The following is a 115,423-nucleotide window of genomic DNA, read 5'->3' as shown; positions in this document are numbered from 1 at the left end:
TGACGCAGGGGAAAGGCAGAGGCCTAACCCTCTGAGCCTCCCGGGCACCGCTAAATCCAGATCTTACTAAACCCTCTCCTCAAACTATTCCAATCTTCCCTCCCCTTCTCAGGCTTTTCTCATTCTACCTCTGCCCACCAGGCGGGCTAAAAAGAGGCATCCTGAGTTTGGAGGGTCTTCATCCATCCATCCATCCTTCCAGTCAGTCATCCATCCCAAAACAAAACACCTGAAGATTTTTTTTTTTTAAGATTTTATTTGTTTATTTGACAGAGATCACAAGTAGGCAGAGAGGCAGGCAGAGAAAGAGAGGAGGAAACAGGCTTCCCCCCGAGCATAGAGCTTGATGTGGGGCTCCATCCCAGGACTCTGGGATCATGACCTGAGCAGAAGGCAGAGGCCCTAACTCACTGAGCCACCCAGGCACCCCAAAACACCTGAAGATTTGAAAAGACTTTGGGAATACAGTGTTGGGCAAGACAGAACATTCTAGTGGACGGACACAGACAATTGCTGAGTTAAAAAAATCCTAAAACACCTTAGAGTGATATGCCCATTGCAATAAAACAATGCAGTGTGTTGGGGGGGGGTGCTGCTTTAAAATAGCTTTGGAGGAAGGTTCCTCTGAGGAAGGGGTATTTAAGGCCAGATCTGAATGAGGAAGAGGAGCCAGGCAGTTTGGGTGGCTCCAGGATCCCTCCTTGGGGAGCCTCTGTGCCTCTTACCCAAATCTCACAAAACTAGTTAATAAGGGAGGGTCTTTGGTATCTATAGGAATACGAACCCACCCCCATTTCATTTGCTATATGTTTTAAAGTATTTAATATGAAATATTTCATAGATATATACCAATAGAAGAAAAACATGTGGTTATCACCCCGTTTAATAAAGTATTACAAATGTAGTTGGGGTGCCTGGGTGGCTCAGTGGATTAAAGCCTCTGCCTTTGGCTCGGGTCATGATCCCGGGGTCCTGGGATTGAGCCCTGTATCCATCTCTCTGCTCGGCGGGAAGCCTGCTTCTCTTCCTCTCTCTCTCTGCCTGCTTCTCTGCCTACTTGTGATCACTGTCTGTTAAATAAAAAAATAAATAAAATCTTAAAAAAACAAACAAACATGTAGTTGAAGCCCTTCCCTTCTCTTCTTTAATCTCCTTCCCTCCCCTGTCCCACAGAGGTAACCACTGTTCTAAATGTGGTCATCGTCATTTTCCTATACGTTTTTAAGTTTCTGTTTTTGTATGTTTTACTCAGCAAAATATTGTACTCGTTTTTTAAAACTTTATACCAGTGCAATAGCTAACATTTATGAAGGGCGGACACTGTTCTAGGTATTTTACTTGTATTACTTCCCTAAATCCTCACAATACCTCTGTGTTTAAGTCCTATTATGAGCCCCAATGTACAGGTGAGAAAACTGAAAAGTGGCACAATTTGCCCAGGATCAAACGGCTTTCAAGTGGTGGTAGCAGGATATGGACCCAAGCAAAGGGTCCCCAGCTGCACAAGAGATCACTTGTGTATAAAGCTTACCATTCCATTGCATATGATTTGTATTCATTCGTAAATTGCCTTCTTTGCTCAATTTTGTTTTTTAAGATATTTATCCAAGTTGACACTCATAATTCTCGTTCAGTAATTTTAACTGGGTAATGCTTTGAGTATGGAAATATGATTAGTTTCATCAGCTACTAATGACAATATTTTTCCTGATTTTTACTTTATGATCACAGTACTACTGTAATTTGAACAAGTCTCCCTGTTCTACCTGCTCTTTACATTGGGAAAAATTCTACATCTTCAAGGTTCAAATAACATTTCTTCCCTAAACTCAGGCAAAATTAATTTCTCCCTCTTCCAAGATTTAATAGCATTTGGCCACAGAATTAGGATTGGAGTATATCTGGCTCTTCTGTTCTCTCATGAGACTGAACTTCTGGATGGCAGCACCTTTATGCCCCTTGGCAATCCAAGGGGCAAGTCAATTCCCTGACTTGCTATTATAGTACATAATTGTTAATGCTTCTAGTTCTCAAAGAAAACACAAATGTATTAGGGGCTACAGAGTGGGATGCAGAATCACAACCAGTTTGGAGGCCAAGTAGACACTTGCACTCATGTTTCATTGCCATCTCTTGCAAGGTTCTATGGTTGAAGTGTTTACAAGGAAAATAGATGCTCTTGTAGATTCCCTTTAATGTCAACAATACACCAAACTGCATCGATCTGGACCTCAAATATCTGCTTTTTGTAAAGGTGACTATCTCCAATAAACTAGGATAATTACACAAAATCCTACCATATCTCAGCTGCTATTATGGGCTGGAATGATTCTCTAATTACGTGCATAGCGCTAACCCCACTGCCTCGGAATGTGATCATCTGTGGAGACAAGAGCCTTTAAAGAGGTGGTCAGTTGAAATGAGGCTGTAAGGGTGGGCCCCACTCCAATCTGACCTGTCTCCTTGTAAGAAGAGGGAATTTGGACACACAAATAGATCCTAGGGGTGTGCCCCCACAGAGGAAAGACATTTGCAAGCCAAAGAGAGCGGCCTCAGAAGACATCGAACCTGCCAACACAGTGATCTCAGGGTTTCAACCTTCTGAACTGTGAGAAAATAAATTTCTTTTGTTTAAGCCACCCAGTCTCTGGTAGTTGTGGTGGCGGCTGTAGGAAACCAGTATAGCTACTCTTCAGCCACTTGTCTTGGATGTATCTGAGGCTCCCTCCTGGAGATTATATTTCTGTGGATTTCACCCCTGTCCTCTCAAGTAAAAGAGAAGCTTGAAAAAATTGCCTTTGAATCACCAAGGGTTACCCGCTCTTCTCCCTACAGTAAAGGTATAGATAGGCCCCTTGAGTTCACTGGCAGTCTTCCTGGGATGGGCAGTTGCTCCTTTGTTTGGAACTGGTATGTACATCACATCCTTTTGTGGTTGGGAAGTGTATGATGTGCCAAACACATCAAGGGAATCCCCATAGCTCCAAGGAGAGAAAGCAACAAAGGGCCTGTGTGCTTGGAGTGGTGGACTGTGGAACAAGCCCTAGTGTTCTGAAGCCAGAGTAAGAGTTCATCAGTGAATCAGGGAGAGCATTCCTCCTCTCCCTTGTACTCAGAGCAGTACAAGGATCTGTGCCAGAGGAACATCACAAGTCCTGTCTGGTAGCCAGATGCTGTAGGCTGTCTTCCAGAGTGATCTGTGAGGCCATGAGAGTCACAACTAGAAACAGAGTGCCCAGAACGACTTCACAATCTCCCTGGATTTGTTTGCTCATCCAAGAGTAAGCCCCTGAGGTCTGGGACAACTGGAAAGAAACCCTTACGAAATACCAAATTCAAGGGGTACCTGGGTAGCTCATTCGGTTAAACATCTGACTCTTGATTTCAGCTCAGGACATGCTCTCAGACCAGGCTCCATGTTCACCACATGGGGGGGAACCTGCTTCTCCCTCCCCCACTCACCCTGCTTGTGTTCCCTCTCTTGCTGTGTCACTCTCTGTCAAATAAAGAAGTAAAATATTTTTTAATGCAAATATATTAAAAAATGCAAATATACATATTTGGAAATGTATATTTATAAATATGTATAAATGTATATATTTATTGCATAAGTGTATTAAATGTACTAGTATAAGGTCCATAACTGTAAAAATATCATAGAACAATACTGAGAAATATTCTGGTGCTAATAACAATGGTTTCCCTCTAGCAAGGTATTAACATTAAGATTGGTGGGAGATTCCTACCCAGGAGTGGCGTGGGGGAAGGCTGCAGGGTGTCAGCTTTTGCTTTGTCCTCAGTCAGCCTTCTGTTCCCTCATCTAAATCCATAGGCCCCAGATCTCCTGAACTTTCCACTTTACCAAGGTCATTTGCTAAACTTTACAGAGACATATTTAGCTCAAAATACAGAATTTTCTGTGGTATTGGGGCTTGGGGAATGATTTTCCATTAAATTAAATTAAATCGGCGGGAATATAGGATCAGGAAAACGCGACTTTCCTTACACAGAGCGTAAACATTTGCAAAAGCGGACCGTGCACCATGGGCCAGACACTGGGGAGATGGACACGCAATATAACCAGAGCAGAATTCTTGCCCGTGACCCCCTTACCATCAGGTGAGAAAATAGAAAAAGGGAGAGGAAAGGCATGACCAGATCTATTGCTCCTGGGATTCCAGACCTAGAGATCCAAACCTGAGGAAAGAGAAAAAGGAGAAAATCTCAAAGGCAGGAGAGCATGACAGCATCTTCAGCATCTTCAGTGTCCTGCCTCTCCTTGCTCCAGGTTGGGTTGCTCCTGCTGTGCCTCCTGAGGTCCCTGGTACATGCCAGGAAGCCTCTTTTCTCTGTGAGTGAGTTAGGGAGTGGCCCCACGTGGCCAGGACCCACAGGTGCCATCTTTAGGCAGAATGCAGAAAGGAAATGAGATTGGAGATGATGATGGACAGATAATAAAATAAAGGATTTGAGTTAGGTGGTGGTGGGTGTAGGGAGGGAGGGACAATGAAGGCTGTGGCCAGGCTGAGGATACCAGGCATGGGTGGAGAAGTTATCTACAGGAAGGTGGAAGAAGAAAGGAATTGACACCTGCCTCCCTTCGATTTCACTCCTGGTGCTGTCAGACCTGCCAGACCAGACCTCTGGTTCACAGAGTTAAAGGAAAAGGACCAGAGAGGTTGGAGAAGGGGAGGTATTCTTAACCTTTAGCAATAAAGCTGCACTGTCCTAGATGGAAGGAGCTGGGGTGTGGAAACAGATGAGCCTGAGTTCAACTCTCAGCTCTGCCCATCTTGGCTGTGAAAATTCATTCATGTTGCCCACCTTCTGTGCGCTCATTTCCTCAGTGACCAAATGGAGCTAATCATATTTTCTTCTGTGCCTCTTCCAATGAAAGTTGGAATCAAGAAAAATCTTTTTTATTTTATATTTTTTAAAGTAATCTTTAAAAAATTTTTTTAAGAATTAAAAAAAAAAAGTAATCTTTACACCCAATATGGGACTCAAACTCACAACCCTGAAATCTCGAGTGGCATGCTCCACTCACTGAGCCAGCCAGGTGCCCCTCGAGAAGAATCTTTTTTTTTTTTTTTAAGATTTTATTTATTTATTTGACAGACAGACAGAGATCACAAGTAGGCAGAGAGGCAGGCAGAGAGAGAGAGAGAGAGAGGAGGAAGTGGGCTCCCCACCGAGCAGAGAGCCCAACTCCGGGCTCGATCCCAGAACCCTGGGATCATGACCTGAGCTGAAGGCAGTGGCTTTAAACCCACTGAGCCACCCAGGCGTCCAAGAAGAATCTTTATATTATTATAGATACAGGGGTCCTCAAGAGAAGTCCCAGATTCAATGATTTCTTTGGGGGGACCCACAGGATTCAGCACAAAGCTGTGCTCATGGCTAGGCTTTATCAGGAAAGGGAAAAGGCACATGGAGTGATAGCCAAAGGAAAGTAGGTCCGAGCTTCCAAGAGTCCTCTCCGTGGAGTCACACGGAACACGTTTCATTCCTCCAGCAACAAGCTGTGACAACGCAAGCAAAATATCATGGACGAGGGAAGCCGCTTAGAGACAGGCTTTTATTGGGGGACGTCGTGTGGCAACATGTGCCTAGCACGTACACAAATTCCAGTCTCTCCGAAGGAAACAGGTAGTCGGCATAAACACCATTGTCGGTACAAGCCGTCTACATAGTCACTCTAGTCAATTCCAAGAATGGCGGGCGAGCTCCTGAAATCCAAGTTCATGAATAACAGCCAAGGGCCTACCTTATCGGTAGGCTTTTCTGATGATAGCCGGTTGAGGCCTGCTCGGTCTCGTTCACACAGCCTGCTTGTTCTCTGGTTCCCAAGAAAAGAGTAAGCAGATATTGGCACTGATACGTTTATGAAAAATGCCCAGACTGTCTGGACATGTGGATAAGGGACCTCAGCACCTTCTACAGATGTTCTAATTCCCAAGTCCTGTGAGCCCTGGCTCTTCCTTTCACCATTTTTCCTTAATCATATTTAATCAAATATTAGGTATGTGTCAGTCAGGAGAGCATTGGATGTCAACTCTTTTAAGGGATTCCAGGCTTGCTTGGGACCCAAGAAGTCCCCTCTGAAAGGGGCTTTAGTCAAATGCCTAGACACTCTGTCCTGATGATTAACTGGCTTCCTGTCTGTGTGAGCTTCCCAAAAGATTCCCAATGGAAAGTCATCCTTCCTGTGTTCTCCACAGTATCAGGGTGCTGATGTTGGGACCTGAGTAGATCCCAGGCCCAAAGAAGCCTGGCTTTCAAGCTGTGTTGTATTAAAAGAAATAGATCAGTAAGAAAATGTAATTGAGATAAATTCTGACCTGTATTTGGATTTTTCAAAGAATATGAAAGAGGATAGAATTCACTACCTACAGTGTCTTAAAATACCTTTCTCCTCATATTTTATTTTTTTTTAAAGATTTTATTTATTTATTAGGGAGAAAGAGCAAGCACAGGCAGATAGAATGGCAGGCAAAGGCAGAGGGAGAAGCAGGCTCCCTGCCAAGCAAGGAGCCCGATGTGGGACTCGATCCCAGGACGCTGGGATCATGACCTGAGCTGAAGGCAGCTGCTTAACCAACTGAGCCACCCAGGCGTCCCATCTCCTCATATTTTATAAATAGGCATTTTCTTTTTCTTTTATCACTTTTAATTTTTCAAACTTTTGGAAGCCAAATTCTTTTTAGAGTAGTTTTAGATTTATAGAAAAGTTGCAAAGATAGAACAGAGAGTTACCACATACCCTTCAATAAGTTTCTTCTTTTAGTAACATCTTACATCAATATGTCACATTTGTCACAACTAATCATTTGTCACAACTAATGAACAAATACTGATACATTAGTATCTAAAGTCCATGTTTTTTCCTTAATTTTTACCTAATGTCCTTGTTCTGTCCCAGGATCCTATTTAGGATAACATATTTAGTCAAAATGTTTCCTTTGGCTCCTCTTGGCGGTGACAGTTTCTCAGACTTTCCTAGCTTTTTGATGACCTTGACAGTTTTGAGGAGTTCTGGCCAGGACTTTTCGAAGACCGTCTTTCAGTTAGGATTTGTCTGATGTTTTTTCTCATGATTGGTCATGTGTTTTGGGGATGAAGACCATAGAAGTGCTGCTGTCGTCACATCAGATCGAGGCTGCACTGAGGTAAAAACCTTGGTCATCCCGCTGAGGCAGTATTTGTCAGGTTTCTCTCCCACAAAGCTATTCTTCCCCGTTTCTTTTTTCTAAGATTTTATTTATTTATTTGACAGAGAGAGAGATTACAAGTAGGCAGAGAGGCAGGCAGAGAGAAAGGAGGAAGCAGGCTCCCTGCTGAGCAAAGAGCCCGATGCCCCCAGGACCCTGGGATCATGACCCCAGCTGAAAGCAGAGGCTTTAACCCACTCAGCTGCCCAGGCGCCCCTTTTCTTTTCTTTTCTTAAAAGATTTATTTGAGGTGCCTCAATCATTAAGCATCTGCCTTCCGCTCAGGTCATGGTCCCAGGGTTCTGGGATTGAGCCCGGAGTCGGGCTCCCTGCCCAGCAGGGAGCCTGCTTCTCCCTCTCTCTGTGTCTGCTGTTCCCCTTGCTTGTGCTCATGCTCTCTCTGCCAAATAAATAAATAAAATCTTTAAAAAAAATAAAAATAAATAAACATTTTATTTGAGAGAGAGAGAACATGAGTGTGCGGGGGGCAGGGGGACAAGCAAGACTCCCTGCTGAGCATGGAGTCTGATAATAGGACTCGATCATGCCTATTTCACAGATGAGAAAATGGAGGCTCGGTGACATTACTTGCCCAATACCCTAGTGCTAAATGGCAAAGCTGGGGTTTGAAGCCATCTGGCTCCAAACATGACAGGCTTATGGGCTGAACAGAGATGCATTTGTGGAGTACTATAACATGTGTCTGTAGTCTCAGATTCCTTCTGTAGGGTTTTCGCTTGATTTGTATAGTTAAACCTTACACAGTCTTGCCCTTTCCTTCCACTGAGTTGTACTTTTGTATTCATTTCATGCAAAGCAAAGTCACTTTAGAATTTGACTCCATGGGGCACCTGGGTGGCTCAGTGGGTTAAGCCTCTGCCTTCAGCTCAGGTCATGATCCCAGGATCCTGGGATTGAGCCCTGCATCAGGCTCCCTGCTGAGCAGAGAGCCTGCTTCTCCCTCTCTCTGCCTACTTGTGATCTCTCTCTCTGTGTCAAATAAATAAACAAAATCTTTAAAAAAAAAAAAGAATTTGACTCCACTCATGTTTCATTCTTCTTTCTCTAGAAATGAATATGGGGAAACCGTCTCTGTATTAGTTTTCTTTTGCTGTATAACAAATTACTACAAACTTAGTGACTTAAAACAACACCCATTTATCAGCTCACAGCGCTATAGACCAGAAGTCCCAGCATGGCACAATGAGGTCTCTGCTCAGGCTGTTGCCAGGATGAAGTCTGGGTGATGGCAAGGGTGTGTTCCTTCCTGAGGCTCTGCAGAAGAATTTCCCCTTACATTCATCCAAGTTGTTGATGGAATTCAGCTCCTTGCATTTGCGGACTGAGGCTTCTGTGCACCAACTGGGTTTTGCCTGTAGGCTGCCCTCAGCTACTAGAGGTTGTCCACATTTCCTTGCTATACAGCTCTTTCCATTTATCCTTTCGTGTTTTGAATCTCTTACTTCCGGGCACCTGGGTGGCTCAGTGGGTTAAGCCGCTGCCTTCGGCTCAGGTCATGATCTCATGGTCCTGGGATCGAGTCCTGCATCGGGCTCTCTGCTCAGCAGGGAGCCTGCTTCCTCCTATGTCTCTCTGCCTGCCTCTCTGCCTACTTGTAATCTCTCTCTGTCAAATAAATAAAATCTTTTTTTTTTTTATTTTTTTTTAAAAGATTTTATTTATTTATTTGCCAGAGACAGAGGGAGAGAGAGCGAGCGAGCACAGGCAGACAAAGAGGCAGGCAGAGGCAGAGGGGAGAAGCAGGCTCCCTGCTGAGCAAGAAGCCTGATGTGGGACTCGATCCCAGGACCCTGGGATCATGACCTGAGCCGAAGGCAGCTGCTTAACCAACTGAGCCACCCAGGCGTCCCATAAATAAAATCTTTAAAAAAAAAAAAAGAATCTCTTACTTCCTCTGCCTCAGGATTTATAGGGCTTATGTAATTGGCTAGACCCACCCAGACACTCTTCTTAAAGTCAACTAGATAAATAATATAACCTAATCAGAGAAGTAACACCCTATCATGTTTGTGGTCTCAGGTATTATACAAGGCGTGTACAATCAGGGAGTGTAAATCTTGTGGACACCTTGGAATCCTGCTGACCACAGTTTCCATTCCTTTATTTATTCACACATCACATATTTACAGAGTTGACCCATGCCCAGCATAGTTCTGGGAGTTGGAGCTACAGTGCTGAACACAATGAACTTGGTTGCTTAAAGCTTACCATTTAGTGTGGTGCGGTGGGGAGGGAAACCAAGGAAACAACGAACACTATCCATTAGTGATAAATGCTCCACTGAGAATTAAACTAAGGTAGTCTCAAGCTTTAGACCGTGTGATCAGGAAGGGGTTCTCCAAGGAGGTGTCATTTTAGTTGCTTCGTGAGAATATAACACAACGAAAAGGTCCGTGTGATTGTCTAGTACCCACAAGCCCAAGATGAAAGCCCACACCCTGCGGTTCCAGGGTTCCTTCTAATCATAGTTCACACATTTAACAGAGAAGCCCATTTTCAAACCACACCCTAAGCTACTCTGCACGGTGTCTTACTCATTCTGCTCTTGGCCCTAAATGGATTGTGTGGCTCTGAGCAGAGTCTCCTAAATTCGCAAGTAGGAGCTAGGCTGTCTGGCATGACAATGGCATGTGTGACTATGTATGCCAATTCCCACAAACATGCTTCTCTTCTTCCCCTCAGACTTGTCCTGGAGTCTGGCAGAATATTAATGGGTGAGGACTCCCGAATTTAAGATGCTTTTCTCCCAATAAATAACAAATGCTGCCGGGATACGTTCCTGCTAAGAATATACTCCATTGAATCTGCATTCCAATTTCCTGCTTTAAATTTGCACAACTTAGGGGTGACTGGGTGGCTCAGTTGGTTAAGTGTCTGCCTTTGGCTCAGATCATGATCTCAGGGTCCTGGGATTGAGCCCCCTATTGGGCTCCCTGATTGGCAGAGAGTCTGCTTCTCCCTCTCCATCTGCCACTCTCCACTGCTTGTGGACTCTTCCTCTCTCCCTCTCTCTAATAAATAAATAAAATCTTGAAAATAGGGACGCCTAGGTGGCTCAGTTGGTTAAGCGGCTGCCTTCGGCTCAGGTCATGATCCCAGGGTCCTGGGATCGAGTCCCACATCGGGTTCCTTGCTCTGCAAGAGGCCTGCTTCTCCCTCTGCTTCTGCCTGCCTCTCTGTCTGCCTGTGCTTGCTCGCTCTCCTTCTGTCTCTGACAAATAAATAAATAAAATTAAAAAAAAAAATCTTGAAAATAAATAAATAAATTTGCACAACCTAAATGTTCAGTAAGAACTGCCTGACCCAGGCACCGTGCACCCCACATCTGCTCTTGGAACACTACTGTTGAAAAGATTTCCAATCCTCATTGGACACTTTCATGATTAAGAATGCAAGCGTGTATGGTTTTGGACTTTCTTTATCATCAGTCAGTTGGAACCATCAAGGTGTTCTGAAATATACACTGAGCAAATACTTCCCGGCTATTGACCATGTGCCAGGCACCGTCTACACACAAAGATGAAATGTCCCAAAGGACTTCCAGTGTCATGGAGGCAACTAACATGCAGATGGGCAATTATAATAGAGAAAGCTTGCTTTAACCCATGAAGTCATTTTTTAAGCAAATATTATTGAGGGGCAATAATACTGGGTGGCTCATTTGCTTAAATGACTGCCTTCGGCTCAGGTCATGATCTTAGGTTCACGGGATCAAGCCCCATATTGGGCTCTCTGCTCAGTGAGGAGTCTGCTTTTCCCTTCCCTCGGCTTTTCCCTCTCCCTCTGCTGCTCCCCCTGCTTGTGCTCTCTCATTCATGTTCTCTCACTCTCTCTCTCTCAAAAAAATGAATAAGATCTTCTAAAAAAATCCAAATATTTGTTGAGTGCTTACTCTGTGCCAGGCAGTTACAGATGCTAGACAGACAGCAGTTGAACAAAACAGAACGTCAATCCCTGCCTTCATCAATCTTACATTCTAGAGCGGTGGATCATGAAATATATCAATGAAATGGAGATAACTAAATGCTGTGGAGGAAAATCAAGAAAAGGGTGCTTGGAAGTATGGAAGGAAGGGAGGTTGTTATTACTTTAAGAGGTAAGGAAAGACAGCCCTGAAAAGGTGACTCTGGCCTGGCATGGCAGGAAGGGGGAGGAGAAGGAGATCTGTAGGATCTTGTGGGCCACGGTAAGGACTTTGACTTTGCCTGCCTGAGCTGGGCAGCCACAAGGGGACCTACCTCGATGAGGGGACTGACATAATCACCTACCTTTTGTTTTAAAAGATCCCCCTGCTTGCTGTGGTGGAGGGTAACAAGAAGGGGGCTGAAGAGAAACAGAAAGACAAGTGAATAGGTTATTACATAGTCTGGGGGAAACAGAGTGATGGCTGTGGAGGTGGTAGAAATGGGATTGGCTGATGGATCAATTGGATGTGGCCCTGTGGGAGAAAAAGTAGAGTCAAGGATGATGTCTCCAGTATTTTTGGTTCGAACCACTGGAAGAAGGGGATTGCCATTAGTTACACGGGGAAGATAATGGGAGGAGTTGGTGGGAGGCCCGAGAGACCAGGAGTCTGGTTTGGGGCAGGTTGGGTATATGTTGTATGTCAAACTCTTAACGGATGTATCATTTAGTCACTGGGGTGTGAGCCTGGCTTTCAGGAGAGACGTAGAGCCCTGGTGATGTAATTTTGTAACTTCTAAGCACAGGGATGATGTCTAAAGCCATGAGCTAGAACCAGGGGATGGATGCAGTTAGAGGAGGGCAGACGTCAGGGGCTGAGCCCTGGGGCTTTCCAACCTCAGAGGTCAGAGAGATGAGGAGATGGTGGGTCAAAGAGACAGAGGAGTCAGAGAGGTAGGAGGAAAATCAGGAAAAGGGGATCTTGGGAGCCAAGTGAAGACAGCGTTTCAGGGAGGCTGGAGTGAACAGCCTGCGGTGTGAGAGGAGATGGAATCCAGGGCACCAGTACAAAAGGCTGGCTTTAGACAGGAGCACAGACTGAAGGTAACAGGAGAGAGGCAGTGTCGAGTACAGGAGCAGGGGTGGGTCGATGGCAGAGTGCAGAGCCACGTTCTCTTCTAACGGCTCCACTGTCTGCCGTGCTATTGCAAATGAGGCCAACAGCTGAGGGGAGAGGACTGGAGAGAGGACAAAGTATGGCACAGTCACCAGGGAGAATGGGGACAGAGCCTCGAGAAGCAGAGTAGTAGGATGGCTGAAGAGCAGCACGGGGCCTGCGGCAGCTTGTGGTTATGAATTTAAAGTGGGACTTGTTGAGACGGTGGTATATTTTTCCCCAGTCATGTTGGGCTGTGGGAAAGGAGCAGAAGGAGGCTTGGATTGGCTAGGGTTGGGGCCAAATAAAGGGAAAGCAGAGCAAGGAAAGAACTAAATGATGGAATCCGAGTTGGGTGCGGGGTTAACAGAGGACACGAGGGGGGCACCTGGGTGGCTCAGTGGGTTAAGCTACTGCCTTCGGCTCAGGTCATGATCTCAGGGTCCTGGGATTGAGTCCCGCATTGGGCTCTCTGCTTGGCAGGAAGCCTGCTTCCTCCTCTCTCTCTCTCTCTCTCTGCCTGCCTCTCTGCTTACTTGTGATCTCTCTGTCAAATAAATAAATAAATAAAATCTTAAAACAACAACAACAAAACAGAGGACAGGAGGGATGGGGAGCAGCGGTGAGTAAAGGAAGGATTCATGGCCAGATTGCAGGTTCATCAGGCAGTAGGATTGTTGGGGGTTGTGGTGTACTGGAATGAACGGGAATGTGAGATGCTTCAAATCAAGATCTGGAAACTGAGAGAGCGGTGTGACAAGGTATAGTGTAGGGGTCAGCAAACAGGGCCTAGGGGCTCAAGTGGGCCCACTGCCTGTATTTACACAGCCTTGAGCTAAGAACAGTCCTTATAGGGTGCCTGGGTGGCTCCATCGTGAAGCGTCTGCCTTCAGCTCAGGTCATGATCCTGGGGTCCTGGGATTGAGCCCCACATTGGCTCCTTGTTCTGCGGGAAGCTTGCTGCTTCTTTTCCCACTGACTTCTCTGGCTGTGTCTCTGTCAAATACATACAATTTTTTTTTTTTAAAGAATAAGAACAGTCTTCACTATTTTTAGTCATTACATTTAAATTTTATTTTAAAGATTTTATTTATTTACTTGACAGACAGAGATCACAAGTAGGCAGAGAGGCAGGCAGAGAGAGAGAGAGAGATAGAGGACGAAGCAGGCTCCCCGCTGAGCAGAGAGCCCGATGTGGGGCTCAATCCTAGGACCCTGGGATCATGACCTGAGCTGAAGGCAGAGGCTTTAACCCACTGAGCCACCCCGGTGCCCCTACATTTAAATTTTAAAAAATTTTTAATTTCAGTATAGTTAACATATATTATTATATTAGTTTCAGGTATACAATAGAGTGATTCACCAATTCTATATATTGCTCAGTGCTCATCAAGATAGTTTTTATGGTTTTAAAAAATATTTTATTTACTCATTTGAGAGAGAGAGACCCCAAGCTGGGTTGGCAGGGGGGCAGAGGGAGAGGGAGAAGCAGACTCCCCACCAAGCAAGAAGCCTGACGAAGGACTTGATCTCAGGACCCCGTGATCACGACCTGAGCCAAAGGTAGGCATTTAACTGACAGAGCCACCCAGACGCCCTAGTTTTTACAGTTTTAAATGTAATATACACACATATATACAAGGACTATTCTTCTTTTTTTTAAGATTTTATTTATGTATTTGACAGACAGAGGTCACACGCAGGCAGAGAAAGAGGAGGAAACAGGCTCCCTGCTGAGCAGAGAGCCCGATATGGGGCTCGATCCCAAGACCCTGGGATCATGACCTGAGCTGAAGGCAGAGGATTTAACCCACTGAGTCACCCAGGTGCCCGAAGGACTATTATTCTTTCAGCAAGAACAGTTGCTTCAAGAATTGAAGATATGGCCTCGTGGCCTGCAAAACCTCTAATATTTACCACCTAGTCCTTTACAGAACAAATTTCCTGTTTCTTAGTCTAGACTCTAGGGTATCACCATGTGTATGAGTGAGTGAGGTAAGGTAGAGGACACAATTGTGAAGGCCAGGTGGCCAGGATACTGGCAGGACCATCCACATGGGTATAGAAACCACTAATAATTATGACAATCGTGTTGGTGACAGAGAGTTAGAAGTAAGAGTTAACGAATGAGGGGTGGGACCTGCAGATCTGCAGATGCCTATAGAGGACTGTCACATAGAGGAATCACGTGTGGTCTAGTCTAATGGCATGAAGTTCAATATTCACAGTTCAAGGGAGGAGAGAGAATGTTCTAGAAATAGCTAGAGGGAAGAGCTAGTCAGTCACTGATCCAGGCACTAGTAGTTTGAGGGAGCACTAGAGCCACCAGTTGCTGGGGCAGCAGAGTGCCCAGAGCTGGCCTGGTTACTCATGTTAATGGTGGCCTGAGCAGCCGCCCACTGGCTGAAAGGCTCTACAGAGGAAGTCTTTTTTTTTTTTTTTAAAGATTTTATTTATTTATTTGACAGAGATTACAAGTAGGCAGAGAGACAGTCAGAGAGAGGAGGAAGCAGGCTCTCTGCTCAGCAAGGATGCTCTGCCTCCTTGATGTGGGGCTCGATCCCTAGATCCTGGGATCATGACCTGAGCCGAAGGCAGAGGCTTTAACCCACTGAGCCATCCAGGTGCCCCTTTTTTTGAGAATCTTATTTGCTCTACTCAAAACCTCCAAACATTATTAGAGAAATTATCCAGTTATATGTAGTACAAAACTAGCTTGATTAGGGAAACACCTTCACTAGCCTGATCATTTCCCTTTACTACTTCCTAAAGTGGTTTCCAGCATATTCAGGTTACTTGCTTTCTACAAAGTGAGCATTAATCAACGAGCAATTATGCTTTTCTTCTGGTTCAGAATAGATCCTATCTCGCTCCTCATTGTGTACACATCCACATTCACCAGTGATACATCAACTCCTTGAAAACAGGCTATTAGCTGGTACTTAATACCTACTGGCTGAATTAAAAAAAATTTTTTTTTAAGACTTTATTTATTTATTTGCCCGAGGGAAAGTGAGACCACAAGCAGGAGGGAGCTGCAGGCGTGGAGGGAGAAGCAGGCTCCCCGCTGGGCAGGGAGCCCAATGCACACAGGATGCTACCCCAGGACCCTGGGATCATGACCTGAGCAAACACTTAATCAAGCAAGCCACCCAGGCATCCCCCCCTATTGGCAGAATTTAATAAAATTTATTCTGGAAGTTGAGACTATTCACAAATACAGTACTAGACACTAATTGTACTTAATGCACTTAAATGATCATTGGTTATTATATTACCAAATGCTTTAACTACTTTAACTTGAGAGAAAAGACTAAAGATGCAGAAACATTGAATTTCATTTTTTGCTCCAAATTTTCCAGTGTTTGTCTTGTTTTAGGTCTACCACATAATGAGTAATAATCAATGATATTATTTTACCATCTTCTTCAAGATATGAGAATGAAAAGGTAAGAATGTTGGAAAGCTTTTTCTGATATTTAGGTCAGGTTTCCTTTTATTTTATTCTGTTCCATTTCTCTATGGCCCACCAAATAGTTTTCTATATAGAGCATTTAAAAGCTTTATTTGCTCTTATGTTTAGCTCTTTAATTTTGACTTAATTACTGCATACACAAACGAGTCTCTTGATCCTTCCCCATAAAACAGTTCCTATAGCTTCTTAGTACTTGTTATTCAACTCTGTCTGGCTCTTAATTTTGGGTAAGTAAATTTAGACATTTCGAGTGGCCCAAGAATTTTGAGGGAAGAACTCTCTGAAGTTAATTTTTAAATAACCTTTTTTAGAATCTGTGATGTATCTTTGATCTTTTCTGCATTTCTTAAGCTTTCTTTATAGGGATAAATTTAATTGAATAGAAAAATCTCTTTGCTGAGGCAGAAACAATGAGGGGAACATGCTTTTTGTGTGTATGTGCTGTGGATTCCTTGTTCCCCTGTTACAGTACTGTCATTCATTTGCATAGTCCATGCATTATTGCAAAATGTGTAATAAATTTGGAACAATTTATTCCACTGCTGCTTTCTGAATTTTTCTTTTTTAAATTTTATTTACCCATTTGACAGATCACAAGTAGGCAGAGAGGCAGGGAGAGAGAGACGGGGAAGCAGGCTCCCCGCTGAGCAGAGAGCCCGAGGCGGGGCTCGATCCCAGGACCCTGAGAGCATGACCTGGGCTGAAGGCGGAGGTTTAACCAACCCACTGAGCCACCCAGACGCCCCCTGAATTTTTCTTCTGAGCTCATCTTAATTTCATACTTAGGGCTCGAGTTACTAGATTCAGATTAAACGGCTTTCAAGTTCTGGGTGTTCTAGTGAATGACCGAGCATTAAAACTGTAGATCAGTAATAAAAGACTGTATGTAGCAGGGGCCCGAGAAATGGATTCCCTGCAGCTCACACCGGTTTTTCTTGTGTTTCTTTGCGGTGAGTGCTGAATGTCAAGGCTAGAACTCTCTCCCATGTATCTTCAAACATTATGCGAAGCCTGTTCTGATGCAGAACGTCTGTCCTCTTGCCAGATTACGGTCTCCAGTCTGTCCGCGTCTTTCAGGCCTCAGCTCAAAACTCACCTTCTCTGAGGGCTCCCATCCTCCGGACAACCTTTGTGTCAGCAACTTTTTAATTTTACCGACATGAAGTAAGCTTGCTCATGTAATTGCCGCGTCCCTCCTTCCTCTGCTAGTCCGTCACGGGGCAGGTCACTGCTGTTAACCGGCGGTGAGCAGCGCGGGCCTGGCGATGGCTGCTCAGCGCATGTCCGATCAACGAATACATCCGGCATTTTCCTTCAGCGGCGACAGATCATTCCTTGGGCGAACGGGACCTGACTGGAACTTTGCATGACTCCGCACAAAGCGCGTCCAAAAATCTGTGCACACGCCTTCTTTCTCGCCAGGCTGAGACTCTGACATAACTATCACCTTTCTCACCCCCATTCTCCCTCAAGAAGAAAGGGGCCTGAGAACCTTCTCCCATAGCTTCTCCCCGACGAGGCGGGAGGGGGAAGCGGCGCGCGAGGACGGCTGGCTGCAGCCGCCACGTCAGCCGGCGCGCGCCAGAGCACCGCGCCTGCGCGGGGAGGACGGCTCCCCCCCCCCGCCCCCTCTCCTACATCCGGGGCCTGGGCGGTGGCGGCGCCGCCGTGCGGGGGTCACGTGGCTCCTTCCTTTCCGTCTCTGGCCGGCTGGGCGCGGGCGACTGCTGGCGAGGCGCGTGGAGCCTCGCGCTGGTTCCCCTTCGTCTCCTCTCCCGGCCCGGGCCACTAAGGAGTTCGCTGACGCCGGGTGAGCTGAGCCTGCCGCCAAGATGCCGGCCTATTTTCAGAGGCCGGAAAATGCCCTCAAACGCGCCAACGGTGAGTAGGGTAGGGGATCGGGGTGCGCCGGGCTGGGTCGGCCCGAGGCCTCGGAGGTCGAGGAGCCCCGGCCTGCTTCTCGCTGCTCCGCTGCCCGGCTGAGGCGGGAGAGGTGGCCGTATGCGACCTGTCCGCCGCCGCCCGGGTCCGTGGGTGGGCATGGTTTCCCTTCTCGCTCCGACCGACCGGAGCGGGTGGGAGGTGCGGAGCTGGGAACCGTCGCTTTGGGGGCTCTTCTTCCCCCCGCCCCCTCCTGGTGGGTCTCGGGGGCCGCGGTCCTGGAGACAGGTTTCCGGGGCCCGAGTTCCTTACCCCCCTTGTTCGCCTCCGCCCGGAGCCCCAGGTCGCCGGGCTTTCGGTTGCTTAGGCCCCGCGCCCCCAGCCGCCATCTGGGAGTGCCGGGGAGGAAGAAACATGGCTCCCTCCCGGGGACAATGCACGCGAGAACCTCGACTCCACCTCCTGCGGGCGCCGGGAGCCGGGCAGTCCCACCTCCGGCCCTCCTGCAGACACCTCCGCCCCCAAATCCAGCGCCGGCCTTGGCTGGGTCAGGGTCCACTTACCCTTTTTCCGTCACTGTATCCCCGCTTCGGGGGCTCTGACCCATTTAACCTGTTAACCTGTTTTTTCTGGCATTGATTATTGGCAGCCCCAAAGTCCATTCCTGATCACATGAAGTTGGAACAGAGTTAATACTGTAAGAGAGGGACTTCAGTTTCTCGCTTAAAGATAACGAAATGAGGCCTAGAGAGAATGTTTACCCAAGGTCACTCGGAGTTAGTTGGTGAGCCAGGAGACTAGAACCAAGGTCTCTAGACTTTCAGATCAGGCGTTTTTTCGCCACAGCGCTACTGCCTGCGATTTTTATTTCTAGGTGTACTTAAGCCACGGCCCTTTTCAGGAAAACTTGTGCGTGTGCTGGTGTATTCAAGAGGCATTTATTACGTTGGCATTTTTGGGGTGCAAATGTATTATGCATTGCTCTGGTTTTTAAAAAACTTTATCGTTTAGTTTTTTAAAGCCCAGCAATTTCTAAGTGTGTAGGGCGTTCATGGCTCTTATTTTCACCTTTTCTTTACCCAAACAGTTTTTGGGTCTTACCCGTGTTGTAGGTGGACATACCGCGCCTGTTAGAGTTTTATGTTTATGGAGCTTGTTTTGTTAGCTTGTTTGAAAATTCCTCTTATGAAAAGTTCAATTTCAGTCATACATAAAACTAATACTGCTGATAACTTGTCAGGAGTAAAGGTGTATTTGTCGCATCGTTGTTATTTTAAAAGTAACAATTTGGAGGGTTGGTAAGAGTGTGGGATATAATTCCACATTCTTGGGAATAGAGTACAGTAATTGTTTAAAAAATCAGTTAAAACCACAACTTAGATCTGATGACTACTCATTTTAACCAGTGTTCTAATAGAACAGGCAAGAATTAAGAATGTTAATTTCTTCTGTTTTCTTTTGTAAGATTTTATTTATGTAAGAGAAAGAGTATGCAGGAAGGCCGGGGGGGGGGGGAGTGGGGGGGGATCAGAGGGAGAGGGAGGAGCAGACTCCCGGCTGGGCAGGGAGTTGGAATGCCAGGACCCCAGGATCATGACCTGAGCTGAAGGCAGACACCCAGCCACTGAGCTACCCAGGCGCCCAAGGATGTTAATTTCCAGAAAAGAAAATAGATTGAAATGGAAATTTATCACTATAAAATGAACTGTAGCAAAGTTAGAATTTTTTCCTATGTTTAAAAACTTAGAATTATATTATGGTATACAGAATGACTGGGATTCAGTTACTGTTCTAATTGCTATTGTAGATCTGTTTCACAGTCACTTGGTTTACCAACAGGCGTTTTCCTATGCTAATAGTCTGAAGCGCTGTAGTCTTGATGGCCTAAATATTACACATTTGTTGTGTTCAGGCCTTGTTTCTTTCATTACTCCTCCCTTCTGAATCTGAATATGAGCTTAGTGTTTTCACTGATTTTTTTTAATTAGAAGGGTTCTCCAATGTGTAGCAAATCACAAATACTTTACATGTTTTCTAAGCTGAAATAGATTTGATTCATGAAGGAAAGTTGAGGAAAGCATCTGAAATTAAAGTAGGCAAGATGAGCAAGAAGGTGAAGGGACTTTACCTTCACGGGGGGGGGCTTTAATTTTGTGTAGGTTTTTATAAGGCTGTACTGTCTCCTTGCTGCAGTCTTTTTAAGAGGTAGGTTGGATGTTTCTGTAGTAGAGGCCTTAGCTTTCAAGTAGTACCTTCTGTACCTTTGATCTTGTGAATGAGAGCTGCTGTCAAAATGTTAAAGTGAGCAGAATGTGGATGGCACATGGCAGTGCTTACAAAACTTAACAAAAGTAGGATTATAAAAGCTCATTTCATTTGATGGAGAGAATCTCATTTTATGTATGTGTTTTATCTGTAACATTTGTGGCCTCAAACATTCAGAACTAATCCATTTTATTTTAATAAAATGTGAATAAGTTTAGAATAGTTCAGGTTACTCTGAGTTTGTAATTCAGAACAGTATTTTGGAAACAATCATAGTAATCATTTGGGAAGGTGAGAACTTGGCCTAGCAGTTACAGGAAAGAAATTCATGCACCAGAATCATTTGGAGAAAGCCCCTTTTCCAGATTATGTTGTCAGTAGTATGGAATTAATTGTTTCTGATCTTGTAACAGCCTTTTAGTTTAGATTCTATCAGTGATTTATAAAGTTGTCATTAAACCCACAAATTGTGTAACGTTGTAGCTTGTCCACCTCCTCTGTAGCACAGATCAACTAGTAATATTGAAGGGCTGACCTAAACTTGATCTTTTAGGATAGATACAGTTTGTCCTTGTGTCTGAAAGGTAAGCTCAGAATGCCTTTTCTCTGAGTATTAATTCATAATTTCAGATTTTAATCTTTATTTCAAGAATATGAGGGAAGTGAACATTTTTAAAAACACTGCAATAGGTCCTTTAATGTGTGGTATTTCTAGCCTTAAAAACGTTCTTTTTCCTTATTAGATAATTAAGAGGAACTAAATTCTCCCAGTATGTAATTTAGGGTAAAGACTGGAACTCACCACTCCTGGATTATCATGATATCTATTCCCATTCCATTTTTTTTCCTTTAAAAACATCTTTGCTTGGTATCCATGTTTGCTTTTTTTTCTTGGTGTTGGTGGTCCTAAAAAATATTTTTTAGTGCATTTGCTTTGGTTTCTTGAAACCTGTTGTTTCAGAGTTTGAAAGTGGAACTTGGAATCATAAATTTTGATTGGCTGTTTAGGAAGTGAAGATTACTTTTAGGGATGCCTGGGTGGCTCAGTTGGTTAAGCGTTTCCCTTCTGCTTGGGTTATGATCCTGGGGTCCTGGGATCCAGTCCTGCATCTGGCTCCTTGCCTGGAGGGGAGCCAGCTTCTCCCTATGTCTGCCATTCCCTCTGCTTGTGCTCATGCTCCCTCTTTCTCCGACAAATAAATAAATAAAATCTTAAAAAAAAGAAAATTAATTTTGCCTCTGTCCGTAAACAAGATTTCCAGTTTTTTAGAATGACATTAAAAAAATCACACTCCCCTATTTAAAAATAAGAGATTGGGTAGGTGAATTATTTTTAGACAGTTTATTATTTTGTCATCACCATGCTGCGGTCAGCTCTCAACTTTAACTCTTTGTGCCTGTTCTGTGTTATTAGCATTTTGACAAGTGTTTATATAGAATACTAAAATATCTAAATCCTCAGTGTAAGACTGGGAATTGGATACAATAGATTGTTTTGGGTGCTGCTGCTGTGGTATTTATAATGTGAATGATAAATTTATCTAAAAACATTTACTTCCAAATTTTTGGCTGATAGAAACCTTTTCTGTTGAATAGTTGTTAAAAACACCTGAGGTACTGTTGGATTTTACAAAATAACCTTGCATAGGTATGCTTCAGGAAGAAGATAGGTAGGTCCTCCCCTTAGACCAGGAAAGGCTTATTATTCTAACAGAGTATCTAGTTGTATTACATTTCTGTTCCCTCTTAGAGAGTTGTTTTTTGTTTTTGGATTTTTTTTTTTTGTTTTGTTTTGTTTTTTGTTTTTTTGTAATAAAATGGACTCCAATGAAAATGGACTTTTTGCCATACTGCCAGGATTAATGTTGACGTTGACTTGAATTATTGTGGAAGGGTTTGTTTTCATTTGCATATGAAGAATATGATTTGGGGGCGCCTGGGTGGCTCAGTGGGTTAAGCCTCTGCCTTCGCCTTGGGTCATGATCTCAGAGTCCTGGGATTGAGGCCTGCATCAGGCTCTCTGCTCAGCAGGGGGCCTACCTCCCCCCCCCCCCCCCCCCCGCCTGGGGCTCTGCCTACTTGTGATCTCTCTCTCTGTCAAATAAGTAAATGAAATTTAAAAAAATATATGATTTGGTATAATATGGGGTGACATATGTTACTGTGTAAAGATACTTATTTCTGTGTATTTTGTGATTTATCTCATTGCAAACTTGTTAATATACCAGAGTTGGAGTTTTATTTGTAGTTGTCCTGCTGGAAGGAATGTTCAGGAGCAACATTCCTGAAAGATGGGATAGTTGGGAGAAGAAATAATAAGAGAAGTACTAAATCTGTAGATCTAGTAAAACTCCCAGTTAAGGGATATTTCTGCATGTTGTCTTCCTAGCACAGTTACGTGGTTTATAATGTTGTATGGTGTTAACTCTTGAAAATAATTCTTTGTTAAAGATTTTTTCCTTATAAGGAAAATAGTGATTTTTTTTAAAGATTTTTTTTTTTTTAAACTTGACAGATCACAAGTAGTCAGAGAGGCAGGCAGAGAGCCTGATGCAGGGCTTGATCCAAGGACCCTGAGATCATGACCTGAGCTGAAAGCAGAGGCTTAACCCACTGAGCCCCCAGGTCCCCCGATTTTTTTTTTTTTTTTAAGATTTTATTTATTTGACAGAGCAGGAGAGCACAGAATGGGGAGTGTCAGAGGGAGAAACTGGCTTCCCACTGAGCAGGGAGCCCAGGGTGGGGGGCTAGATTCCAGGACCCTGGGATCATGACCTGAGCTGAAGGCAGTCCCTTAACAAACTGAGCCACCCAGGTGCCCCGAAAAGAATGATTTTTTAACAGTGGAAATGTAGTGTTTAAGACCTTTTTAAAAAATAGTGTAAACTAGTGTTTTGGTTCCCCAAATTACTTTCCAGATGTTGGTGGAAAGATTTTTTTTTTTGTGCAATTTGGCAGTTAACTGATTTTTAAGTTGGACATAAGGAGATGACTTAGATTAGATTGCTCCCCCGCCATCCATTTACTGAGTTTTGTGCATAGGAAAAAAAAGATGAGAAAAAAATAGGTTAAATTTTAACCTTTGTCAGAAATAATGGGTTGGAGGGTGCCTGGGTGGCCCAGTCGGTTAAGTGGCTGCCTTTGGCTCAGGAGTGATCCCAGGGTTCTGGGATCGAGTTCCGCATCAAGCTCCTTGCTTGGGGGAGAGCCTGCTTCTCCCTTTACTTCTGCCTGCTGCTCTGCCTACTTGTGCTCTCTGTCTCTCTGTCAAATAAATAAAATATTAAAAAAAAAAAAGAAATGTGATGGAGGAATCTTTGCTTTGACTGAATTTCAAAATGAGCAGTATACATAAAACCTGAGATTGGAACTGGATTTTGAAATATTGCCATATGCAGACAGGTTTAGGTGATAGTAAATTCATAAGTATATAATTTTTTTTTGCTATGCATTCTAAAGTTTTTTATCTTAAAAATAAACTTTGTTTTTTAATAAACTTGTAAAAAAAGATTTTATTTAATTATTTCAGAGAGAGAGAGAGAAAAGCAGGCTCCTGGCTGAGCAGAGAGCCTGATAAGGGGCTCCATCCCAGGACCCCGGGATCATGACCTGAACCAAAGGCCAGCACCCAACTAAGTGAGCCACCCAGGCACCCCTATTTTTTTAAATAAACTTAATTTTAGAAGTTCAGGACTTATTTTTTACAAAAATAGTAGGGTGTTTCCATATAAACCAAACCTATTGATATTGTATATCATTTTGTTACATTTGTTACAAGTAATGAACCAGTACTGATACATTGTTAATGAAAGTCTATACTTCCTTCACATTTCTCTAGCTTTTTCTTGTGTCCTTTTTTGAATTCCAGGATCTCTTCTAGGATACCATATTACATTTAATTGCCAAATCTCCTTAGACACCTCCCCTTGTTATGACAGTTCCTTAGATTTTCCTTGTTGATAACCTTGATAAGTTTTGAGGAGTACTGGTCAAATATTTTGTGGAATGTCCCCCTAATTTGGGGTTTATCTTAATATATATATTTTTTCATGTTTACACTGGAAAAATAAGTGGAGAGCTATTCTGTAGATTGGAAGACTAAATGTTGTTAAATTGTCAATTCTTCCAAATTTGATATGTAGATTCAAAATCAAATAAAAAATTTGAATGAAAATTCCAGTGAGCTAATTTTATAGATACTAACTAACTGAGTTTATATGGAAAGGTAAAAGACTTAGTTGGCCCAACAATACTGAAGAACAAAGTTGGAGTACTCATACTACTTGGTTTGAAGACCGTAGTAATCAAGACGGTGAAGTATTAGCAAGACTAAAAACGTTGGAATAGAGAGTGATCAGAATAGAGAGCCTAAAAACAGAAACAGTCAGTTGACTTTAAAGGGAACAGAGTCAATCTAATTGACTGTCAAATTGCCAATCTAATGATTTTTCTACCTGGAGTCTTAGCATGAACTAGTAAAAATTTCCTCAGCTAGATCACTGTGACTGAAGATACACTTGAGTTTATGGTGTTTGCTGGGGAGAGATTTTTTTCCCCTCATGACTTCAATTTCTGGAACTTAAAACACATTTGGTACAATGTAATTGAGTGAAATCCAGTTTTGAGATAGTACCAGTTTTTCATTGTTTTAACTCAGAATTTTGGCATAGCTCTAGATGTCAAAAATAAACGTGATCTAAAAAGAGATGGTAGTGGCTTCAGAAATTAAAATAGCCAATTTAAGCAAGATTTAGACTTCTGTATAGTATACATAATGAACTTTGATTTTCCTGAATTATTTTTCCAGAATTTCTTGAGGTTGGCAAAAAGCAGCCTGCTTTGGATGTTCTTTATGATGTTATGAAAAGTAAGAAACACAGAACATGGCAAAAGATACACGAGCCGATTATGTTGAAATACTTGGAACTTTGTGTGGATCTTCGCAAGAGCCATTTGGCTAAAGAGGGATTATACCAGTATAAGAACATTTGTCAACAGGTATGAAGCGAGCTGGGTTTTATATTTTTTAGTAAGTGCTTTTAGTAACTTTTTTGGAGGCGTTTACTTTCCAGAGTTATATATAGTACGTTTTATATCCTAAAATTTGCTCTTAAAATATTTCATGGTTTGTTGAAAAAGTGTTTTAAGGCTCCTTGCTCTCTTTCTCTCTCTCTCTCTCTCTTTGGTTAGGTGAACATCAAATCTCTAGAGGATGTTGTTAGGGCTTATTTGAAGTTGGCAGAGGAGAAAACTGAAGCCGCTAAAGAAGAATCTCAGCAGATGGTCCTGGACATCGAAGATCTGGATAATATTCAAACCCCTGAGAGGTACGGAGGTTCAGTTGCTGATAACATTTTCCTCAGTTTTTCCTCACGTGTGTCTCCATCATCCTCATTTGAGGTGTAGATTTTCATTAGAAAGAATGCTTATCTTCGGAATTCTAAATGTATAGTAACAAAACTATACTATTCAAAATTTGTAAAACTGGTAAATCTTCAGATAGAGGCAGATACTGATTTCAATGGTTGTAATATGTGTTGGGGATTCAGATACTTGGATGCGTGACAGCTTTACAGTGCATCCAAAGTTGCAGGAAGAATTTGCACTTTTTTATATTGACCATTGTTGGTTTTGGTTTTTTAATCATAGAACAAAGTAGGAAATCATGTCAAAAATGCTTTCAACTTTTTAAATGCGTTTTTTGTTTTCTTTTGTTTTTTGTTTTTTTTTTTTAGTGTTCTCTTAAGTGCTGTAAGTGGTGAAGACACTCAGGATCGTACTGACAGACTGCTTTTAACTCCATGGGTGAAGTTCCTTTGGGAATCCTATAGACAGTGTTTGGACCTTCTTCGAAACAATTCTAGAGTAGAGCGTCTCTACCATGATATTGCCCAACAAGGTAAGATGAAAACTGATTTGAAAAGTTGACTTTTAGGAAAATATTTTGCAAAAGATGGATAGAGTTAACCTGATTGTCTCCATAGTACTTATTTTATAGTTTTTATTCTTATTAAAAGATGATTGGTGTTCATTTAAATATTAAACAAGTGACTATAAGAAATTTGTTTTACTGTGCTCACTTCGGCAGCACATACACTAAGAAATTTGTTTTACTTGTTAGGGTAATTCTGTATGAAATCCGCTTCATGACTATTTGAAAGACAAAGTCATTTTGGGACTTTACAGGTGACTAAAACCATAATGGAACTTTTTTGGTTGCTTTCTGATAAACTTGAGTTCTTCTTTTGATTTCACTGTTGCATATTCTCAACCATGCCATGGATTTCTAAGGTCTTCTTAAACTTTGTACTTCTAGGATTTCTTGAAAAATGCATAGTTTTATTTTCTTAAACAGTATCACTGAATATAGAACTAAGTGATTTTGACAAGTCAGGATAGTCATAGAAAGTATCCAGTTGTTACCCAGCATATACAGATAGCGCTTGAACAGTTAGAGGGGTAGGTTGTTAGAGGTGCTGACAAACACACCCCTTTTCCCCCAGTCCTGCACAATTGAAAATCCGCCTGCGACTTGACTACCCAAAAACCTTAGCTACCATTGGCTTGTTAATCAGAAGCCTTTATCGGTAACATAAACAGTTGATAAACACGTATTTTGTAGGTTATATATGTTGTATACTGGATTCTTAAAACAGGAAGCTAGGGAAAAGAAAGTGTTAAAATCATAAGGAAGAGAAAATAAATTTACGGAACTATACCAAAAAATCTACATGTTCATGTACCTGTGTAGTTCGAACCCTTGTTTAAGGATTAACCGTACTTTGAATCTTGAACTAGATGAAGTCTGTTTTCTTAATTTTGTATCTTTTCCTTATTGTCACTTGCTGTTAATGCAGCTTTTTAACTATATGTAAATGGAATATGTGTGACTTGAGAGTAGCTTTGGCTTTTTCTTACTTTGCCCTTAGTACAACCTTGTATTGCCATTCTTTGCAATTTGGGGACGATTGGCATTTGTTTATTCAAGTTGTAAGTAACTTTAAGAATATTTTACTGAGTATTAGAACCTGTGTTCTGTTTTGCTTACATGGCTAGCATATGTGAATTTTTATTTAACATAAGAACATTTGGGGTTTTTGATGACTGTTGATACAAATGTTAACTTGAAGTTAAGCTGCATCCCTTTGTTTTGGGCCTATTGAAATAGAAATCTCTTTTTTTTTTTTAAGAGCAAAGAAATTCTGAAACAGTTGTTATTGCATATATGATGGTAGAAATTTATTTTAGTACAGCAAGTAGTTAAGGTACACATCTATGTACACAGTTGAATCAGGTTACCATAAGCCTGCAGTTTGTTGGTAGCAAGACTTTTTATATTTCAGGCTAGAATTTTTTGTTCCTTTAGGATTTGAAGTGGTAGATCTTGGAAAGGTGAGTCCCTTCTACACTTTAATTTCAATGGCTTCCCGTTTGTAAACTCTTCTAGAACACCAGAACCAAGTTCTAGTTCTAGGCCAGGACTATGTCCAAAAGATGGTCAGGATATGAAATGAAGTGACAATTGACTTATGATTTCTGAAGACTGATTATAAGTTTGATAAAATCTTGTTAAAATAACTGATTTTAATATTCGAAATAAAACTAATTCAGATACTTGGTGATGGTGGAAAGTACTTGACATATCTTACAATTATGCTTGTAGCTTTCAAATTCTGCCTCCAATACACCCGTAAGGCGGAATTCCGTAAGCTGTGTGACAATTTGAGAATGCACTTGTCACAGATTCAACGTCACCATAACCAGAGTACAGCAATCAATCTTAATAATCCAGAGAGCCAGTCCATGCATTTGGAAACCAGGCTTGTTCAGTTGGACAGTGCTATCAGTATGGAATTATGGCAGGTATGTTTTGAACTATTTGCTGTCTTTTGTAGTCATAATAACTCATATTACTTTTTTTTCCCCTTGTGAGTAAATGAGTTTCTTCATCTTGATACTTACTGGTTAATTTCAGTAGATAATTGAGGAATTTAAGATTGTCTGGTGGATAACCAAGAGTTCTGGACAGGCAGTCTCAGGATATGGGTTCTAGTTGACTGCTGTGAAATCAGAGCCAAATCAGGTAATCTCTTAGACCGGGTGGCTCTCCATATAAAACAGTTTATTCTCATTGCTGCTCAAAGTTCAGTGCCTGTCTGCGAACTATGTACTGCTCCAGGATGAAATAATTACAGAGGGGAATATACATTTATTAAGGGTGGGGTTTTTTGTTTTGTTTTTGGTAGCAGTTTCATGGTAATTTCATGTGTGTTTACTCTGTTTAGGAAAACTAAGCTTGTCTTTTCAATTTATTTTTGTAATAATTTAGCTGTATTTATAAAAATATTGGCAGTAGTAGGTTGGAAGCTTTAAAAAAAAAATTGTCCCTTTACTGTGGATGTTGGAGAAACACTATAGTAGATCGTCTCCTAGATTTCTTAAGTGTTGCTTCGGCTTAGTATATCTGTGGGGAGAGCCTACATTGGAAATCTCGGTGGTGTTGGGAGACTTGTCAACTACTTGGGCTTTTTTTTTAAAGATTTTGTTTATTTATTTATTTGACAGAGAGAAATCACAAGTAGATGGAGAGGCAGGCAGAGAGAGAGAGAGGGAAGCAGGCTCCCTGCTGAGCAGAGAGCCCGATGCGGGACTTGATCCCAGGATCCTGAGATCATGACCTGAGCCGAAGGCAGTGGCTTAACCCACTGAGCCACCCAGGCGCCCCGCTACTTGGGCTTTTTATGTTAAGAATTCCACAAAGATATTTTCACATGATTTTGTAGACCTGTTTGAAGCTTTCAAATATTTGACCAAAGAAAAAATCTAATTGAAATCACAGAGAAAGAAGATTGGTAGTTTTTCTGCCAATTGAAACTAGGATCTGCTCTCCAAAATATTTTCCTTTCTGTAGGGTCACCCTTAAAACACTGTCTGATGAAATAACGAAAAAGATGTTCTATAGAAGACAAACATGCTCGTTATTAGAACAAGTGGATAACTTGAAAGAAGAAACTATTCACCCCTTATCTTATTACTCAGAAATAACCTCTATATTGTACTTTGTGTCCTTCCAGATTTTTTCTTACACATTTTTTCAAGTAGTATAGTGATGCACTTAAAAAAAATCTTTGTCACATTTGTTAAAGTGTAATTGACATTCCGCAAAACTCACCCTGAAAATTGAAAAATAGTCACCACTGTAATCAGGATGTAAAACATTTCCTCAAAACTCCCTTGTGCCCCTTTGCAACTGACTCCACCCTTATCCTTAAGAATCCATTGATCTGGAGCGCCTGGGGACTCAGTGGGTTAAGTCTCTGCCTTTGGTTCAGGTCATGATCTCAGGGTCCTGGGATTGAGACCTGCTTCCCCCCCCCCCCCCCCCGCGCCTACTTATCTGTCATATAAACAAACAAAATCTTTAAAAAAAAAAAAAAAGAATCTTGATCTGTTTTCTCTCAGAAGGATGACGTTTAATCAATAAAATGATCTGTCATGGAAAAATTTGTAAGTATATAATAACATTTTTTAAAGTATATTTTGAAACATTTTCAGGACAGTCAATAGGATTTAAAAATAACTTTTGCAAATTAAAGCACAGTTGACAAAGTTGTCAAGATAGTTGTTAGCTAATCTAGTTAAGTCAGGCTTCAGGCTGGGGCTGGTTGGTAGGAAGACTAATAAAATTGAATTTTACAAAATTCTCTGTGGGGCAGATATATATCCTTGCAGATAATTGGCATCTTCTTAAAATTCACCCTTGCTGCCAAGAAAGGGACAAAGAAAGCAACAGCCTCTGTTGTGATTATATTAGTTGGCACATGTTCAGATATACCTTATCTACTTTAAAAGGTTATGAGCACCAGCGCTGAAGTTCATTAGCATCTTGAAGTGGACTGAGTGGAGTGTCGTGTTGTGGCTGAAAGGCAATGCCCCCCCCCCACTTTTTTTCCCTAAGTCTCTTCTAATTTGAAGACGTTGAAGGATTTAGTATTTTTGTGATAAGGCAGTTTTCTGAAATATATCAGATACTAAATTAAAGGTGAATAAAAGGAACCACACATAAAGGGATTTTACTTTCTACTTTTTGTAATTCAGTATTTTGTGTTTTAGATTTCATAAAGAGGAGATTTGAATTGGATTTGTTTGTTTAGAATGCAGTGGCTAATTTATACTACTAATTTTAGGAAGCATTCAAAGCTGTGGAAGATATTCATGGACTGTTCACCTTGTCTAAAAAACCACCTAAACCTCAGTTGATGGCAAATTATTATAATAAAGTCTCAACTGTGTTTTGGAAATCTGGAAATGCTCTTTTTCATGCATCTACTCTCCATCGTCTTTACCATCTATCCAGAGAAATGAGAAAGAATCTTACACAAGAAGAGATGCAAAGGTAAGAGTGTTACAGTCAAATAATACTGCAGTTACGAAATAAACACCTCCTACTAAATGGCATGATTCCAGGTTAGGGTTTCTCAGCCTCTGCATCACTGACATTTGGAGCTGGATAATTTATTTTCGTGGGGACTGCCATTAGGATGTTTGGCAGCATCCCTAGTATACCCACTGGGTGTCAGTATGATGGTTACACTGCTTGAGATCAGAAGTGTCTCCAGGCATGGTTGTTCTCGGGTAGAATTCTTGGTCTTCAAGTAACTGTCTTTGGTCTGATAACAACTCTGCCGTAAACCTGATTTGAGAAAATAGAATATTAGGAAAGACAGTGTTAAGATATGAGCTTTCTATCCATATAGGGTATTTAAAGTCTCGTCTTAGGATAAAATAAAAAATTAAAAGAAATGCTGCCATGAGGTCACTTTTTCTCCATTATAAAATAAAACTGATTGTGTGTTCGAATATAGAAAAGGGGTCTATAACCCAGCAGTCTAAAGACCACTTTATTTTTTTTTCAACAATACATGCAGCCTATTTTCTTTCAGTCATGTTTGTTTTTTTTTTAATCATGTTTCATTTGGACTCCGGGAGCTCACACCCACACTTTTTCTTCATATTGGTAGACCATGTTATTTCAGCCTGTGCTAGAATTTTGTACACCAAATTGTTTTTCTTTAAGCTTTACACCAATACGTGCAGCCAACAAAATGAATTTTGCTAGTGTATTTTCTTTGAAACTCTTAAGGAGAGTGGTTATTACGTCATTCAGTGTCCTATATGTAATCCATGTCTGAGATTAAAAAAACAAACTTGGGTTCCTTAAGGTACCTCTGTACAGAATATCCCTTTAGAAAGTGCGATAATAATAGTATTATAATAATAAACATTAGGCTATTTAACGCTACATAAATTATTTTGCTTAATCTTCACAGTAGCCTCCTGACTCAGAAAATTAAGTATCTTGCCTTAGGTTCCAGTCTTTTAAAACTGGTGAGGCTGATATTCTAACCCTTGACCCTTGGGCTCCAGAGCCCACTATCCTTAATCTACTATATTGCTCTGAATTCAACCTGACTTCCCTCTTGTATTCTAAGGAAGATTTAGCCCCACCATGCGTCCTTGCTCGATCCCGCAATGCCCAGTCATGTTCACCTACATTTTAAACCCAGTCTTTTTTTTTTTAAGATTTTATTTATTTATTTGACAGAGACAATGAGGGAGGGAACACAAGCAGGGGGAGTGGGAGAGGGAGAAGCAGGCTTCCCGCTGAGCAGGGAGCCCAGTGTGGGGCTTGATCCCAGGAAGCTGGGATCATGACCTGAGCTGAAGGCAGGTGGTTAATGACTGAGCCACCCAGGCGCCCCCAGAGTTTTTTTCTGTAGCTGGCAAATACTGACAGTAGTAAGTGGGTGGGTGAAGGTCTGCTTCTCCCAGGTATTCGTTTTAGCACAGTCCGTTTCTCTTCATCTCATGTTTTGATGAATAACATAGATGAATACGGTCCACCAGTATGGTATATGTTCTCTGTCACTCGTGTGACTTGCCAGATAGTTAAGAAGTGTTTTTTTTTTTTTTTTTTAAATCAGTTAACATAAATTTAACAGATTTGTAATTTTCTTCTCCAGAATGTCTACCAGAGTCCTTTTGGCCACTCTTTCTATCCCTATTACTCCTGAGCGTACTGATATTGCTCGACTTCTGGATATGGACGGCATTATAGTCGAGAAACAACGTCGCCTTGCAACACTGCTAGGTCTTCAAGCCCCACCAACACGAATTGGCCTTATTAATGATATGGTTGGTATAAGTTTGAGCATTCTTACAGCTCAGAATGAAAACTTTATGGTCAGGTTTTATGATTCATGGCAGGTGGTTCTGATGGATGGTCTAGTTTGAGTCCTCATCGTACCCATAGATAAGTTCAGAAGTTTATCGGAAGGGTAGTGGTCGATGTCAGGACAATAGCTGACTGGGCCTATCATAGCATATTTCCTCTTTGGGGAAGGGATGCTAAATGGCGAATCTAGAATAATTTTTTTAAGAGACTTTATTTATTTAATTTATTTGACAGACCGAGATCATAGGTAGGCAGAGAGGCAGGCAGAGAGAGGAGGAAGCAGGCCCCCCGCTGAGCAGAGAGCCCGATGTGGGGCTCCATCCCAGAACCCTGGGATCATGACCTGAGCCGAAGGCAGAGGCTTCAATGCACTGAGCCACCCAGATGCCCCAAGAGTTTATTTGACAGAGAGTGAGAGAGGAAATAAAAGCAGGGGTAGTGGGAGAGGGAAAAGGAGGCTTTCCGCTGAGCAGAGGGCCTGATGCAGGGCTTGATCCCAGGAGCCACCTAGATGCCCCTAGAATAATTTCTTGATAGGAATAAAATTGGAGCTGGAAGAATTTTATTTGAATTCTTATATCACCGCTAATTTCAGTAAAAAGGGCATTTATAAAGAGAAGTATTCAAGAAATGTGGACCATTAGTCATGCATGTGTTCATGTGTTTTGTATTGGGGATAGACTAGAGTGTTCACGTGTGGGGATAGGATCTGCCATTGTTTGCCTCAGTCTCTTTTTTTTTTTTTTTTTTTTTTTAAGGATTTTTATTTTATTTATTTGACAGAGAACACAGTAGGCAGAGAGGCAGGCAGAGAGGGGGGGAAGCAGGATCCCCGCTGAGCAGAGAGTCTGATGCAGGGCTTGATCCCAGGACCCTGGGATCATGACCTGAGCTGAAGGCAGAGGCTTTAACCCATTGAGCCACGCAGGTGGCCCTGTTTGCCTCAGTCTCGTGACTAGTAAGTAGGTCTGTATGGGAACACACTCCTGTGCTTGTAGGTCTTGGTATGTCCCTGCAGTTAATTTATGAAGGATAAAAGTCCACGTGCATTATGCATTCTAGGTTATAGCTTAGGTGTAAGGTAAGATGTACTTATGGCAGTTTCGAGGTTTATGAAATTAGGCCACTTTTTTGTCTCCTTTTAAGAAATGTTATGCAGTGGCATACTTAGCTGAGTTCTAGTGCTATGTAAGAATATAAATCCTAAATGTAATTGGGTAAATTCTCATAAGGTGGTTTCTAGTCACTGCTTCCCACCCCCCCCAATAGCCTACCCTGATTTGTAACACCACATACTAGTTTGCCTGTGTACTTTGTATGAGATTTGAGTTCTGTATATATGGAATATGTTAAATTCTTTTTCTTAGCATTATATTTGTGAGACTTACTTATATGTTGAATGTATCATTTTTGTATAAGAACATCTTACTGGAGCGCCTGGGTGACTCAGCGTCTGCTTTTGGCTCAGGTCATGATCTCAGGGACCTGGGATCAAGCCCGAATTCTGGCTCCCTGCTCAGTGGGGAACCTGCTTCTCCCTTTGCCCATCCCCCTGCTCATGCTTTCTCTCTCTCTCAAATAAATAATCTTTTTAAAAAATCTTACATGTAATTTTTTTTTACCCCCCTAGTTTGGGGCTGTTATGGGTAGTGTTGCTAAGGTAATTTTTGTGGGATACAGTTACTTGTAAGGTGTGGTATTTTACTTACTAGTGGTAATAAATTTCCTTGTACACATGTGTGGTCTTCGTAAATATTTTATTGATCATGTTGATTTAGAGTTTTTATATCCTTACTTAACTCTTGGGGGACATTTAACTGTAGATAGATGTATAATTTGGGGTTAGAGACTCAAACAGTTTTCCTTTGAGTTCTTCTGAAGAATTTAAAGAGAGTTGAGGCCAATTTTTCAGATGTTTTCCAGATTTCCAATCCCTTATTTTTCTTACTTCTACTCAGTTCAGTTGGAAATCTAGTTGGAAAATTTCCTTCAGCAAATTAAACCTTTTGTTTATTATAGGTCAGATTCAATGTACTACAGTATGTTGTTCCTGAAGTGAAGGACCTTTACAATTGGCTGGAAGTAGAATTTAACCCACTAAAACTCTGTGAGAGAGTCACAAAGGTAAGACTTGGTATTTTAATTTGGTTATACTGCCATAGATAGCGGGCCCTTGTGCTACTACAGATTCTGTTTATATCAAGAGACAAGTATTATCCTAGACGTTTGAATTCAGTGCACATTTCATTGTCTTTTTTTCTTTACATCAGGAAAAAAGATATTTCTGATGTGCTAAATAAACCTTTGGAGGTAAATTAGCAGCATGACTGATTTAGCCATTGCTGTCAGTCACCTTCAGACAAGCCTCAGTATAGCTTTGTATTATGTGTGTATTTCCCCTCACTGTGCGATGTTTTTATGTTTAAAAAACCAGAAAAGTTTCACAAATGTTTGAGTATTACTTAGAAAATATAATTCTTTTTAATGTACTGGATTGTACAGGTTCTAAATTGGGTTCGGGAACAACCTGAAAAAGAGCCAGAGTTGCAGCAGTATGTTCCACAGCTGCAAAACAACACCATACTCCGTCTTCTGCAGCAGGTAAACAGTTGTAAACGAGCGTTCTATTTACAACTTGTAATTTTTCCCCTCGGTTGTTTTTTTTCATCACAACAGTAAAAAATGTAGGAACCACTAGAAAGTTAACCCTTCACCAGACTCCATCCTTGCCAAAACTAGTCTTTCCGTTTGATTTGAAAAGCAGTTATTTTATGTAATTTGTAATTGCTCTTTTCTCCTTTATTGTTGAATACCATCTCTGTACATTTTTCCTCATTATCAGTGTAAATTTATTTTACTCCTTTTAATACCTTCATGGTTTTACATTGTCTAAAGGGTACTACTGTGATTTATTTATTTAGACCCTGTTGATGGAAGTCTGTATTTCTAGGGTTTTTTTGCTGTTAGGAAATGTTGCAGCATTGAACATTTCCATATATACATCTTTGCATACTTCTGTGGCTTTCTATCATCTAGGAAGTGGAATTAGTTACAGGGCTTACACATTTAAGCTTTAGTAGCTCTATAAGATTCTGTTAACGAACCCTCCTACCAGTAGTGATTGGGAAAGCCTTTTCTGTTTCTCACACTAGTTACTGTTAGTCTTTTGTCATATTTTAGTTTGACTTAAATAAGTTTAAAGATTATGGTTTATAATATGGCTTCAGTGTTCTTATTTTGTCTTCGTTTGTTTCACGGGGAGGGGCTTTTGTGATACATTGGCTTGCAGTATTTGTGCACATTCCATTGGCCTGCTTCTCTTGGTTAGGTGAGCAGTGTTATTTCTTATGTGCTACACAAGTAGTTGAAGGTTAATTAGCAGTATAACTAAATTGTAATGCTGCCAGTCTGCTTCAGACAAATTTATTGAATGTGTTTAAGTGAATTAGGTAAGTAGCAGGTCTTTATCTACAAATAAAAGGCGATTTAGGGCTTTCTGTTTTATAAAACTAGAATTTGGAAGGATTGGGCTTCCAAGGAATGGTGTGGTGTGGTGGCTCAAAGCATAGCATTTGGGATTTATAACCTTGAATTGAAATTCCAGCTCCAGCAATGTAGTGTTAACACTTAGTCTAAGCTTTAGTTTCTTTTCTCTGAGAAATGGGCATAGTTTCTACTCTCAGGCTTGTGTAAGACTCTACCAAAAAAATACTGAATAGGGGCGCCTGGGTGGTTCATTTGGTTAACCGTCCGCTTTCGCTTCAGGTCATGGTCCTGGGGTCCTGGGATTGAGCCCCGAATCGGGCTCCCTGCTCAGTAGAGAACCTGCTTCTCCCTCTCCCTCTGCCTGCCGCTCTGCCTACTTGTGCTCTTTCTCTCTGTATCGCTGTCAAATAAAAAATATCTCTGTCAAATAAATCTTTAAAAAAAATGCTGAATAAATGATAGCTGTTGTTACTAACCTTGTGTTTCTTATGCAGGTGGCACAAATTTATCAGAGCATTGAGTTTTCTCGTTTGACCTCTCTGGTTCCTTTTGTTGATGCTTTCCAACTGGAACGGGCTATAGTAGATGCAGCGAGGCACTGTGACCTGCAGGTATGTGCCGGAAGGGACACGGAGGTGGGAGACTTTTAAGGATTGAAAAACACATATCCTTTGTTTCTCAGCTTTTGATTCACTGGCACTATTTTAAAGTTGTACTGAGTGAATCTTCTGGCTTTTGTATTTAATTAACATTCTTATTTTTTTCCCCCTTACGATCAGTTGAAATTTTTTGTCAAAAGTTATTTATTTCTAGAATGATTTCATACTTATTTATAGATGAAACTATTGATGATGTTACTTGATTCTCCAAAGGTTCGTATTGACCACACTTCTCGGACACTTAGTTTTGGATCTGATTTGAATTATGCTACTCGAGAAGATGCTCCAATTGGTCCTCATTTGCAGAGCATGCCTTCAGAACAGATAAGAAATCAGCTGACAGCGATGTCCTCAGTACTTGCAAAGGCACTTGAAGTCATTAAGCCAGCTCATATACTGGTATGTATCTTTGGGGGAAAATGACCTACAGAATTTTTGAGGGGCCCTTATGCTATGTCTTACATACAAAGGTTTGAGACGAGTCTGAGAAAATGGGCTTATTCTGTATTTCCTCTTCAGGTGTATTGGCTAGTTTTGGTATTCTACCTGTTACACACATGACCCTCACCGACACCCATAGGGAGTACTGTGCTTGGGCTTTTCCTCTCGGCTTAAGTTCTTGTTTGTGTGCTCCGTGAGCATGTCCCTGTGACTTGCACACTTTAAAGTAGATTGGGTGCAGAGAAAACTTGACCTAGCAAATAAAGGTTCTTTAGCTGCATCACTCCTATTGGTAAGACTGTATAGGTCATAGTATTTGGTGCTGGGAACTAGTAGTTTGAATAACATCATCTCCTGTTCTTAAATGCAGACACGTGAGGGTAATGTACCAGGGTTATTTAATAATTATATGATGTCTAATGTCGTGGTGTGTCACACAAGAATTTTTAAAAATGCATTTGTCTTGAAAGCAAGAGAAAGAAGAACAACATCAGTTGGCTGTTACTGCATACCTTAAAAATTCACGAAAAGAGCATCAGCGTATTCTGGCCCGCCGTCAGACAATCGAGGAAAGGAAGGAGCGCCTGGAGAGTCTGAATATTCAGCGTGAGAAAGAAGAACTGGAGCAGAGGGAAGCTGAGCTCCAGAAAGTACGGAAGGCTGAAGAAGAGAGGCTGCGACAGGAAGCAAAGGAGAGGGAAAAGGAGCGCATCTTACAGGAACATGAACAAATTAAAAAGAAAACTGTCCGTGAACGTTTGGAGCAGATCAAGAAGACAGAACTGGGTGCCAAAGCTTTCAAAGATATTGATATCGAAGTATGTAACACGTTACTTCTTAACTTGAATCCACATCTCAGAAGCATAGTCCTTTACTGTTTATTGATTACGTTGGGTCGTCTGGTGGTTTTCACTCCCTTTGGTACAGCTGATCCATTACTCTGTGAAGTGAACATTGTTTTTAATGGCTCTGCAGTTTTTAACCCTTGTTAAAGTGGAGTTGGGTATGTGCAGTTTAGAGTAACGAGAAATAGATGTGAAGATCGTGTTGTTTTCCCTTCATTGAAGTGGAAATAAGACTATTGTAAAGCATTCTTAAATTACTTAAGTTTACGCAATGGGAGCATTTACTCATTGTATAGAAAGTAATTTAGGTTTTTGATTTTTGAAAAATCACATTTTCCATACACATTTCTTTTGTATTCTTAGTGATTGTGCATTTGTAATACTTTCAGGATCTCGAAGAGTTGGATCCGGATTTCATCATGGCTAAACAGGTTGAACAGCTGGAGAAAGAAAAGAAGGAACTTCAGGAACGCCTGAAAAATCAAGAGAAGAAGGTAGGTGGAAGAACTGGTTGTTGATAAACTTAACGTGCCAGGTTAACAGAAAATTTTCCTTTAAACTGCATTTGTTTTCATGTCATTCAGATTGACTATTTTGAAAGAGCTAAACGCTTGGAGGAAATCCCGTTGATAAAGAGTGCTTATGAGGAGCAGAGGATTAAAGACATGGATCTGTGGGAACAACAGGAAGAAGAAAGGGTAAGGTTTTTGTTTAACTGTAACATTTGTAGGCTGTAAACTGTAATTAAATCCTCTGCCAGTAACGGGGCCATGGTTTCAAAACCATGATTATTTTGTGTTCTTTAGCCAGGAATGGTGCTTCAATGGCTGCGTACTAACAGATGGGTTGGCAGATAGAAATTTTCACAACAGAATTTTAAGAATGAAACTTGTATAATAATACAAAGGACAGCTGAAAAGTTCACTAAAAAAGCAGCTTTATGGGCATATAATTCACATGCCATACAGTTCTCACATTTAAACTGTACAGTTCATGGTTTTTAGTATTGGACAGCCATTTAATTTTAAATCTTCCCCCAAAAGAAGCTCCATACGCTTCGGCAGTCATTCCTCATTTCCTCCCCCTCCATCTGGCCTCTTGTAGTCAGCAGTCCCCTTTCTGTCTCTGTATTTGCCTATTTTTTAGACTTTTTATATAAATAGAGCCACATAATGTATGGCAGTTCCTTCTTTGTGACTAGGCAGTTCGTTCTGTAGTTTTGTTAGTATATGTTATATTTACCCTAATGATTCAAAAGAAGGTTTGCGAATGCTTGTAGCAGCCCCATTCTTTTTTTTTTTTTAAAGATTTTATTTATTTGTCAGAGGGAGAGAGAGCAAACGCAGGCAGACAGAATGGCAGAGGCAGAGGGAGAAGTAGGCTCCCTGCTGGGCAAGGAGCCCGATGTGGGACTCAATCCCAGGACGCTGGGATCATGACCTGAGCCGAAGGCAGCTGCTTAACCAACTGAGCCACCCAGGCATCCCTAGCAGCCCCATTCTGTTTAAAAATAAAAAGTAACTGTAGACAGCACATCTGTGGGGACTGTGTGGGGGATGCAGCCTTTTGGTTGCATTGGAGTGTTTGCATTCTGAGCTTTGTTTTTCAGTGCCTTGCATTTCTTCACAAGCTAGAATTTTTTTTTTTTTAAGATTTTATTTATTTATTTATCAGAGAGGGAGAGAGAGTGAGCACAAGCAGGCAGAGGCAGAGGCATAGAGAGAAGCAGGCTCCCCACTGAGCAAGGAGCCTGACTTGGGACTTGATCCCACGATCGTGGGATCATGACCTGAGCCAAAGGCAGCGGCTTAACCAACTGAGCCACCCAGGCGCCCCTAGAAATTTTTTTTTTAAGATTGTATTTATTTGACAGAGACCCAGTGAGAGAGGAAACACAAGCACGGGGAGTGGGAGAGGGAGAAGCAGGCTCCCCGCTGAGCGGGGATTCCCAGTGTGGGGCTTGATCCCAGGACCCCAGGATCATGACCTGAGCCAAAGGCAGACGCTTAATAACTGAGCCACTGAGGTGCCCCACAAGTTAGAATTTTTTGTGGTAATATGTAAAATTAGGGAAGTAAGAATGCCGACCAAATAAAGTACTTGAGATGATCTTCTGTAGTCTTTGCCCTGAAGCCTTCCTTTTCCCCCTTGGAGTGCAAAGGAAAAGGCCTCCTTAAATCACCCTGCCTTAACCTCCAGTTTTCTTTAAGGGAGAAAATATCTTTTATCATTAAACCATAGTGCTTGTTATCTCTGAAGTATTTTACGGTATATGTTACAGTTTTGCTTTCATAAAAATTTGCAGTACTTTTGGCCTAAATAAAAACAGTTTCTTACAGATGCTCCCAGAACTCCGTCATCCATCCTCTGCCCCTGATTCCCTTCCTAGGGACATTGGGCATAGATGTAGTAACATTTCTGTATTTATGGCAAGATGGATGGAGCAGAAGAGCTGCTTGTCATTCTTCAAGAATATCTGAAGAATTAAGAGTAAATTAATCAGATAATGATTGCTTTGAAATTTAACTTTGTATTATGTACTTGCAGATTACTACCATGCAGCTAGAACGTGAAAAGGCTCTTGAACATAAAAATCGAATGTCACGAATGCTTGAAGACAGAGATTTATTTGTAATGCGACTCAAGGCTGCACGACAGTCTGTTTATGAGGTGAAGTTAACTGATTTCTGGGGAACATTTCTTCATGAGCTTTTTAGTTTTGCCTTTAGGTTCTTCTTTAACACAGTGGTATATTCTGTTTTGACTTTTTGTCGTGATCATTCAAATAATATTTTAGTAGAAAGGTTCTTGAAAATACAGGCTGTTAGTTAGCCATCACTATAAATAAATTTTTCTGAAGGTGAAAGTGAACTGGATAAAATTTGCTTTTGATACAAGCTTGTTTACTGTTGGATTTAGAAAGGAAAAAGGCAGATTGAAGTGTTCTGCTCTTAAATTCTAATTTAATCCTTTGGTTTGTTTTACATAAAAGCAAACCCAGTAGGTATAGAAAAAAGTTGTCAACAATTTAAATTTTAAAAAATTTGACATGAAAAAGCTCCACAGTCATTTGGAAATTTTTAAAGATCTTACTTATTTATGGAGGTGGGGGGCAGAGAGAATCCCAGGCAGGCTCCATACCTAGCGCAGAGTGTGGGGCTCAGACTCTCGACCAGGAGTCAAATATGCAATGGACTGAGCCACCAGGCACCCCCATTTGGAAGTTTTTGTACTTGAAAGTTGCCTCTTATGGTTTCAGGAAGTTTGTAGTGCTTTAGTAAACTTCAAATTTAACTAGTTTATAGGTCTTCAAAATTTTTGATTTTTGTTTTGTTTTTCTTGTATCGGTTCTGTTAATAGGAAAAACTTAAACAGTTTGAGGAACGATTAGCAGAAGAAAGGCATAATCGCTTGGAAGAACGTAAAAGGCAACGTAAGGAAGAACGCAGAATAACCTACCATAGGGAAAAAGAAGAGGAGGAACAGAGGAGGGCAGAAGAACAAATGCTAAAAGGTATCCATAGACCATGATTGGAGGTAGTATAAGGCAAGGTTGATACTCAGTTTATAGCGGTCATATTCAGGGTGCCTCGGTGGCTGAGTAGGTTAAGCATCTTGCTTTGGCTCAGGTCATAATCAGAGGGTTCTAGGATCAAGTTCCACGTTGGGCTCCCTGCTCAGCAGGGAATCGACTTCTCCCTCTATCTCTGCCTCTCCCCCTGGTCGTGCCCACTCTGTGGCTCTCAAATAAATAGCACCTTTAAAAAAAGGAAATTTAAATATAGTAGTCACATTCAGAAACAAAGGAACAAGGAAACAGGACCATTGGCTTCTTTTTTAAAAATTTTTACTTATTTGTGAGAGAGAGAGAGAGAGAGCATGCACAAGCAGGGGGAGCAGCATGCAGAATGGGAAGCAGGCTCCCCGCTGAGCATGGGGCCCGATGCAGGACTGGATCCTAGGACCCTGAGATGATAACCTGAGCTGAAGCAGATGCTTAATTGACTGAGCTACCCAGGAGTCCCAGATCATTGGCTTCTTCACTGCACCTAACTAGAACCTGACTTTAGTTGCCTGAAGTTTGTTATAGGCGAGGATGTTATTTTCTCTGCCAACTTATTTCCACATTTTTGGTGTTTCTTAAAAAAAAAAAAACCAGTATCACTTTTTAATATTATCCCTGTATTTTATGTAGTTGTAACATTTATTGAGGAACGTGTGGCAGATGAAATCTGTTGAAAGATTCTTTATCTGGAAATCAGATGCTCAGGAGTTGGGGAGGGATTTACATGGTCATTACAAAACTATTCACGTTGAGTGGCATTAATATTTGTTTTACTTGAAAATCTTCTGCCCCTTGGCTGATTATAAACTACTTAACAATTCTAAAAAGAATTTTCCTTCTACTTTATGCTGCCTGCTGAATACCAACAAAATAGACCTAGCAAACAGGGGAAAGATGCAGGTAGAGGTGCACTTGATAACGCTACCTCCTACATTATGCAGAGCGTGAGGAGAGAGAGCGTGCTGAACGGGCCAAACGTGAGGAAGAGCTCCGAGAGTATCAGGAGCGGGTCAAGAAATTAGAAGAAGTAGAAAGGAAGAAACGCCAAAGAGAGCTGGAAATTGAAGAAAGGGAACGACGCAGAGAGGAAGAGAGAAGACTTGGTGATGATTCACTTTCTAGAAAGGTGAGTGTAGGGGTTACTCTGTTTCTGTGCGATGTGTTTGTCATCCGGCTCTCTGGCATGATCCATACGCCTCTGCGCGTGTCAGTGTCTGGCCTCGGTGTGGAGAATTGGTGGCATTCATCTCTCTTAAAGTCTGGTATTATTTAGTCTTCCCAGAAATAGGTTCTTTTTTTTTTTTTTTTAAGATTTTATTTATTTGACAGAGAGAGATCACAGCAGGCAGAGAGGCAGGCAGAGAGAGGGGAAGGGAAGCAGGCCCCTGCTGAGCAGAGAGCCCGATGCGGGACTCGATCCCAGGACCCTGAGATCATGACCTGAGCCGAAGGCAGCGGCTTAACCCACTGAGCCACCCAGGCGCCCCCAGCAATAGGTTCTTAATGGGGGAAGATAAGACTTAACTTATAGCAAAGCGGGGATTTTAGGCTTCAGTTTAGGAATCTTCTCTGTAAGAATGAAGTCTTCCAAGATGTCAGTATTTGACGAAAGAACACTCTTTAGTTTATGGAAGGACTGTTCTACCTTCCTTAAAGGGGGTTGCTGTGAATTCAGAGATGATGTGAGTTCTCTCACATCTTAGTGCTCAGAGACGGTCTGCCGGACTGTTGCGTATTGCAACATATTCACCGTTTCCCGGCAGCTTGTTAGAAATGCAGAATCTCAGGCCCAGTGCCAAACCTGAATTAGAACCTGCATTTTAACAATATTGTGGGGGTGCCTGGGTGGGTCAGTGGATTAAGCCTCTGCCTTAGGGTCAGGTCATGGTCTCATGATCCTGGGATGGAGCCCCGCATCGGGCTCTCTGCTCAGCAGGGAGTCTGCTTCCCTTCCCCTCCTCCATCTCTGTGCCTGCCTCTCTGCCTGCTTGTGATCTCTGTCTGTCAAATAAACAAAATCTTTTTAAAAAACCCATTATTCCCAGGTGATTCAGAGGCTGCTCTGAATATTTATTCTTAATATGCATGCATGTCCAAAACTGACCCGTGTTTCCCCTCTATCTTGTGTCTCTGACTCCGGCTCCTGATTGGTGACTCTGTTACCCACTTAATGGTGGAGTTTTTTTTTTTTTTTAAAGATTTTATTTATTTATTTGACAGGCAGAGATTACAAGTAGGCTGAGAGGCAGGCAGAGAGAGAGAAGGAGGAAGCAGGCTCCCTGCTGAGCAGAGAGCCCGATGTGGGGCTCGATCCCAGGACCCTGGGATCATGACCTGAGCCGAAGGCAGAGGCTTTAACCCACTGAGCCACCCAGGTGCCCCAATGGTGGAGTTTTTAATTTACCACTCCCTCTCCTTCTTTTCTTGCATTACTGCCTTAATTCAGAATTTCCTCTTGCCTGTATTATTTATTGGTCTCCTTACTATTCTCTGTGATTATAATCATTTCCCAGCTTCAGACCTTCCTCTACATTGTGGTCTGCTTGATTTTTTTTTTTTTTTCAATAATGCATATTTGATCATTATACCTGCTTTTGGGTTTCACATCTCTTTTGATTGGTACTCAGTACTTCTAGCCAGAGTACCTGCCTTAGCAGTCCAGGCCTTTCTAGTTTGCTGCTCGTAGTCACTGTCTCTTCCTATGCTTCCTATGTTCTATCTCTTCCAAGCCTTACCATGTTTCTGTGACATTATCTGCATGTTCTTTGTTTTCCCATGGATATGCCCATGTTCCCCTTTAAAGAAGATACTTTCTAAGTTAAGAGGTGAGTAGCTGGGAGATTTCTTGCCTGCCGTTCTCTATTCCTTTATCTCTGCCATACCATTGTCACTTCTCTTTATTGGAGGGCCTGCTCTTCTTTGATTTCTTTTTAAGATGTTTATGGGTAGATTTTTGGTTTTGTTACTCCTATTGCTAATTTTTATTTTTATTTCTTCGTTATTAGTGAATATGTTCTCTGTTATTTAAAAAAAAATATATTTAGGGGGCACCTGGGTGTCTCAGTGGGTTAAAGCCTCTGCTTTCAGCTCAGGTCATGGTCCCAGGGTCCTGGGATCGAGGCCCGCATCAGGCTCTCTGCTCAGTGGGGAGCCTGCTTCCCTCTCTCTCTGCCTGCCTTGCTGCCTACTTGTGATCTCTGTCTGTCAAATAAGTAAAATCTTTAAAAAAAAAAAAAAAAAAGTGTGTGTGTGTGTGTGTGTGTATATAAGGATGCCTGGGTGGCTCAGTCGGTTAAGCAGCTTTCGGCTCAGATTATGATCCCAGAGTCCTGGGATTGAGCCCCGCATCAGGCTTCTTGGTCAGTGGGTAGCCTGCTTCTCTCTCTGCCTCTGCCTGCCACTCTGCCTGCTTATGCTCTCTCTCTCTCTCTCTCTCTCTCTCTCTGACAAATAAATAAATAAAATCTTTTAAAAATACATATATATTTATTTGAGAGAGAGGGTGTGCACGTTCACCTGTGGTGGAAGGGAGAGGGACAGACAGACTCCCTGCTGAGCCCCATGTGGCTTGATTTAACCCTGGGATTGTAACCTGAGTTGAAACCAAGCATAGATGCCTAACCGACTGAGCCACCCAAGCATCACTGGTCTGTATAATTTCTAATTTTTTGGAATTGAATACATTTTCCCCTTGTGTCCTAAAACATGTTGTTACGTGTATTCTTTTCCTGTTGGGCACGAATTTCTGTGGGTATGTATGGAATCAGAAGTGTGTTATTTTAATTTGCTGCATTCTGTTAATTTATGGGTACTTCATCTTCTGAAGAAAGGGAGGTAACTTGGGGCACCTGGCTGGTTCATTAAGTGTCTGCCTTTGGCTCAGGTCATGATCTCCGGATCCTGGGATCAAGCCCTTCGTCAGACTCTGCACAGCTGGAAGTCTGCTTCTCTTTCTCTCTCTCCCTCTCTGCTCCTCCTCTCTCTCTCAAATAAAATGTTTAAAAAAAAAAAAAGGTAGCAAACGTGCTGTGATTATGAGTTTCTGTGTTTCTTTTTTTATTTAGTTTTTGCAAATCCATTCTTTTGTTCATTTTTGGCATTTTATTTCTGTTTTGTGCCTTCCTCTCCCTCCTTTCCCTTTCAGTTGGAGAATCTTTAGAATTATCCGTTCATATTTAGCATAGTAGTGACTGTATTTGGTTTTATTCTTAACATTTAGTTTGGAGCTTTTTATTTACTTCCATGTTCTTGCTACCTCTTCCTTTAAGCCAAATTTTAAGAACTTTTCTCCGTTCACTTTTTTGTATTCTTTTAGTGATTACCGTCCCCGTTTTCCCCCCTAAAATTTATCTAAACTTAACAGACTGTATATTGATTTGAAGACCCTCTTCTCTGAACGAAAACTTCTGAGCTTGTCTTTACTTTGGTTTCATTGCAGTAAGTGCACTCGTACAGCTGTCTTGGAAAACACTGTTTAGTTTCAGATATGTTTATACTGTATCATCTCTTCTCCTTTGCAGATACATTTTGTTGGTTTTGTATATCCTTTCAAGTTGTTTTTTCCAGGCTGTCTTTGTATATGTCTCAAAAGAGCACCCCCACCCCCCATTTGAAAAATTGTGCAGTGATTCGTTTCCTGCAGAATCCTCCCTCAGAAGTTTCAAGACAGTGCTTACTGTCCTAGTATGCGGGATGGGAGGAGATCTGAGAAAAGTCTTGGTCTTGTTACCTCTGTACCTAGTTGTTTTATTCCTTGGGAACTTTCAGAATTTTCTTTATCCTTGGAGTAAAGGGGAGTGTAGAGATTCTACTGAGACTGTCTAGTTACCTCAGTGTATATATAGTCTGTATTAATAATCCTTTTTGGCACTTGTGCCTTTTTAGTCAGAGGATGTAATTTTATTTTTCTTAGAGAAGATTAAATTTCCTTAGCTGATGGAAGTTGTCTATATTTGCCTTTCAAAGTCCTGTTCTTTCTATTCTAAGTTTCATTTTTTTCATCTCTTCGTGCTTTTGTAACTGGTTCTCTGAGATTCTTGTTCAGTTTATATGTTTATTAGCAGGGCCTGTTCTGTTTGATCTATCAGCTGAGTTAAAAATTTTTGGCCCGCATCAGGCTCCCAGCTCCATGGGGAGTCTGCTTCGCTCTCTGACCTTCTCCTCGCTCGTGCTCTCTCTCACTGTCTCTCTCTCTCAAATAAATAAATAAAATCTTTACCCAAAAAAAAAAAAATTTTTTTTTTGGCAATCATGTTACTTTTTAGTTTTTTCTTTGTTTACTGGCAATCATAGCCATCCCTAAAAATCTCTTTTGAGGGGTTAGTTGTAGGAAAACCTCTAATAACTTGAATTCTTTGTTGAGTGTGATTTGTAGAGTGAGTGTGAAGGGTAGGATAAACTTGGTCTTCTGGATATGTACAGTCCCTCCATTGTGGTGACTAAGTTCCATTGGCATTTGTGTTTTTTATCCCATGGTGTCCATTCAGGAAAGTCCCTTAGAACAATGTCCACCACAAGAGTTGAGAGTCACTTACAATGGCAGATGACTTAGCATTCGGCTCTGTTCCTCCACTGCAGCTTCTACTAGTTGTTGAGGGTTTTGTTTCCAGAACACTTTAAAATTTAAATGAAGATCCTCTTAATCATCTGCTTGGGATTGTTAAATTTGTCAGATTTTTATCTTTCTTTTCCCACCCCTGCCCTAGGTCTTGTTTCGGTTTTCCAGAGCTTTCTTAATTGCTGGTTGTGGCCTCAAGTTATGTTTGTTGGAGCAGTCAAGCTGTGTCAGAGGTGTTGGTGATAACATTGTGTGCGTTGCTCTCTACCAAGACTGTACCACATTTACATTTCTACTTGAAGGGTGTTTATCTCCCCTTTCCATAATTTTTTAATGACAGCATAGTATTTCGAAGAGGGAGGTAACTGTTAATTGAACCACTTCCCCATTTGACGTTTCATTTGTTCAACCTCTGTTTAGTAGGAACTGTGATGTACGTTTAGGGCACTGAGCTTTTTTCACATAATCTCAAAAGGAAAATTTGAGGTCAGAGGAAATCTGTAGATATTTTAGTAATTCCAGAGGGCGGGTGGGGGTCAGATTACTTTCAGGTGGTATTTTATTTGATTTATAAAGTCACTCAGAGTAAGTGAGACTGCCAGTTTCACTGTACTGTCACTCTGACTTAAGATTAAAAAAGAAACAACTTTAAAACTTGTTTATATTTAAGGGCTTAAGATTGATGTAAGTGGTAATACCAGTAGTTGTAATAAGTGTTGCCATTGTAGTGCCTCACGTTAACTTTGGTGAATGTAGGACTCTCGTTGGGGAGATAGAGATTCAGAAGGCACATGGAGGAAAGGACCTGAAGTAGATTCCGAGTGGAGAAGAGGCCCACCAGAGAAGTAAGTAGAATCGAGGAAAATAGTATTAATTAGTCATAGGCCCTATATAATACCTTATCACAGTTTTTAAGTTCGGTTTATTTTGTGGAGTTGGGGAAAGGAGAATCATCAAGAACTGTGTGCATGTTTGTTACTGAAATATTTTTCATAGTTTACCTCAACAATGCTGTAATTACCGACTTCTAAATATTTTGACAAATATATGCTTCAGATTTTTTTGTTCCCTGAGTGCTGTAGAGATTACAGTAAGAATGAACAGTTCTAGAGCTTTTTTTTCCTTTTTCTTTAAATTTCTTAAGTAGATTGAACCATCCTTTAAAAATGACTGCTCATGATAAACAAGATTGCTGGTCATAAGTCTTACACAGAAATTAGATTTTGAAAGGCCATCGTAAAGATTAGAAATGGGATGCTTCTTATAAAGTACAGTTAGATAACTTTTTAAGGCAGTTGTCTGCTTAATTTGTTGATGTGTAAGATTTTATATTGTGTTATTTTTTATCAGGAGCACATACTCTTTGAGGAGTAGGAATAATGAATTTAGGCTGAAATGGTTTTTAAAAGGGAGAGAAATAATTCCCCCAGAATCATGTGCTTTTAAGAAAATGGACTCTTAAAGATGTTTGCCTTGTTGCTCTGTAGGGAGTGGAGACGTGGAGAGGGGCGGGATGAGGAAAGGCCTCATAGAAGAGAGGAAGATCGACCAAGGCGTTTGGGAGATGAGGAAGAGAGAGAGTCCTCTGTTAGACCAGATGATGATCGCGTTCCCCGGCGTGGCATGGATGATGACAGAGGTCCTAGACGTGGTCTTGATGAAGACCGGTTCTCTCGCCGTGGGGCAGAGGACGATCGGCCTTCCTGGCGTAATGCGGATGACGACAGGCCTCCCAGACGAATGGGTGATGAAGATCGGGGGAGCTGGCGTCATGCAGATGATGACAGACCACCTAGACGGGGACTGGATGAGGACAGAGGAAGCTGGCGAACAGCTGATGAGGACAGAGGACCGAGACGTGGGATGGATGAGGACCGGGGGCCACGGCGAGGAGGTGCAGATGATGAGCGGTCTTCCTGGCGTAATGCTGATGACGACCGGGGTCCCAGGCGGGGCATGGATGACGACCGAGGTCCTAGGCGGGGCATGGATGATGACCGAGGACCTTGGAGGAGTGCTGATGATGACAGAATTTCTAGGCGTGGTGCAGATGATGACCGGGGGCCTTGGAGAAACATGGATGACGATCGGATTCCCAGAAGGGGTGATGACTCAAGACCTGGTCCCTGGAGACCATTTGTCAAGCCAGGTAAGATTTTGGTATTCCGTCATCTTGCTTAGATGCTCCATAGAATCTGATGTGTTTTACAAATAGTGAAATCTTATGTGAAATCTTATGGAATCTGTTCCATAGTTGATACCAGGTTATTTCAAATAGGGGTCCTCTCAAATGACTGGTTACATTTAGATATCTAAATAAAAAGTTATTTTCTGGCTAAAAATGTGAAATTTTAATTATGCCTGACAGCAGTCAGGCTGTATTATTATTAGTTTCCAGATGGATGGGTCTTTTATCTTTCCTTGGTTATCTGTGCAGTGATTTTTATGTTCAGAGTTTGACTTTCATGTCCCACACACCAAGAGAAGTTAAAGAATTTTACTCCTTTTTCTCCTTTAGTGATAGGCACTTTGTTTTCTTTCTGCCTGTTGACCCCTTTGGGGGCTCTTGTTCCATGCCTATCCCTGAAGTATTGGTGTTCCTCTGGTTCTGTCCTAGACCAGCATTCGCACATAAATAATGAAAAAGTTACTTACTAAATATTTGTCTTGCACTCTTGTCAACCATGGGGTTATTTTTTTTATTTTTATTTTTTTTTTTCTTTTTAAAAGATTACTTATTTGAGAGAGAGCATGAGAGGGGAGAAAGTCAAAGGGAGAAGCAGACTCCCCTTAGAGCTGGGAGCCTGATGTGGGACTCGATCCCGGGACACCAGCATCATGACCTGAGCCGAAGGCAGTTGCTTAACAAACTGAGCCACCCAGGTGCCCACCCATGAGGTTATTCTTATGGGAAGAGCTCAGTTTCTTTCTTTCTCAGTCTTGGGCCTGCTCATCTTTTCATATTTTACTGATTTCTAGTACCATCTTCTCCAGGTGCCTTCTTTGCTTACCTTCAGACCCATGTTTCCAGCTGCATGTTGCACATAGTACATTTCTATGTAGAAATGTCTGTGACATGTCACATTCACCCTTTTGAAACAGTTCTCACCCACACCCGTCTCTTGAGGGCCACCACCGTCCATCTGATTGTATAAGTTAGGGGTCTGGGAGTTCCCCTTTGCCTTCTTATGTCCTTTTATGTTAAATGTTTCATTTATTTCAGTTCTACCTTTTTAATGTTCTTCAGATCTGCCCACTTCTCTTTTCCCCTTGCACGTACTTGGGTCTGAGCCGCCATCATTCCTTCCTCAAACTCGTGCTGCTACTGGTCCCCACAGGCTCCCCACTCCCAGGTCTAGTCTTGGTGCAGTAGCCAGAGTAATCCATTCTGCACGAAGATTTCAACGAGTAGCCTCTTTCCCTTACCCTTTGTGTTTCTGTCTCATATTTCTGTCTCTTCTGGTCTCAGCTGATTCCACTGTCTGGCTGTGTGACTTTCCTGTTCTTGTGTGAGTGGGGAGAACAGTGTCATAGATTCTTATTAAGTCCCGATAAATGTTTTATGTGAAGTTGCTATGAATACTGAACCATTACTATTCTCATAAGTTCTCTGACAGAATTTCTGTCAACCAATGAACGTGACCTTTTGTGCGTTTCTGTTTTAAAGATAACCTTATTTAATACACCTTGTCGGTTCATTAACATTGAACTCCTGGCCAGTAGCGCTGTAGCTTCTGAATGGGGCTTCTCTAACACGAGTATTTTTCCTGTAAGGCACATCCACTGCCTTCTTGTGCTTGGGACACTAGACAAGCAGCATTTGAGCACAGTGCCTAAGGGCCCTTTGGAACAGTGAAATCCCCAACAGTGCAAGAAAATGTGAAAACCTGTCACTAAACAGACCAGAAGGGCACTTAGTTTAAAGTATGAGAGCTGCGGCGCGCAGCCGAGCGTTACCTCGTTCAGCCTCGATGGTGAGCGAGCTCTGCGGCGGCCCAGGGACCCGATGGCGCTGCACGAGTGGGGGGAGGGGCAAGTGCCCGGGTGTCTGTGGATGATTTGTCGACGTATTTCAGCAAGTATGTAAATTAGCGGGTCTGGGATCTGTGTAGCTCAAAACTGTGGCTAGAATTAGATGAGTTCATACACACAGAAGGTTTAGAGTAGAGCTGTTGGCACATGGGAATACAAATACAGTGACAGTAATTAACCTTGCAACATATTCTCATTTATATTTGCTCCCTTTGGCCTTTTTGTGCATATATATGAAGTTCCTTGATTTGGGCATCCCATGTCTAAGTGAGATAGTGGTCAAAGGACTTATCTTTGTCCCATGATTGCATGGGTGGTAAGTGATGGAGAGCAAGAATAGAAAAGGAAGTTATTGTTAATATGTAATTTTGATAATATGTCGTTTTGAAAATGTAGGATGTGAATGAACTTATAATTGGCGCTCTCACAGAGGTCTGGCTCTTACCCCTGACTCTTTAGGTTTTTGTTTAAAATGAGTTGTCTGTTTACTATCAGAACAGATTTTTACATCTGAAATCTCAGCACATGGAACACTCAACCCAGACTATGTAAATGTCCCCTGTCTTACATGGTCCTCCCTTTATGTTAGAGAAACAGTGGTAGGTAGTCATAAATAGAAGCCGGTGATTCTGTAAAGTAACATAAATAGCTTTAGTTTTCTCTCTCTCTCTCTCTTTTTAAGAGTTTACTTATTTGTCAGAGAACAGAAGCACAAAGAGCTGCAGGCAGAACAGGCAGAACAGGCAGAGGGAGAAGCAGGCTCCCTGCTGAGCAAGGAGCGGGATAGGGGACTTGATCCCAGGACTCTGGGATCATGACCTGAGCCAAAGGCAGACACAACCTACTGAGCCACCCAGGTGTCCCAGCTTTGGTCTTCTTTTTCCTCGCTTTTTATTTGTTTTTGTTTTTTGTTTTTAAAGATTTTGTTTATTTGACAGAGATCCCAAGTATGCAGAGAGGCAGGCAGAGACGGGGGCGAGGCGGGGGAAGCAGGCGCCCTGCCGAGCAGAGAGCCTGACGTGGGGCTCGATCCCAGGACCCTGGGATCATGACCTGAGCCAAAGGCACTGGCTTTAACCTACTGAGCCACCCGGGTGTCCCTTTAGTTTTCTTTTAAATGAGGTTTGGAGTGTCTTAAATTAGCACCTGCAGTGGTGATACTAATGTCAGCATTCACATATCTATTCATTGTTACTGAGTTTCTTGAGTATAAAAATGTTTTTCCTTTTTTAAAAAATAAAAACAGGTGGATGGAGAGAGAAAGAAAAAGCCAGAGAAGAGAGTTGGGGTCCACCTCGAGAATCGAGACCATCAGAAGAACGTGAATGGGATAGGGAAAAGGAGAGAGAGAGAGAAAACCAGGATCGTGATGAAAACGACAAGGACCCAGAGAAAGAAAGAGACCGAGAGAGAGAGCGAGAGCGGGACAGAGAGCGAGATGGGGATCGAGAGGACCGCTTCAGACGACCTAGGTTTGCTTTGGAACTCTGTGGAGTTACAGTTAGGAGTCTCTTCAATTCTCTGGGAAACCATGTAGTCTTGAGAAATGGTGTGCCTCATGCCTCAGTTGAACGTTCCCCTCTTCACAAAGTTGAGAGGGTGAGGCTCACAGTGGGCGGCTGTCTGCAGGTGGGGAGGACTCTAGTTCCACAGGTATCTTTGCCAGTCCATGGCCTTTTCCCTGTGGTTTAGTTACTCAGTTTTAGAGCCCTTAAATTATTCAGAGCTCCTTGACTTTTATTAGCGGTAACAGTTCTGACTTGCTCCTTTTGACCTGAGTGGCTTTGTGCTGATGGCTCTGGACCAGCACTGTTTAGTGCCATTTTCTGGGAGGATGAACGCACCCTGTCTGCAGGGCCCAGTGTGGTAGCCGGCAAGCACATTTGGTGTTGAACATTGGGAGTGTGGTTAGTGCTACTGACAGGATGTCTTGATTGTGATTCAGTTAATTGTATTTAAGTGGGTGCATACAGGTAGTGGTTGCCGTGCTGTTCAGCACAGGTCCAGATGTTCTCCGCTTCTACACCTGAGGCACCAGATTGAGATCAAGTTAGAAATTCAAAGGTCATCCCGGTTACATTTGTAAACTCTCGAGCACCAACTTGGATGTGCTGTTTGGAGTCTGACGACAGAACTTAACATGTCATTTTGAATGGTTCCAGGGATGAAGGAGGCTGGAGAAGAGGACCAGCGGAAGAGTCTTCGAGCTGGAGAGATTCAAATCGCCGTGAAGATAGGGATCGGGATGACCGTCGTCGGGAGAGAGATGATCGCCGTGATCTAAGGGAAAGGCGAGATGATCGAGACAGAAGAGGACCTCCTCTCCGATCCGAGCGTGAAGAAGGTATGGATGTTGGGCACGTTGCTGACTATTAGAAAACCATGATCTCAGGAAATTGGCGGTTTTACTACCTCATCCTGTTCTTACAAGCATCAAAAATAAGATAGTGAATATTCAATTTAGGTTTCACAGTTCTCTGGGCGCATGGGTGGCTCAGTCAGTTAAGTGTCTCACTCTTGATTTTGGCTCAGGTCGTGATCTTGGGGTTGTGACGTGGAGACTCACATGGGGCTCCACGCCCGGCAGTGAGTCTGCTTAAGATTCCCTCCTACCCGCTTCCCCCTCACCCCAGCCCGCTTCCTCTCTCCCTCTCAAATAATAAAGTTTTTTTTAAAAATTCACAGTTCTCATAAATTTCGTAGTCCCTCTGGAAAGTAGCTCATACCTAAATTGAAAGTATAGTAGTAGGCTAATTGGAGGGTAAGCAGTATATATTGCTCTAGAAGTTTATGTAACTAGGAAACAGTTTGTCAGTTGTTTAAAAGTAAGATCTTGGTAGATAGGCATAAAGTGTAAAACATTCTTACTCTGAAATTGTGATAGTTGAAACTTGAGTTTAAAAAAATAAGTTTTAGGGGGGTGGGAGGTTCGGGGAACCAGGTGGTGGGTATTAGGGCACCGATTGCACGGAACACTGGGTGTGGTGCAAAAACAATGAGTACTGTTACGCTGAAAAGAAATACAATATTTTAAAAAAATTAAAAAAAAAAAAGTTTTAAAGTTGAAAATGGCCATTGCACTTAACTAAGTAGTTACCTCACAAACTTTTTTCATTTGTACAGGGGGATCACAAGGGTTTTTCTTAATACCTGTAAAGTAAAGTATGCTAATGGCCATTTTGGTATTATGATTTCTTCAACAAGAGCCAAAAGGTTTTTTTTTTTATTTTAAAGTTTTCATTCAGATTTTTTGTTACCTTATCTTAAATTATTGTGACAATTAGAACACCTCCCAGGCCAGTGGTTTCTTCTTGTTGGCAAATTTGAGTTGTCTCTCTCTCTCTCTCTTTTTTTTCCCCCCAAAGATTTTATTTATTTATTTGACAGAGAGATTACAAGCAGGTGGGAGGGGTGGGGGGGAAGCAGGCTCCCCGCCAAGCAGAGAGCCCGATGCGGGGCTCAATCCCAGGACCCTGAGATCATGACTGAAGCCAGAGGCAGAGGCTTTAACCCACTGAGCCATCCAGGCGCCCCTGAGTTATCTCTTAAGTCTGTATGTTATTTTGAAGAATTTGTCAAAAATTGTATCAAAATAATTAAAATATATTTAGGTTTTACTGATTTTTTTTTTTTTAATGGGGATTTTATATCGTTATTTCTACAGTACAGGATTTCTGAGTAATTGGAGGCATTCCTTTCGCTGAAGTTCTGTTTAGTCTGAGCCAGTACAATATGGTACAAACTTCACTCTTTTTCTTTTAATTAAACTTTTTAGTAAGTTCTTGGAGGCGTGCTGATGACAGGAGAGATGAGCGGGCAGAAGAGCGGGAAGCACCTCGTCGCGTTCCTCCCCCAGCTCTTTCAAGAGACCGAGAAAGAGACCGCGACAGGGAAAGAGAAGGTGAGAAAGAGAAGGCTTCATGGAGGGCTGAGAAGGATAGAGAATCTCTTCGTCGTACTAAAAACGAGACTGATGAAGATGGATGGACCACGGTACGACGTTAAATCTCAAGATAATGGATTCAAACACATGTCTCACATAGGTTTGGTCACATTCAAGGATTATTATACTTGTGCTTCAACCAGTCTAAATTGGATTCTTTAATGTTGTCTCACCGTAACACAAAAAGCATGAACTTGTATTAATCCTCTATAATAGATTGATCGTGCACTGTGTCCACAGGAGGTTGGACGGCCAGGCCATTTTCTGGATTTTAAGGTGTTGCATTATTTCATCAATCATTTGTTTACAAAAAAACAAAAACTAAAAAATAAATTTAAAATGTGAACCCGTCGGGTATGGAGTAACACCTGTTATCTTGGTATAGAACTGATCTTTCTCTTTTGTTTTTGAAATACTTTATTGATTTGGAATGAGGTATGGTTCTGTTATAGAAAATGTATTTGAAGATTCTTCAAAAGCAGGGGCTGAAATGACTTCCACATCATTAGCGGTTGAGACGTACCTCTAGGTATTTTGAGGTATTTACTATATTAACTACATTTAGAAAGTTTTTAGGTTCACTATAAGTGCAGTAAACATTACAAACATTGGATACGGTGGGATTTTCTGTAGATTTTTCTTGAGAGGTGAGTATAAAGCAATTTGCAGTCATTATTGTAATGACAAGAATACTACTCAAGTGTGAATCCAAAACAGTTAGAGCTTTTAAATTTTAAAGCATTTGGTAAAACTATTGCTGAGTTTTTTCTGTTGCCAATAGCAGACTGCTTTTCCATTAATGGAGAATTCATGCCTTTCAAGCATTTTAAATATGACAATATTTATAAATGTGTGGTTTGGAGGAATTGTTTAAATTCTTTTTCCTAATTTCCTTTCTCTTCAGGATAGATTCTTTCAACAAGTAATTTGTAGTAATGACTGTGTTGACTTCAATTTTGGAGTGTCGTAGCTATGTCAAAGATTAACTATTTGGTTTTATTGAAGCCAACACAGAACTTGCTGCTGTGGTTTTTCTTCAATGATAAATAAAATACTTACAGAATTTGTTTTAGTGTTGATTTGTAGTTACAGTCAAAGTGTTGTACTTAACTGTTGAGTTTGCATATCCAGTTGAGTTTGTTGTTTTGATTTTTTTTTTGTTGTTGCCATTAAATGTCTCAGCATTTAGAATCAAAATAACTAGAAAAACATGGCTAGGAGGCTTCCTTCCTTAACTAAGGGTCCCCTTAGTTTCCTTGTAATGCTGTCCTCTCTGTGAGCCTTGTATACAAGGGTGTAGGTAGGTGGGTGGTTTACTATTTTGGGTGTTCCCCTGAATATAGAAAAAATACAATTTCAGAGAATGTTAGTAGCAAATTGATAGTGGCTACAGGTACGTAAATTATTTCCAGTATTGGGTGGTGGTGAGAATACTTGTTTGTACAGCTATAGTAAGGCCAGAAGAGGGAGTATTGATCCTTTTTTTACTTAAATTATCAGATGCAGCCTTTTCTGTTTGATACTACCAGTGACAGAAACCTCCTTTTTTCAACATTCAGTTTCTTAATATCTAATATTTCAAACAAGTGGAAATCTTAAAAGGTCTTTGAGGAAAGGGCCTGCTCTTTTTAATAAATGACAAAACTTGGGGCAGTAACCTGCTGAGTCTCCCCATTCATTAGAAATAGGACAGCACTGATGGCCCCAGGGGACTGTTCATTTAAGCTGATTTTTTAGGTGAGTTATAGATGTATGTCTGATGATTAGGTTAGTCTGCAAACGTACCTTCCTGTCAGGACCCTTTCCCAGGTAAATACTATGCCCCCAAGTTCTTTGTCCTAGGAGTTGGAATCCCAAGCACAGGATGGGGGCAGAAGAGTCTGCTGCTACTTTGTGGTCCAGCTCTTAAGTTTCTACTCAAGGCCTCACAGCCTTCCCCTCCGTCCCCCAGTATTCACGTGTGTCAAAGGAAACTTCGGATGTTCAGTCCAGCCTACTCACTGTGTCTAGAATGTCTTCATGTTCCCAGCGGCTTCTGCATTTTTAAAAGGTTTTATTTATTTGAGAGAGAGAGTGTGAGAGAATGAGCATGAGAAGTGGGAGGGTCAGAGGGAGAAGCAGACTCCCTGCCGAGCAGGGAGCCCGATGTGGGACCTGATTCAGGACTCCAGGATCATGACCTGAGCTGAAGGCAGTGGCCTAACCAACTGAGCGCCCCCCCGCCCCCGCCTTTTTTTTTTTTTTTAAGATTTTATTTATTTATTTGAGAGAGGCTTCTGTATTTTTAAACAGGAACGCCATTGCAGTTAATACATGTGGATCTGAGGGTGGAGACAGTGGCCCAGAGAAGACTACATCCCCCTAGTAGTCCTTACTGGCTTCCAGAAAGAGGTGGTAATGTGGCTATGTGTGGGGATGCTTTTATGTGCTTTACCTGTGTTCTGTTTTTTTTAACCAAGGACATTTTGGTTAGACATTTAGACAATAGACATTTCTAATCTTACAAGTCTAATTGACATAGATACTGGACACAGGAAGGAATGCAGGAATGTTTCTTAAGTGGCTAAGCACAGACTAGAAAGTGAGGACTAACACTGAAACTTCCCTGTCTTTTCCTTTGAGGTAGACCTATGTGTAGTATAATTTTAAAATAGACAGTTTTGGCTTACAATTAAAGCCAAAAGTTGTAATCAAAGTTAATTCTGCACTTTCCAAAAAGGACTGCATAGGAAAATTAAATTCCAAAGAAATAAAAAGCCACTCACTGCAAATGTGTCTATAGAAATGGATAGGCGAGGTAAGGTAAACAGTCTACCTGCACAGCTGGTAAAGCACTTTCGAGGCTTCCATCCATATGTTTTGTTTTTAGCCAAATATAGACATATTCTTATAAAAGCAAGGTGACTTTGTCACACTAATTTTTTTTTTTTTTTTTACTTTTTAAAACTTGGGTTTCTCTCTTACTCTAATTTTTTTTTTTTTTTTAAATTAAGTAAAGTCAACTTGCTGACGTGGGGCTCAGATTTACAACTCGAAGTGCAAGAGTGACATGCTTTATCATGGAACCAGCCAGGTGCCCCACACCCTAAATTTAATTTTTTGCAAGTACATAGAGTTTTAGATTGAGAGTTCTAGGCTTCTTCCTCTTAAGTGCCTTAGAGTGTGGTTAGTATACTTTCCCTAACAGATTTTTAGAAGATTAACTGTAGTAATACTCTGTGCATGCTCTCTCAGTTTTTTAATGTTAGCTGGAAAACAGGCAAATTTGAGGGGGGCTGATATTAGTGTGTTTCAGATGAATGAACGTGTTGGTTGCTGGTAAAACTGTGATGGTGTCAATATCAAACTCTATTAGGCACTTCTCATCACTGAGGGAGTCTCATATTGAACATGTCAAAGCCATGTGCTTGACACCTAGAACTCAGTGCAACAGTTTGGCTCTTTGAAAATCCAAAGTAGTTGCCTGCTTAGTCCTTCTAAGCTGGGGAATACTTTGTAGTGCTCTTCGAAAAGGTAGAAGTAGGAGAGGTAACAGGAATTCTATGACCTGACAACTCCCCAAGACCAAAATTAAACCGGTATATTTTCTAGCACAACAAAAGAGAATAATCACATGCTTTTATTAAGCTCCTTGAATTTAAGACTGGTCACATCCGGAGTTCTGTGTTCTGGGGCTGGACTAGCAGGCATGGATTTTCTCTTGGCCAACGTACTGTCTACTTGCCCCTTTTCCCCCTGTTCTGTCACCCCTTCTTTGACCAAAAAGGCTCACAGCCTTCCAATATTATTTACCTCTGCCTCTATTTGTATCCTCAAAGGAGTGTTCAAGCCAGTTTGCTGTGGAGGAAGTTAGCTGTTTGATACAAAAGCAGTCTAAAGGAGCTGAGCGCTACGACTTGAATCTGTATTCATGACTAAGTCTCTTGCTGGCATTTTCAGATAGTGATGTATTTTGTACATTTCATATGCATTCATCCTAATTCACTTCCATTTTTGCCTCTTGGATTGGTCCTGATGGTAGCTACAAGCCATGGTGTGGCATCTGGCATGGCTATAAATGAGGGTGGGAGCTAAAGTTAGGGTTAGGAACGAGCATCTAAGGATAGGGTCTAATCTCCTTTGTGGTAAGTAGTGGGATTCCAGAAACAGACTAGGGTCTTCTAGGGAAAAAGGGAGCACGGGGGAAGCTGTGTTTGTCTTCAACCCCCATTCCACAATTTAATTCCTTCAGTGCTTATTCTGGTTTGAGGACGGCTTCCTCCCTAAAGCCAGACAAAGCCCATAGTGGAACCTTCTTGAACACAGGTTGTTACATTAGCCTTCCAGAGCTCAGGATAGCATCTTCCATTTAGTTTGAGAGGCTACAGCTGCAATGAGCTTTCTGCTATTTGGGAACACTGAAATGGAGCAGGTGAATTAATACTGTTCCCTTTTGATCTTAATGTCACAAATGTTTTTAAAGAACTGGAAATGGGGAGGTGGGTGCATGGACAAAAGGCCAAGTAGCAAAGTTATAGGCAAGATAAATGAATTCATATACTGTTACTGTATAAATACACAAGTCAAGTTTTTAAACAGCACCAATTTTCAAGTGTATACACAACAGGATTATAACTTGGCACAAATTTTCAAGGTGGAAATGCTAGTTGCTAGTTTAGTAATAAAAAGATCTGGTACATAAAAGATAAGGAGCTGTATTCTACCTGCTACAGATTGTGCATTTTTCTACCTCCAGCCAAGTCTGAAACAAGCCACAAGGAGGGAATACCCACACAAATTAATACTGGAAAGTTTACTAAACCTTCACTTCTCAAAAGGGTGATGCTGCCAGGGGCTTGCTTCACCTGGAATTAGAGTAACTGATTAAGGACAACTAAGAAATATTGTTTCTAAACAATAAAATAGTCATTTTGCCGACATTCCATAAAATCGCCAGTTTTCAGTTCAGTTATGAGGCTTTTAAAAAAATATTCTAGACCTAGTAAAGTGCCTCCATAAAATTAAACATCCGAGATTAGATTCAGACAATTCATACTGATGCGCATCTAAAATAGATCGACGTATACAGTAAATAAACAGCGCCATTAAGTTGCTAGATTTCAGGTATTGGGAAACACCCCCAGCCTTCACCGTCTGGATGTGCACAAACTAGAAACCAGAGATAAATCAAAATTGTAGCGTCTAGTCTCAACCGCTCTTCGACAGCGAAGTACTCTCCGTACGGCCGGCTTGCTTTCAAGAACAACAACAAAAAAACAAGACTTCCGCAGTGGAGCTAACTGCCGAGCTCCACGCCTCTCCAGCAGCGAGGGAAAGCTGGTGCGCAGACCGAAAATGAGAGCGAGCAGGCGGGGGCCCTGGTGGCGTCAGGTGGCAGCAGAACGGAGCCCGGGCCGTCAGCGCGGCTTCTTCCCGGGCTGGCAGTCCCTGGCGCTGCGCGGCGGCGGGCGGGCAGCGGGCGGCGGCGGCACTTTGGAGAGCGGGCAGTACTTGATCGTGTGCGCGTTGTCGCCGCTGGCGCCGCACAGGGGACACGTGTAGCGGCGCAGCACCGGGCACAGCACTCGCCCGTCGGGTCCCTTCAAGATGTGGGTGGTGTAGAGCGCCACCGCCTCCTTGTTGTTCCGGCAGAACACGCACACCTGCAGCTCGGGCTTGAGCAGTCGGGCGGCCGCCGCCCCGGAGGCGGCGTGCAGCCGGGGCTCGGCCGCCCACGCCGGGGCCCGCTCCTCGCGCGGCGCCACCTCGGCGGCGGTCGTGGCTGCAGCGGCGGGCGCGCAGCCCAGCAGCACGGCGGCGGCGCGACCCGCGAACGGGCTCAGCTCGGCGAAGCGCTCCTCCAGCAGCCCGGCCTCGGCGGGGCCCGCGGCGCACAGCTCCAGGGCGCGCAGCTCCAGCGAGCCGCCCAGGTAGCGGCCGCGGGACCCGGGCTCGTCGCTGTCGTCGTCGTCGTCTTCGTAATCGGGCGGCCCCAGCGCCGGCCCCAGCGCCCCGAGCCCGGTCCCCGCGTGGGGGGAGCAGCAGGACGAGGAGGAGGAGGAGGGCGGGGAGGTGCCGCCGCCGCCGTCCCCGCCGCGGGCGCAGCCAAAGCGCGGTTCGCCGTCCACCGCCTTGGTGATCAGCGTGGCGAGCCCCAGGTAGTCGTTCCACGAGCTGAAGGGCTGAGGGTGCGCCGGGCCCTGGGCGCTCACGTAGCGGGCGCTGGGCACGAGCGCCATGGGCGGGGGGGCGCGGCCGCGGCTGGGCGAGCGGGGCGCCCAGGGGAAAGCCTCCATGGGCGGGCTGCGGGCCGCGCGCACCGCCTCCCCGCGACCCGCGCGGGCCGGACGGAAGGGGAGCGCCGAGCCTGCCCGCCGGCCTGCCGCGGGGTGCGGCCGCCTCGCAGCCTTTTATCGGGCCCCGCTCCTCCCCGTCCACCCCCCAACACACACACCCCCTCGGCCCCGCTGCCGCCGCCCTGCCCCCTGCGCTACCCCGCCCCGGCCTCCTCGTCCGCGCCTCGGACGGAGGCGGAGCGGAGGCGGGCGCGCCGGGGGCGGGCGGGCAGTGCGCGCGCTCCGCTCCGGCCCGCGCAGCTCCCGCGCCCCGCGCGCTGCGCCAGGCGAGCCAGCTGCGGGCGGCTTTCATTCTGCGAGGGGGCGGGCAAAGCGCCGCCTCGGGCCCCGGCGCTAATTGGCTGCTGACCAGAGCCCCCTGCGCCACGGGCGCCGCTCGGGACGCCGATTGGTGAATCTGGGGGAGGGGGCGTGCCCTGCCTGCGCCGCTGGGAGGGGAGGGCGAAGTAGGGGGAGACGAGGGGAAGGGAGGGGAGGGGCTGCTGCTGGGGCCCGCCTTCTCCTGAGCGCTGTGCTTTGAGTTTGGAGCAGGTGACCAGGCCTGAGTCTCCCCGGCCGGGTGGCGAGACTCCCCGAGGACCCCGGTAGGCGCGGGGGTGGGGGAATGCCCCAAGGTTTGCGCACCGTCCTCCCAGCCCTGAATGCCCCAGGTCAGCCGTTCTCCCCGCTCACCGGCATCAGTCGGGCAGGCTGTGGGGAGGCAGGGTTTGGCGCGCTCTGAGGATGCAGTCATCAAGACAGAGCTGCCCAGCAGTCGAGTGACTTCCGTTTGCACAGTGCTTTGGACAGCTTTCAGCGAGCGAAATCTTCGCACGAACGTCGGAGGTTGAGACAGGTTATGGTTCTCTCCGAAGTAAGTAGTGGAGGCATCAGGACTTCATCATGCAGCGGACTCCCAACAGGTGTTCAGAGCCTGGGTGGCCATTAGCTGGTGACTTAGGTAGGGATGGGGGCTGGGCCAAAAAATCTGCCATCCTCTGACAGTGGTTGGTGTGTGTGTGAAGGGGAGGCTGCATCCAAAAATGGGCTGTATGTGCAGCTTGAAAAATAAACCATATTCAGGGTCACAATTTAATACTTCAAAATGAGTCAGATATTTTTGTAGGAACGATGGAAAACAAATTGGAAGATTTATGCTTAGGAGGGTGTGGGGTGGTCATGCCCTTCCTAGGAGAAGACACACCTTTTAAAAAACGGAAGGTAGGAAAGACCTTAGGTACTGGGAAGGATTCTTTAGGGTTCTCTGGGACTGGGAAAATGCCGCCTCTGGTGACTGGGCTGGCAGGCAGGTGGGCAGGTTGGGACTTTCCTTTCCCTTTCTGTGGTGTGCTCTGGCTGGGGAAACAGGGGCGGGAGGCAGCTGGTGCTGACAGCCCTCCCGAGGCAGGAGGCTATGCTTCTGGCTCTGCGTCCAGCAGGTTTAGAATGGCCCAGGAGGGGCTGCCCAGAACCTCACGCTGGCACTGGTTTACTTGAGAATGAATGAGGGAATCAGACTGTCAGCTGTGGAAGGGACCTTTGGGATCATTCAATCCAGCCTTACTTTACAGATGAAGAAAATGAGACCCAGAGAAGAGAAGGATTTCTTCAAGGTCACATGGTGAATATGTCACAGCCAGAACTAGAACTCAGGGCCCTTCCCAAACGGCTTGCTGGCCTTCCTGTTACACATGGACCCCGAAGGTATGTCTGTGTGTGCGTCAGCAGAAACTGAATGTGGAACACGGGGCAATCAAGAGAAATGAGATGGGGCCGTGTGCCTTTTGCTTGGACCCCTACCCTCAGGGAGCGGGCCGGAAGCCAGGTGGCAGGCACAGGGAAGGACCTGGGGCAGTAACTTGATGCTTTTTCTAGCCACCTGTCTGCACGAAGGGTTGAAGATATGTTTCTCAGCCTCTTCATCTCCTCCTCCCTAACGGTTGATTTAAGTCATGAAACCAGGCAGGAGTAGTCTGCACTTGCCAACCCAGTTCCTTTTTCAAGTTTGTGTTGGCATTCCAGTTAAAAAGTCATTCCTTTTTTTTTCCTCCCCCTCTCCCACCAAAAATAAATAAAAGAGCCTGCAGAAGCGTGGCAGGTTTGCTGACACTGAGCTCCAAGCTCTGACCACAAGAACACCGGCCCCTAGAGTGGTATGAAGATTATTATTCTATAAATGGAAAATTCCATTCTGTTCGCACAGCCCTGCAGCTCGCATACTTTCAAGGTATGCAGACTTTTCAGTGCCGAGGACTGGGAGCCACTGTTGTGAGAAAAACTTGTGGAAGGAAAGGAAAGTTTAAAACTGCCAGCTTCTGGGTCGGCTTCCCCTGGGTCGGGCCAGAGGGACTGTGGCAAGTAAGTGAGACCTTTCCTCTCCCACATCACATGATTTTTAGCCCTTGCAGGTTTTATTTATTTATTTATTTATTTTTTGGTTTGGTTTGGTTTGTTTACCAGGGGAATGAAAACTTTTAGTGAACCTTGGTGAGAACAAATGCCATGCTCTGGGGCTGTGGGCCGAGTGGATGGGTTGTGGGGACAGTGGAAAGATGCCCTGGAAAGAGGTGGAAGGGAGCTCATGTGTCCTGGGGGGCTTGCTACCTGCCCTTCCCCCAGGCTGCTCACCTTAACTGCTTTGGGCCTTGCCCACAATAAGTTGTTTGATCTGGGAAGACTGTCTGGAAGTGGAGGCAGAGGGCATGAGGCTTCCCCCCACGCCCCCCAGCACGTGCGGCCTCAGTGGACTGGGGAGCCTTTGCTGTTAGTTACCCTAGAAAGGCCCAGGCGGGTGCCTGATCCAGTTCTGGTTTAGTAAACGATTCCTTCTGTCACCGAACACAGACCTTAGCCAAGCCATGAGCTCTCCAGCTCTCTTTGAGGTGGTGGAACTCGCTTTAGAGATATTTTTAGTACCTCGGTGAGGTCTGCCGGCTTTTCATCCCCCTTCCAGAAGTCTGGAACCAAAACAGGCAGAAACGGCCAGAGCGTGAGAATTTCTTCAAGGGATCCCCTTGGATAAGTGGAGGCAGGAGACTGGTTGGGACAGGTTGGAGGCTGGAGGGTGTGGCTCAGTGTCTTCTGGAATGGGACCTGCCCAGCACGGGCAGGAGGCTCTGGCGGGACAGGGGTGGGTGGCCGGGTGGGCTGCTGGGGCTCAGCATTTCCCCTCTCCGCATGGCTCCCAGCCCCCAGCCCGACAGGCAACACACAGGCCTCAGGCATCTCGAGGATCTTCAGAAATACGAGGTCAGCCCTGGGGAGTGAGGCAGCTTGGCAGGTGTCCAGGAGGCTCTAGAGATGCTGTTCGTCAGGTTCTGGGCTCCTGCTGACCCGCCTGCCAAGCTCTTTCCAGGTGGGTTGGGCATATTTCGGCACCTTGGGGGTGCTCTTCTGTCACAGGGTTGACTCTGTGTGGTCAGAGTGTTGACTCTCCATATTATGCCTTTGGCCGAGCTCAGGGAGTCCCAGGGATGGGGTTTCTGCCCTTCGGGGGCTTAGAGTGAGCTAGAGTTAGCCGAGAAGCGCCGTGGTGAAGTGGGGGTTGCTCCTTGAGCGGCGGCTGTGTTTTCATCCTGGCGCTTCTGCAGAGTCCTGTGTGGCCTTGGCTGAGGTGCGTAACCTCTCTGGGCTTCAGCAACTTCCTCTGATCCTCGAGGGGCTCATCAGGTCAAAGGGCAGGCGCTTCACCCTGCTCGCTGACTTACTCCGGTTCCTGACGAGTCTCTCCCGTGGCCTCTGGGGTTGAGCTGTGATAGGTGTAATCCAGCCAGACAGATCTCATTTCCCCAGGGTCTGATTGGTTTAGGAGGGGCTGATGACCCAGTTCTGGTCCCTGAAATGTCAGGGGAGGGCTGTTAGCACTCCGGGAGGGCATTTGCTCCCTTGTGTAAAAGGAAAAGAAACAAAGACCAGGAGCCTCCCTTTCTTCCAGCCACTGGCAGGTGACGGAGCCGAGGCTGCCCTGAGGTGTGATAAGTCTCAGGGGCCAGAAGCTGGCACACTGGGAATGGCTTCTTTTTTAAGAAGGCGCCATGTGTAGCCCCCACTTGGGGCTGGAACTCACCACTGTGAGATCAAGACCTAAGCCGAGATCAAGAGTCAGACACTTAACCGACTGAGCGACCCAGGTGGCCCCAGTAAAGTTATTAAAAAAAGCCTCGGGGACATTTTTGTGGATGACTTGGTGACTTGTTGCAAAAGACCATTAAACAACTTTATCGTTTCAGCCACTGTCAGGAAGGGATTTTACTTACAGCTGAGTTCGTTCTAAGTGAAACTCGTAGCAATCTGAAAGAAAAAGGCATTTGGTAATTCTGTCAGAAAGGTAGGATTCAGCAGTCTGGCCAGATGGAGGGGACAGCCACGTCAGAACTGTGGGCTTATGGACAGGGGTGGGAAGAAACAAAGGGGAGCAGGAGCAGGGGCTTCCTCTGTCACCAGCCCTGTCTTGCGCCAAAGTCTCCCAACTGAGAGTAATAACCTACCCCTTCAGACCAGGGGCTTTACAGCGTCGCCTCACGGACCCCCCTACCTGCTACCCGGCTGCCCCGAGAGGCAGGTTCTATGACTGCCCTCCTGGTGCAGACGGAGAGGGTCAGGGCTCCCAACCCGTGTCCTCTCACTGCAAAGCTGGGCTTGTCCTTCCTTGGAAGTACCTGGTCATACCCTGGCCACGGGATGTCTGGGGCCCAAGAGGTGGAGGCGGCCAGCCGGGAGGCAAAATTGGGCTCATTCCACCACGAGTCAGAGATTGTCCCCCAACAGAGACAATTCTGGTTGAAAGAGGTTAGATTTTTCTATTTATCCAGTGGCGAGTACATTGATCGAATGAGGAAGGCTTTCTGTTTGTGACACTCGCCCCACTCTTCCCAGCCACGTTGTCTCCTCTTGGAAACCTGGGCTGTCCCAGTTTTGCTTAAAGCACATACTGCCCGGAAGGCTGACGGCCGGCAAGGCAGGTATCCTGGAGTCGATGATGCCCAGAGTAATCATAACAATAGCTCACAGGTATGGAGCCTTTCAAGGCACTGAGCATGAACTCCTGTCCTTTCTTAGACCTTCCCAGCAGTCCTGAGGTGATACCCATTTCACAGAAAGGAAAAATGAGGTTTGGGGAAGCGGAAAAAGTGTACTACTCAGCTTCACCCAGCTAGTTAGTGGGTGGAATTTCTCCATGGCCTGTGCTGTAGGCCTGGACGGTCTCCTGGCCCGTGGACATCCATTCAGTTAGAATTCACAAATCCTGCCTCCCGTCTCAGGTGTTTCCCTAAATGGGACTACCAGCCTTCTCTTGTTCCTCTTCAACGCCCTCTGTCTGCAGGAGGGGAGGAATCATACATAAAATGATAAGCTATAAGGTCAAGATCGTTCTCCAGTGATGCATAAAATGGTGAATGATAAGGTCAAGGTTGTTCTCCAGTGGGCCTGAGGGCTGGAGTGGGGGCAGGGAGAAGAAAAGGTCAATGAAGGGGATGAGACCAGAGTGCCAAGCGGGGCTGCTGGGTATGCTTCTGCAAGTTGTGCACTGCACAATAGCTTTCCACGCAAGGGGGTACCGTTTACTTCACAGCTGGGGTCATGTGTATGAGTGAATCTCAAATAGTTTTCTGGCAGATGTGGAGTAAAGTATCTTTTTCTGATGGACTCAGTATATTACGACAGTTTTTCTCTGACAGATGGTTAAAGATGTCGTGTGGAAGAAGTACCTTTTCTTAATTGGCCCAAAGCCCAAAGCTTTGGCTCTAGGCAGAGGCCCGAAATGCCAAGCTTCTTGAAAGCAGACCTCGTGTGTGCCATTCGCTAGGTGCCCAAGGAGGCTTTTTAAAGCTGCAGGTGGAAACATCTCGCTAACTGAGCAGACCAGGTAGGGGTCTGGCCCAGGTCTGCTCTCATAGTTCTGGGTGATTTTTTTCTGTCATTTTAGACATCTTCTCCTGGCCCTACCTGGCTTACAGTTGTATTTTCCCAGCTGTCATGAGTTCCCCAGGGATCTCTGGGGCCCTCAAAGTGCCTGGCTGAGGATGAGTGGGCAGCGGAGTCTGTCCTGGGGCGTCTCCAGCTCAGGAAGCGGAAAGTACAGTGATGGCCTAGGACGGTTTGAGTTGAGTAGCCTTGAGCAAGTCATTTCCTTTCTCTGGACTTCAGTTTTCGCTCACTTACAATGACTAGTTGGGCTGAATGGTTTCTTGGTCCTCTCTAGTTCCAAAATTTAGGTGTTCACCATCAAGGCCTGGGACCGAGTCCCAGACTGAGCGGTGGTTGAGACGGATGTCCTTATGACGTCATGGAGCAAACAGGTGATGAGGTTTCGGTGGGAGGCATATTAGCTTCCTGCTGCTGCCGTAGCCCATTACCCCCAGCCTAGAGGCTTGAAACAACCAAGAACCTCCTTTCCTACCATCCTGGAGGTCTGAAGTCTGACATGGGTCTCACTGGGCTATGATCGAGGTGACTGCAGGGCTGGAGGCTCTCAGGGGAAGCTGCCTGCATTCCTTGGGCTCCTGGCCTCCTTCCTTTTTCAAAATCAGCAACAGCAGGTTAAGTCCCTCTCTCCTGCCACCTCTCTTGTTTCTTCTGCCTCCCTCTTCTGCTGTGTGATTTCAGCAGACCTACCCTGATAATCCAGGCTAATCTCCCCATGTTCATGCCATCTCATTAGCAACCTTAGTTCCACCCAGAACCTTAACTCCCCTTTGCCATCTAAGGTAGCATTCTCAGGGATGGGGAATTAGGATGGGGACATCTTTTGGGGCCATTATTCTCCCTGTTCCCAGAGGACAGGGGGCCCCTTAGCAGAGGAATGTCATCAGTCCCAAGACCTTATCATATCCAGAGGTCACCTGGGCTGGTAAACTTAGGTTTCCTTTGCCTGTCAAGACCTGACATGGTACAGGGGAAGCTGTGGGGTAAGAGGGCCCTACGCAGTGTGCGTGAGTGTGTGTGTGGCCCTCAGGCAGACGGAAAGGTCCGAGCTGCAGGAAGGAATGGAGAGCAAAGGAAGTAGTTAGTGTGTGTGTCAGGTCCTCTAAACAAACTTAAAATAACAGTTATGATGATGTCACTTAATTTGTGATTAAACCAGACAAAACAAACAACCAAGTACAACAAAAAAATAACCCCAGCTAGAATAAATGCTCTACAGTCCTTGCCTTGCTCAGGAGGAGGGTGAAGATATTATTTTCTTTAACTTATGGAATAAGTTATTCTTTAACTTATGGAAATATTCTTTTAACTTATGGAATATTCTTTAACTTATGGAAAATTTCAAGCATTACAAAAGTAAAGGTCATGGTAAAAAGAACTCTAACCCAATTCACCCTTGATGTATGATGAATCTTATCTCCACTCTGATTTTTCACTCCGTCTCCCATGCCATGGATCATTTTGAAGAAAATTCTGAACATCAGTGTTCGTTAAATTTAGATTTTGATAAATTAGGTCTCTATATATAAATATATAGGAAACCAATGAAAAAGATATAATAGCAGATGTAAGGAAATGGAACGAGGAAAAATAATCAATTCAGGAGAGAGCATGACAGAAGGAAAATCATCACGGAAATGGGAGAACGAATTGGGAGTATACAATAAGATGGTAGAAATAAATCCAAACATAAAATTCCTTCTAGTAGGGCGCCTGGGTGGCTCAGTGGTTTAAAGCCTCTGCCTTCGGCTCAGGTCATGATCTCAGGGTCCTGGGATCGAGGCCCGCATCGGGCTCTCTACTCAGTAGGGAGCCTGCTTCTCCCTCTCTCTCTATCTGCCTCTCTGTCTACTTGCGATTTCTGTCTGTCAAATAAATAAATAAAATCTTTAAAAAAAAATTCCTTCTAGTAAATGTAAGTGGACAAAATGGTTCTTTTCAAATACAAAATTTCAGGTCTGGATTTAGAAAACAACTATAAGGGCCCCTGAGTGGCTCAGCGGGTTAAGCGTCTGCTTGCGACTTGGGTCATGATCCCAAAGTCCTGGAATCGAGGAGCCCCACATCTGGCACCCTGCTCAGTGGGGAGCCTTCTTCTCCCTCTCCCTCTGCTGCCTCTCTCTCTCTCTGTCAAATAAATAAATAAAATCTTCAAAACAGAACAACCCAGCTATATTGGGGTATCAGAGTGGCTTGGTCGGTGAAGTGTCCAACTCTTGATCTCAGCTCAGGTCTTGGTTTCAGGGTTGTGAGTTCACGCCCTGCATTGGGCTCCACACTGGGCATGGAGTCTACTTTAAGAAAAAATACAGCTATAGATCCACTGTCAAAAACACATATAAAATGCAAGGATGCAGATAGGTTAAAGTTAAAAAGGATGAGAGAAGACGGGCCAGTAGACGCTGAAAAGGAGCTGACAGAGCTGTGCGGACAGCAGGCTAATAGGCTTTATGGCAAAAAGCTTTACTATAAATCAAAGGGTGGCTATGTCATGAAAAGGGTTCGCTTTACCAGGAAGATACAACAATTCTAAACTAACATATATCTAACAATTTAGCTTCAAAGCATATGAATGAAAACCTGACGAAATATCAGTAAGGATATAGGAGATTTGAATGACAATTAAGAAGCGTGGCTTTATGTATTTTTATGTACCTGTATACACACATACATGTCATTATATAAAATCGTATGTAAACACTGCTTTGATAATTGCAGAATTTGGGGCGCCTGGTCAGTTAAGCATCTGCCTTCCGTTCAGGTCGTGATCCCAGGTTCTGGGATCGAGTCCCCCATCGGGCTTCCCGCTCCTTGGGGAGTCTGGTTCTCCCTCTCCTGCCCACTCATGCTCTTTCTCTCTCTCTCTTTCAAATAAATAAATAAAATCTTAAAGAAAATAATTGCAGAATTTACATTCTTTTCCAGCACTCATAGTGCATTTATAAAAGTTGACCGGATTCTGTACCCTCGGCTCGTATTAACAAACTTGATAGGATTGCTGTCACATCGGATTTTCTGGCCACAATTCCATTTCGTTAGAGATCAACAGCCAATGATAACGAGAAGAGAACATGTGAATGAAGGAATCGATGAAATGGGGAACAAAGATATGATAGATGGATAGACGGCTGACAGAGCTAAACAGTGGCTTCTTATAAAAGACGAATACAGTTAATTTGGCGAGGTTTATCAAGACTAAGGGACGATGCAAATGAACAGTTTCTGTGACTTGATGCTTCATAAATCTGAAAATGTATAGGAAATGGAAAAATTGCTGGAAAGCAAGAACTCACTTAAGAAGCAGTATGTATGTATGTATGTATTTATTTATTTGAGGGGGGGAAGGGCAGAGAGAGAGAGAATCTCAAGCAGACCCCCTCTGAACACGGAGCCTGATGCGGGGCTTGATCTCACGAGCCTGAGATCATGACCTGAGCCAAAATCAAGAGCAAGGGGCGCCTGGGTGGCTCAGTGGGTTAAGCCTCTGCCTTAGGCTCGGGTCATGATCTCAGGGTCCTGGGATTGACAAGCCCCGCATCGGGCTCTCTACTCAGCGGGGAGCCTGCTTCCACCTTTCTCTGCCTGCCTCTCTGCCTACTTGTGATCTCTCTCTCTGTGTCAAATGAATAAAATAAAATAAATCTTAAAAAAAATAAAATAAAACAAAATCAAGAGTAGGATGCTTACCTGACCAAGCCACCTGAGTGCCCCAAGAATTGAAAAACCTCGATGTTCTGCAACATTTATATAAATTGAGTCAGAGTTTAAAAATCTTTTCACAAAACACCAGATCCAGTTGATGTAACATTTTTTCTTCAGTTGACTTCAGAGATAAGTTCTATTTTTCAAGGAAGAAATAATTTCAGTTCTAAACAAACCATTCTAGAGTTTAGAAAATGAAAGAATCATTTTCTAATTCATTTTACAAGGCTAGTGCAACCTGATATAAAACAACAAATATAAGAAGGAAAAATGACAAGCCACGCTCTGTTGTGGACCTATAAGAATCTGAAACAAAATACCAGTGAGCAAGAGAATGAGCAGTGGGGAGGGGCCGAGGGAGGGAGAAGCACACTCCCCGCTGAGCAGGGAGTGGGACTCAGCCTCTGGGCTGGACCCCAGGACCCGAGACAGGACCTGAGCTGAAGGCAGACACTTAACTGAATGAGCCACCCAGGCATCCCAAAACTCTAGCTTTTAAAAGACAATGTAGAAAAATATCCTTATGACTTTAGGGCAGGAAAGGATTTCTTAAACAAGACACACACAAACTCCACTAACTGTAACATTAATAAATAGTACCTAATTAAAATTAAGCACTCCTGTCCCACAGAAGGCACCATATAGTAAGTAAAAAGACAAGTCACAGAGAGGAATTATTTGCAATACATTTGATTGATAAGGAAGGGACTTTGCACCCAGAATATGTAAAAGAACACCTAAAAAGTTGGTATGATTTATATAACCTGAAAGAAAAACTGATGAAAAGTTCCTGATAGCAGAGGAAATTTGAATGGCCAATAAATAAGAGAATAAATAAGATTATAATGTGGGAAGTTTATACTGGCTGCTCAGTCCAAGGTTATGTGTGGTTTCAACTTCACTAGACATTGCCAAATTTTTTTCCAAATAGATTTTACCAATTTCACCCCCTGTGGCCATGCACAAGAGTTCCAATTCTGCCACATTGTGTTTTTTTTTTTAAGATTTTTCTTTATTTATTTATTTGACAGAGAGAGATCACAGGTAGGCAGAGAGGCAGAGAGATGGGGGAAAGCAGGCTCCCTGCTGAGTGGAGAGCCCTATGCAGGGCTCAATCCCAGGACCCTGAGATCATGACCCGAGCCGAAGGCAGAGGCTTAACCCACTGAGCCATCTGCCCCTGCCACATTGTTTTTTAAAGAGGTTTTATTTTAAAGTAATCTCTGTGCCCCTCATGGGGCTTGAGCCTACAATCCCCAGATCAAGAGCGGCACACTCTACTGACTGAGCCAGCCCGGCGCCCCCAAGTTCTAGTTCCACCACATTCTGGTCGACATTTAACAGTAACAGAATATTTGATTCTGCCAATCTGGTGGTGTATACATACATCCTCTGATGTATCACTCTGATGATTGGGCTTCTCCAGTAAGGCTTCTCCACCAAGGCAGACACCAGTCAGGACTTCGGGTGGCTTCGAGGAGTTTCCAGTCTTCCTTCTCGTGGCGGCAGATCATGGATAGGGAAAGGAAGCGCAGGGAGCCCCAGGGTCGGACCCTTGGTCCTTAGTGAAGCTGAAGGTGGTGCGGTGGGATGAGGCAGTCCAGGAAAACACCAGCATCTACTCTGATGATAAAAACAGGAAGATGAGGAAATTTGAACCTGGGTCTGCTTGTTCAGTGAGGAGCCCTGCTGGGCACAGCAAGAATGCTTGTAATTTAGGTGTGTCGCATTTGGGATTGCTTTTGGCCCAACTTCAAAGTCTCCTGGGTAGCTATTTGACTCTGTTTAGGGCTTTAAAAAGTTGCAGGGAACTTTGCCCTCATGGCCAGCAACTCTAGATCATAATGAAGTTATAAATCAAAGAGTTAAATTTAAGAAATGAAATGACACACACAGACAACTGAGAATGAAATGCATGTAAACATTTCCCTATCTCTGACCTGGAAGGGTCTTTCTAAAAATTTAGATGATGGATGCAATCCCAAAGGCAAAAGCATTAGATCAGACAACATGAAAATGTGTAAAAAAGTAACAACAACAGATGCTAAATGGCAACAATAAACAACTATTCATGGCAAATGTTTCCCCCAAACAAAAGTGTATGGCACATATTTTCCAGAACATATTTGTCATATGAAAATACAGGGTCACAATTTTTAAGGTCCACATACATAGGGTCGTGTTAAGAGCTGAGCTTTGAAGTCATACAGACCTTCCACTGCCAAAGCCAGCAATGGCCAGTTGAGTCTCTTAATTCAAGTCTCACTGATACTGAGGCTCCTGCCTCCACCTTTTGTAGACAAGGACTCTTGGATTTACGTTGGACCCACCTGGATAATAATCAAGGCTAATCTCCTCTGTTAAGGTCAGCTGATTAACAACCTTGATTTCTTCTCCAGCATTCATTAGCCTCTGCCGTGTAGGGTAACACACTCACGAGTCTGGGTGCCCGTTCTTCTGCCTGCCACACCAGCTGTGTGACCCTGAGCAAATTATTCTCTTGAACCTCAGTTTGTCTTCAGTGGGGTTCCTTTTTTTTTTTTTTTCCCCTCCCAGTGGTGTTTCTTAACCTCAGCCCTATCAACCTATTGGGACAGATAAGTGTTGGTTGTAAGGGCTATCCTGCACATGATAGGATGTCTAGCAGCCTCTGTGGGCTCTATCTATTAGATCCCATAGCAACCGTCCCCCTCCCGACAATGTGATAGCCACATATGTCTCCAAACTTTGCCGCATGTCCCTTATGGGCAGAATTGCCCCTTGTTGAGAAATGGTCTGTACAACAGCTGTTCTCACCTCTTAGTGTAGCCGTTGAGTGTCAGACTAGATGGTATGTATAAAAGATTAATAGAGTGGCACGTGCCTAGCAAGGTCTCCCTGCGTGGTATAGATCTGCAGCTTACTTTTCTTTTTTTTCCCCTTCTTTTTCAAGATTTTATTTAATCTCTACACCCAATGTGGGGCTTGAATTTAAAAACCTGAGATCAAGAGTCGCAGGCTCCACTGACCAAGCCAGTCCGGTGCCCCTAGGTCTGTAGTTCACTTCCCCCCCCCCCAAGATTTTACTTATTAATTTGACAGAGCGAGCATGAGCAGGGGGAATGGCAGATAGAGGAAGATGCAGGTTCTCCTCTGAGCAGGGAGCCCGATGTGGGGCTCAACCCCAGGACTCTGGGATCATGACCTGAGCCGAAGGCAGATGCCCAACAACTGAGCCACCCTGATGCCCCTGCAGTTTGCTTTTTTAACACTGAATGTGTCTCAGAGGCTTTCCAGGTCAGTATGTACAGAGCCACCCCACTCCGTTTAGCTGCTGAGCAGATGGACCTGCTTATTTCAGGGGTGGTGACAAGCTCCCTGCCCCCTCCTGTGTCTGGCAGGTGCTCAGTGAACAAGGATCTCTCACTGGATCGCCGACGGGGCGAAGAGCTCCGAGGGCTGGAGCAGCCTGTTGATATTTTAGTTTTCATCAACTGTGCGAAGCCTTGGAGTTCTTCTGGTTTGAATGCGTCAGAGTCTGGTCTGGAAATCTACCCGAGATTATTTTTAGCCTACTTGGCCAGAGGACCAGCCGCTCAGTGCAAACGTGGGCTTGGGGCTGGAGCCCGTTCTCACATGCTGCCTCTAGCAGTGGCCACAGACTCGGGAAGGTCTGCCCGGATCTAGGGTAGAGCTGACCGATGTGGAACCTTGGGCTCCTGAATCTTAAAGCAGGACTGGGGATTTCCTGGGATCGGCTCCAGCCAGTAAGTAAGGGACCCCAGGGGATGCCTGGGTCCTTTCCTGGCCCTGCGGGGACCGTGTCTGTGACGGTTGTTGGTGCTGATGGGACCTTCACACGCTGGCCTCAGCCTCTGCCCCAGCTGTCCCCGAGCTCCAGACAAGCTGTGAATGTCCGCCTCACTGTGCCTTTGCTCAAGCTGTTTGCTCTGCCAGGACCTTTCCTCCCTCCTTTTTGGCATTCAAAGCTCAGCGCAAATGTCCGCACTTCGGTCAAGCTTCCCCCTTTCCTATAGAGAAGAGCTCGTATCTGTTAACGTCCTGGTCACAAGGTAGGACTGACTTATGCTATCTGCCTGCTCCCCTCCCCAGAGGGGGGTTTCTGGAGGCCAGGAACTTGGTGCCCATCCTAGAGCCTGGCACAGGGTAGAGCTCTGTGAACGTCTGCTGGCGGAGGGGCGCTCCCTGAGTGCAGGGTAAATGCCGGGGGGAAGGCGCCCGGGGAACGGAGTGAGTTGAGAAGACCAAGCTGAGGGATCATGTGGTGTGGAAACCCCCGCCGTCCTGAAGAGGCCACGCCTTGGCTGTCCTCAGGATAACATCCACATTGTCTTCAGAGTGTCCTTACGGGCTAGAATAAGAAACGCAGCACATCAGAGGCTTTCAGATGAAATCTCTCATTTCTAGAAAAATACTACAGGAAGACGGCCATGGTTTCAGGGATGATAAGGATACATCTATGTGAAACCTCTTCAGCCACTCTCCGTGTGAGCAGTGTCATTAGGTAGACACCGCAGTGGTCACTTTTCTAGGGTCTGACTCCCAGACCCTCAGCCGTCCACGCGCCATGGGGCTGAGGAGCGGGAATTGAGTGGAGAGGGTTTGGGTCACGATCTCAGAGTTCTGCGAAAGCATTTTTCTGTGCAGAAGGGTCGGGTCTTCTATGAGAACCTATTAACTTGTACTTTCTGTACATTCGTAAGCAGCCCTTGTATCTTGTTCCTCAGCTCAGACCACAAGCTGGTGGTGATGGAGAAGGGAATGATGTTGAAAGCAGAGAACCCGGCCCGGAGGGAGGAGACCAGCAAACTGTCAGAGAAGCTCGTGTGCGCCGTTAGAGCAGAGCCACCTTGGGTTGGGTTACTGAACATTTGAGCAGACAACTCGCATCCGGTCGTCTCTATAGAGAATACTGTGGGGGGGCAGGATATCATCATTGGGTACTGTTAATTCTGAATTATCTGTGTAAGAAGGCAGGCTGTGTAGGGCACAGTTTAGAGAGTGATTAACACATAGACTGGTGTGTGGCGTGTCTATCCTGCACGTGTACTCACTTACGTGGTCTCTTTCCTTTTAATCACCAGGTAAATAATGATTGACTGGGGTCCTGTGTCCAGCAGTGTGGGAGGAGCTCCATGCTGTTACTTAATGTAATCTCCAGCCCCCAGGGAGATAGGTATTATGGATAATCCCATTTTATAGCTGTGGAGGGTGAGGCTCAGAGAGGGAAAGAACACCACCAAGGTCACACAGCCTGCAAGGGCTGGAAAGGACTTTGATCCCAGGTGGAAAGGCTCTGAAGCCAGTGCTCTTACCCCATTGGCCCTGACTCTCCTGTGGTCTTCCTCCCTGGCCTCAGTGGACTGCAGTCCTGTTGGGTGTGTCCCCTGCTGTCCTTTAATCTCTACACTTGCCGGGCTCCGGGAAAGTTTCAGCCCTGATGGAATTACCTCCCGGGAGGCTGGAGACACGTCAGAGCTCCTGAGGTCCCCTGATGTGACATTTTGCTGAGGAAAAGCTCCCTTCCTGGAGCCAAAGAATATTCATTGTCCAGGCACAGGAAAAACACACCACGTGTCCCCTGACAGTCCAAGGATGAGTCCTGACTGTCTGGACACGCTCAGGGTGTACCCATGGCCTTTGGGTGAACCAACTGCACCTTGTCTCCAGGTCAGAGGTATAGTCGAGGGCCGTCTGTCTGCCTAGTGTCTGGGTCCAGCCGGAGGGCCGGAGATGGCAGTCCCGGGAGGCAAGGCCCAGGATCCTGGCCGTGGAGTCACGTGATTGCCCCGCAGGCTGCTGTGAGGTTGAGGGGGCGTGAGCCCTGGAATCCGCGGGGGTGTCTGAAGCGTGTTGAACACAACTGTCAGGTTCAGAACGGAACTCGCCACACAGCTGCAGCACGGACTGGGAAGGGCCCTCAGTGGGCCAGCCCTGGGGCAGCTTGAGGGCCCGCCTGTGTCACAGCAGCACGTTTCCTCCCCTGGAGCTCAGACTCTCCGCTGCTCAATGAAAGGACAGGCACCAGCACGGGAAACGTTAATGCAGATCACCATTAAACAATATCATGGAACAGGAGAACCCCCCCCTTTATGGTCCTATGAAACAGTTGGCATGTATATTTACCTCTGTATATGTTGTGTGAAAAATAGAGAAATTTGTAGGAGCACCTGGTTGGCTCAGTCGATAGAGCATATGACTCTTGATCTTGGGGTTGTGAGTTCAAGCCCCACATTGGGCATAAAAAAATGTATATATATATATATATGTATATATATAATATAATATATATTTCATATGTATATGAAGATATATGTAGAATTGCTATACAGTGGTTTTCTCTGGGTGGTGGAGTTATGAGTGATTTTTTTTTTTGTATAGTTATATATTTTACTTATTTCTGAAAGAGACACAAAATTCAAATCCAGGACACTAGATTCCAAACCTTGTGCTCTGGGCTCGTCTGTGCTGCTGTCGCTGCTACTGAAGCCCAACAGTGACTGTCCCCGCCTGTCCCCCGAGACTGCAGCCAGCTTGCTGCTGGGACCAGGCACACCTGCTGGAAAGGCCTTGGGAGCTACACCTGCTCCTTCTCCTTCTTCCCACTGGGTCCCTTGCACTGCACATGCGTGTGCTTTCAGCTGGGATTTTGTGGGGCCAGATTCCTTTCTCAAAACAGCCCAAGTGAAAGTCTGGGTCCTATATGTTTCTTCACCTCCCACCACTGCATGCCTGGCCCCCACCCCCAGATTCAAACCTCATGATGGCCCTGGAGAGTTGGGCTGGGAGAGGGAGGCAGGCAGATGGCACTGGGTGATGTCTTCTCCGCTTTCCTCTGTCTTAGTTTGGGCTTCTATGAAAGACAGCACGGTATCATAGATTGGGTGGCTTATAAACAAAGATTTAGTTCACTGTTCTGGAGGCTCAAGTCCAAGATCAGGGCACCAGCAGATTTGGTGTCTCGTGGGCATCCTATTTCCTGGTTTATAGACGGCCATTTTCTCCCTGTGTCCTGACATGGTCTCTTTTATCAGGGCTCTAATCCCACTCAGGAGGGCCCCAACCTCATGACCTAATCACCTCCCAAAGACCCCACCTCCTAATACCCTCACACGGGGGATTAGATTGCAGGTTAGGGATTTAGGGAGAACACAAACATTTAGTCTATGGCACTCTCCTTCTCAGCTACTCTCTGGGGTCACTCCTGTCCCACACCTCTACCCTCTGCTCTCCTCCATCTCCCCCAGGAAATCCTGCCCAGCAGTCTGGGCCAGCTCACGAGCAGCCTCCTCAGTAGGCTCCTTAGCAACGGACTGGGAAAGTATGGGAAAATGGGAAAGTATCGTCAGCCTAGCATGCTTTCCGACACTTCTTTCCGCTAGTCCCTCATGCTTCTAGGTTTGGTAGGGCTGTCAGTCACAGCCCAGCCTCTGCCGGAGGGGTGGGCAAATGATACAAGCTGACCAGTCAGAGGATACAACACCCCTCGGTCCTAGAGACAGGATCAGCGATGGGCATGTGACTCAAACAGGGCCAATCAGACCCCTTCCTGAGATTGGTAGGAGAATATGGCAAGAGAGAAGTATTCTCTACTTACCCATGATGCCATGACTCTGCAGCTGCTGATGGCCCTTTCGCCAGCATAGAAAGAACACTTCTGTGCAGAAGCAAACCATATACAGACAGAGCCTGAATGACAACATTGCTTCAGCCTCTGGATCCAGCTATACCTGAAGCAGATACTCTTGACTTCCCCGTTAGGTGAGCCAGTACATCTCCTTTTTGGTTGAGCTGGTTTGAAATGGGGTTCTTCTCCTTGCATCTGAAGGACAAATGACCAGCACAACTTCCTTGACACCCCCGGGGCCTCCCACCATGTGCCTCCTTGGAGTTAGTAACTCATAATTCTGTGCTACACTATTGCCACTGGCAATAGTCGTCCTCCTCAGTAGGACCTCCCTCCTCCTTTATCAGTCCACAGCTCTGAGACCATGTATCACTAAAATGAGTGAAGGGCGATTGAGCGAATCAGGGGAGGGATGAGTGCATGGAGACCCTTTCTGCAGCGCCTGACACTTCTACTCAAGGACAAGCTGGATCTGAACTTACCTTGCAAGGAGACTTTAAGAAAACAAACAGACCTAGCCCCACCAGCCAACATTCCTACTTCAGGAATGAGGCTGGGCTGGGGCAGTGCCTTGATGATCCAGTTTGGACCTGCCAGTGGCTGAGAGAAGACAGAACTGTTTCCGGAGGAGTAAGAGAGCCTGAAGCCGTAGCACTGGCACCTGTCGGGGACAGAGCTGACAGCAGAGTGCTTTCTGGCCCCTTGGAGGGCAGCCAGAAGCTGGCCAGGAGGTCAGGGGCACATCCCCTTGTGGTATCGAGGCCAGGATCCAGACAGGAGTCCATTTGAAATGACGGACAGAAAACTGACTTCCTGCCAGGAATCTTAGCCATGCACAGCTTCAGCTCCTGGGGAAGAGTTCAGATTTATTTCGGGTGATGCAACCCTGGGACACAGGCACTGTTTTTAGAGTGGCTGCGAGAATAAAAGTTATGATGGATTTTTTTAAAAAATGGAATCAAGTGATCAGCATGTTTCCAGGTCTGCAACTTGTCGAAACCTTGGTGGACAGTTGAAGAAATGTTTTCCTATAATAAATTAGAAGGCGTTTTATTTTCCTTTGGCTAATCTTTCATCGTAATTTCAATTGTGGTGTGGTGGGGCAGGATTCTTTTTAACGAAGTCTGCCCTGAAACATAACATCTGCTGGTCTCAAATTGCCAGAAAAAACCATTGATAAGTCTGAAATTGATGGAGATTAAATATTAATTCTACAATTTGTCCATATTTTATTTTCATCTGTGGACAGCACCATCTCCTCCTTACACTGGTTCTCCAATAAATACCACGATTGTGACTTGGGTATCATTAAGTCCATGGCATGGTGGTTTCAGCAAAAGCGTGGGCAGCAGGAAAGCAAATCTGTATTTAAGTGCTCTGTTCCAATGAGAAAACATTGCTACTTCTTCCATGATGGAAGCAATCCATAGTCATCAGCTTGCCACCAGATCATGAGCTGGTCGCCTTGGGGAGTGGAGACATTGTCCCCATATGAGCCTTAAGGAGTGGAGAGGTGTGTTGTTGAGCTCATGCATGTTCTCCAAGTGCCACGGCCACTTGGGTGTCCGTTCAGAGCCAGTGTCCAGTCATCTCTACCAGTCTAGTTATTTTCCCTTCTCCAAAGCAAAACCTGATAACCTGGTAGAAGGCTGTTTCAGGGCAGCCGAGTTCTTTCTCAAGGGGACTGTGGCAGATTGTGTTTCCCAAACTCATGGCTCACGGAAGGTGGTTCATCCCACACGGTTTTCTGTAGGATACCATGTTGAGATCCCTCCGCTGAGTGGTAGGGCCTGTGATCTCTTCCTTTGAATCTGGGTCCATCTTAGTCCTAAAACATGGGCTTAGTCCATGGAATGTGGCTGTGATGGTAAATTTATGGGCCAGTGTGACCAGGCTAAGGGACACCAGAGACCTCGTAAAACATTATTTCTGCGTTGTGTCTGTGAGGGTGTCTCTGGAAGAGATCAGCAATTGAATTGGTGAACTGAGGAAATCAGAGGGTCCTACTGGGTTTGGGTGGATGTATCCAGGGTGCTGAGAGTCTAACTAGAACAAAAAAGCCGAGGCTTTTTTGGGAAAAAATTCAGACACCAGCACTCCTGGTTCTTGGGCATCCGACTCCCATCAGGGTTCACACCATTAGCTACCCCCTCCCCACCTGCATTCTCAGGCCTTCGGATTCAGACTGAATGACACCACTGGGTTTCCTGGTTCTCCAAAGTGCAGATGGCCCATCGTGGGATTTCTCAGCCTCCATAACCATGTGAGACAATTCCAGCAATAAATCTCCTCTGTGTATATCTGTGTATATCCTATTGGTTTGTTCCTCTAGAGAACCCTGACTAGTACAAAGGCAGTCGTGATGACTGACGTGAGGCTAGGTTATAAAAAGCAATACAGTTTCTATATGGTTCTCTTTCTCCCTCTTTCTACACACACACATATGTATGTATATACACACATATCACAAACACACACATGTTGCACACACATATACACACACATGCACACATATATGTGGGACATGTGCCTTGGAAATCTGAGCCAATGTCTATGAATTCTACCAGCTTCCCTGAGGCTGCCGTCTTGGAGAGAGCACATGTGAAGTCTACATCAAGATAGAGAGGGGTGGTTGAAGGGCCCAGGGGTTGCAGGCCTCAGCTGTGTGCATGTTTACACCCTCTAAGCTTTAACAGCCAGACTTCTGGATGAGACTTCAGACGATTTCAGCCCCCCGCCTTTGTGCTGCCCAGCGGATGCCAAGTAGAATAGAGATGAGCTGACCATAATGCCAATTTATGAGCAGGATAAATGGTGTTTTAAGCACTGAGTTCTGGTTTGGCATAAGCATTATTTTCAGGGCCTCTGGGCCTCTGGACTGGCTAAAGTCTGGGAAGGGTTCAGGGGCTTTGACTCTCTGGTGCTATTCAAGCCAAACCTTTGTTCACCTGGCCTAGAGCTTTCCTCTTTATACAAACGAAATCAGTAGCAGGGTGCCCATCTCTTTAGGTCCTAGGAATGTGTCATGATCTTCAGCCAATGCCAAACATCTCTGCTTATCAGACCAATGACACTAGGTTCTGCACATTACAGAGGCCATGCTGACCTTGTCTCTGGTGATTGGATACCATCCCTTGGCTTCTGCTTCCTAGGATGTCAGCTTTCCTATTGAATTCGGGAAGCCCAGTTTGATGCCACCATCATTCCTGGTCTACAGAGAACAACCACTAGAAAGACCTTCAAGATACTGTGCAACTCCCAGCAAAGTATTTCTTAGAGTTTTGGTGCAGGGAGTGTCCTCTGGATCCTCCCAAGGGTCTCGGTTTTAGGGTGGGTGAGCAAGTCTCCCACAGTCAACCCACGCCAGCATCCCAGTCTCCTCAGGTCTTTGGACACCCTCCCCTACAGTGCACCAGGCAATTCTGACTCCTTAGCTTTATTCAAATAGACATGTTTGGGCCTAGGGCTCAGTCAACCCAACAAACCGATGAAAAACTGAAGCCCTGTGCCTGTGACAGTCTTCTGACTGAATTGAAACCCATGGTAGGGGACTTTTCCAACTGAGATAGTGATGTAAAAATGTAGTCCCTCCTAGACACCTTGCAGAAGCAAATATGAAACGTTTAATGGTAATTCTTTCATAACTGACATCCATGGGACTGCTGTAGATAAATTCAATCCCAAATCACAAAGGATATGATAGGAAGAATCACCAGGAGGAAGAGACAGCATATAGGATCAGAATTTTAAGAACTGGAGAAAATGTAAATGTACTCAAAAAATAAAATGAAAAGAAGCAATAAGGAAAGAACAGGATCCAGTAATAAGAGCAAAAGCAGATTTGAAAAAGAACTACATTGAATTTATAGAAATGAAAGAAAGACAGCCACCAAACTGAAGATACGCAGTAGATGGGTTGAATCGTAGGTCAGACACAGGCCAGAGAATGTGAGTGATGACATTAACTCAAATGCAATACGAATGATAAAGGGAAAATGAGAGACATTAGGTGATACGGAAGATTGAATGAGAAAGTCCAGTATGCATGTAGGAGCCGTTCCAGGATGAATGAATAAGAGAGAAGTAGTGTTCAAAGAGATACTGGCTGAGAGTTTTCTCAAATTAATGAAAGTGACGAATCGCCATATTGATAGCAAACAAAGAGTCCTCTGAAGATAAAAACAAGTAAGTCTACACTTATATATAGTGAGTAAAATTGTAGAAAACCAAAAACAATCTTAAAAGCAACCATATGGCATTGGTAGATTCCCTATACAAGGATGGCGATCAGGCTGATGGCAGACTTAGTAACCATGGAGGCCAGAAGACAATGGAACTGTATGATAAAGATGCCACTATATCAGAAATTCTGTAGCCAGCTAAGAGTGAGAGCAGAGAAAGGACATGTTCAGACAAAGAGAAGTCTGGGGCTCTCAGACCCTTCCTGAAAGGATCGCTAAAGGGTGTGTTTCCTTAAGATGGCGTTTAGCCCAGAAGGAAAAGGTAAGACCTAAGAAGTAATTTGAGACAATAATTTGGTAATTGTGTAGGTAAATCCAAAGAAATGTTAGTGTATGAAAACCAGTTATTAAGTAACAGCCAGTTTTGAGGACCCAGAAACAGGTAGGACAGAACGACTAGATCACAACAACTTGGTGAGATGGGAAGCAAATTGTTCTGGTCTTTGTGTCATTGATGTGGGGGATGGTGATGTTGCTTGACTTGGAACCTTGTTAAGTATTCATATTGAAATATGCTAGGAACTAGCTACAATAGTATAAATAGAGTGTGTGACTTTGAAATCAGCAGAAAAGGAATCTTTAAAAAAAAAAACTCTCATTGGAGCACCAGGATGGGTCAGTTGGTTAAGTGCCTCACTTTTGATTTTGGATCAGGTCAACTCAGGGCTGTGAAATCGAGCCCCACATCAGGCTCTGAGCTGGGTATGGGGCCTGTTTAAGATTCTCTCTCTTCCCCCTGGGGAGCCTGGGCTCAGTCGGTTGGGCGTCGGACTCTTAGTTCTGGCTTAGTTCGTGATCTCTGGGTGGTGGGGTCCAGACCCATGTGGGGCACCGGGGTCAGTGGGGAGTCTGCTTGAGATTCTTTCTCTCCCCCTGCTCCTCTTAAAATAAAACAAACCCCTGATTAATTCAGTAAAAAGCAGGAAAGGATTAAAAAGCAGCAAAGAAAAAGAGTAAATGGAAACCACAAGACAGTGTGAGAGGAAATCTAAACACTCCAGTCATCACAACACCTATAAGTGGGCTGCACTGGGTATCTAAAAGAAAATTTCAGAACAGATTAAAAAATGCAAGACCAGGGCGCCTGGGTGGCTCAGTGGGTTAAGCCGCTGCCTTCGGCTCAGGTCATGATCTCAGGGTCCTGGGATCGAGTCCCACATCGGGCTCTCTGCTCAGCAGGGAGCCTGCTTCCCTCTCTCTCTCTGCCTGCCTCTCCATCTACTTGTGATTTCTCTCTGTCAAATAAATAAATAAAATCTTTAAAAAAAAATGCAAGACCACCACCACCTCACATCCAACTTTGTACAGCCGACGGTGGTTCATTTAAAACAGTAGAAAGATAGAAAGGTAGAAGGATAGGGAAGAAGATACATCCAACAATTCCAACCAACAGAAAGCCCCTGTAGAGATGTTATTATTGGACAAAGTGAATGAGAAACATGGCCTTCCATCAGGCAGAAGGAACAACTCACTAGGAAGATACACCTGGACTTGTATCCTCTACCGACATTATTACAAAATATACAGAAAGTACACAGAATTATGGGAAGAATTGGAAGAGTTACAGTTTTAGTGTGAGATTTTCCACAGCTTTCTGGAACATGAGAGCTCTTGTAGATAAAAAAAAAAGTAGTAAAGATACAGAAATTTTGAAGAACATCTTTATCAGTCTTGATAGGATGAATACAGAGAGAGGCCTAACCTTGCACTTACCATTTAAATATGCATTTTCAGGCATATGTGGGACATATAAAAAAATTGATCACTTGTGAGCCCAAAGCTAGTCTCAACAAACACCAAAGAATGACTATCACCTGGAGACTATATACAACAGAAGCAAGTTACAAAAGAGGTGAAAAGTTAGCCCAAAAGGAGAAAGCTTATTCTCAGAATTTCCAACCATCCTGTCCACATCCTGACATCGGACACCGGAGCCAGACTGGCAGTTACCGCTGTGGGCAGTGATCCTCTGTTATTCGGGGCAGATCATCCCTCCCTCCGCCAGTGTGTGGGTCGGAGGGAAGCCGGCGAAGTCCGCGGGCATAGTAGCTGGTGTGTGAGTCCCCGAGGCTGGCTCTCCAGTGGCCGCGGCTGAGTCAAGGGACAACCTGGGGATGACACCTCAGGCGTCTGCTCTTTCCCTTTCTCCTGGCTCCCCACCGACTCCAGATTCAAGTCTCGATGAAAAAAAAAACCAAAACAAACCCACGTTCAGGCTCTAGGCAGCCTCTGCCTCAAGCACTATGGGGCCCCTCTCTTTTTGACCTTCGCTTGTCTGTGGTCTGGACCCTGCCAAGTCTTGAGATTGGGGTGGGATGTTGCTGAATGAGCATCTCACTCTGTGTGTTGGCTTTAGGGTGGCTTTGGCTGTGAGCCAGTGCCGGACTTCTGGGCAGGGGAGAAGGAGAGGTAAGGAGCGCATCATAGGGAGAACGGCCTGCAAGCTAGGCAGCCCTACTTCTGGGCTAGCTGTCTCGCTAAGCAGCCCCGTGACCTCAAGCAGGTCACCAGGCCTTGTGCCCCAGGATGTATGCTCTCTAAGGCGCTCAGTACAACAGAGGTGAGTTAGGCATCTGGGAGTTTTATCCAGGACTCTTCGGTGGTGGGCGACAGAAACCATCTCAGATGGCTCAAACCAAAGAGGGATTAATTGGTTGATGAAATCAGGAGGCTCCAGAAGGCCACTGGCTTCAGACGTGGCCGGATTCAGAGCTTCAGAGAAGATCATTAGGACTCGACCTTTCTCTCTGTTGCTCAGCCTGCCCTCCTCAGAGCCGGCTTCGTCGCGGGCATGTGCTCCCCCGCAGAGGGGAGTGGACACCTGCAGGTCAGGCTCCCACCCCCTCAGCTGCAGATCCCCCTGCGGGAAGGAAATGCCTCTTTTCTGGCCATTGGAGCACAAATCCCAGGACTGAATCTCACTGGTCTGACTTAGGTCACGTGCCCGTCTCTGACCCCATCACTGTGCTCAGAGGGAGCCGAGACCTGCACGGACGCCCGGCTGACCCGGGAACGGGACCTGAGCCTCTGCTCCACCTGCAGGAAGATGTTGAGAACCGGCTGCAACGGTGCAAATCTGATTATGGGGAACAGAGTGGCTTCGAAGGACTCCTGAGGACCGTGGTTGCGCACGTCTTAATATGGAAATTTAACAGCCATGCTCAGGCTAACCCTACATCTCTGCTGCTCCAGAGAGAAAATTCGTCCTGGTGTTTGCGATCTTACAGACATCAGGAACTGGGGCAAGAAACTCGGGTCCCTGAGCTGGCGGGTCCCAGGTGACAGCAGGCTGGGTTGTGGGTACAGAGTGAGAGACAGAAGGCCTGAGCAGGGATCGGCCAGGGCCTCTTCGTGTGGAATCTGAGACACTGTGTGTGTGTGTGTGTGTGTAAGTGCACGCGTGTGTGCCCTAGGGAGAGGCTTCCTTGCTTTTGTCAGATCCACCAAGGGGTCTGTGAGCACCAGAATACTAAGAGGCCCGAACTGCGCCCAAACCTCTCATTGCTGATGGAAGAAAATGAAGCCCCGAGGAAGAGTTACCCCAAGAGAGGCCCTCGGGTCAGTGGCTAAGTGGGTCCTGACCCTCAGACACGCAGCTCCTGGGCTGGCGGCTCTTCCTCCAAACCAGGGGTTCCCAAGCCTGCCGGGCCTCAGAACTCTCCAGGAGGCTTGTGAGCCACCTGGTTTCCTGGGTTGGCCCCAGACCCACTGAGGAGACGAGGCCGGGCCCCGGGAACCTATGTGGTCAGCGGGCTCCCCAGGCAGGCGTGAGGCAGGCCCCCGAGACCCGGCGCTGGGACGGAGGGCTGGGTCCACAGCGTGGGGAGAACATGGCCTGAGTGAGTGGAGGGTCGAAGGCCAAATTTCGTGGGGTGGGGTGGGTCGGTGGGCCTGCGGGGGTTTCATAAGATCACCCTAAGGTCTCCTGAGTCCCTGTGGGAACCCCCAGGGCTCAGCAGGTAGTCACGGTACGGTCCTGGCTAAGATTTGCTACAGCAGATGCAAAGGACAATGGGCGGGGGCGGGGACGAAGACCGGAGGACACCGGGCCCAGGTCTCCGGGAGGCCGGACCCCGGGAGTCACCGCGGACTCCAGAGTCAGGTTGTGATGGCAGGTGTGAGTGTTGCCTACGCGGAAGCTTGTGTGAGCCTGGGCGTGCAGGGTTTCACTGGGGGTCAGCTACGTAGTTACCCTCCCGCCTGGCATGTGCCAGAACTCCAGACCCCCAGGAGGAAAGCAGGTGTCGGCCTAAGCCGCAGACATTTCAGACGTTCCCTCCCCGAGGAGCTGAGACGGGCCTCCTCTCCGTCCGGAGAGGCAGCAACACTAGGCGAGTCCGGGTTCTCGGATGAAGCCTTTCTTAGGGCAGCAGTCCCAGGTCTGTTGTGGGAGCTCCTTCCTGCCCCACGGGGACACCAGCTGACTTGACCTTGACCGGTGCTGTGTCATCAGTGCCCTGGAGGAAGGGCTGAAGGGTGGCCGTGTGCATCAGCCCACCTGTGTCCGCTGCAGGCAGGTGGTCGCCGCCGCTGTGTTGTGCAGCACCCTGGGGGCTGGTGTCCCCGGGACCTGGTGAGCCTTGGTCCTCTTGCTCGACTTCCAGGCCCAGGGTGGCCCCTGGTGTATTTGGCGCCTGCAGTCTCTCATCAAGGCTCACGGGATGGGGGTGGGGGTGTGTCTGCTGGGGACAAAGACAGGTGTGTCTACCAGGCTAGACAATAGCGATGTCGTGTCTCACAGTTCTGGAGGCTGCGAGTCTGAGATCCAGGTGCCGGCAGATCTGGTTTCTTCCAAGGCCCTCATCGTGGCCTGGAGAGGGTGGTCTTCTCTGTGTGTTCTCGTGTGGTCTACTGCCTGCGTGGGCTAGCGTCCTGATTTCCTCTCTTTGTAAGGACACTAATTGTATTGGATTAGGACCTACCCCAAAGACCTCATTCAACATCCACGACCTTTTCTCCAAACACAGTAACGTTCTGAGGTCCTGAGGGTTAGAATTTCGACATATGAATCTGGGGGCGGAACTAATTTGATTGATAATAGTAGAGAATTCCCCAAAGCTAGACCAGCAGCTTGGAAGTGAGGCATTCCCCCAGCACCCTGCAAAGGACAAAACTGGGATTTTAATGTCTGGAAGCTTCTGCGGTCATGGTCCTTGTGTTCCGAGCTCTTCCCTCGGCTAATGTGAATGTATTCGCCGCCTCCCAGCCTCTCTATAACCAGCCCGGGGTTTAGAGGAGAAAATGCAAACTGGTTTTTGTGCCATAAAAACAAACCCAGAATCCAAATACAGCCAGTCCGGAACTTGCGGCTGAGGTCGGAAACTGGCCCGGGGTCTCAGCCCCACGGGGACTGTGGGAGAAGTCTCTGACCCGCGCCCTCACTGGCTGGCTCGCTCCGTCTGCTCTGGGTGCCCTTGGCTCTGACTTGCAGATGGAAGAGCTGGAGGCAGCTTTCCCAGCCCGCCCAACAGATCCTTTCTTGGTTTCCTGAAGAAAGCACCCTGGTTCCATAAATGAAAGTCCTTGGGGTGAGGTGACAGCTGAAGGGGCATTTGGGGAGCAGTGGCCGAGCTCTCACATTTCTCAAGCGCAGGCCCGGGACCTCTGAGAGCCTGTGGCTAAAGACAGAGAAGAGCCCTCAGGGGGGCACAGGCCTTCCCCCCGTGCCTCCCACTTTGATTCTGCTCCTTGAGGTCCCCTCAGGCCTGCTGTGACCAAGAGGCAAGCTGTCACCTCCTGCACCTGTAGAGCCAGGCAGGCAGAGCACTGGCTAGGGGGCCCCAGGAGTTTCAAGGGAGAGTCCTATGACTTCCTGGGCCTTCATTTCCCTATCTGCAAAATGGGAGCAATGGTCCTTGCTCCGCCTCCCTCACAGGACTGGGTGAGGATGGTACAAAGAAGGGAAAGCTTCATTACCAGGGACCTCACAGGAGTAAGGAGGCTGCCTGCCTCTAGGGATCGATGACAGGGAGGCCCAGATTTCAGCCTGTAACTGCCCCAGGTGGGCTCATCGAGTAGGGCCCTACCCACCGAGGAGCCCTCCATAAGGGCAGCTCTTATGCAGAGGGCGAGTCTGGTGCTGGAGCAGAAGGGACTGGTGTTCTGGCTCGTATTCCCACTGCACTCACACGAGCTTGAGGCTGCTTTCAGGCCTTACCAGACCTGGTCCCTTAAAATGACAAAACGCGTACCTTTTGGTTTTGAAAGGCAAAGGCTACTGCTTTCCAGCCCGCCCACTACTGGTGAGAGACGAGCACAGAACTGTGATGATTTGCGGGAGTCTGCTGGCTGGGGAGGGCGGGAAACAGGGCACTAGTTCATAGTGCGGCCCGTCACCCAGGCCAGGGAGGGCGCTCGGGATGCACTCGGAATGTGAATGAATTTGGATGACAGCGGGAGTAGCCAGGAGACAGGGGTCAGGGAACAGCTCTGGGAACTGGGACCCCGCCTTCCCAGGCTCTGCTGGCGGTAGCCGCCCGTGGCCTTCTTTGACAGTGAGTTCAGAGTGATTTGTTGTCATGCTGGGCTTACTGGCCCTTGAGGTCATTGTCAAGCCACAGATCCTTAACAGACTTCTTTCTCTGGAACCCATCTCCCCGGCCCCAGGCCCTCTGAAGCTCAGGTGAACTCCAGACATCAGGAAGGTCTGTTCCCAAGGGCAGGGTAGGAGGGAGCTAGAAACTCCCAACTCAGCAGCCGGGGTGGCGAAGGGAAGATTCTGTTAGCTGTCTGAGCACGGGGGCCAGAATAAGGCCTTGACCGTTCGAAATTAAGTCTCCTGTGCTAGACCTGGGACACCCAGCCACCTGGGCCTTGGGTGGGAGGGCAGACTTGCCCTGGGGTATGTAAGGTTAGGGGCTGCACCTCCAGCCCTTAGGAGAATCCTCTTCCAGGAAGAGGAGGCAAAACACTTTGCAATTCAGATGGATTTTTAAGTCAGTTCCTGCACTGCTCCTGGTTTGGCTTCTAATACTTAAAGAATGTCTGCGATTATTTTTATGAAGACTTAAAAAGAGCAGTTTTAGGTTCCCAGCAAAACAGAGAGGAAGGTACAGAGTGTTCCCATATCCTCCTGCCCCCACGCGCAAGCCTCCCCCATGATCCACACCCCCCCGCATTTCTTACAGTGGATGAACCTACACTGATACAACGTTGTCACCCAGAGCCCGTGGTCTACAGTATCGTTTCCCCGCCGTGTTGCACACTCTGTGGCTTTGCACACGGATATGTCCCGTGTCCATAATAGAGGATCGTGCCCATCCCCCACACACCAGGTTTATATACTTTGCCCACACTTACGTCTCTAAACTGTGTCATGACGTTTCCCAAGAACCTCTTGGCAGCTGGGATCTGGGCAGTAAGTTGGCACTAGGTTTGGGTGTTGGCCTTTGCTGTCCACTTGCTGAGAGACCTCAGACAGGTCACCACCCTCTCGCTGAACCTCAGCCACATTGTCAACGACACGTGGGAGAAGCTCCTGACCAGGGGAGGTTAAGGGGAGGAGGTGAAGGCGTTCTGTGAGCTTAGAGGGTTTTGGGGGGTGCAGTGGTACCTCAGCCTTTCCTCCCAGTTGCGGACCTCTGCAGGCGGTTCTGATCCTTGTCACCTCACTGCCAGAGAGGAAGGGGGGATAGGGACAGCAGGGACACACAGGGCCAATTGACTCCAGCCAGAGCGCAGGCCAGGGCTGGATGCGCTGTCTGAAGGGCGCCCCCTGGTGTCCATCACCCAGAGTATCGGGGCCTCGTTTGGCAAGACGACACAGTGATGGGGTCCCATCCCTGAGCTTCTAACCTTCTCTTTTCCTGACGGAATTCCAAACTGAAATGTCAAGTAGAACTTCATTCGCTGAGCAAATTCTGCCGGGCCGCCCTTCTACTTTCCGTGTGTGCCAGGAGAGACTGTGCATGGGAGGAAATGGGCCAATAACACGCTTTGCTTGCTCTGAACTCCAGGAAGCTTACAGTTTCTCTGTCCTGCTTATGCAATTTTGGCCCACCCCAAGGTTGTGTGGATAGCCTAGGTACTTTCTAGAAGCTTCTGTTTGACTTCGTGTGGACTTTGTCAAAAAACAACTAAAATTTGCTTAAAGCATAGAGATTGGTTGGTCTGGAGCAAAATTCCATTTGGGGCAAAAAAATAGGCGATAACACTTAAGCTTTGGTTTCCTTCACTGGGAAGTAACTGGACCAGGACATTGTGATTTTAAGTGAGATAATAAAGTGCTCAGAGTAGGGGCAGGCCCGCAATAAGTGAACTTAATGTAGTCTATTACTATTGTTTTGGACCTAATTAGGTCCAAATTAGCTGTAGCTGGGGGGGGGGCAGGCCTGGCAGAGCCCCCAGCTCCTGGGGCCCCAAACAGACCAGGTTTAGCCACTCACCTCTGACAAAATCCAAAGACAGAGAAAACCAGTGGCGGGGAACAAAAAAAGAGAACTTACTTCAGTGAGGCCAACACTGGTGACCTCTTAGGTGCTGGAAAGCCTTCCAGGTTTATATAAGAAAAAGGTGGGGCAAAGGTGGGCGGGTGTGGCTAGCTCGGCAGTGAAGGTCAACTCCAACCTTGTCTTGGAGTCATCAAAGGGGTGGGGCTTGAGGGAGTAGTTTTGGTTCCCATCAGGGGGTACTTGGCCTTAGGGTCTAATGCCAGAGCAGAGGGAGACAAGCTGGAAAGAGCCCAGCTAGAAAGTTTGAGGTGAAGATGGAGGCAGCCCAAGTCCTCTTTCGTGGTTCTCCAGTCTTCTATTTGACAGTGATGGTCACGGAGGTGGTTTCCTTTTTTTCCACTCTTACAAATCCAGGCTGCATAAATATGCTTGCAAACACAGGCATTTACGAGTATTTTTCTGCAAGACAGATTGTATCTATTTTTTTAAGACTTTTTTTTTTTTTAGAATAGTCTCTACACCCAACACAGGGCTCAAACTTAGAACCCCAAGATCAATTGTCACACACTCTACCAACTGAGCCAGCTAGCCGCCCCAGATCGCATCTATTCTCGATGATTGTGCCTTCTTCAAATGTCCCCACCAAGTGAACCAGAGGAAAGGGCGGTGCAGGTGTCCCCCGCCCCCCCAGGTTCCCAGCCCATCTGCGGGAAAGGGTGGGCGAGTTGCTGGCAGTGGAGAGGCTGCTGGAGGAAGACCAGGAGAAAGACAGATCTGTACGATTTGCCCTCAAAAGGGGGAGAGTGGCCAGGATGCAGGTGGAGAAGGAGAGTGTTTGCTCCAAACGGTGAGAAAATAGCTCCTAAGAGCCTTTGTTCCTTCCGAAGAGTGATTGCCTTTGATGGGCTGTTAATAGAAGTCATTACGTGGTTATTAAGAAGGGAAGGCAATGAGCCCAGCTCCGAAAATGCTAAGTTCAGCGGTCTTCTGTCTTTCCCTCTGCAAGTAAGGTGTGCAGGTGCCATCGGTGGGGGGGGGGTGTGCTGACATTTTAGCTTCGCAGGATGGATACTGCCTGCAAGCGCCACTCACCACCTGGGGTTGCTAATGGGAGGGCGGGGGTGGGGAAAGCGATGGGAAGGAAGAGGCCAGAAGGGAGGTGGTGGTGGGCATCAGGAACCGGGGTGATGGAGAGACACAGGAAGAGAAGGTGCAGGGGGGAGAGTGGGAGAGAAGCGAGCACAGAGAGAGGCAGAGAGCGGGAGGAAGAGGGTGTAGAGAGAGAGAAGGAGCAGGGAGAGGAAAGGGAAATAGGAAGAACCTGAGTCCTAAAGTCTAGAGCCTGGTTTCTGGCCCAGCGTCAGCACCAGCACGAGCGGCAAACGAATGCAGATGCCCACGGCGTCCAGCCCCGCACTGTGCTTTCTGTATTTAACAAGATCCTCTGGTGATTGCTGTGCATGTTCAAGCTCGAGGAACCCTGGCTGGGAGCCCAGCACGGTGAGGCACCCACACTGGTCCATGGGCCTGGAGCTAGGGTTGGCCATGCCTGAGCCAAGCGGACTCTGCGCAGGGGCAGGCTGGGTTTGCTCTTGATCTGTGACACCAGAGATCTGCCCAATGCCCGCTCTGGGAGACACCGGTGTCCTTCCCACAGCCAGACATCTCTGTGTGTCCGCCAAGAGGGGGCTAAAAATGCAGGTGGGTAGTGGGTGGGGGGAATGACAATGAGGGGCTATGGGGGGACAGTCCTAGGTGTCCTGTACAATCCCCTTTCCAGGGGCTGTGCTCAGGAGGGTGACCTGCTCAGGGTCCTTTGGAGACCCCTGGTTCGGCAGTCAGAGCCTAAACCATACAGGGACGCTGGCCTGTCGGAGCCTGGAGACGGCACCGCAGCATCTGTCTGGGGATCTGTGATGTCGGACTCAGGATCGGGAGGCCGGGCTGCGAGCTCAGCCAACGCCATCGGGCAAGTCCCCTTACTTCTCTGGCCTTCAATTTCCTTACCTGTAAAATGGAGGTATTAAGTACCCAGCTGTAGGGCTGTTTAGAGCATAGCTGTTAGCAGCCGGGAGAGATGCATTTTGTATCATTTTGCTCTCCTTGCCGCTTTGCCTGCCTCCAGCTCTGGCTCCCCAGTTCCTGCCTCTGGAGAGGAGCCAGGGCTGCCTGCAGAGCGCCAGGGGTGCGGAGCCACGTGGGGGCCACGCGGGTCACCCACGAGCCAGGGCGAGCCTGGGTGAGGGTTGAACAAGGCCAGGAATGGAGTTCAGACAGGAGAACGAGGCCTCTGAGCGCAGGGGGGCCGCCAGCGCCCCCTCACCCGAATTTGAGGAGTTTGCAAAGTTTGCGCCCCAAAGGACTCTTACTTTCTTTCTTTTTTTTTTTTTTTAAAGGTTTTATTTATTTATTTGATAGAGAGATCACAAGCAGGCAGAGAGGCAGGCAGAGAGAGAGGAGGAAGCAGGCTCCCTGCTGAGCAGAGAGCCCAACACGGGGCTTGATCCCAGGACCCTGAGACCATGACCTGAGCTGAAGGCAGCGGCTTAACCCACTGAGCCACCCAGGTGCCCCTCTTACTTTCTTGATACCTTCCGTCTATAAAGGGGCCACATGGGTGTCCAGGTGTCCTGTACAATCCCCTTTCCAGGGGCTGTGGTCAGGAGGGTGATGACAGGAGGTGCTGCCTAGTGGGGAGTGACCGGGGGCTCAGTCCAAAATAGTTTTAAGTACATCCAGGGCTACATGTCAGGCTGGGGATGGCTCAGAGCCTCTGCCCCTACTGGGGTTTTCTCAGACCAGAGTCCAGCTGGCTTGGGCCAAGTCCAGGCTCCTCTATGCATAGCCAGCAGCCCTCCAGGGCCCGGACTGGGCCTGTGCCCCAGACCTCCATGCCCTGGCCTTCTCCTTCTCCTCACCTGAGCAGCTGGAGGCCAGGATATGCCTTCCTGTGTCTCCAAACGTTTGAGGGAGCTGGTCTCCCTGCCCAGCAAGCCATGCCTACCCTGTTTCCTCCTGACTTCCGTGGTCAGTCCCTGGGATGGGAGGGTGCCCACGACTTTCAGGCAAATTGTCCTGCCCCCTCCCTGACCTGGCGGGCACTTCCCACCTGCTTGTGGACCACCTCCCCCAGGCTGTGGGCTCCTTGCTGGGTCAGCATCTTGTTTCCAGACTGCTGGCTCAGTAAGTGAAGGAGTGCTCCCCCGTCTCCCAAAAGAGATCCCTATGTTTGCTTTCTAGAATTAAGGCTTTCTCGTTACAGTCTCTGCTCCTATTTTCCACCAAAATGTCAAGGAGTTCCCACTTTTCAGACAGATAGGGAGGAGAAAGGAAACTAAATTTATCTGGTGTTTGTTTTGCATGAATAGCAATGGAGCCAGGCTTTATCAGACTGTGTGTTTCAAACGAGAAGTTCTGGCTGAAATGTTATTTTTCTCCTCCGGGCCTTTCCTTTCCCTCCTCATCCTGCCAGGGCTGTGGCACTCCTCATGAACCAGAATCTCTGGGGAATGGGACGAGGCTTGAATGTTTTTTTTCCTTTTCCTTGTCTTTCTTTTAGGTCTCCCAGGTAATTCTCAGGGCTTCAAGGAGATTGTTTTCATTAGGACCGGAAATCCCAGAGGCTGTACATGTGGAAGGGGACCAGCAGTGGCTGCAGTGATACCCTGGCATGTCTGTCTTTTCTTTTTCCTCTTGTCCTTTGTGTTGGCTTCTCTTCCAAGCCCTAACCTCAGAGTCACAAGATGGCTGCAGCAGCTCCGTGCTTCACAACCTCTCAGCTTCAAACCCTCAGGAAAGAATGGCTCGCTGATGACTGCGTCTCGTTGGTGCTTGCCCTCCCCGTCTCTGGCTGGCTTGTTTCTATTTTCATTTCTACATGCAGGCTTTCTCCAGCAGGTGGACTGGTGTAGTTTCAGTTTGGAGGGGGAAGTAGTTGTAATCACGGATGTGTGAGGTGCTGTGGGAGCAGAGAGTGGTAGTACTGTCTCGGAGAGGTTTGGTAACAGTGAAGGGAGGCCTAGAGGAAAGAGTGTTCCAGTAGAGGAACTAAAATATACCAAAGCTAGAGGGGAGCCTGGAAGGATTCAGGGCTGTTTAGATCCCGTGGTCATTAGCCGGTGGGTGGAGGTGTGATATTGTGGTTTATAATAAGAAATATGTCTTTGGGTGGCTCAGTCATTAAGCCTCTGCCTTTGGCTGGGGTCATGATCCCAGGGTCCTTGGATCGAGCCCCACATCGGGCTCCCTGCCCTGTGGGAAGCCTGCTTCTCCCTCTCCCTCTCCCCCTGTTTGTATTTCCCGTCTTGCTGTGTCTCTCTGTCAAATAAATAAATAAAATATTAAAAAAAAAAAAGAAAGAAATAGTCTTTGGTCTTGATCCTATTCCTGGCACCTCCTAAAATCCTTGGAATTTCCTAAGTAGTAAGGACAAAGGTGTCTTTTGTTATTTATAACAAGCCCCTTTTAATATACAGGAGTTTATGTTGGTGAGGGGCCTTTTGGAAAGCCCTTAAGGCTGGGCCCTGCTGACCTGGGGAGCTAACCAAGTAGTGAGAGGCTTGGAACCTTCCGTCCCCCCACCACCTCCCCTCCCCCGACCTTGGGGAAGGAGAGAGGAGCCAGTTGCCCACCGCCCATGATTGAATCAATCTGGGTATGTAATGAAGCCTCGGGTGGGCGCTCCCAGAACTTCAGGATTGGTGAAGAAGGACGCACCTGTGTGCTGGGATGGTGACATCCGCAACTCTGTGGGGACAGACCTCCTGTGCCGGCGGCCCTTCCAGACCTTGCCCTACCCTACGCATCCCTTCTTCGGGTTCTCCATTTGCATCCATCGGCATACAAATCGGTTATCTAGGAAGTCTACTTCCTAGAAGCTGGGGCCTTCTCATTTATAGTCCGTGGGTCAGAAGTACAGGTGACCGCTTTGGGATTTAGGATTGGCGTCTGAAGTGTGGCTGCGGTTGTGTGGGCTTGGGCTGGTGTCGGAATTGCTTGGTGGTATGGGACAACCTTCCCCCATGCTGAGCGGCCACAAGTGCTGGAGTGTTGAGTACGGAGTAGGGGGGACACAGGTGTTTCCCATGCTGGAGGTAATACGTACACACAGCTCAACAAGGTACAGAGTTCGACAAATTAAACGTTAAATAGCGCCCTCTGAAGCTGACAGTGTAAAAACTGCAAACCCTATCCCTGCCCCCATCTTGCTGCGAAGCGGTAACACATGTTTTCTGCTTTTTTCTAGAAATGTCTTCTGGGGCACCTGGGTGGCCCAGTTGCTTAAATGTCTGATTCAGGTTATTGATCTCAGGGTTGTGAGATTGAGCCCCGTGCAGAGCGTGGGGTCTGCTTAAGGTTTTCTCCCTCTGCCTCTCCCCTAACCTCTAAAAAAAAGACAGAAAGTTCTTCAAATTTCTGCATCTGTATTCCAATATTTCTGCTGCTCCTTCTTGATGTTCCCATTTTAGACACGGATGACTTCCTACTCTGGAAGATGGGGATTTAAACCTATGTCAGCCTCCCCTGCCCCAGCCCCTAGATGTCCATCCTTGAATCCCCCAAACCTGTATTACCTTATATGGCAAAAGAGATTTTTTTTGCTCATGTGATTCTGGTTAAGAATCTGAACATGGGGGCGCCTGGGTGGCTCAGTGGGTTAAGCCACTGCCTTCGGCTCAGGTCATGATCTCAGGGTCCTGGGATCGAGGCCCGCATCGGGCTCTCTGCTCAGCAGGGAGCCTGCTTCCTCCTCTCTCTCTGCCTGCCTCTCTGCCTGCTTGTGATCTCTCTCTGTCAAATAAATAAATAAATAAAATCTTTAAAAAAAAAAAAAAAAGAATCTGAACATGGGAGATTATCCCGGGGTGTCTGGGTGGGCTCAGTCTAATCACCTGAGTCCTTAAAAGTGAAAGGCAGCAGAGTGAGTGGGTCGGAGATCTAGACAAGGCGAGGAGAGGCCAGGGAGAGCTGAAGCCCCTTCCTCTGTTGCTGGCTTTGAAGAGGGCAGGAAGGGGACCTTGCGTCAGGGACTTGTGGGCAACCTCCAGAAGTGGGGACAGACTTCAGCTGAGAGCCAGCAAGGGAATGGAGACTTCAGCCCTACCTATGGCAAGGAACCGAATTCCACCAACAACCAGAATGAACACGGAAATAGATTCTCTCCTGGAAACTCCAGAAAGGATGCAGCCGTGCACACACGTTGATTGTAACCTAGTGAGACCCATTTCAGACTTGACATCCAGAATGGTAAGAAAATAAGTTGGTATTTCTTTAAACTACCGTATTGGTTTGTTTAAACTACTAATTTGTTACCACAGCAATAGAAGACTAAAAGACCTCCCACCCTGACACCACATGCTTGCTCTGTCCCTCTTCTGGTGTATTTATACATTCATATGCGATTACAGTGTTCTCATTAATAAGGTGAAATGTTGCTCCCAACCGGCCCATGTAGTGAATCATGATTATTATTTTCTTACACATTTTGTTTACTTGGAATTAATAATGGTCCTTTCGGTTTACTTCATTTTTGGTATACCTATGAATTCAGCCCTAAGTATTTTGTCACAGTTGATCCATCACAGTTGCAAAAAACAACTCATTCTAGCTAGGAGAGGAATTCCTTACAGGATGTCAACCAGCTCTAGGAGTTCAGGTTTGGTGATGTCACGACCAGGCACAGTTCTCAGACCGCAGTGCTAAATGTCCGGGATGTCCAGCTTCTGTGGCTCTTGTCCCAGAAAGTTAGGTGCTTCCCCTGAGAAGCAGGGGACACCTGCTGTTTTTTCTCTTGAAATGAAATCTCACGTGGATCCCCCAATTGGTGGGGCCAAGGCCACATGTTCACACCCTCGCTGCAAGGGACTCTGGGAAAGCTCCACTGCCATCTGGATTAATGGCTTTCCAGATCTGCTTTACAGAAGTGATTCTGGGAGCTCCCTTCAACAACCTTCTAGGTGTTCCTTTTTTTTCCTTTCTGTGTCGGACCCCCTGCTTCCTGGATTCCATGTCTTCCTCTTCCTCATTTTAGTGGAACATCTCTAGTAGCAAGAGGGAGAATGTTCTTGATTCTTGCAGGTCTGAAAATGTTTCCTCTATTGGTGAATGGACAGTTTAGCTAGAAATAGGGTTTTAGATAGAAAACATTTGTCAGAATTTTGAGTTGTTGCATTGTCTCCTAGCTTTTTTTTTTAATTAATTAATTAATTTATTTGACAGAGATCGCAAGTAGGCAGAGAGAGAGAGAGGGAAGCAGGCTCCCCGCTGAGCAGGGAGCCCAATGTGGGGCTCGATCCCAGGACCCTGAGGTCATGACCCGAGCAGAAGGCGGAGGCTTTAACCCACTGAGCCACCCAGGTGCCCCTTGCCTAGCTTTTAATGGGGAGAAACTTCATACCATTATAATTTTTGATTTTTTTTTTGCATGTAGACATTTTCCCCTCCTTATCTCTGTAAACCTGTAGAATCTTCTCCCTGTCTGAAATATCACTGTCACCATGCCTTCATGTAGGGTTGTTTTCCCACATTATGCTGGTACTTGGTAAGCCTTTTTGATCTGGAAGCTCAGGGCCTTCATCTTGGATTATTATTATCATCATACCTTTTTTTGGATGTTTTCTCTTTTCTCTTTTGGAACGGTGCCAGATCTCTTGACATTGTCCTTTACCCTTCTGTTTTTCTTTCTTCTATCTACTCTGCTTTTTGGAGAGGTTTTTTTTTTTTTTTTTTTCATCTTCAACTTCCAAACCTCAATGGACGATTTTATTTCTACTGTCATAAGACTGTATTTGGTTCTAAGTATTCTTTTTAAAGTGATAGTATCCTGTTCCAATTTTACAGATTTAATGTTTTTGCTAACTCTTTGAGAATCCAAGAAATTCTCTCCTTCCCACAAAATATTTTTGTTCTCTTCCTGCAGTTTGTTTCCTCCTAATTGTTTTATATATGACTGACCCTTGAACAACACAAGCTTTAGGGGCACCGACCCACCGTGCAGTTGAAAATCTGTGTGTAAGTTTTAACTCCTCCAAAACTGAACTCCTAATAGCCTGCTGCAGATCACAGGCCTTACGGATAATGTCTATCAACACATACTTTGTATACATATCATATATGGTATTCTTACGAAAAGCAAGCTAGAGAAAAGAAAATGTTACTAATCCTAAGGAAGAGAAAATATATTTACAGTATTGTATCCAAAAATTTGCATCTGATGGAGTTTTGGAATGTAGGGGAGGTTGGGTGGGCTGAGGTCCGGAGCCATCGACCAAGAAAGAATTCTTGAGACATCTTTGGGGCAAAATGGTGATTTATTAAAGCACAAGGACAGGGCCCATGGGCAGAAAAACAGCTGTGGTGGGGGCAGGGGTGTGTGTGTGTGTGTCTTGAGTGGTGATTATAGACTCAGGAGTTGGGGAAACGAAGGAAAGTGGAGGTTTTATTTATTTATTTTTTAAAAAAGGTTTTAAAAATTTATTTATTAGAGATCACAAGTAGGCAAAGAGGCAGGCAGAGAGAGAGAGAGAGAGAGGAAGGGAAGCAGGCTCCCTGCTGAGCGGAGAGCCTAATGCAGGGCTTTATTCCAGGTCTCTGAGATCATGACCTGAGCCGAAGGCAGAGGCTTTAACCCACTGAGGCACTCAGGCGCCCCAAAAGTGGAGGTTTTAAAAGAACTGTAATAGGCTAAAGGAGACCGACCTGCAAGACACCAAAGACCTTGTCATTGTCGAGTTAAGGTTGTTTTCTCCTCTCGCAAGGTATTAACATTAAGATCTTTGGGAGATTCCTGAAATCACGCTGCTGTCCCACTCGGGAGTGAGGGGTGGGGAGAGGTTACAGGGTGTCAACCTCTGCTTTCTCTTCAGCTGGACTTCTGCTCCCTCTTCGCTTTTTTTTGGAAGATTTTATTTATTTGACAGAAGGACAGAGAGCGAGAGATGGAACACAAGCAAGGGCACTGGGAGAGGGAGGAGCCCACTTCCAGCCGAGCGGGGAGCCTGATGCAGGGGCTCCATCCGCGGACCCTGGGATCACGACCTGAGCTGAAGGCAGACGCTTAACAACTGGGCCACCCAGGCGCCCCTTCCTCATCTAAGTGGACCCACACATTCACATCGTTCAAGGGTCTACTGTCCTTGGTTATTTCGGTCTTTCACGTTAGAGATCTTCCTCAGATGCCTGGTGGCCCTGGCCCATCTAGCCGTATTATTTAAAGGTCGATATTAGTATGCTGGTTGGATACTCTGATTACACGAGTGGGCTTATCAACTCCAGGCCTCACCGAGGCGCTGTGATTTTCAACTCGGGTTGCACGTTAGCGTCACCTGGGGAGCTCTGACCACGCCAAGATCTGACCCCTCCCTGACTAATGAAATCAGAATCTCGGAGGGCTGGGCTCTGGGACTGGTTTGTTTTTAAAACTCCCCGGCAATTCTAATTGCAGGTAAGGTTGACAACACTACTGTGGGGTGGTCTAGGTCAGCTGTCCTGGAACACTGATAACAGCAGAAATATAAGTAAATTCCCTACCCTGGTAATCCTGCGTGTCAGACCCACTGTACCCTATCCTGTCCTGAAATAGAAACTACAGCAAATAACAGGGAGTAGGTGGAAGAAACTGTGTTTTCTCTGACAGAAGTTAATTCTAAATTGTGTATTCCTGAAAGAAAAACAGGGAAAATGTTTTTTACTTGTCTATCATTTGTCCTTAGAGGACACAAAACAAACACGTTCGTACCCGGAGCTCTTTTCGCTTGAGAACTTCCCCCACAAAGGATTTTCCAGGGGCACGTAGTTCGATCAGTCGGTTGAGCACCTTTTGATTTTTGACTCAGGTCATGATCTCCGAGTCAGGGGATGGAGACTGCCTCGGGTTTTGTGCTCAGCAGGGAGTCTGCTTCTCGCCCTCTCCCCCTCCCCCACTCACGTGTATACACACACTCTCGCTCTAAAATAAATCTTTAATAAAAAATTTTCCAATCTCCTGCTTTTTTTTGGCTAGCATTCTGAGATCTGAGTGAAGGAAGAACACTGGGGTTCTCAATATCCAATATATAAGCTTTGATTTAATTTCCTGTTTTTGGCACAGGTTCCCCTCCTTTTCCCCATGGTTCCTGGATGTTCCCCAACATGGAGACCCTGTTTACTGTCTCCAGGGAACCAGCCTCCTGTCTTCCACAGGGGCAGAAGGGATGTTTGGCCCAGTTACAGGAGGCGGAGAAGTAGTCAGGGTCTCACTATTCCATAGGTGGGCTTTCAGCCAATCATGTTTCCAGTCCTCCTTTTTCCCCTTCTGCAATGGGTACCCTGAGTTGGTGTAGATCAGGTTGAGACTGTTTTCTCCATTCTGTTCTATCAGTGACCATTTATCCCTCTGCTTTCCAGGTTCCAGAATCTCATTGTTGCTGTTTCTCTCACTCTTTTTATCCTGGTGCATTTTGTTCCTTGATTAAGGTTTTAATGGGATTCGGGGAGGAATCCCGAAGGTGAATGTGTCTTTCATCAGATGTTTTCACTGTGCCATAGTAAGAATTTATCGTATCGCTTTGTGAGTTATTTTAACTTCAGGGAATGGCTACTTGAGCAGTTTCACAGTTAACTGCTCAGGTGTAATTTATTTTCCTGTGAAGCACAGGTTTTGCTGCGAACAAAATGGTCTTCTGGAACCTTCCAGGACGATGGGCTGTGTGGGTGGAAAGGCTCTGTGTTGAACATTGATGGCACAGACTTTTTAATTTATTTTTTTGGGACCACTTGGTTCCCGTTTAGCACAGAAATGTCATGGAATGTCTCGCAGATGCCGCTGCGTGGTGAGCTTGGGGATATGTGGCATACTTCTGGCTTCCTGTGGATTTTCATTCACAATTGCTGCTGGAATGTGTTCTATGGACTTTCTTTGCCAGAGAGTGGTACAACCACTTAAAAATGGTACAACCCCTTAAAATGTGGTACAACCCCTTAAAAATGTGAAAGATGTCCTGAAATACTTGTACATTTGATTTTGTTTGGACATAAACATTTTAAAAAAAGACTTTATTTATTCATTTGACAGACAGCACAGTAGGCAGAGTGGCAGGCAGAGGGAGAGGGAGAAGCAGGCTCTCCACTGAGTAGGGAGCCGGATTCGGGACTTGATCCTAGGACCCTGGGATCATGGCCTGAGCTGAAGGCAGCTGCCCAACCGACTGAGCCAACCAGGCAGCCCCTGAACATTTTTGTCGCCGAACTACTAGACTTGTAACCTTGTACTAAGAAATGTGTTTGACTGAAATATGTCTGTGTTCCTGGGTATTGGCTCCCCGGGGAGATGTCCTGAAATAGTGGGGATCCATGTGGCTCTATTTTTGACTAAGTAGTTCAGGCAAGAGTTGGAGGAGTGAGGGGTCCACGGGAGAAGCCATTGTCTCTGTGGCTCTTGGCCACCCGCTGGGGATGAGTCGGGATGAGGATCAGGTTGCTTGAGAAAGGCCCCAGACAGCAGGTGGGGAAGGAGGCGTCCGGAAATCCAGACTCTTGGCTGCAGGCAGGCTGCCAACTCTGAACTTTGGACGCACCATTTCAGTGTTCTAGCCTCCCCAAGGTGGAAGCAGAGCTGGGGGAGCAGGAAGAGGCTGTATTACAAGGCCGGAACCCAGATCTTCTAGTTAGAGAGCTTTCTTCCCCTCCAGCTCCCTACAGGGGTCTGCAGAATTTTCCTGACCAGCACGACCGCTCACATGATAGGCTCTGTAGGCTGTGCAGTCTCTGTTGCATATATTTTTGGTTTGGTACAACCCCTTAAAAATGTGAAAGTGTTCTCAGCTTGCTGGCGTCCAAGGAGGCTGAGGGCAGGATTTGGCGGGAGGGTCGTGCTTTGCCAAACCCTGTGCTGTGTCACTCCGTGCATCTCCCTCCTGCGACCTCCCACAATCGGAATGATTTTATTCTGCTTATTTTTTTTGTTTGCTGTGTAAACTTCACAAGGGCGAGAGCCTTGCCTGCTCTGTCCTCTGCTCTGTCCTCTAAGGCCTCGGGCCGTGCGTGGCGCAGAGGGGCCCTCCAGTATGAGCTGAATGATGGAATGTGTTATTAGTTCTAATTTCATCTCTGGTAACTCATCTGTGAAACAAGGGACATGACCTGGGTGGTCTCCAGAGGGATCTTCTGGAGCTTAAATTCTGAGATTCGAATTCACAGAGCAGTGTGGGCCTCGGGTTGGTATTACGGCTGCGTGTGGATTCTCTGGGCATCCCGGCCCACGTCTGAGCCCCTCCTGCCCGAGCTCAACACAGGAGTTTTCTTTAGAAACAAATTGGATCCTAGCAATCCTAGTTTGCTGCTCTGAGCCCCTGCCCAAACAGGGTCTGATAGTCCAATTGTTTAACAGCCCGAGCTCAACACAGGAGTTTTCTTTAGAAACAAATTGGATCCTAGCAATCCTAGTTTGCTGCTCTGAGCCCCTGCCCAAACAGGGTCTGATAGTCCAATTGTTTAACAGCTGGTCCGAGCACAGGTACTGACCAATCAGGACAGGTGCTGGCCACAAACAGTTGGAGTTGCCATGGTGACGCCCACAGCTCTCCTCTCTGCCTGCTTCTTCAGCCTTACCCAGCCGATTCTCCTGGGCATGAGCATTCCATACCTCTCCTCTTTGTTCCTGCTGATTCTTCCAGTTGGAATGGCCTCCCCCGCGCTGCTTTTCTTCTGCCTAGCAAACTCCTATGCATCCTTTAAGACCCGGTTTGGCTCTCCGTGTGTCTGTCCCCCGGGCATACCTAATTGCTCCCTTGCCTACATTCCACTGTACTTTAAGTCTCTGGGTATCACACTTCTCTGGTTAATGTTGTCGTTGCCTTCCGTTTGTCTCTACTCTGGACTTGGTCCTCAAAGCCTGGTTCCTGAAAGCCTCAGTAAGTGTTGACAGAATGAAAGCAATTTGAATCAGACGAATGAGACTCACGTGGGACAATGTGTCTGGCGTGAGTATGACATTTCCTCACTTGGCTCCATCACCGTCGGAAGGAGGCACTTCTGTGAGGCTCTTCTGCATGTTGAGTTGGATGGCAGCACCGGGCAGCTGGTCCTTTAAGAACTGGCACCTGTTCTAATGGTTCCCTGGGCCCCTGGGGCTGCCTGCAGGGAGGGGCCAAGCACTGGGAGCTCCCTCACTTCTGGGGCCCTGGCTGCCTTCCTTCTCCTCTGGAGGGATCACTTCTTTGCCTCTGAGGTCCCTTCCAGAAGTAGTGTCGTGATTCCACAAAGGAAGGGTTGGGTTATTAAGTCGGATTCTTTATCTGCTGATCAAATACTAACCCGTCCTTAAAGACTGATTTATTTGAGAGAGAGAGAGAGAGAACGAGCATGAGGGACAGAGGGAGAGAGAATCTCAAGCCAGCCCCGTGCTGAGCCGGGAGCCCGAGGCAGGCTTGCCTCATGGCCCTGAGATCATGACCCGAGCTGAAGCCAAGAGTTGGCCGCTCAAGAGTTGTGCCACACAGGCACCCCAAACACTACCCAGTCTTTAGATGCCTCCTCTGGGAAGTCTCCCAGGCACCAGCCTGCAGTCCCTCTGCGGGACCCCCATGCTTCGTCCCGTAGCTCATGGGCACGTGGCACTGCTGTAGTTCTGGAACGTTGCGGCTGTCCATGCAGAGCCCTTCTTGACTGCTCAGCACCGCGTGGAGAAGGCTTCTGAAACTTCCTATCACTCAGCCTTCCCAACACGTGTGCCCATTTCTCAGAGAGGTGAAGAGAGTGGCTGAGGATGTGCTCCCCAGTCCATCCCTGATATCCCCTGGGTAGTCCCTGCACCCTGGTGACATCCTGTGTCTCTTTCCGAGGCTGTTCTTGGGGGTATGTGCTGGTCTGTGTGCGTGGCTAGTCTGAAGGTCCAGGCAGTGGCTCTCAGTGGGACAACTCCGGGCAGCTCTGCCTGGTCTCCGGGAGTTTGCTGTGGATTGAGCCCGTCACCCCTGGCGGTCAGTACCTCTCGTTGGCCTTCCTCCCTTCCCTGCCGTACCTGCTTCAGGAGCCTGTGCTTCTTGTGATCATGTCCCAGATAAACTACCTGTACTCCCATCCTTCATCAGGGTCTCCTTTTGGGGACCCCACAAACTACTAAGCTCAGGCTGACTGGATCCCCTTCTTTGATTGGTGGAAACTTGGAAGGTCGAGGCTAGAGCCTAGCCCACATCTAGGTCTTGTTTGTTTATGGCCCAGAGGCGTGATTTTGGTGTGGCCTGGACAACCTTTCGACGTTCGCTGACTGGATGTGTTTTCTTCCATGCCAGACCTTGAGGACAGTCCTGCCTCTCGCCTTGGGGCGGGCCATTGGCTGCAGGAAGCAGGAAGGGGTAGGGGGAGGAGGGTTTGAGGGATGCCTCCCCTCTACCTTGACTCTGGTCACTCATGTTTGTGTTTCTCTTTCCCAAGCTCATCCTGGCTCTCCCAGGGCGTCCTAGCCACTGCCTTCAGGCCCATGAACTTGACAGGGAAAAAGGGGTTTTTCTCCTGAAGGGCTGACCAGCTCAGCCAGATCACTCTCTGTGGGCACTGTGGGATGGTGAATGGTTGTACAGTCTGGTTCCTGCCCAGGAGGGCCAAAACGGGCCTGGCCAACTGGACTAGTCTCTGAAGACCTACTGTGTTCATTAGCGGCTCAAGGAAGGAGGCTGGAGTCGTCCAGGGAGAACTTCTGGAGGTGGGAAGGTCATTTGGGCCTTGGCAGGAACTGAGGGCACACCCAAGGGGGTCCCTGAGGTTGCTGGGCTTAGGGACTGCTCACAGAGGGGAGGATGGGGAAGAAAGGACTGCCCCCTCTTCCTGGGATGAGGTGCTTACCACGCTGGCCAGCTAGTGGTGTCCGAGCCTGGAGCAGAGCAGAGCAGAGCACCTTATCCAGAGCTGTTGACTGGAGGATGGGGGATTGGGAGCTGCTGGTCTATAGCCGAGATCTCCCTTCTTCCATGACCCTGTCCTGCCATCTTACTCTCTTGCCGTGACTGCCACTGGACAAGCCCAGCCCAAAGCTGAGACGCGCAGAGCAGGGTGGGGAGGCCAGGAAGCCATCCAGCTGGTCAGGCTGCCGCGGACCAGCCTGTAGTCACGTCTGAGCCATCTCTGGTACGAAGCACCGCATCCTGTTGGCATGATCCCGCTGCTCCTGTTCAATCAGAAAATGTGCCAGTCCCGGAATGCAGTGTGTGGCTTTATTTCCAACCGGATGCCTCCCTTTCTCTAAACGTAAAGCGTCTGAACGGTCCCACGTTTGGAGTAATTGCTCCTTCTGTTCCTTTGCTTGTACCGCCCTGACCTTGAAAGGGCCATTTCCCAGGACTGCTGCTAATGGACCTTCACACGATGACAATAAAATATCCCGGCGCTCAGAGAAAAGCAAGGAGAAGCCGTCTTGAATGATTCTTCGCATTAAACAGTATCTTATGAATCGGCCAAGGTGACGGATTCCCTCGGCCGCGCTCCCACGGTCCCGCGGCTCTGTTCATTTGGCCCTTGCGGTGCTGGGAGGGAGGCCAGGTTTTAAAATTCTTTACCGTTTTTGCAAAACCCACCTGGGGTAATGTCATGGCCCACTGCTGACGCTCCAGGTGGCTTCACCACCCTACCAAGGGCAGGATCCTGCACGGGGATGCGCTGGCAATGTTCAGTGAGTTATCGGAGACCTGAGAGATGCCTTTCCCTGGGGAGCTGGAACCTCAGGCTCCCATACTCGTCACTTCCCTCCACTTCCAGCAAGTAGCTGACCTTGGCGCCTGCTGCCTGTCCAGAAGGGCCGATAGGATATGCAGATCCCCAGCTGGGCCTGCTTAGGCCTTCCTGGCCAGAAGGTGCAAACGAATCCTTGCGGGACAAGCCTCCAGAGCCCTCCCTGGGAATGAGTTATACCATGCGCTTGACGGCCTTGGTACTTTTCTCAGCACTGTCTGGAAGCCGCAGGAGGCTTCCCTGAGATGGTGCGGGGCATTGTGGGGCACCCGGTGGGCTTGTGAGCTGCCTGGGAACCAGGTCCCCAGAGGCTGCAAGCGCGGGATGCGGGGTTCTTGTGGGGCCCGAGATCTGTGCCTCGGTAGAAAATCTCCATCAGGAGCCCTTGCTGTGATGTAGGGAGCCTCCGCCGAGGGCTGCAGCCCTCTTGGCCTACTGGCCTGGATGGTGGGAGACCTTGGTTCGACTTTGGCTCTGGCCTCTAACTTCCTAGGGACCCCGGACAAGTGTCCTTTCTCCGTCATGTTTCTCCTTAGCAAAGCAAGTTTACAGGAGTGATGTGAGGTCTGACAGCCCAGCTTTCCTGTCCTCTGGGGTCCCTTTGCTCATGTCCCGGCCCCAGAGCAGTAACCACAGCTCCGAGCACCAGAGGTCTCCTGCCCCATGAGTCCAGCACCCCTGCAGTCCTTCAGTGCGGCTGTGATGAGCTCCTCACTCGCTGGAGGGGACCCAGTGAGGACCTTTGCTGTTGGAGGGTGGGGACCAGGGTCAGCCTCACTTCGCTTCTTAGACCCTGCCTGAGGGTCCTCTTCTTGGGGCCAGAGTGTCCAGCTCCACCCACATGAGCTTTCCCGTGCTGCAACCCACCATAAACTTAGTGGCTTAAAACCGCACAGACTGATTTTTCTAACAGTTGGGCCAGTGTTTGGCACAAGTCTCACTGGGCTAAAATCAGGTGGGCGGGGCTGTGTTGCTCCTGGAGGCTCAGGGACAACCTGTTTTTTTGCCTCTCCCAGCTTCTAGAGGTCACCTGCATCCTTTGCCTTATGGCCCCTTCCTCCCCACTGCAGAGCCAGTGGGTGGAGTCTAATATTTCCGAACGCTCCTTCCTTTCTCCGTTCTCCCGCTCCCTCTGCCACCTCCTCTTTTAAGGCCTCCAGTGGCTCAGGTACCAGGTGATCCAGGATAGTCTCCCCATCGAAAGATCCTTAACCTTCCTCACATTTGCCAGTCCTGTGGCCGTGCAAGGTAACCCCAGTTTCCGGGGCTTGAGGGTGTGGACATTTTGGGGGACGGCATTATTTTTTCTACCACGCTACCCTCCCTCTGAGGCTTGGAACTGGAGCCCTAACAGTTTTTCTTTGGTATCTCAGTTCAGGTGCTGGAGAGGAGTCCTGGATCGTAGGAGGCTGGGGAGCCAGGCTGTCCTCTGTGCTCTCCTGGCCCTGGGTGTACTGTCCTACATGTCACTGTGGCAGGAGTGTGGCCCCGACTCTCAGAGGAGGTGGCAAAACAGAATTCTAACTCTGGCCTGCTCTCAGCCACTGTTCCCCCTTCCTCCATCTCGCTGAGTTCTTCTTCTCAGACTGCCTGTTGGGGGTTGAATTGTGACCCTCACTAATTTCCATGTTTGAGTCCTGGTTGCCAGTGCCTCCGAATATGGCCCCAGCCCTCAGTGGTAAAGCCTGGCTGAGCCAGCCCCTCCTGGGCCTCCAGCCTCCTCTCCCGTCCCTCTCTGGCCACCCTGGCCTCCCATATTCATTTCTTAACAGCTTTGGTGGGCCATTGTAATGGATGGTGAGTAAGCTGGACGTTGTGCAGTTCCACGAGCTTTGACCTAAGTATACAGCTGTGTAGCTGTCACCACCATCAGGATAGTGAACAGGTCAGTGGCCCTTGGTAATCTCTCCCCTGTCCCGCCTCCCCGCCCAGGCAACCACTGCCACCACAGATGGATGACTTTTGCTAGAACCTTCCAGTAAGTGTTCTTGTCTTATATACGGTCTCTTTCCAAGTCCTTGGAATCCTGCTGCCCTCTTGCCATGGGGTCTAGCCTTCCTCCTTCCTTACTCTTCCTCACCTCTGTTTGGCATCCCTTAGCTCTCCTTGGCTCCTCAGAGAAGCCTTCCCAGACCTCCTCCCACCCCTGGACCAGAAGGCCCCCACATCCTCCCCTGGCCACCTTCCACGGGTGCATTTTGTGTCGTCCATGTGATGAGAGCCACCTTTGCCGCCAGCCTCCAAAGGCAGCAGCTTGTGACGGGCTCTGCTGTCTGTGAGCTGCACCTGGCAAGTCTGTGGCACAGAGGAGGCAGCGGCTGGACAAATACATACCTGGCACAGGAGCTGGGTCTTTGCCGTCTGCTGCCTGACGATCATAGGCAGGATCATCCTGCTGCCTTTATGCCTTTGGTTTCCCATCTTTAAAATGGGCACAGCAAAGTGCTCACTTCACTTTGTTGTCCTGAAATCTAACGGAGGTGACCCACGGAAGGAATTTCAGAGAGCCCCTGACACATAGTTTGCGCTCAGTTAATGACGGTCACTTCGGGGTTAATGAATATAAATAAGCTTGTTCTCTGACTCAAAGCTAAGCTTCTCTTGCTCCATATGATGAGTCTGCAGGGCTAGTTTTTTCCCCCTTCTTGCTAACAAGCCCATGGTTACGAGTCTCTGGTTGGATCGGTAATGGGGAGAATTAACTGAGCGGGGATAAATCACTGTGTGAGCCTGGTTGCTGTCCAGGGCTGGGATTTCATTAGCTGTTGGCAGTGCTGTACACTCCTCAAGTCCTCTTCCCGGGGACTCGGGCTAGATTTCCTCGGTGCATATGTTTATGCTGTGGACCCTGAATAATGGTCCGGCGGGGCGCATTGGAAAGTAAAGCCGAGGGGCGGGGAACATGGGACTACGGCTGTGGAAGGTGGATTTCCTGCCGTGCTGACCTGAGTACAGCCCCACAGCCTTCTCCAGCCGGTCCTCCTGGGTTGTGCCGTGGCCTCAGATAGGGCTTGGTTTAGAGTGAAAATCGGTAGGCTTTTGAGTGTGATTGTCTGTCCAGGCTGATGAGGCCATGCCCAACTGAAGGAGTCCAGAAGACCAGGGCACAGAGAGCATTGGGCTCTGTATAACTGGGGGAGATGCGGGGCCAGGTCTGTGTGGGGTCTGGACTCAGGGCAAAACTCTGGGCATCGTACTCCAAGTGAATGGTACTCCCCGGAGTTGTGCAGTGTGCAACCTGTGTGGCTGTTCATGGTTGCTCTGTCCAGGGTACTGGTTTGCAGAGGACTATTTCAAGGCAAGCACTCAGAGCCTTGGGAACATTAAGGAAAGCAGTAGAAAGTGGAAGAGAAAGCTGGCAGTCTGTGCACAGAGCAGATGGCACAGAGCCAGTTCTTCCATTAAAGCTCAGAACATCAGGCAAAGCCCTCAGAGCCTCTGCCGTTTCATCTGTAACACAGGGATCCTTGGTTCTGCCCCGCTCACTGCATAGGGTTCTTGGGAGGATGACGTGAGTTGGGGAAAAGCTGCTGAGTAGGATGGACAGGTACTGCTTTGCTTTCTGTACTCCGGTCCCCTCAAATTACAGTTGTCCCCGAGAGAAGCGTCAGAGCAGGCAGTGCCTTGCCATGAGGTCAAGAGAGAGAGCCAGAGCCTCTCCTGGTGCTTTGTGGGAGGCAGAAGGTGGCACGAAGGAGCCCCAGGGCAGATGCTCCTCCCACATGACCTCTTATCCCGGGGACTGTGCTGCAGAAGGTGGCGAGGGAAAAGCTGACAAAGCAGGCTCTTAGGGGCTGGGGCTTGGCGTTCCCCCGGCAGGCGCTTCCTGAGGCCGAGGCAGTGCTCTTCTCAGTGTCCCCACACGACCTCAGTGCACACTGGCAGCAGGCCACGGGCCCGAGGTACCTGGAGCAGGTTCCTTGCCATCTCCTGTGGTATCAGGTAGTAAGCGTGTGGGTTCTGGAGTGAGCCAGAACGTGGTTTGAATCTCCTTTGGCTCTCTGGCCTTGGGAGAACTGGTCTACCTCCCTGGGCCTCCGTTTCTCTACCTTAAGTGGGGATAGCGGTAACCCCTCTCAGAGTCTGCTGTGAGAATTCAGTGAGCTTGGGACGCCTGGGTGGCGCAGTTGGTTGGACGACTGCCTCCGGCTCAGGGCGTGATCCTGGAGTCCAGGGATCGAATCCCACATCAGGCTCCCAGCTCCATGGGGAGTCTGCTTCGCTCTCTGACCTTCTCCTCGCTCATGCTCTCTTTCACTGTCTCTCTCTCTCAAATAAATAAATAAAATCTTTAAAAAAAAAAAAAAAAAAGAATTCAGTGAGCTTGATGCTAGGTTTCTCCATGTGGACTTGGCACTCAGAGGAGGCCAGAAACAAGAGATACCATTGGATGTGACCTGTTTCCCCCGGGGGGTCACCAGGTCCTGAAAGCGGAGAACTGGGAGTGGCTCCCTTTGTGTCTGGGGGCTTTGGAAGGCAGCTATGCTCACCACTATACCACCAACGCTGTCTGGGGGCTTTGGGACATAGTTGTGAACCCCGGGCTTCACAACTCAGTTGGGAAGTGGGGGTGACCTTGCCTGCTCACAGGCGTAGGGACTGCTAGGAATTTTTTTTTTTTTTGAGGGAAAAACACCAGCAAAAAAAGTCCCTAGAACAAAACCCAAGAAATCTCAAAGACTCCCATAAATGAGATGGTCCCCAAATACTGATCTGCCTTCATAGACCCCTAGGACCGACACCTGCAAAGAAAGTCCTAGATACACCGGTTGCCCTACGTATCACAAGCTCCTGGTGGTCCTACTTCTTACTTCTAAATTCTCAAGGCAGCCCCCACGGAGGAAAAAGCCAGCATTTTTCTAAGCTGTCACCAGCTGGTCGTGGGTGTTTTCAGGGTGTTTGGAAAAACAGTAGGTTGGCAAACACTCAGAGACACTTCTCTCTTTTGGGATGAAGCCTGTGGCTTGAGGCTGCCCCTGGACTCCTGACAGATGAGTTAGGAGTTAGGCTCCATCCATCAGTGTTCTGGAACCTTCTGGGCTGCCCAGGGGTCCAATGGGCTGTTCATTTGTGGGTGCCGTGGCCTGGCCAGGAGGCACCTATCTCCATGGGTCTCTCAATTCGAGGTACATGAACGCTCAAAAAGACAACGACAACAACAACAGGCACAGGCTAGGTTGGGTGTCTGTGTGGGGAAGGAGACTAATGACCCAGGGCTTTGGAGGCTTCTATTTGGGGATCTCCCTCCTCAGATCAAACAGTCTGAGTGGATTATTAATAACAGCCAAAGAAAGATCATTTATTTAGTATTGACTCTTCCAGACACTGAGTTCGAAGTAACCAGGTTATTACCACAGGTCCCCTGTGTCCCAGTCTCTGTGGGAAGCCGCTTTCAAGGAATATAGTGTGGCACCTTGGAGGCAATTAAAGGTAGCGCAGATGCCGACTCTGTCTCTCGAGGAACATCAGAGGCAGGAAAGTAGTCTCCGTGTGGCGTGTGAATTTCTTCAGAAACACGTTACCCTCGTGCTTTCTGGTAACTTCCACATGGTTGCTCTCCCCACACTTGACAGTCAGTGGCTCAGTCCTCGGGGCCTTCAGGGGACATTTCTTCTCACGTTTCCCCTCAGCGGCCCCACCCTTCTCTTCTGACCAGCAAGGCGTGAGTCCAGAGAGGCAAACTGTAGCTGGTGGCATTTGTGAGTTGGTGAGTCATTTTATTTTGTTTTTAAATAAATGAGATTAAAATCCCCTCCTCCCGCATTGGGCAGTTCCTTCCGTATGATTTACTATAATCAGGGTTATTTTCGAGAATCGGTATTGGGGCGCCTGGGTGGCTCAGTTGGTTGTTTCGGCTCAGGTCATGGTCTCAGGGTCGTGGGATCGAGCCCTGCCTCAGGCTCTGGGCTCAGTGGGGAGCCTTCTTAGGATTCTCTCTCTCCCTCTGCCCCTTCCCCGTGTGGCGTTTGTGTGCGCGTACTCTCTCTCTCTCTTTCTCAAAATAAATCTTTAAACATAAAGAGGGGTGTTTGGAGGCTAGTTGTACAAACCAGAGTAAGACCTGTTTTCTCCCGCGGTGGCCTGTGCTCACCATGACTGACCAAGCCTGAAGGCTGTGGAAATAGTGAGGTCAAGGGTCAAGGAGCAGCTGCTCCCCCATTAGACCCAGGGTGGCTGAAGAGCGTTGGGGTCCTGTTTTGGAGGATTCCCACTAGCTGGGAAGGCCAGATGACCACTTGAGAAGTTTCCTGGGAAGGTTTCCGCGACTCTGCCCGGGAAGGGATCCAGGTGCGGGTTGCTCCAGCCTACGGTTCTGTCTGGTTATTTCTGTTTTTGTTTTTGTTTTTAAGATTTTGTATTTATTTATTTGTGTGTGTGTGTGAGAGAGAGAGAGAGAAAGAACACAAGCGGGTAAAGTGGCAGAGAGAGAAGCAGGCTCCCCGCTGAGCAAGGAGCAAGGAGCCCGACATGGGACTCGATCTCAGTACCCGGGGACCATGACCTGAACCGAAGGCAGCCGCCCAACCAACCGAGCCACCCAGGTGTCCCTGTCTGGTTATTTTTAATGGTTACTTTAAATCCGCTGCTTCCCTTCCAAATTCACGAGCCGTGGGGAGAGCACACCCTTGTCACGGCTCCTCGGGCCTCCTCCCTGCCTGGGCAGCCTGCCGTCCCCATGGCGGGGCGCTCCGCACGCACCTCCTGCCGTGTTGCCCAGGGACACAGGGGGCCTGGTGAAGAGGCAGGCGGGTGGGCTTTCTCCCTGCCCGGCTGGCTTCCTCACGTGGAGAAGCCGCTCCATGTTTTCCTCTGCGCCCTGCGTTTCTGCTTAGGACTGGGGGAAACTCGCAGTGACCTTTTTTGGGAATTTCAGTGCAGCTTCTGGGCTGAGCCTTCTCTTGGAAGCAGGAGGCAACCTGAAGATTTGGGTCAGTCGTGGGAGGGTGGGTTTCCTGGGGTCTCGCTGATGCCAAGACTCAAGATTCTTCTCCTTCGTGGGAGCCGCAGGCGGGCCTCTCTGCTTCACTGGACCCTGGGCCGAGTGTCGCCTTGTGCGGGGCTGACGCTCTCGGAGGAGAGTGAGGAGCCCGGAGCCCGGGCCTCTGGAGAGGCCAAGTGCTTGCCGCTCCTGTCACCCTTACGGAGCCCTCTGTGGGAGCTCCTGCTCCTTTCTGTGTGCTCCAGACGGGGGCAGCCGTGGCCCAGAGGGGTGGTTTGCCCAAGGTCACCCAGCTAGGAACAGGTGGGGTCAGAGTTCATATCTAGGTTTTCCAGCTTGAAGTATGGCCGTGGGTCAGAGCGCTTCCTTGGACGCAGCTGGCTTCAGTCTCTTGCTGCCCCTCCTTTTCCTTCAAAGGCCCTCGCCATCTTCTGGCTTCTAGTCTACCGCACGTTTGCCTTTCTACCTGCCCAATTCCCACTCCTTTTCAGGACCTGACTCTGTGACTGCTTCCTCCAGGAAGCTCTCCCTGACCAACCCTCCCCCACCCCCCGCCAAAGACCAAAGACTGGGTGCTTCTCCTGGCTTTCCCCCAGTAGACTGTTTGACCACCCACTGTTATAATTAGGGGCTCTTCTTGTCTGTCTCCTCCAGCAGTGCAAGCGTCTTGAGGGTAGGGGCTGCTCACCAAATGTTTGATGAATGAATGAAAGCGAATGATGAAACCCTGTCTCTTGCTGCTGTGTTTGGGATTAGCAACTCGTTTTGGGTGAGCATGCAGCCTGGTTGCTGGGCTTCTGTTTCTCATCTGGAAGATGGGGAGGATCGTAGTTCATCCCTCTGGGCTGTCGTGCAGCTGGAACGAGTGAACACACAGCACTCAGCGGCTCTGGCTGCCCGCGGGCCGGCTGGACTCGGCCAGGCGCTTCTGCACCCCGGGCTGACCTACTTCTCCCTCAGGCCCCTCTCCCGGGAGTGAATGACTCAGCATTTGGAAATCGGTTTTCTTTTTTAAGGAGCCAGGTCATTTGCCCCCTCAAACCAAAGATTTTAGGCGAGGTTAAATGTCAACTGATGGGGTAGGGGGGTTGGGGAGCTGGTTGGAATGGGTGAGGCTGGGGGTTGGGAGGTAGGTAACAAAATCAGATCAAACCAAGAGACCGTTTGCCATGGGGGGCAGCAAATACAGCTGAGAGTGTGTGTGCGTGTGTGTGTGTATATAGGGTGTGCGGGGGAATGAGGCAGGAGATGCCTGAACATGGCTACTAAATGACACTTGAAGTAACCCTTGTGGCCACAGGTCTGTGGCTGCAGCAGCCTGCAGTCTCTGTGCCCTGACTTGACCCTGGGCTGATGCCACAACAGCAGGCAAATGTGTCTTCTGGTATTGGCAGGGCCGTGCTCCCTCTGCCGCCCCCGGGTGGGTGCTGGCCTGTGACAGCTTCATCCTGGGCTCTGCCTCCGTCTTCGCGTGCCCATTTTCCGTCTGTTGATCTGTCTCTGTGTCGCTCTCTCCTTGCACTGGATTAGGGTCCCACCCTACTCCAGTGTGACGTCATCTTGATGAATTGTATCTGCAACAGCCCGATACGTGAGGGCACATTTTGAGGTCGAGGGGCTTAAGCATTCAACATATCTTTGGGTGGGGGGGACATAATTCAACCCCTAAGCAAAGCCCTTCTGTGGCAGGTGGCTCTGGGTTGGGAGGGAACTGTCACCATCCAGAAAGACATCTTTTCCGCCTTCCACAGTCTGGCAGCATTTCCTGTGTGTTGAGGGTTCACTGTCGCCGGTCCCTGTGCTGACGAACCCTAGCATCTCACTGAAACTTACCACAGTCCCCGATGCTGGGTCCCATCCTTATCCGGTTTAGAGACGAGCAGGCCCAGAGTGTGTGGACACAGCTAGTG

General features: G+C 46.5%; 2 protein-coding genes, 1 long non-coding RNA gene and 2 other non-coding genes across 6 annotated transcripts; 4 read left to right on the top strand and 1 right to left on the bottom strand.

Moving 5' to 3' along the window:
* Positions 1-17,461: 17,461 nt before the first annotated feature.
* On the top strand, positions 17,462-55,738 carry EIF3A (eukaryotic translation initiation factor 3 subunit A). The gene is made up of 22 exons (XM_044240615.1): positions 17,462-17,647; positions 24,720-24,910; positions 25,103-25,239; positions 25,648-25,811; positions 27,576-27,775; positions 30,100-30,308; positions 31,936-32,107; positions 34,167-34,271; positions 34,650-34,748; positions 36,128-36,244; positions 36,506-36,691; positions 37,204-37,551; positions 37,968-38,072; positions 38,163-38,276; positions 40,126-40,248; positions 40,939-41,092; positions 42,085-42,269; positions 47,457-47,545; positions 48,188-48,849; positions 51,979-52,204; positions 52,895-53,076; positions 54,508-55,738. The coding sequence occupies exons 1-22, from the start codon at positions 17,599-17,601 to the stop codon at positions 54,735-54,737; spliced, it is 4,047 nt and encodes a 1,348-aa protein (XP_044096550.1). The 5' UTR covers positions 17,462-17,598; the 3' UTR covers positions 54,738-55,738.
* On the top strand, positions 34,383-34,512 carry LOC122901635. Its single transcript, XR_006383625.1, has one exon. It is a non-coding gene; the product is annotated as a small nucleolar RNA SNORA19 (small nucleolar RNA).
* Positions 35,442-35,570, top strand: LOC122901634. Its single transcript, XR_006383624.1, has one exon. It is a non-coding gene; the product is annotated as a small nucleolar RNA SNORA19 (small nucleolar RNA).
* Positions 55,739-59,186: 3,448 nt separating the features above from the next.
* NANOS1 (nanos C2HC-type zinc finger 1) lies at positions 59,187-60,966 on the bottom strand. The gene has a single exon (XM_044236686.1). The coding sequence runs from the start codon at positions 60,948-60,950 to the stop codon at positions 60,072-60,074; it is 879 nt and encodes a 292-aa protein (XP_044092621.1). The 5' UTR covers positions 60,951-60,966; the 3' UTR covers positions 59,187-60,071.
* A 564-nt stretch (positions 60,967-61,530) lies between these two features.
* LOC122901156 lies at positions 61,531-76,778 on the top strand. 2 transcript variants are annotated; one of them, XR_006383374.1, is made up of 3 exons: positions 61,531-61,863; positions 62,561-62,693; positions 75,701-76,778. It is a non-coding gene; the product is annotated as an uncharacterized LOC122901156 (long non-coding RNA). The 2 variants fall into 2 exon arrangements; XR_006383373.1 differs by lacking the exon at positions 75,701-76,778 and adding an exon at positions 63,193-63,343.
* The last annotated feature ends 38,645 nt before the right edge of the window (positions 76,779-115,423 follow it).

This window comes from Neovison vison, chromosome 2, assembly GCF_020171115.1.
Source record: "Neovison vison isolate M4711 chromosome 2, ASM_NN_V1, whole genome shotgun sequence".
Taxonomy (NCBI): Eukaryota; Metazoa; Chordata; class Mammalia; order Carnivora; family Mustelidae; genus Neogale; species Neogale vison.
This window is presented reverse-complemented; position numbering and strand designations above follow the sequence as displayed.

Coding starts and splice junctions, on each gene's coding strand:
- EIF3A (XM_044240615.1), top strand. CDS start 17,599: ATGCCGGCCTATTTTCAGAGGCCGGAAAATGCCCTCAAACGCGCCAAC. Junction 30,309..31,935: donor ACACAAGAAGAGATGCAAAG/GTAAGAGTGTTA, acceptor TTTCTTCTCCAG/AATGTCTACCAGAGTCCTTT. Junction 40,249..40,938: donor CACGACAGTCTGTTTATGAG/GTGAAGTTAACT, acceptor TTCTGTTAATAG/GAAAAACTTAAACAGTTTGA.
- NANOS1 (XM_044236686.1), bottom strand. CDS start 60,950: ATGGAGGCTTTCCCCTGGGCGCCCCGCTCGCCCAGCCGCGGCCGCGCC.